The sequence below is a fragment of the Diabrotica undecimpunctata genome, chromosome 1 (genome assembly GCF_040954645.1).
Source record: "Diabrotica undecimpunctata isolate CICGRU chromosome 1, icDiaUnde3, whole genome shotgun sequence".
Taxonomy (NCBI): domain Eukaryota; kingdom Metazoa; phylum Arthropoda; class Insecta; order Coleoptera; family Chrysomelidae; genus Diabrotica; species Diabrotica undecimpunctata.
The window spans coordinates 165,850,989-165,995,167 of NC_092803.1; the positions used below are offsets into that span (position 1 = coordinate 165,850,989).

At 33.2% G+C, this 144,179-nt stretch overlaps 2 protein-coding genes across 5 annotated transcripts; one reads left to right on the top strand and one right to left on the bottom strand.

Annotated features, from left to right (window-relative positions):
- Positions 1 to 1,169: 1,169 nt before the first annotated feature.
- On the bottom strand, positions 1,170 to 46,421 carry LOC140432513 (uncharacterized). Of its 4 annotated transcripts, none has more exons than XM_072520453.1 (15): positions 46,224 to 46,421; positions 39,102 to 39,235; positions 37,369 to 37,507; positions 35,924 to 36,273; positions 35,171 to 35,252; positions 29,844 to 29,928; positions 26,405 to 26,717; positions 24,590 to 24,850; positions 18,058 to 18,161; positions 14,705 to 14,743; positions 12,728 to 12,850; positions 12,191 to 12,442; positions 9,450 to 9,479; positions 4,483 to 4,539; positions 1,170 to 1,320 (listed from the first exon to the last, which is right to left on the bottom strand). In XM_072520453.1, exons 1-15 carry the CDS (start codon positions 46,297 to 46,299, stop codon positions 1,299 to 1,301), a joined length of 2,067 nt encoding a protein of 688 aa, XP_072376554.1. In that variant the 5' UTR covers positions 46,300 to 46,421; the 3' UTR covers positions 1,170 to 1,298. The 4 variants fall into 4 exon arrangements, with proteins under 4 accessions (XP_072376554.1, XP_072376553.1, XP_072376556.1 ...); XM_072520452.1 differs by having other exon boundaries at positions 4,483 to 4,542; positions 46,224 to 46,420; XM_072520455.1 differs by lacking the exon at positions 14,705 to 14,743 and having other exon boundaries at positions 4,483 to 4,542.
- Positions 46,422 to 48,844: 2,423 nt separating this feature from the next.
- On the top strand, positions 48,845 to 76,965 carry rdgBbeta (cytoplasmic phosphatidylinositol transfer protein 1). The gene is made up of 7 exons (XM_072520456.1): positions 48,845 to 49,060; positions 49,121 to 49,269; positions 55,044 to 55,140; positions 57,654 to 57,725; positions 71,711 to 71,965; positions 75,292 to 75,451; positions 76,729 to 76,965. The coding sequence occupies exons 1-7, from the start codon at positions 49,010 to 49,012 to the stop codon at positions 76,863 to 76,865; spliced, it is 921 nt and encodes a 306-aa protein (XP_072376557.1). The 5' UTR covers positions 48,845 to 49,009; the 3' UTR covers positions 76,866 to 76,965.
- The last annotated feature ends 67,214 nt before the right edge of the window (positions 76,966 to 144,179 follow it).

Sequence of the window (144,179 nt, forward strand, 5' to 3'; positions counted from 1 at the left end):
AGAAATAACATGAATGCTACAGAAACGGCCATTAACAGAATAGAAAGAAGAGGTTCAAAATGGTTTGGACATCTATTGAGAATGCTTGACGAACGTTGGCCCCAAAAACTTCACAAATGGAAGCCCCCTGGAAGAAGAAAAAGAGGTAGACCTCGACGATCATGGAATGAAGGAATTAGAAGAGCGGTGGAATCGAGCGGTTTGGAGGAGGAGCATGCCTTGGACTGGGAGGATTGGCGGAGGAGAACGGAAATACGGCGATAGCCGTCTCCAAAATGTATTGTATTTACAAGTTGGATTTATTTCAAACGTCAATAACCTTATTTTAACCTTCAATTGTGGCTTATTCCCATTAAAATAGTAATTACTTTAAAATGCCACAAAAAATAGCTTCAGAACAATAGATAAGATCTAGATAAGAGAAGAGAGTGTTCCAAAAATGTCGTCAGCCTTACAGTGGCCACCCCACTTTAGGAGTACGGTACGTGCGACAGTCAACTGCGCACAAGTAAGGGAGGGTGGTTTTAGTTGGTAGCTAGGATAATAAATACCTGAATGCATAGCGGTTTGGCACCGCTATTTTTAGTACTTTAAATTAAACTAAAACCTAAATTTTAGGGACTCAAAATAGAGGTAGGATAAAAAAATTTCACACCCCCCCTCCTAAGACACATTCTGGGTGCGCCAATGCTTCTTGAAAACGATTTCCTAATACTCCATACTAGAGAAAAATAATAAAAATAAAATAGACGGCTTAGGTTTGATTTCGTTAGAGCGTACCACCATTCGCTGATATGCATATTTCAGCCTCTTGGCTTCTTCAGAGCGAACTCATGGCAAACTCTGAAGAAGCCAAGAGGCTGAAATATGCATATCAGCGAATGGTGGTACGCTCTAACGAAATCAAACCTAAACCGTCTATTTTATTTTTACAAATTAAGGGTTTAATTTGTGAACAAACGAGTTTCACGTTCGTTTTGCGAAGTTTAACTTATGTGATGCACTTAAAACATTTTTGCTTTGCCGTCTATGTTTTCCTGTTCGATTCCATCTAGGTTTCAACAAGAATACCATAATTATCTTAACATTTGTATTTGAATGAGGCATAGTAACAAATTACAGGTAAAAACAGAATCAAAGCACATAATTATTTGCTGAACGTGATATACTTTCAGTACACACAGTCTTTATTTAAATCTATAATGTTAAATATTTTTGTCACATAGAAATAAACAATAAATGTCACATAGAAAAAAATTACACAGCTAAAATAATTTTCTAAACATGCATATTTCGCCTTATCTACTTCTTCTTAGTTTCCTGAAAGAAAAAAAAATATATTATTGAGCATTAAAAACATCTAATATAAAACAAATAAAAAAGTATTGTGATTGGCGCAGGTAGAAATTAATTTATACTATTTTCTCCTAAACTTGCAGCAATAGCAAAAACTACTAAAATATTGCTGAGAGTTTAGCTTAAAAATGTGCCGGGGTGTACATAAAGTAGTTTTGACAATCAAATAATCAGACGCACTGTCAAATCGTATTCCCTTTAGCTTAAGAATCAAAAAGGGTTACAGGAAGCCAGGTAGAACGAATACAGTGAGAAACTCAGTTCATTTTGATCTGAAAAAAGAGGTTTTGGCACCATTTTTGCGGAAACTGTGCACTTTTAATATTTCATGCAAAATCTGATGCATTTTTTTTGTTTTTTTGAAACGAAGCTTCTATACTGGCGTTTCCGTCTGAATAATGCGCAAGCCAACAAAAAACTTTGTTCACTTTGAAAACAGACAGAAACAAAAGAACACCTACAAAACTGAAAACGCGAAATAATATAGTCCAAAAGCTATGTGGCACCACATGGGGGTCCTCAGAATTCAACCTCATAAACGCTTGGAGAAGACAATGGGAGCACGATTCGCCACAGAAAGCACACCGAATAGCCTGCATCGATCAGAAACCGCCAGGCTTTGAACTGACCCGCAATACATGGACAACGCTAAACAGAATAAGAACACCCCGCAAGAATTACCCCTAAGTGGGACTGTGGTGCGCAACGACAGACCGTCCGTCACATTGTTGTCACAAGAATGCCCCCAAAGGCGATTCCCTGGAGTTTTCGATGAGTTCCTGAATGCGACCGAAAATGTTTTACATTATATTAATAATATATTGGGTTTATATTGATTTTTAATTGTGTTCTTATTGTATGCCATGTAGACGAATAAGACTTGCAACATGGAATGTAAGAAGCTTGTACCAGCCAGGAAAATTAGACAATTTAATACAAGAAATGACCAGAATGGAAATAAATATACTGGGCATAAGTGACGTACAATGGCCAGACACCGGCAAACTTATAACCAAAAACGGCATGATGTATTATGCTGGAAACAACGAACCGGCTCATCGTTATGGAGTCGCAATCTTGTTAGACATAGAAACTAATAAATCAGTTATAAGCTTCACTCCTTACTCAGAGAGAGTAATAATGGTTCAGCTGAAGACAAACATACAACAAGTTAACTTAATTCAAGTATACGCACCAACAGCGCATAAGGATAAAGAGGAGATAGAACATTTTTACATGGAGTTAGACACAATTTTAAGATCTATTAAAAAAGAAGACATCACAGTAGTAATGGGGGACTTTAATGTTAAAGTCGGGAGAGGAAAAGTTGACGAATATGTTGGGGAATTTTTACTAGGTGACAGAAACGAAAAGAAGGGATAGACTTTTGGGATTTTTGTCATAATGAACATTTTGCAATAATGAACACAATGTTCCAACTACCCGACAGAAGATTATATACTTAGAGATCTCCTACAGACAACAAAGACCGCATAGTCAGAAATCAAATAGACTATATATTAGTCAAAAATAGATACAAAAATCAATTAAAACAGTAAAAGCATACCCCGGAGCAAATGTCAACTCAGACCATAACCCGATGATAGCTAGAATGCACGTGAAACTCAAAAAGATTGTAATACCTAAAAATAAACCAACGTTTGATTAAACAAAATTAAGAAAAAGAGAAATACATCAAAAAGTGATCCAACAAGTCAACTCAAATCTAACAGAAGCAGGAGAAGAAATCTTAACATCAGAAGATATCAATGAAAAGTGGAGCAATATTCAGAAGGCATTACTAAAGGCTGCAGAAGAAAATTTAAAGCCTGAAAAGACAAACAAAAAACAGAACTGGATGACTATAGAAAATCTAGCATTAATGGAAGAGAGGAGAAAACCCAAAGGGAGAAATGAGCCAAAATATCAATAACTACAAAGTAGAATTAAACTAGAGATAAAAAAGGCCAAGGAAAAGTGGTTAACAGATCAATGCATAGAAATAGAAGGGTATGATAGCAAATACGACAGCTTTATTATGCATAAAAACATAAAAGAACTAACAAATACCAAAAAGCAAGCACATTATGGGATACTCAAAGATGATAATGGTAAACTCATTGCAGACATCAAAGATAAACTAAGATTTTGGCAAGAATACATAATGAAACTATTCGACGATGATAGAATGATACAAGAACAACCACAGGAATAAACAGGACCGAAAATAATAATGTGCGAATTAGAACAGGTAATTAGAAATGCAATGACCGCAAAATCAGTAGGCAAAGATCATATACCCACTGACCTAATTAAATGCATTGACGAAGAAACACTGCATATACTTTTAGATCTGTTTAACAAAGTACATACAACAGGAGTAATACCCGAAGATTGGTTGCAGCCCGCGTTTGTAACACCACCAAAGTCAGTACATGCGACAGAATGCTCCCAGTACAGAAAAATTTCCTCCTTCTGTCTCCTTTTGTCAATGATCGCCCTGGCAAAAAATGATATTACATTTTCCTTAATAGGCACAAGCAACTTTCCAAGAAGAAAGCAGAATACATTCACGGTGGTAGAGGCGCCGTAACTGAAGAGAAAATGCGTAAATGGTTCGGCGAGGTTGGTATGAATTTAAGCGATATGAGTGCTACCAGTAAATTAGATAATCCGAAAAGGATTTATAATATGGTTGAATTGTACTGTAATTGGACCGCCAGAAAAAAACATCTGATGAATGAACCTCATCAGATAAGAAAAATATAACTACGTTAATGCAGAAGGAAAATTCGCTTCTCCTTTAAAGTGGCCATAGGTGGTGCCTCTACCCTAAAAGCATTGTTTTTCCATAACTTCTGTATCCCAACACCTGTCTCAGTGTACATATGATAATTTTTAAATTATTCTCACAATTTTCCCAAAATTGCACACTTATTACTTTAATTAAAAAAAAAATAAGGAAGCATATCCTGTATTAGTAAAGGCAAAGATAATAAATAATAATAAAATTATTGATAATAGTAAGTAGCTACTACTATTAATGATATCGCCAAAGACAATTTTTATTTCGAGTATGTGGTCTTATTCCTAATTATATCAGTTTTAACGTATTGTAATACTCACTTAATTAAACTGGGCTCTTTTAGTATGACTGGTCTCGAAGCTCTCTTCGGTCGAGGACTACTGAAAATATACAAATTATATATTATTAATAAAATTTTCAGCGACAATTAAATAGTTAATAACTAGTAACATGAAGAAATTTGGTTTGGTAACGATACTATTACATTTTTTTGAATTCATTTAACAATAGTAAATTCTCCTTAAGAAATATTTGTTTCTTAAAGGTTAATAAGAAAAAAAGGAAAATCTTCCAATGTTAAGGGTGAACTTTGCAAGAGAAATCACCCGCAAAGTTTAAAAGCTGAATTATCTATAAACAAAAAATAACTTTCCTGTACTTAAAGGAAACTCCGCTGGCCACTCGTAGTATTCAGAATATGTACAGTCTGGCATCAGCTTTACAATCCTACTACTATTACTATTACTAGCCGTATATATGGCGATTATAACGCAAAACACACCTACCAAGGATCCAAATTAATAACTCCGAAAGACAGACAACTATATATGGCACTGAAAAGCAACAATCGACATCTAGAGGTGAGCTTACATATTGGTTATATGGGAATTCAGTCAGAAAATGCAAACAGTCCAGAACCCGAAAAAGTCCTATGAATGTGACCTGATTACTGTCAAAATTTTTAAAGAACTCTTCAAAAAGGAGTACAATGCTTAACATAGATATTTAACTAACTATTTACTACTACTATTTTCTATTGTGGAGGTTTGGAGGTATTGTACAGGTTTCTAAGCCATGACATTCTTCGATCTGGCCCTCTTCTTCCTCTATCTTGCCTTGTATTAATTATTAAGTGGAGTATATTATACCTTTCTGACCACTTCCGTAACGTTTCCCATCTACTGTAAAAATAACTTTGTTACAAACTGTATCTACTCAACTGTAACGATCCGAAAATCCTGTAAGTTTTAATTCACGTATTTCAATTCCTGTCCTGTATAAAGTGTGAATTTGAGTGTTGCAATTATATATTCGAACGAATGATTTTATACACATCTCAAAATCTCCTAATAAGAACAATTTAAGTGTCTCTTAGAATATAATAAACAAAATTAATTGGTTTTCAATTAGGATGGGGTAAAAATGACCCGCTAAGTGGAACATTCTTAGCCCGTGGGGTATTTTTTACTGCTGAGATTGCGTTGATGTGTGAATTAGAAGCAGTGAAAACGTCTGTTATCGTTTTTATTTATTTTTTCAACATTTAATGTACCCAGTGTCGTGCAGTGTTAGTGCTTTTTGCAGGGGTACATCCCGTAATATTTTTATGTTTTGATCGTTTGTTGTTTTTTTTGTATATAACACTGAATTTGTATGTAGATTCTAAGAACCGAAAAACTACATATCATAATATTGGACAGGTAAATTTCCAATTTTCATTTTTCTTTAAATAACCTTCAATATTAAGATCTTTCTTAAATGCTTTTACCGCGTCATTGACAGAAATCTATTTTACAGTTTTTATAAAGATGTAAGAAGGTATTAATTGTATTGGACATTTCGGCAAATTATATGTCCATTTAAATGTATGTTTTGGTTATTAATAAATATGGCTTATACGTAACCATTTTGTATTCTTTAATTTCACTGTGAGTGTGATTATTTCTTGTTTATTTGGCTAGATAAGCATATTGGTTATTGTTTATTGTTATTTGTTAACATATTTTATGTATTTTGGTTTTGAATTTTCTTTGTCCCTCATAAAAAAAACCAAGGTGGCGCCTTTTTGGGAAATTTATTTTATAATTTTTTTTTCTGTCCATTTTGTAAAATTATCCCTGATTTTTCTTTGTTTCATTGATTCCATGTTTCTGGTTTAGCTCTAGCAGCTATCATCTGATTTTTTTTTAATCTTTTTATGTGCTATTAAGAATGTTTGTCAATTTTGTAGACCTCAGACACTCTCCTGCGTTTGTTGAGCTACATAACTTATTCGTAGGATTCTCCGATACGCCCATATTTCAAAGGCGTTCAGTTAATTGAGAAGTGTACCGCCAAGGTCCAACTTTCAACACCATAGAAAAATATAGAGAATACATAACATCTTACTAATCTAATTCTCATTCTCAAAGTGATACTGCTTCCACATAAGATTTTCTTTATCTTAAAAATGCAGATCTGGCCTTTTCTATATGTATTCTAATTTCTTTGCTCATGTCCCAGTTCTCATTTAGATTACAACGAAGGTAAGTGATAGTGTTGGTTCTCTTCAATTGTTCTCCATATGCTGTCACCAGTTTAGTAGCATTATCCTATAAAGGAGCTCTTTAACCCTTGCTTCTTAATAACAGCCAGATCAGTATCGTTGATTCTGTAAAATTTCTTAGTATTTTTATAGACAGCAACCTTAAATGGTCCCTTCATATCGATTTGTTAAGTAAGAAACTAGCCTCAGCCTGCTATGCAATAAGGTCTGTTTCGAAGGAAATCAATTTAGCATCTTCCAAAATAACATACCTTTCTTTGTTCGAGTCTCATCTTCGATATGGCCTTCCTTTTTGGCGTTCTAATGCAGCCGCCCAATCTGATGTTATTTTTAAATTACAAAAAAGCAATACGGTATCTTGTTTTACCTCATTGGAATAACACATTGCAGAAGCTACTTCAAAAATCACGGGATTTTAACTCTTCTCTCTTTATATATTCTAGAAACTGTTTGCTTAATTCGTAAACATTTACATGTTTTTTCAGCAAGACCTAATCATGACTACTCCACCAGAAATTCAAGGTTTGATGTGTATTTGTCGATTCCGTCCACTGAGTTGGTAAAGAAATCTATATTATATTCGGCAAAAAAATTATACAACCATCTCTCTTTGCAACTTAAATCTACAACTTCTTTCCTTAAGTTCCGTAAATTGAGAAAAGCCAATTTATCTGAAAGACCATATTATTCAGGGACAGAGTTTCTTAACGAATAACTAAGAAATTACAGTACATTTAGGTACAAGTAATAAAGTATTTTTATATATATCTGGATATCACATGCAGCAGCTTAAACTTATTCGTAAAATAGTTCGTAAGGTTTTATTATGCAAGTTTGCTTTTTAGTGAAATTTTGCAATGTATTCTATATTTTATTACGTTTTATTTTGTGATGTTGACAATTTATGTAATTTTAGTAAATTTTAATTGTTATTGTTCTTTTTTTGGCTTTTTGTAAGCTTTGTCCATAAAATTGTACAATTTTCAGTGACAATAAAGCATATTTCTATTCTATTCTATACTTCTGGTTATATTGGCGTTTTACTTACAACCAATATTTTGTCTTTGTGACTTCAGTCCATATTCATCACAGTGGTGATCCTATTAATTAGATGTTGAAGTTCTTCCTAACTACTTGCAATTAACACCGTGTCATCCGCGTACCTCAAATTATCAACATTGACGCCAATAATTTTGATACCACATTGAATATTATCCAATGCTTTATTGAGAATGAACTTATAAAGGTCGATTTATACATATCCGTCCCGTGTCCGTTCCGTGTCAGTACCGAGTCCGGGTATTTTTAATATTATATTTACATACACATACAACAGCGTTGGAACAGTGTGCGTACTGTGAAATAGAAAGGAAAACGTTATTACATATTTTTGTGTAAAAGATACTTGAAAATATGGCGGCTTGGATAGATCTCACCTTTTTGACACTATTACTTGATGAAGAGGAAGAGCAAGAGCAGAAAAGGCAGAAATAAAGAAGATGGAGTGTGCATCCTATATGGAAAAAATACAAACCGAAGGAGAATTAAAAATATACAGAGAATTATTGGATGATTAAACAAAATTTCAGGAATATTTCTTTAATACATATAAAAAACCATAACATATTAACCGCACAATATCTCCTGCTTGTCTGTTTACCAGCTTTTGCGTTCACAAAACAATAAAATCGTGTTTATACAAGTCCGTACGGTCCATGTCATTTCATCATTAATTTTAGGCCGGGCACGGACGGCCCGTCCGGAAAATGCCAATGTATAAATATACTCGTAAGTTGTTATTGTTTTTTTTTTGCTGGGCACGGCCATATCACGGAACGGACACGGCATAGATATGTATAAATCGATCTTAATAAATGTTCAATATTAGTGAGGAGAAAATGCAGCCTTGTTCTACACATCATCGTATTTTGACTTCTTCAAAATTATCCCCTACCAATCCTATCATTGTATTATTAATGTATAATGGTTCATTATTAATGTATAAATCATTTCAGTATGTTATACTCGATCAAAGTCAATAAGACCTATTGCAATCTGCACCTATGTACCATAATTTAAATACTAAATTCTGGTTCCAAGGTTATTGCGGAACCCAAACTGTGTGTTACTAAGTTGTTCTTCTATATTTTGGTATATTTTTGGGTGCTAAATTGAAACAAATATTTTAAAAACATGGCTCATTAAGCCGATCGTTCAGTAATCACTAAATCTTCTGGAATTTACTATTTTGGGCATCGTCATAAAAGTCGACAGCAGCCAATCCGTCGGAAAATAGCCACTCTAATAAAATTTGTTTAAAAGTTGGAGAGGAAAGGAGAGATATTTTACTTAAACTTTCGAAGAGCTTCATTATTTCACTCGGTATTTCATCTGGTCCTGTCGCTATTCTGGTCTTTGTTAATCTTATTGATTAATCTATTTCGTCCATAGTTATATCAGGTTCTGTCACTACTTCTTTAATATCTAGATCAGACCTTTCATCATTAAATAATTCTTCAATATACTGTAAAACGGGTTCTGTGCAGTGGCCAACGAGGAGTGTGTATGATGGTCTACTAATAATCGATAATGTAGCTCAGGACTTTCATCATCTTTCCATAATTGCTATTTTTAATAGTTTATTGACTTGAATTATTAACTATATATAGTAAGTAAAAAATAATTAACACATTTGTGATGCGGAAAATTTGCAAATAGAAAAATGTTCCCAACAATACTTACGATTTAGGTATCTTCATGGGAGACACAGATCTAAAAATAGATAATACATTATAATTACTAATGACATTAACTTATATATCCCGGTATTCATTTAGTCGAAATGTTTTTACTTTAACAGAACTAAAAAGGTTTATAGACATATTGACGAAATATCATTCGTCATTTTCGACCAGTTATATTTGAGCTTTGCGTTGAAACTTTTTTTGAACGATTTTCGCTAATCAGTTAAATTATATTATTTTATCTACTTGCACAAAGGAAGTACACAGGTGCTGCCACGCCTGAGTGGTGTACAGGGTAGGCATCTGCCTTGGTTCGATTTTAGGGGTGTAGTTTTACTTTTGTGAACTTGATGGGCTTTTAAATTAGCGATTCTCATTGGTATAGGTTTAGGGCGTCACCTATATTAGTGGTGCTTTTTTGTGCTTCTTTAAGCTCCTGGCAGAGAGGAAATTCAAGAAGCGGATTGGCTAGGAATTATCTTAGGTGAGAAGTGAAGAGATCAAAATAAGCGACCGAGAGAAAGGAGATCATCTTAGAATAAATTTGCATTTTAGAATAAATTTGTAGAGCTCGGTTGCCAAAGTTAAGAAGCAGTGAATTTTTACGAAAGTTAATTTAATAGATTTAAAAAAAGTTGTGAGTGAAAGTGTTTGTTCTACATGTACCAGATAAGATTAAAGTTAGCTGTAGATACACTGTAAGTTATTTGCCTTACTTATTTGACGTGGTTCGAGAATTTTATTATCCTGATTTTGGTCCAGAGGAGATAAACGATTGTGGTTTTATTTTGAACATACACTCGCGATCATAAAATCCGAGTCACCTTGAAAATCACCACATTTCATTTTTAACGAGCTTTATCGTAAATAATAATAACACAAATACAAACTAATGCATGTTTCTGAGAATTGTTGTCGGCTTAGCGGTTGCCTTTGCAACAAAGAATTTCAATAGTACCGATTTCGCGGAAAAGTGCACACTTCCCAAAATGAACGGTAACTGTAACTGCCGCTTGTTTTAAATGTCTCATTTGTGCTTCGAATTTCTGTTCAAACGCAACAAACAAACGTTTATTATTGCCACCAAGAGTGTTTATTAGTGCCATTATTAGTGTTTATTATTGTTTATTTTTTGCCAAAAATACCCTTGACTGTTGTTGAAACGGCACAAATTGTTGCGCTTGTGAAAGACGATCACACTCAACGGCAAGTCGCAAGAAGTGTTGGCGTAAAACTTTCTACGGTTCAACGCTTTCAGGAGAAGGGTTTGCTATCCAGACGACCTGGCTCTGGACGAAGAAGAATGACCACGGTACGAGATGACCTCTTTCTTGTGTTTCAGGCTTTACGAAACCGGACCTCAACTGCGATTATGCATCGAAATCGTCTACAGGAAGTACGAAATCGCAATGTTAGCGTTGCAACAGTCAGGAGAAGATTTCGTTCTTTTGGACAGCCACTACGCCTGACGCATCGAGTTGCACGACTAGCTTTTGCTCAACAATACGCGTATTGGGGAATTAACGATTGGAGCAAAGAGTTATTCTCAGATGAATCCCGTTTCTGCCTAACTGGATCCGATGGACGTGTAAGAGTTTGGAGGAGAACCGGTGAATGATTTTCACAAGCTTGCATTGCTCCAAGAATGCCATTTGGTGGAGGCTCGGTCATGGTTTGGGGAGGTGTATCTTCCGACTTCCGCACAGAATTACGCTTCATCGAAAATTAGTCCTTACCTGCACGAAGGGAGATTACGGAGATTCTGGAAGAACATGTTATGCATACCATGGCAAGGCTTGGAGAAAACGTCGTTTTTATGCAGAACAACGCGCGAACGCACGTTGCCACGATCAGTATGCAATACTTGGACGAGGTTGGAATTACGAGGTTACCCTGGCCAGCTAGGTCTCCGGACCTGAATCCCATCGAATATATCTGGGACAATTTGAAAAAACATATTCAAGCCCTAACATCTCTCCCTAACCACGCACAGGAGCTTAAGGATCTGTTAGTGAGAGAGTGGAATAACATACCACAACATGTAATCCGGAGAAAAATTAAGAGTATGCCCCGTCGTCTGCAAGAGGTCATTGGAGCAAGTGGAGGCAATACACGATATTAGTCATTGACATTTTACTGACATTTTATTACCACGTTCTGTATTTTCCATTTTTTTCGTATGCCTGTTTTATCAACAATTTGGTTTGTTTTCTGCTTTTTCAATCAAAACAGTAAAACAAACATTGATGACAAATAAAAAATACGTTAGCCTAAAAAAAAGGTTATTACTGCACCAGAGGCAAAAATATTCCAGAAACTTAAAATTTTCAAGGTGACCCGGATTTTATGATCGCGAGTGTATTATGGAAGAAAAATTACGTTTTCAAATTAGTGGCCAGAAATTGAATGTTTTTCATCGGGAAATTGGTTTTTATTTTATGTAGAAAAGAACTTTTTATATAAAAGTACTGTTATATATTAAATAAAAGTATTGTTATATATTAAAGTGTTGTATTAATCACAGACCGATCAATCAAGGTAATTCATATAAAGTAATATTGAAAATACTACCTTGTACGGTATTAAAAATTGAGATAGTATAGGGAATCGAATTATATCAAATGACGAATCCAGATTTTGCCACGCATTGAAGGAAATAAAGAGTTGGACGAGATAGACACATAATTAAGAAAAGAGAAAAGCACTAAGTTGAGTTTGTTTTTTCTAGATCATACTTACACTTTTCGATTTTCTTTTCCTTTCGTTTTCTTCTTAACAGTTTCTTTGGGATTTGGTTTTTCATCATTGGTAGCTTCAACTTTCGAAGGCGATCCTTTCGATTTAGCATTAGCTTTGTTAGTTTTTCTTCGTTTTATTTGTTTTACATCTGTAATAGGAACTGTGTCCAATGATTCGCTTATGGTTTTCACTGGACTAGTCGAAGTGCTCAAATTCATTCTTTTTAACAGAACTTGGGCCATCTTTTCACCACTTAAACAGAACAAGTGTGTATATGAACCTTTGTAAACAAGTTATGCAATATTTCAATACATATTAGTATTAGTAAAAGTACAAAAGTTTTTTTCGTGATCAAGACTTAGGACTAGCCGCCACTGCCACATAGTGTGTATAGTTCGAGCAGAATTGCTCGAACTGTTGCTGTTGCTTTTAGCTCTCAACATACAATATAACAGTATTTCTCATATTGTCATGGGATTTTTTAAAGAAAAGATATTAACCATGTTTTGACCAAGTATTTTTTATTTTAAAACTTACCTATTCTTTCTCTTGGTGATGATTGTGGAAACAGGACTAGAATTTGATACAGACGTTTCAGTGTTCTTTTTTTTCCTTTTACGTCTTACACTAGATGGAGGTGTCGGTATAATTGGCGTTGAACTGAAAAAATAATTAGAAAAATATTTAGGGACTAAGCAACAACAGGAAATATAGCAGTTTTATTCCTCTGTGTTAACTTTTCTTTATTAGATCATTACATTTATACACGTAAGAGAAAAGCAGTTGGCTTTAAGTTTTACGTATATTAGAGAGAATGTGTTCATTGACAAATTTTTTATTAGATTTCAAATATTTCAAAATTCATTTATCTGCAATTTCGGCAATATGCCGAAAAATGGTTAAATCTAGAAAGCCGAATTGATTTGATTCAATTCGATATTTGATTTGATGCGATATTCGATTCGATAGTTGATTCAATTCGATTCGATGCAATTCGATTTCATTTAATTAGAGTCACTACGATTAGATTCGATATTAAATTCGGTTCAATATTTGATACAATTCGATTCCATTTGATTCGATTTAATTCAATTCAATTCGATTCGATGCAATTAGATTAGATTCTATTCGATTCCATATTGGATTCCATTCGATTCTATTTGATATTCAATTTGATTTATTTGTATTTTATTTTACTTTATTTTATTTTGTTTTTTATTTTATTAATAAATTTTATTTTACGCATGGGACTGCGTTTCGATCCCATTTGATTCGATAGATATTCGATTCAATTGTATTTTATTTTATTATATTTTATTTCATTAATAAACACGCATGGGACTACATTTACTACTCTATGTAGAATGTAGTGTATGATCGCGTGATCTGCCGTTACAGTCGCTACAGTCGGTTTTATTTGTTTCTCATCTCTCTGTGATCCACTGCTCCGTCGCTAGCCCGCGATAAGAAAGCTATGCTTCCAAAAAGAAATCATTAGACTCTCACCTGTGCCAGTAACACTTATCCACTTATGTAATGATCCAGTTGCCTCCAACACTAAAGCTAGACATTACAACGCATTTTTTAATAGTTTCGAGAAATAAAATATTGAGGAAAAAAATGCCGAAATATAACTGCTGTACAATAAATCATTCAATTACCGTCGACGAAAGGAAGACAGAGATATTGCTAAGAAGTTCATTCAAAGTGTTGCTGAGCAGAACACTTTGAATGAACTTCTGGCAGGAGTTCGTTTAACAGATTTACATACAAAAAGCGAAACGAGACTAAATTTTAGTAAAATTTAGTATTTCAATGTGTAGTTCTAAATATGGGTGGCGTGTGGAACAATTTAGAATGGGAGAATTATTTGGCCCAGTCTTGTTCCTAAGAAGTGTTTTGTACATGCTATTAATTTATTAGTAGCTGTGATCTCCAATGAAGTTCGCGTAATGTTTTTACTTTTCAATCTCAATATTTCTTTGTTTCAACGATTTCTTGTTTCTCCCTAAGGTTTTTGCCTACGTTTTTATACTATTTATTACATTCAAGTGCGACTATAGAATATTTGCCACCTAAATACTGGTCTAGTAGACTCCAAACATATAAAGCTCATTTACTAAAAACACTAACCTATTACTAAACTGGTATTTTTTTAAACAGAATTATTGTTCGACATGAATTATTTTTACCATGAAGAGTAAAAGTGCACTTTTAAATGCACGCATTCGGCAAGTCTACGTGAAGGTTTTGATTTACTCCGGTATTCTGACAAAGGAATCGGTTCCGATATATTCCGGTAATTACTTGTGTGTCTCTGAAAAGAATAACGTTTCTAGTGGCTATAAATGTTTGGAATCTACTCCAAAAGAATCAATTTTAATATATATCAAAAGTATAGTTGGAATAAATTATGATTTATCTGTTAGTTGGATTTTATTAAAATTAGTATTGTTACAAATGTAAGAGCTGAGTACCTGAAGACCTCAATATATTTAAAAAGAATATACTCACGTAGTGATTGAATCTGATTTCAGGATAGTTTGTTCCAGACTGTAAAAGAATGATGAATTGTATGAAGTTTACACATTAAGATGAATTTTGATAGCAACCAATAAAATCTATTTTATTATATTTTTTATTACACATAATCGTCAAAATCTTTTATGTTAAAATTATTTAGATTTTTAGAACAACTATAGGAGGACACCTGTAAAAGGAAACTACCGCACTGAAGCAAACAAGAAACCAAAAACATTAGCAAACAGAGTATGAAAAATGATAAGAGAATCCTGAATGAAAATTATCAAAAATTAGACTATAATGGAACACTTCTTCAATGGCGCTGACCAAATTAAGCTTTGTTCTCCTGTAATTTTTGCCTCCAATATACGCGGTCCTGGTCCGCTCGTCTCCAAGTTCTAACGTTCAGCCAATTGTGCGCATCCGTTGCCACTTCTTTCTGGACAGTATCCCCATTGTTGTTTAATCTCTCCGTTCGGCTCGCGGAGATAAGAATACGGCCGAGGCGAGAAGGCCCTGCCTGTCGTAAGAGGCGACTAATGGGTAGGAATCGAGAGGTGGAGAGCCGTCGCTTGATGTGTCGGGTTTGTAGAAACGCACACGGACGCTTAGGCGTCACGACCACCAGTCTACACTCCTAGTATCCGAGACGAGACTCTCGGGGACCACTCTACTCTCATTCCCAGAGAACCAGGCGAGGTTGAACGAGCTGGGCCCGTACACACCTCTTTTGGCCTTGTGCCAATCGTGGTGTTGGTGTCCCGCCACGTACCGGCCAGGAAATTTAATCCTCGACGGCGACCTGTCTACGTGCGAGGTGGAAATCCCTCTGCTGCGTCACCTGTCCGCCTGTGGGAGGGGATAACGGATAGGTGAGGTAATCGCAACACAGGTACTACGGGGAAGGTGGAGCCCCACGACACGTGCCTTGTGTACGTGGCGTGGCACCTTCATTTTGGTGTCGGACTCGTAGGGGCAGTGGAGACGCTAACGCTCGTATGCCGAAAGGCCAGGTAGACCAGGTCCTGCCAGTTTTTATAATTGGAGGGCACAAAGCTATGCAATGTTGTTTAATCTATATCCTGATATGATCTTTAAACAAGCTCTACATAACTTGGAATAAGGTGTAAAAATTAATGGAAAGCTCATAAATACAATCAGAAACGTAGATGATATAATTAAATATATTGTGTGATGCCTTAAATAGACTGCAGTAACTCTTAGATGGTATAAATACGGTGGTACGAGAGATGGGACTTAATATTAACTGTTCTAAAACAAAATATGTGGCCGTTCCTCATATTATATAAAGATACATACAGTACATTCAACCAACTTACACCTTTAAACGATTAATGGAATTGGCAGAAAACCTTCCGTTGTAGTACGGTAAACTGTACTGGTGTTCTACATAATGTTTCACTTTGCTAAATTTTAGGTATAAAATAAATAGGTGTCATTAACCCGTTGTTCATAGTTTTGCATATTTTGTTACCTTTTTTATAAATAGTATTCTTAGTAGAATACTATTCTTAGAATAGTATTCTCTAGAAAAGTTTCTGAAATTAAGAGGACTAGCCTTTGGAAAGTGTTGAGAGATTTAGGATTTAAATTCAAAAAGAAAATAATAGTTTACTTTTATGCGAAAGGAGTAGTGTGGTTCACAAACGAATTAAATTTTTGAGAGAATATACTAGACTTAAATCTGAAAATGCAACATTCGTATACTTATATGAGACATGGATATTTGCAAAGGGTGGAATTAAAAGAATTTGGCAAGACGACATCAGGAGGGAAATAAGACGATAGAAAACGTAAATTTGATTTTTTCTTCAAAATCAAAATCTGCTGATTACCATGAAAACATGAATGCAGATATGTTTGTTAAATGGCTTGAGGAGAAACTGTTACCTAGTCTGAGTGAACCATCAGTTATAGTTTTAGATAATACACCTTACCATTCGGGGATTTTGGAGAAACAACCAAAACAATCGTGGAACCTACCGAGCATAAAAAATTAGTTAGTTAAAAAAAATATTATCAATTTTCCGGAATACGCCTTCAAATCAGAGTTACTGGAAATTTCGAAACGTAATGAAAAACCAACAGTTTATATAGTTGACCAAATTGTATCAAGTTATGGACATCAAGTACTACAGTTACCGCCGTATCACTGAGAGTTTAATCCTATCGAACACATCTGGGGTATATGTAAAACGTATAATAATAATCACGTTGGATGCAGTGGATAGAGTGACGATGTAGTTAAGGAAATGTGGCAAGAAGCTTATAAAACTGCAACTCGAGAAATATGGGCCAAAACTGTAAATAAATGTGAAAAATTAATAGAAAAGTGGTGGATCTGGAAAAATAAAATTAGTGAAATTAGTCCAGTGATTATAGATTTACATAATGATAGTGGTAGTGAATTTGATGACGATGATGATGATTTATAAATTTAAATAATCAGTAAGTACACTATTATAATGTTATTTACAAAATAATTGTACAGCAGGTTAACCATTATATTTATACATTCATTATTAGCCAAATAAACAATAATATTTAAAATTCCATTTGAATTTTTGCTCCTCATTTTATACAAAATAACTCTAACTGATAATACAGGCAAAAATATTCTAAACAAAGTAAGTAATTAAAAAGATTATGGAGAACTCCAATGCAGTTTATCGTGCCTTTTACTACAAGGAAAGGTTTTGCGAATTCCATTAATCGTTTAGAGGTGTAAGTTGGTTGAATATACTGTAGTTACAGTTGGGTGGACAACCAATACAAAGGGTGTCCAATTTGAAATATCTTGGTTGCTATATTATCGAATAACTAGATGTAGATAAGGAGATAAAATATAGAACTGAGATAGCTCATTTAATATTCAGCAGTTCGTTTATACTGCATAACAGCTTATGCAGTATAAACTGCATCAGGTTTATAGAATTATATATGTAGTTTATAAAGTAAATGGTAAGGGCTATAATTCAACAAATATTGGACAGACGCATCAGTATTTACATACACCAATTATTGCACATAAAACAACATAAAAAACAGTATACTAAACACTACAACCTTATCCAAACATTCTGTGAAATATCCATACTTTCGATTTTGAAAATGTATACATTTTACAAAGAGTCAAATTATAATTAAAGATATATATTGGAGATTATACACATTAAAAACAATTAATATGTATCAATTATAAAACCACATCTGGAAGTGCAGACATAATCGATATGTATTTTCGTTTTTAAGGAACCACCTTAATAATTTATTGCTTCATTTGCACCAGACTATTTGTGACAAAAAAATCTATGAGTACTTACTTTTGCTGTTCAGGTACTGGGGATATTGTTCGTTCTAGAGTAGTGTCATTTTCGTCCACATCTGCGGTACTTATTGATGGTCGATAAGTCGTGTCATTTTCTATCTAAAACACAAAAGTATTTTTTATGCTTTACTTTAAAAGATAAGGGAAAAATTTTAAACTATCATTAATATTCCAAATACCTTTATAAGTTAAAAAAATACAGATATAATTCTGAATGACCAACTTGAGATTAACAGTTTTCCCCTCCTCAACTTATTGAGTAAAATACTATAAAATGTAAAACTAGATCACTTATGGCACTCTGTCGAAACAGTTGTAGTGATAATTTTTCGACTGTTCTAACAACCATTCAAATTTCGTCATTTTGTGTCATGTGGAACAATTTCACCCAATCATGTCAACATTAGACTGATAATTGCATTCAGTGCAATTTTCAATCCCTATGACAACACGATCGAGTTTGACAACTTCATCCAAATAAATTTCAAAATGTCACGTTTCGGCAATGAGAATGTTCAAAGTATAACTGTACTTTTAATAAATAAATGTTTCGTTATGTTGAGTTATGATTTTTTTTTCGAAAAATTATCCGCCGAATATCCCTCGGACATTGATGAATGCCTCATAATTTCATGACAAATTTCTCAAGCTCGTTGCTTGGTAACAGCACTCAGCCTTCGGCTTCGTGCTGTTACCAAGGAACGAGCTTTCGATTGTCATGAAATTATCTCGTCTGTTATCAATGTCCTAAGGATATTACTACTGATAATAAATTTTGTGGAAGTGTTTTATTGGTAGTTAAAAATACCTATGTTTTGAATATTTAAGCGATCGCTGTATATATCATCCAAAGTAGATGGAGCTACGTAGCAAAATTACTTTGTTAAGATAAGCGCGCACTGGGTCGGGACGGTACACTAAGGACGGTACGTACGCTCAGATACGGCAGATTTTTAGTGGCCTGCGTGCACTGATTCGGTCAGTACAGGGCGGATGGTCGGTAGGAACCGCTCTCGTATTAGGAAAGTATTGCTAGAAGAGAGACTTCTAAAGAGAAAAGACATGCATTCATGCCTTCTGGTGCATTTTACGCCGCTCTCTATAAAGTCCTTGATTCTTTAAGTTGCTATTTAAAGTTTAGTTGCTTAAATTTTGCACTAAAATTTGGTTGGGCAGTTTAAAAATTGAAATTATCAATTTTACTACATCCTTCTCATTTCTAAGAAATGAATTCAAGAATATGGCAAAGATTAAACTTTAAGATATTCAAATATCTATTTGCAACTACAAATTTAATTCGCAAATACAAACGGCAAATTTAAAAGAATGCAAGCATATTTTATAAATATTTTAAGTACATTTGAAAATAAATTTTAACAAAATAATACAAGTAGTGTCTAACTAATTTCACAGCGTTTTGCTACATTACAGTTCCGATGCTATTTATATACAAAACAATACAAAAATAGTGTATTTGTAAAAAAAGCAATTGTATATTTTGAAATGTTTTAAACAATAAACAATGAATCAACGAGCCCTTATGACTAGGGTAGGTAGCTACCCGTCATTTCATAATTCTTATGGTGTTATCGATCAATTATTGAGGCAGACTGTGCTATATATCAATTGGATGATGTTATGCAAAAAGAGTTAAACCACAACATTAAAAACTGAGTTATCCTAATTACATAGTAGATTATATTGTTATTAAAAATATACAAAAGTCACACCAGTATTTAAAAGAGTAATAACAAGTGAAATTTTAACCTACAGTATTTTTTTAAACATCAATTCAAGCTAAAACCACTCAACTCACAGTCAGCTATTTACAGTTTATTTTGGAATAAACACTTAACATCCTGTATCAACCCACATTGGATTTGATATCAACAGCTAAACAGCAGATTGGAGAATTGTTGTTATCTTCTATTATTTGGTTAATAAGATTTTCGAGCATCAAAAAGTGGGGGATTAAATAAACTTCCCGATGAAAGAATAACGAAAGTCATCAATAATATTAAGCTTTTCCTAGGTATATGTCGCATGATCTTGACGCTAATCTGAACTTACATAGACAAAATGTACAATAGAAGACTGTGATAACCCAGTTAGCTTTTCCACTTACAAAAAATGTTTTTATTCTGAATTTAATCTGCGTTTCCTTTCAGAATGTTGGTTACCATCATAGATATCTTAATTATATTCCCTTCCACCCTAAATAGCATTCTTGTGTGAATACCATACCAATCTCGCAAGTTCTTTAACCATGAAGTCTTTCTTCGTCCTGGACTACGTTTGACTGCTATTTTCATTTGCATTCCTAGGGTTCCAACCACAAATTAAAGGCCTTATAGGCGAAGCTGCAGAGAATCTAAAATTAAAACATTCCAAACATATTGAAAAGACAGAACGGTTATGGGAAAAAATGAGAAAATATCTCAAATTTGCAAAAGAGAATCGTGAATTGGAAACTTTAACATTTGATCTGCTAAAGACCCATCCCCTTCCAAAGTTGCCGACTACGATAACATATTACAAACGGCAGTTGAATTTGCACAAACTTGGCATCCATGTTGGTATGGTAACACAGGAAAGGGATTTTTTAACGTTTGGCCTGAAAATTAATCTGGTAGAAAAACCTAACATGTGAGATCCTGTTTAAGGAAGTACATAAGGATCTTGTTTAAGGAAGTACATAAAAGATCATGTTAATCCACCTGTTAAAAACTTCTGTGGTCGAACTGTTGCGGTAATCAAAACCGCAGTAGTAATCTACTACTTTTATTGATGCACACATTGCATAACCATCCATTTCTCGATTTTATCACTTAACGATTCTTATTACCAGGACATACCTCTCTGCCCAATGATTCAGAAATTGGAAATGTTAAGCACTCTTTAAAGATCTAACCGCGCTTATTTATGGATGTAGACGACATTAGTGTTATACATGAATGTAGGAGAAAAAAACAAATTTGTTGTTAACAAAATAAAAAAGGGGAGAAATGGTTTAAATTGAAAAACTATTGGAATGTATCACAAACAGCAAAGGTGATTTAGAGAAAGAGAAAAGTGAATTAGCAGCACAAGACTTGAATTATTATTTGATATAGCTCTCGCCATTGCGTTTTTAGTTTATAACGAGGTAACTAAGAAATGATAGTTATTATGGAATTACTCATTAATGGAAAAAAAAATAACTCATCTGCAGACATTATAAATGAACCAAATATAATACATACATTAGAGGATGCTCCAAATAAGCGATGGATAACATGCCACTCATCAAATAAAGAAGAATTTAGAGGACGTATAGCCCCACAATAAAACAACAAGGTCCATGCAATAACAATTAGGGTGGTGTTCTCCATGCAATAAAAATTATTGTTTATAAATTATCATATCATTTATAAAAAATATATATTCAACAATTTAATTATGAATTTAATTTGGAATAAACTATTTTCTAAAAAGTATTTATGTTGCTAATATCACTTAAAATATGCCTGCAAAATATTGAATATAAAATTGGCCCAATAATCACTAGGGTCTAATACCACCTTAGGCGACGTTCATACTCGGGCGATAAAATATAAGCGATATATCGTAAACGATATGCGATACGCACAAACAGATACTTAAAATCTAAATCGAGATGATAAAAAGGTTCACTTCCGCGCGATTGCACAACATATCGCAAGTGATATATCGTTCGAAGTGCTACGTGTCGGTCGCCCTCGCGATTTATTTCACACGATATTTCAAGCTGTTAACATGTCGGGAAGAAAAGAAGACAGTTCTGTGATTATTTTCATTAATTTAATGAAAGCTGAGCAGTGCATCTGAAACTATTCCGTTACTGCTTACAGTAAGATAGATGTGACGACCACTGCATGGAGAGAAATTGTATCAGAAATGAAAGATACAGGTAAATACATTGTTTATTTATTTATTATTTATTAGGTGAAACAAACCACTATTCAAATTGTTAACTCAGTGTAAATATTTATATACAGATTTAAAGAATTCATCGTACCTACTAAATAACTGGGTCTTGTAAACCGACAAATTTCCACTGTGTAGGGATTGCACCAGCTGGTTTTAAAAAGTATTCACCTAGTTTATTTCGTAAGCGGTTTGCTGCTTTCAATTTGCTGTTTTCACTAAACGTACTGTTATCTGGCAATGCAGGTACCTACTATACAACATTTCTTAAAGGGCTGTGGAACATAAGGTTGCCCTTCTCGTCTGCGTATAAAATTATGAAGTATGCATGCTGCCTTAATAGTTTGCACATTACTTGTGTTAGTATAAATTAGTCGGTCAAATAGACGAAAATTTGACGTTAGTATTCCAAAACTACATTCCACACTTTTTTTACCTCTTGAGAGTCGAAAATTAAATATTCTTTTGGCATCATTTAATATTGTTTTTGGAAAACGCCGCATTATATTATGTTGGAGAGGAAATGCTTCATTTGCCATAAAGTAGAATGGAAAAGTATTGTCATTTGCCTCGCCTGGCAAGGAAGTTGCTTTTGGTATGTTCAATTTATTATGCAATAATTTGCCAATTGTTGATTTGCGAAACACAACACCATTACTATTCCGTCCATAGTATCCGACATCTATTGCAGTGAACATTCCATCTGCGTCAGATAAAGCCATCATAACAATTGAAAAGAACCCTTTGTAGGGGGACACTGAATGCGGAAATGTTTTCCGTCAAGAGAACCAATGCAGTTAGGTAAATTCCATAACTGATAATAACGTTTTGATAGTTGCTTCCAAGTTTCCTCCGTTGGTTGAGCCATATACTGTGGTTGTAAGTGGGACCATATAGCATCACAAGTCGAATGAACAAGGTAACTGATGGTTGATTTTCCTCTGTAAAATTGCAAGGAACGATCTTGAAAACTGTTAAACTGTAAAACTGAAGTTTTAAATAGTTATGTTAATAGTTAGGTGTTTTTGTTTTAATAAACATCATTTTAACATGCGATTTATTTTAAATTTTGTTTCAGAAAAAAACTGTCAAGAGCGATGGAAGAACATCAGAACAGCATATGTGCGCTCACTGAAACCGCCAAAGTCTGGGGCTAGTCAAAATTAAAAGAAAAGTTATTATTTGGCCGAACATTTAGCTTTTCTGCAACTATATTTAAAAGGAGGAGAAACCTCAGGAAATCTTACTCACGTTCAAGATACTGCAGTAGAGGAGTCCTATACCAATCAAAATGATGGAAGTGAGACAATTATTGAAGAAGAAAAACATGATTAAGCTTCTTCAGAGCAATTAATAGAAAAACCTGCTCATAAAAACTCAAATCAAACATATAACAAACGAAAGGGAATAGACCAAGTCGAAGATGCTTTTATAGAATGGTTAAAAACGAAAAAATCTGTTAATAAAAATGTTCAAGATGGTGAACAGCATTTCCTTCTTTCTCTTTTACCTGATCTGAAAAACCTTAGTTTACGTCGTAAGAGGACTTTCAAAATACAAACAATGTCTCTGTTACATAAGTTGTTAGAGGAAGATGAACGAGAAAATGTAGAATCCAGCATTTCAGTTGCTTCTAGCCCATCTGTATGGAGTTTGTCATTTCATCATGACACCGAACAAATTCAATCTCACATGCGTAATATTGCAACAACTTCGGAATTCAATTCGATTACCCAAATGCCAGAAGAAAGTGGAACTGACTGGTACAATTCATAAAAAACTATAAAAATAAAACTGTTTCAATAATAAAAAAAATTGAAAATAAAACGTCTAAATGTTATTTAAATTGCTGATTATATTCATATCTACTTACCTTAAAGTAATCAGGAGTTTTTCATCTAGAGCCTTCCTGAAATGTGTATCTTTTTTTTTCAAGGGTTGTCGACACTAAGCTTTTCAGAAAATGAAAATTTTCAGGTTTCATTCGATAAAATGCTTTGAACTTTGATTCGTGTTGAGACAGCTCTCTGGAAACAACAGCCGAGCTATGGTACGCGTTGATAAGATTGTAAGGATGTACCCTTTTTCTTCTCATTCTACGCCTAAACCAATAAGCCACTACAACATCTTCCTCACTTAAGCTCATAATTGTAGCTTCCACCATCATTGAACTGTCGCGGCGATTTATCGTCCGTTCTCTTTGAACCTTCCTAGCAATATACCGTGGCGATAAAATGTAGCTTATCGGATATCGCCCGAGTATGAACGCCGCCTTATGTTTACATAGGCAATTACACTCCTAATTTCATAAGATTAGCATTGCAGCAACGTATTTAGTGAAATCACATACCGTCTTTTGTGAAAACATCAAACTGGTGATACGCAAAATTTCAATAAAGAGAGCTACGAAGTTGATGCCACGCTATATCAACTTATTAATTATATATACTTACCTTGAAGCTGATGGATTTTCTAAACAGCTATAACCTTGAAAATATCTGCGCGTCATGCATGAGTTATAGCCATTTAGATAATCCACTACCTCTAATAGATATATTTTACTTTGGTGGCGGCCTACTAACCTCTGTTTTAGACCAATCAGATCGATCTTTGCTGAAAAAATCGGACGCAGACCTCGAGGGTGATAAAAACGAAAAATTATCCAATGTACTGGCAAATTTAGTGCGACCTACACTACCGCTCAGAATGGTGTTGTTTTCGTCTAACATTGAGTTGCTAACTTCGCCGGAGAGTGATGAAGGACTTTCTAAAAGGGACTGCTGAGACGTATTTTGCCTATTATTTATATATTCGGGTCCGAGAGGGCTGAGATAAATACGTATCTAAAAAAATGTAATAAATGAGTAACGTTGATAGCCGATCGTAAAGCTTAACTATAAATGATGTTCAATAACTAACTGTAGATACATCACTTCAGAAGTCGCAATCTCTTTATTGCTACACTCCAGAATTAAATTATGCGAAATTAGAAAAATACATATATAATACGTTTACTCTAGTTACTTTTACTCCAATACCAACATTGCACGAAATATATTAAGCTTTATAATGAAATATTAGCCTTCTTATAAATAAGGAATTACAGTATACTCCCTCTATAACGAACACGGTTATTACGAGGTTTCGCTTATAACGGGGTACAATAGATGTCCCGTGAAATTTCTATTAAACTATAATCCTCTATAGCGAGGTAACTTTGCTTATAACGAGAGAACGAAAAATGTGTTTTTTACATTTTGACCCTGCCGTGGTTATAAATAAATACCCTTTTTAACTGTCCCGCAATAAACTTAACTGCCGCCCGCAATAAACTTCTTTACAATAAATACAACTGTTTCACATCTTCAGAAAATATGATAGATAGAATGATACTGGACAATATAAAGCAGTCAAAATAGTTTATGTTATCCTTCAAAATGCGGTTTATACATTATGTAGTTGGAAAAAAATGTAAGTACAGATTTTTTATTTTAACGTAAGTATATCATTGACAATAAAAGTAAACAACTCTTTTTTGTTTTAACTTAAGTAAGATTTTTTTGTTCCATCGCATATTTATTTCTACATTTTCTCAGTTAATTAGGGTCCTACGACGAGGATCACTTTCGTCCTTTGGGGGTCTCCTACTATGGGGGCCACTCGCATCATAATTTGAAGGCCCCCTCTGATGGAGCCTCCTTTTTATCTCGATATGGATTCAACTGGTGTCGAAGCCCACCATCCGGTCTTTAATCTGGTTTAATAGATCATCTAAATTATTGTGAGCACATTCTTATATTTTATGCCAAGTCAAGTGAAGTTGATTTCACGTTAAAACGGTTTATTGAACAATATAAGAGACTAAATTTAGTTACGTTATAGAATTTAATTTTTGTGGGTCTGGACTGCTTAACAATGTTCTTCCATTCTGCCCTGTCGGATACTACCACTACCTGGAAGCTACTATAACCGGAGTAAACCGGGGGTGGTTCAGAAGCTATAGCTAATGACACTGGACTCGCGTGCAGTAGGCAGATAACCTGTTCGCCTTAAAAGCTCTATCAAGAATGCTATGAACAACGTAAAAACCGGATGGGATATCGGACAACGACCAAAGCTACGGAATAATGACTTAACCATGGAATTGCGATTGGGAACCTCGAACTAGTTTATTAATTGTATCTAGTAAGTAGTAATTGGAGAATTTTTCACATCTAATCTGGACTACCATTATTTGATTTATATTTTCCTCTACTTTTGTATTTCTTGTATTTTTTTCCTTATTTTTTGAGTATATCACCATGGTGCCACAAGATAGTATATACGAATCACTCATTCGCCTTCAAAATTTAATGTATAAATGAATAAATGTAATGTAGCAAAGTTTCGAAACTTACCTCTCTAATACGGTCCGTAATTGGCGACGGATTGCTTACCGTCGATGTATTGCTTACCATCGATGGATGATTGCTTACCATCGATGGATGATTGCTTACCATCGATGGATGATTGCTTACTATCGATGGATGATTGCTTATCATAGATGGATGATTGCTTACCATCGATGAATGATTGCTTACCATCGATGAATGATTGCTTACCATCGATGGATGATTGCTTACCATCGATGGATGATTGCTTACCATCGATGGATTGCTTACCATCGATGGATCCATTTCGTCGACTTCCTCAATGGTCATAAGCCGTTGGCTAAAATAAAACAAAAAATTAAGGTACAGAGTCATCTACAGCATGACTCTACAACGGATGTTAATCTGATGATTTATAACGCTTAAAGTTTATAGAGAATGTAATGAAAGAAGAAATGGCAAAACGCAGATATTCATCAAATGTTAACTAAAGTTATATTTCTGTTTTTAATTTTAATATTCTTCGTTATAGTAACGTTATGACAAAAAAGTGAGATTCGAATGAGTTTTAAATTACTTTTTTTTAGTAAGAAAATAAAAAAATAAGATTTTTTGAAGCAAGAGGAAACTATGTATGAAGTTTCAAGTCTGTAAGACTTTTATCCAATAATTATCGCACAAGTCGATATACTATAATCATCATAGACTTCCCCTGTTTGTACCTAAAGTTCTAGGTCTTCTGATGTTTGCAGCCAGATTTTGTTCATCTTTCTTAAAGCATTCAGCTAGCGTGTAGGTAACTTCCTCTACTTAGCTTATCTGTCATTGGTCTCCATTCCAGTAGTTTGCAAGCCATCTTCAATCCTTCATTGCTGCCATATGTCCAACCCAATTCCATTTCAGGTTACACATAATTTCTATGACATCTATAATACGAGTTTTAGTTTGTAAATCTTAGTTTCTGATCTTGTCTTACAGCCAGATACCTATTATTGATAGTTCCATTCTTCTTTATGTTACCCTTGGTCCCGAAATGTTTCTGTGCAGTGCACCATTAGTCATTACTGGTATACTATAACAAGTTTCAATTAAAGGTGACTCATCTACAAATTGATTTGAGAGCTAACGGCAAAAATGTTAAATGTCAGAAGTAAATTCTTACCGGTACTTACCGAGGTAATTTTTATTATGTATGCTTGGCCCATCTGGATAAGTGAAAAGTAAAACGGTTCATAAATTTTGACCCCCTAATAATATACCTTCGGCATACCGGTGCGATTCACGAGCGAATAGTTGAACAAGTTCTTTGAATACTTTGAAACATCGATAAACTTATCAACACTTCGCTAGTCTATATATTTCTCTGGTTCTTGGAATACGAAAAATAGTTTATTCGTTCCACATTCCATATCTGCATAGGCGTGGTGTGTTCTGTTTCTTGTGAATATATTTATTAAATAGACTTTAATATATTTATTAAATATAAAATAGTTTTTGAAGTAGGTAAACAACAGGCAAATAGCAGAATAATATGATTGATGTTTATTCTTTTGATAGCATTAAGATGGATGCCGTAGCGGGCCCAAGTAATGTACAAAGAAAGCGGAAGTTTACGTCGGTAGAAGAAAAGCAGATTGTCTTTAGACTGTATGAAAATTTTCTTTAGGCTGTAGCTCAGTGTTAATTTTTAACGGAAGTATGCGTGTTGACAATTGAACGCATTGTGCGTGAAAAAAAAAGGTCACAGGGATTGTGCAAGCTCGAAAAGTACATTGTCGTGGTAGAAAAAAAATTGAATTGGACGAGTATTAGAAAAATTTTGTACGAACTATTATTCTTTCTTTTTTGAGAATAAAGCGTCAACCCTCGAATCCATTAGGACAAAGGTAATGGAGAATGATCTCATTCCAAAAATGAGCAAAGACGTTAAGGATAAGAATAAAAGAAGATTTAAAATTTGTATATGCCAAAAGATCCCGTAAATCTTTCTTAATAGAAAGAGAAATACTGTAAACCAAATGTAACTAATTATTTTTTAACCGGTTTTTACCCATATATTTAGTGGCTACATTCATGTACTCCTAGACACTGATGATAGAATATGGATTCCGAAAACGTTTTGTCTAACATAGCCCGTTTGGGTTTTTAAATATATACCTTTTACAAAGGATTTTAAATATTTTTTAATATATGGTATACAGCCAACTACAGGAACGAAGATTCCTTGTGGATTTTAAAATTTTTGTTAGTGCTGTACCAAGATGTGACTACACTATCTCGTAGACTATGTTTATTTTATCTAAGTACGCCCTACTTAAGTTCCCACGTTATTAATTTTTTCTGGGTGTGAGTATGTCTATATGTATAACATATAGAAGTTTTAATAGAGCCAATTATAATTACACCAGTTGAAGATAATGACAGCGATAGTAGTGCTACATCTTCGGATTTAGACAGCTAATAATAATTTTTAATTTTTTGGTAAGTGTATAGTGTTTAAGGTTTGTGTTTAAATAATTAGAATAGTACAATGTTTTGTTACATTCGAAATTATATTTATTTTGTTTTTATACGATTTTACTTTGTTTTGTTTTATATTGTTAAGTTCTTTGTTCATTTTATTTAATGGGGCAATATGGCTCTTGGCAAACACCCATTTAAAAAAAGTAAGGCACCAAAAGACGAATCTCTGGGGTGGTGTGGAAATTGTCTCAAAATTTGTTTTAAAAAAAATTAATTGTTTAACTCTTTAAGAACGGGTCACTTCAATAGACGTTTTGTAACTTCCACGACAGCCGGGTATCATCAATAAGCTATCTGCAAATGTACTTGTTGTTTTTTTATAGCTTTTTGCTTGTAGCGTCTGTATTTTTAGGGGAATGTAAGAAATAAGCTACAAAATATTTATTCATATGTTTAATTTACTGACGTTTCGATCTCTATATCCAGAGACTTTATTTTTCTATAGCTTTTTGCTTGTGATGTTCAACATTTTTAGGAATAATGTTAATAATAATCTATTAACTCGCAATAACATTTTCTTGTTGTTTAAAACGTTCTAAACGTTTGGCATTTCTTTCTTCAGGTAGCTTAGCGTCCACCGTGAATGTGGTAGTTGTTGCTCTGGAAACCTCAGAGTCTTCCTAACATGATTGCCACAAATTGGTCGCATTGCTCCTTTAGTGATCATTCCCAAGTTAACATGCTCCTTTTCTAACTTGGCTACACCGGACTGAAGATGACCAATAGTCAGACGGTTGCCATCCTTCTTATACACATATTTTATTATATTTTTTTTCCTTTGTTGAGAGCTACTACAAAGTCGTCTACTTTGTCATTAACTGTACAATTAGTTTGTCCCTAACTGTATAATTAGTGTAAAAACTAATTAAGTCAAGATATTGACGGTTGGATTATGGACTTCTTGATATAATGCTAGGAGTGAAAAAAATAAATTAAATCATACCAATAATCCTCATCATTATTTTCAACTTCTTCTTCATTTAACCCATCATCTTCCTCTTCCATGGCAAGGTTTGAACTGAAATCCACTGAAAAACAAATATTCAACATGTAATAGAACGTTACTGAAAATATATATTTTGGTAGAAGTAATTGATTTTGACAAGAGTCATTCCGACACAGTACACAAGTTTACAATTGAAAAAAAGTTCTACGAACTAACCTAATAATTACGCAGCTCAGTTTCATTTTGAGATTGTCCTCCGGTCAATTTTATTTTTGACTGCAAATGTGTTAATAGTGCAAAGTCCAATTCTTTACTGCAAAATTTTTACAATGAAGTAAAACCTACTGTAATTGGTATAGTTTATAAAATTATTAAAATTAAGAAAATATCCAAACGGATTTCTAATTTTTTAAACGTTTTCGGTCCTATCAGACCATCATCATACCTAAAAGTAATCCTATTTTAATTTAATGAACAAGAGGGGTAAAATTTTGAGTTTTAGGGCCGATTGTTCGAACGCTAATCAAAACTTGATTGTAATCAAATATTTCATTACAATCAAATACGTCACAGCAGCTGTCAAAATTATTAAAAATTCCTTATTATTATTATTGATTTGTAAATAAAAACATGAAATTAACATCAAATGGAGTTTAGTTATGGTTTATTTTAAATTAAAATGCAAAATAATAAAATTGAATAAAATTAATCAGTCAACATAACCTCAAAATGTGACGTATTTGATTTTAATTAAATATTTGATTACAATCAAGTTTTGATTAGCGTTCGAACAATTGGCCCTAAATATATAAAAAAACATGTGGTATGATTACTTACTTGAAGTATTTGCAAAAAGCGACTTCCAAAACGATATAAAAATCTTTGATCTACATTTTAATTTTTATAATATTTAAAGTGGAAATCAAAGGTTTTTTATATCGTTTTGGAAGTGTTTCTTTGCAATGGCTTCAAGTAATTAATCATACCACATTTTTTTAATACTAAAAGTCAAATTTTTACTCCTCTTGTTCATTAAATTAAAGTGGGGTTGCGTACTTTTAGGTTGCACTGATGCTGGTCTAATAGTACCAAAAATGTTTTGAAAATTTTTAATACGTTTGTATATTTTTATAAATTATACCAATTACACCAGATATTTTCACTTTATTGTAATTTTTTTTATATTTAATTGTTAGTTTAATTTAGTGAAGACTTTTGTAGATCATAATTGTGAAAATATTTTGTGTAGGCAGCGAAATAATTTAGTTGATACTTGAAATATAATAAATGTATTAGTGCACGTTAGCAAGTTATTAGTAAGTTAGTTTGTTATTGAAACAGTCTCATTTGGTCAAAAAGTGTTTATATATAAACAAGAGGATGACTATAAAATTTGGGCTTTGAACTGAATTTCCTTTCTAATGATAGAAATCGTTGAATAGCCATTTCTTTAGAATCCCCTAATAGTGAAAGAGATTGTTTCACAAGAAATTTTATTACGAATTGTCCAGTTTTATTGCGATATGTATCTTGACTGAATAAATATTCACATTGAATATCATCTTTTGACACAGAATTAGTAATAGGAATTTTATCTATCGACCAGAATTTTTTTAGTTGGTCATCTTCAGGAATATTCTGTAAAAAATTACAAATAGAACTTTGATGACACATACTTGAGAATTTACTAGAGATAATCCAACCTAATTTTGTATTCTGTAAAATAGGACCAGCATTTCTTAATGTGATTTTGCCATCTATAAGCAAATCCCAAAATAGAGTTACACCTATAAACATGTCTACTTTATCTGGAATATGAAAGTCTGGATCAGAAAGATGTAAATTGTTTGGTATATTGAGGATATATCAATAGTTTCTGATGGTACAGAAGAAGTAATTGTAGGAACTATATAACATGTGATATTATGTTGAAAACTGTTAAATTTAGAATAACTAATGTTTTCTTTATTAAATTTGAAACAGTTTGATTAATACCAAGAATAGCTAAATTGGTTGTTATTAAGTAAGCCTAACATTTGGCAAAATGATTTAGTTACAAAACTAGATTGAGCTCCTGAATCCAAAAGAACTCTGCAGGTATGAAAATTACCTTTATTATCTTTTACATTGAATGTAGCAGTTGATAATAAAACAGACTGACCCTTCTTGTGATCATTTGAAGAAGCAAAATGTGTTTGGATTAATATTGGTGATTGAGAAATATCTGAATTGTTATAAGTTGAAGAACTTTGAGTAACATTGTTTCTATCTTCATTTGACTTTGATAATTTAATTGATTGATTATTTGAAGAAGAGTATTGTGTTTGCGTTTGCATCTTTTGCAATAGCCAATAGTGCAAGTATTTTTGGCATGACTAATTCGTAAACAATTTGAACCAACTCTAATGCTTTTATTGTATCCTATCTTTGATTTACTGATAATTTTAAAATCTCTTGACATGTATAAATAGTATGCTCACATTTACATAGATTGCATTTAATTGCATTTATCGATAAATTTACTTGAGAACGCAGGTAAAACTCCATAGGTGGTTTATTAAATTGATTTGATAACTTTGTATTAGCATGAGGTTCCTATATAGACTCTAATATATCTTGTCTTTCTTTTAAAAATTCAACAAATTCTGATAATGTAGGCATTTTGTCTAGCTTGTAGTAAATTACATGAATTAGAACCACGTCCCATAGTGCATATTTAATTAATTGCATACCTTCCAAGACAGACAAATGCTTTGATACTTAGTCTAAAAGATTTCTGAATTGCAAAAAGGTTCCTTTTTGCATATAATTAATATTGAATAATGATTTTATATGTGTATTAACAAGACATTTCTTTTTGTCAAAATTGTCACAAAGTATTTTCCCAGCCCTGAGATAATCTTGATTTTCATCACAAAATTACTATTTGAAACATTGTTGGAATTATTTTTGTCCATGGAGGTTTTTAAATATGCAACAACACTATAAAATTTATTTTCAAATTGTTCCGTTCGACAAATTGATCATCTAATTCTGATTCATTAATTAAATTAATATTATTGTTGTATCTTAATTGAATGTCGGCTATATCAGCTATAATTGTTACATCTCAAATCTTTGTTATGTGGTTTTGTAAAATTATTAACTTTTTCTTAATTGATCCATGAGTTCGTTTTAAAGTATCTACATCTCTAAAGTCTCTGCTTGATAATGGCATTTTTTGATTTTTTTTATGTAAATAAGTGTACCTTTAAGGTAATTAAGTTTATAGTACCTACTTAAATATTGTTCAAAACGAAAATAGTCCAAAGCTCAACCTTAGATAATGTAAATGGCTAGGAAAGAATGTATATTGATATTTCAAAGGTTTAATGATAGTATGAACATTTAATGGACTGACCTTAATTGTTCCTTGAATAGCGTGATTCTCGCTTTTATATACTAGTAAACTTTGTTTTCCACCCAATCCGGCTACAAAGGACCAATGTTTAAATTGTTTTTGACGTGACAACGTCTTAAATTAGGTTGTGGCTCGGAGTCATTTAAGAAAAAGTGTAACGCCCGCTCACGTCTGTTACAGTGAGTCGCCGAACGAGAGAGAGGCCCGCCGGACCGGCGAATGCCTTGCGTCTCTCTCCCATTCAAACATGATCGGTCCGCTGCGCACGGCACTAGAGAATTAGGCGCGTTGAATCGCTAAAGTTGAAAATCGTTGAAAGTATCGTCAGCTGTGTCTGTAGTGAAAATGTGGAGTGCTTAGATTCGTCATTTACAACAACTACAGCAATAAAGGTAAATAATTGTACACTAATATTTCATTATCGTAAACTATGATTGATTGATTAATTGTTAGATTGACACAAAAGTTGAGAAACTGAGTTTATAGGTTATGTCATACTATTGACAAATGTTGATAGTGTTAAGTAAATTATTAGTTTAAATCACTCTGCAATTAATCGTAATTCACTCGATTGAGAAGAAACAGCGCGTATTGCTAGTCAAACATTTAAAATAACAAATTATAACTTCTAACCTGTCAAAACAGGGCGACCAAACAAACGAACTAAACCGACCAATCACCACGCGCGGAGTTAGAATTTAACTGTGTTTAGCAAGAATTTCAAATTCCAATTTTAGTAAATGTTTTAATTTTCAACTTTACCATTTACATTTACAAATTTTAATTAATTTCAAATTTATTTAGCAAAAATTTGAACCTTCGATCTGAATAAGTGTTTTGATTTTCAAATTGATTCTTTAAAATTAAAAATATTAAAATATATATAATCAGAAGTGAACGTCACATAACATTATCTGTACTTATTATTATTTAATATGTAGGCAAATACATGTGACCATACTTGGTAGACACAATTGGAAATAGTAATTTTTTATAACTGAAAAAAATAAATATATAAAATACTGGTAGCAAACAATAACTTCAATGATCGATATCTCCGCAACTAATTGATATATCGAAAAAATTTTCAAATAAATTTTGTAGAAAATAATAAGATCAATAATATAATATATAAAAATATAATATATAAAATATAAATAATATATAAAATACCTAATAAATCGGTAATGCAATTCTTATTTTCATTCAATTCCTTGTTCCTATTGTGCAATTTAATAATATTCATATCAATAAATATTCTACCGAGAAAAAGACGTTGTCACGTAAAATCTTCGCCCGTAAAACCGACTTTACAGGCAACCGATTTTTTTTTAATTTTAGATTAGGGTAGACATCGATAGACACAAAAAGAGCGTGTGTATTGCCTTGTTAAAATTGCTGTACTACATTCTTTACAAAAAGAAAAAAAATGGAGGAGATATACATAAAGGATAAAATATTAAATGTAACACATGCCTGATGATAAGGACAGTTAAGAATCTTATGTCATTTTTTGCATCTGTATTGAAAAATGTTTTTTTTTTATTATTTGACTAATACTCTTTCAAATTTCAATTAACAAATTCTTTCAGCCAATGTCTTATTCATCAGCTTCGAACCAACATATCCATGCAATATCTTATATCTGTAGAAAATGTGCTGACAATACCTCCTAACTGTAATAAATTAATTTCAAAACTTTAGGTTGATTTTTTTCTAAACTTACATGTCTTTTTACAGGAATTTACTACAAAACAAGTAAATAAATATCATATCAAAACAGCAGGTGAACCTAAAAAAGGTTTTTCATCTCTACTGCAAAACTCATGTTACAGCAGATATGAGGTATTGTCACATCACCGACGATATACAAAACATTTTTGTGCATTAGGTATGTGAATTAAAAATTTATAAGACAACTTACATTCTTCATGATCTTCTTCCGCTCCATGTTCTCTCGGCAGGCTTAATGCATTTCTTCTAGGATACCGAGAAACAAAATCAATCTAAAAAAAAAATAAGATAATAGAATAAATTTTTTAAATTAGTTATTTTAAAGGGGAAGGTATCTTTAATACGCAGGCAGGCCGGACGATTACCTTTTGTAAGCGGAAATATTTTAATGGAACGAGAATCTTGTCACTGAAGTCAGTGAAGAATGATTAGAAGTTTAATAATCAGAAGAAGCATTCGTTGAAATAATCACAGAAATTTCTAATCAAATTAAAAAAAAAACTATAAATTTTATGAAAATATGAAAATAACTGTCAAACAAGCTTTAATGAAGCTTTTTTTACAATAAGACAAAAGTATCTTTATACTGTTCCGGAAGATGTCTCCATAGATTATAGTGTTGATCAAAGCCTCAATATGAAAAAAGAAATCTCGTCGACATTAAAAAAATTGGCTTGCTTAGACCAGTTGAAAATTCCTAAAATTGGTAAAGTGCTACATTTTGGAGATGGCAATTGATCTTTATTCGATATGGTGACCTAGAGAACGTCTACCGAATGGATAGATCTCTCCATATGTACTAAATCATATTATGGCAAACGTTAACTAATTTGAATTGGGTACAATTATGACAATAGAAATTTGACTTCACCAAACATAGGTGATAGGTTGGAAAATCTAGAAAGTAGTATAATTGTAAACCTGAATAACATTGTATACATACTCTGCCATTTTCTTCATTTTCATCAACTGTGGTACTTGGTCCAGAGTCAGATACATTTCTTCTTCTAGTTTGTCTGCTGAAAGAAATATAGTCTGGACTATTTAAAAGGGGGGACCTTGAACTGTTTTCAGCAGGATTTTCTTCAAAAGCTCGACTAGTACTTGGGCTTCCACTTTCTCTGTTCGTTGACATCCCTGTTGGAGCACTGTTTTGAGCTAAGTTTGGTCTGTTGCTGTTGGCACTAGTAGACCTGCTACTTTCTAAGTCATTGAAGCGTGAAAGCGTTATGGTTGGGTTTTGTATCACCGTTCCATTTACAGTATGTGGCTTAACACTTAATGTTTTTGGATCTGAGAAATTAAAAAAATAACAATGTATGTAAAGAAAAATAATTATATATGAAATTTATTCCAAAACATTCCACCCCGTCATCAACGAGAAAGGCAAGGATAGGAGCTTCTTGCCTGTTAATTCAAAAACACATAAAAGTGTCCTTAATTTGGAGACATATTCATTTGCATATATATGGAGATGTATTCATGTCTATCTCATAGTAGGAAATATGGATTAAAGGTTCCTTTCTCTAAGTTTGTCTTTGATGTACCAGTATGATAAAAACACAACACAACACTTAACACAGAAACCTAAAGAAGGATAAAAAAGAGAAATGAATACCCAACACTACGAAGGAACGAAAAATGAGCTACTTTGATCACATACTAAGAAATGAAAAATATAAGTTTTAGATGATGCGAGATGCGATTGGCTATACAAGGGAAAGTGGAAGGAAAAAGAGGAACGGGGAGACGATGCTTGTTCTGGTTGAAAAAATTTTAAGCGGTGGAGCAAAAAACAACAGACAAACAACATAATAGAACTCTTAATAACTGCTGCAGGGTAACATGAGCTGTGATGATCACCAATGTCCTTAAAAGATAAGGCTGTTTAGCATATCTCAGCCAACATCAGTATTATGTGTTTTCTCTTTATAAGTGTTTACAGTTGATAAGAAATATACAGACTAAGCTCAATAAGTTAATTAATTTATTGCAAAGATAAAAATTCCATATCGTGCTACTGTATGAGATTTAATACATTTTGAGTACAGGACCATGTAAGATGCACCAAAGAAGTGACTGTCTTAGTGTTTTGACATAAAATACACTCCCCTATATTTACGACCAGCTGTTCATCAATTGTAACAAGTCAATAAAAAAAATCAAACAAGAAAATGGTGGTACTGTTGTAATGACATTCACAGTTGTAAGGAAAAAATAGGAACTTTTCCCCCCAAAGTGACACTAATGCAAGAACTAAAAACCAATGCATGTATTGTAACTGGTTCAATAATTTTATTTAGTGATTTTTACTGTTTTTAAGAAATTCTAAATGTAGCAATGTGTGAACCTAAATTACGAGCAAAATATTAATTTTTTTAAATTTACCTTTTCCCAATCCACTAACAGCTGAGCCCAAGGCACATAAATGCATTATTTTTGCTATATGATTTACTGCTTCTGCAATTTTAGGAAAGCATGAATTTTTGGTAGTGCTCTCAATTGTACTGAAGATATTTTTTAAGTTCTAAAAAATAAATAAAAATGTGATAAATATGATGAATTAAAAATAAACAATACTTTCTTCATAACCTGAGTTATCAGCAAAAATACATGAGCATTGGGAGATAGCTATAATGTTCTGGAATATGGGATGGAGGTCAAAACAATACTTTATGTATTATATTCAATACTATGTATTTTTAATGCCAAATATTTATATATATAGTTAATACCCCTGAAGATATCACTTTGATAGATCCATTGTACTGATAATAGCACTGGATTTGTGTAATAAAGCATTTCATTCTTAAAGAATTAAGTAAAGGTCATGGTTACAAATATTTGAATTCGAGTTAACTCCAATTCAAAATATAAAGAGTTTTCTTTCTACAGATCTTTCTTATAATGAGTGAAAGGCTGCAGCATAATATCAAATAGATACTGGAAATCATGGAACGTCTGTAGAAATACTTTTTGGATGTCAGGCATTTGATAAGGTATACCATCAGATCATTTAAAAAAAACAAACAAAGAATTTTTGCATATTAAATTCAACAATTTATTATGCCTAATACTATCTATGTTCTGACTCCATCATCATCATCTGTGACTCACAATCCTTTGTGCATCCTGGCCTGCTCCAAGATTCTATTCTGTTCAATTTTTGGCTACGTGTTTCTATCTTCTGATTTTTATTATCCTTAAGTCAGTCTCAACTCAATCTAAATAACTAAGCCGCAGTCGGCATTTGCTTCTTCCTACAGCTGTTCCTATGATTAGCTTTTCAGCGATAGTGTTGTCTGGCATTCGTATTATATGCCCAGTCTATCTAAGTAGCTGAGTTTTAATTAATGATATGATGGCAGGTTCATTAAAGAGTTATATATTTTGCGCAACTGCTCTTGGTTGTTTATAGTTCTAAATATAAATATTCCCCAAAGCCTTTCATTCTTCTGCATTAGGGTCCATGTTTATGTCCCGTATGTGAGGACTGGCTTCATGTCAGTAAAGTCAACATATCCATTTTATAAGACTGAATTCAGAAAAAGACCAAGACCAATTGATTGCTGTAGCTGTTTCCTAGAAACAATGGTTATGCTAACTTCACTGTAAAGATAGCATTGCCACATCTATGTCTCGGTAAGAAAATAGGCTACATGGCCCATATTTTATTGCTAATTAATTGCTGTTGATTGATACATTGGCCAATCCCCAAAAACTACCCCATTATACCCTAAAGTGGTAGTTAGTAATGACCTTGTTAATGATACATGTTAAAAAGGGGGAACTCTTTGATAAAACCTTGCATTTTGTAGGACAAATATTTTTTCTGCTAATTTAGATAATTATCTTGTGAATAAACAAGAAAAAACCCGTTGGTAATAAATTTTTTAGAATCATCAAGTCAACATATTTCATCTCTGGTACCCCTGTTAGCTACCACAAATGCAAATTGTTATAAGCACAAAAGTTGGGTGTCTCGTCAAACTGAAGCTACTCACGAAAAATTAGCTTGTTAGTAATAAATGGTGAAACTTGGTCTGGGATCCCTGACAGACCAAAAAGAAAAAAAAAATAGGGAAAAGTTTTTGTGATACTTAAATATTAGATATACTTACAACATATTTTGAGTTTAATGCAAAATATTCTTCTTGTAAATGTGTGATTTGTTTTTGTAATAAAGCTTTGTCTTGTTGAATTTTAGCTACAGTTTGAGCTAAAATTTTATTTTTTCCTCTCAAAGCTTGATTGTCTAAAATAAAAATAAAAGTATATAAATCAATATTAATACTACTAATATGTATATAATATATATATATATATATAGTAGCAATCTGATTCTCGAAGTGTGAACACGTACCGTCATTCAAAGCGCTAGAGAACTTATCGTAAAACTACCTAATTAACTAATTAACTAGTAATTATCTTATCAGCATCAAAAAATTGTTAAAGTGAAAAGTAACAAAAACTAAGTGATTAGTCAAACAAACAAAAGAAATATGTTCCCTTCGGGGAACTTATTAGGATTTGATAATAATGGCCAACCAATTTATCAACAAATGAATACTATACAGGATGTCCCAACAATAAATAACCAGAACCAGTCAAACCAAACAGCAGTAAAACCGCAAGTACCATTTTTGTATTTTAATCAAACACCATCTAACCACACAACAAATCAAATGTCATGCCTAAACCAAATACCTATTCCAACCCAAATAGCTATGCCAAACCAAGTACAATTTCCTAGTCAATCAAGTGCACAAAATATTCATAACAGTCAAACCCCTATTCAGTCCCAATACACAACAGTATCCACAAACCCTCAATGCTCACTCCCATCATCACAAAACACCAATAACTACACGGATAGCGATAGCGACGTAGAACTTAATGAAACAGAAAACGAAAATAAACATCCTTGGCAAGAAGTTGGCAATAAGAGAAAAAGGATGAAAAGACAAACAACTTCAGAAATTCCAAACCAAATCCAAACACAAAACAGATTTGATTCCCTCTCAAAAGAAAATCTAGATGAACAAACAGACAATTTATCAAATACACCAAACACAAATATAACCAAAAAAGATCCCTCACCGCCACCAATCTATATTTATGGAGTTACTGACTATAGTGCTATGATAGCAAACCTTTCAACTGCAACTGCGGCCGAAACCTATTACACCAAAACCATTTCAAATAATACAGTAAAAATTAACCCTACAAACTCAGACACCTACAGGAGACTCATACAGCACCTTAGAAAAGAAAACATTGTACATCACACTTACCAACCGAAACAAGAGAGGGCCTATAGAGTTGTCATAAGAGGATTACATCATTCAACACCCACAGGAGATATCTCGCATGAATTAAATAATAAGGGTTTTAAAGTTCGCAACATAATTAATGTTAGACATAGAGTTACCAAAGAACCATTGCCCTTATTCTTTGTCGATATAGAGCCAAATGAAAACAACAAAAACATATTTAAAATGCAAGTCCTACGAAACTGCATAATAACAGTAGAACCACCTAGAATAAAAAATACAATAGTACAATGCACAAGGTGTCAAAAATACGGGCACTCAAAAAGTTACTGCCTGAGGCCATTCGCCTGTGTTAAATGCGGTGGATCACATGATACAAAAACCTGCAAAAAATCACGCGACACGCCAGCAACATGTGCCTTATGTAATGGCAATCATCCAGCAAACTATAAAGGATGTGCTATATATAAAGACCTAGTAAATTCGAAAAATAAAAATATAACAAGCAGCATTCCTAGAGTTGCAAGCCTAAATAGTAATAACACTAATGCTCACCACACACGCCAATCACATGTAACATATGCTCAAGTTGCAGCAACTAATACTTCTTCACAAGACAACAACAATAATTCAGACCTTTCAAATAAACTTACAGAATTCCTCAACGAATTTAAAAATATGTTTGCACAATTGATAAACCAAAACAGCATGATACTAAGCATGCTTACAACAGTGATAAATAGAACGTCGTAATGGCTAACTCACTTAGAATAGCAGAGTGGAACGCAAATGGTCTAACAAACCATGTGCAAGAAATTATACTATTTCTAAAATTAAACAAAATAGATATCCTACTTATATCTGAGAGTCACACAACTGAGAGGTCTTTTATAAAAATTCCACACTACTCTGTCTATTACGCAAACCATCCAGATGGAACAGCCCATGCTGGTTCAGTTGTAATAATCCGTACAGCTATAAAACACTATGAACTTGCTCCATATATCACCAACAAAATTCAGAGTAGTATCATAAAAGTACAAGCGCTCACCTTCCCATTAACAATAGCTTCTATCTACAGCCCACCACGCCATACCATCAATCTGGAGGAATACAGAGAGTTTTTTGAACAACTTGGTTCACATTTCCTAGTGGCAGGGGACTGGAATGCAAAACATACAACCTGGGGAGCAAGACTGATATCTCCAAAAGGCAGAAATCTATTAAAGATCATACAAGATAATAACCTGAAATACCTAACAACTGGTACCCCCACATACTGGCCCACTGATAACAACAAAATTCCTGATCTGCTAGACTTTGCTATAACTAAGGGAATACCTGAAATACACAGCGACATCACCCCCAGTTTTGATCTACATTCGGACCACAGTCCCATCTTGATTACTTTAAGTACCAATATAATTTGGAAAACTCTTGCACCAAGGCTATGTTCCAGTAACACGAATTGGAATCAATTCAAAGAAGAAATCAATGAAAAAATATCTCTTGACATTCGACTGAAACACAAAAACGATATTGAAGAAGCTGTAAAATATCTAACGGAACAAATACAACAAGCCGCTTGGAAAGCTACTCCTGAAAAGGAAAAAACCATTGATGAAAGGTATAGTATACCCCTCCATACTAGAACACTAGTAGAAGAAAGAAGAAGAGCCCGTCGCAAATGGCAAAGAACAAGAAACGCGATAGATAAAACAAATCTAAACAGGCTCACACACAGACTTCATTCCGCTATCCAAACAGCCAAAAACGAATCTTTTGAAAGATATGTCACAAACCTTTCTCTTGACGACAACTCTCTTTGGAAAGCCACAAAGAAATTCAAAAGGCCGGTAGTAATGAAATCACCAATTCGGAAAAATGATGGAACCTGGGCTCGATCAGATATAGAAAAATCCAACAGATTTGCAGAACATCTATCAACCGTCTTCTCCACCCCACAGGCCAACGATATTAACGACGGGAAAATTAGAGACTTCCTTAATGCACCCTGTCAGCTATCATTACCACTAAAATACTTCTCACCAAACGAAGTCCTTAACGAAATCAACCTGCTTAACCCTCATAAAGCTCCAGGATTTGACCTTATAACTGGCGAAATCTTAAAAAAAACTCCCAAGAAAAGGTGTCGTCTTAATAACCATTATTTTTAATAGCCTCCTGAGACTATGCTATTTTCCAGTACAATGGAAGTATGCACAAATTATAATGATACCTAAACCTGGTAAACCTCTAACTGAAGCCAGTTCGTACAGACCAATAAGTCTCCTTCCGACTTTATCAAAAGTCTTCGAAAGGTTAATCCTTAACAGAATAGAAACAATAATACCTATAGAAAACCTTATCCCAGATCATCAGTTTGGTTTTCGGTCAAATCACTCAACCATACAACAGTGCCATAGGTTAGTCAACAAAATAAAAGAGAGCCTAGAAGGGAAACAAATCTGTCTATCAGCATTCCTCGATATACAGCAAGCATTTGATAGAGTGTGGCATGAGGGTCTTCTCTTTAAAATAAAAGCTCAGCTAACTGACCAAATCTACCTCCTCCTTAAATCATACTTGTCCGACAGATACTTCCAAGTTAAATTCGAAGGTGCTCTATCCAACTACCACCAAATAAAATCCGGAGTACCTCAAGGCAGTGTACTTGGCCCATTCCTTTATCAAATCTTCACTGCTGATATTCCTATTACCGAAAATACACTAATGGCAACATTTGCGGATGACACTGGTATACTAGCATCAGACATCAACGAAATATTAGCATTTAACAAATTGCAAAATCATCTCAATGAACTAGAAGACTGGCTTAAATGCTGGAAAATAAACGTCAACACAAACAAGTCTTGTCAAGTAAATTTCACAAATCGAAGAATTAGATGTCCACAACTACAACTAAATAATTCACCTATACCTATAAAAACAGAAGTAAAGTACCTGGGTCTTCATCTAGATGAAAAACTTACTTGGAAATCACATATTGCAGCCAAACGACGACACCTCGACCTAAAAGTTAAAAATATGAGCTGGCTAATCAACAGAAGATCGCAACTTTCATTAGAAAACAAACTGACCATCTATAAAACAATACTCAAACCAGTGTGGACATACGGAATTGAGCTGTGGGGCTGTAGCAAACCATCCAACACCAAGATACTACAGACATTCCAGTCAAAAACTATTCGTATGTTAGCTAAAGCCCCATGGTATGTGTCAAACCAAACCCTTCATGCAGACCTCAACATCCCCTTCATCAATGATGTGATTGCCGACCACTCCAGAAGATACATGAATCGCAGCGCAGACCATCCAAACCATCTCATAGACGAATTATTCAGCCCCCCACTGGTTGACAGACGTCTAAAAAGACTTTGGCCAGAAGATCTAGCTGCTAGGTAAATTCCAGAGAGTCGTCAATGGACGACACCTGCCACAAGCCAAGAACATACAACATATTTACTTATTACTGTATTGAAGTAGATTGTAAATTAGCAATAAATAAATAAATAAAAAAAAAAAAAATATATATATATATATATATATATATATATATATATATATAAATATATATATATATATATATATATATAAATATATATATATATATATATAAATATATATATATATATATATATATATATATATATATATATATATATATATATATATATATACTTAATATAATGTAAATAAGTCTTTTTTGTTAAGTGTCTTGGTTTTAATATTTCCTATTAGTCTGTCCCATATTTCAGCTGTCTCTAGCTATCAACTATAACAAACTTTTATAATAACCACATCTAAAATAATATTCAGTAAAAACATATTAAGGAGCTGATATTAAGTCAGACCATAATCTACATGGCACAATTCGCCCAACACTTCATCCAAATTTTTGTTTAGATTTGTTTTTTGAAACAATTTTTGATTTACTTGTTTTATTATTACTACAGTCAATGAGACTACTAAACATGCCAAATAAGCTTAAATTGTATCAGTTTAATTTATCATAGTTTTAATTAATTTTAATTCTGAAAAATAATTAATTGTGTTGCATTTTGGTATTAATCATGCTGTTTTTAATGAATACAATGTATGATACTGTATGAACACATTATAATAATATTTAATAAGAATAAATATGTATTATAGTAATAAATAAAACAATATAATTTTTTAGTAAGCATTCAAAATCTTGTGAACCTGACCCACTTATTTGGTAACATCAATCTACAAACGAAACAATGATATCAGACATTGCTAAACACGTGTAATTCTCTTCTGTGCATTTTCATAGCAATACAGATTCGAACTAGTTTTTGCATTAGTAAAATAGTTGAAGTATTTATTTTTTTTCTTATAACAGTTGTTTTTAATACATTATATTGAATTCAGAATGAAAATATAATAGATAATGTTTTCAGGATTAATTTTTTTTAAGCATTGGTATTTCCCAGTTTCTTGAGGTTTTGAAATATGTCTAATTAGCTAACATGATGTGATCTATTATAAAAATCTTAAAATATTATCGTTATTACCATTTGGTTTAGCATATCGATGTTATCACAAAAAACCACATGCTATAAAGTCAGTAACTTCCTACGATGCAGCTGTGGGAAGTAGCTAACCCTAGTTTATTTCTGTGGACTGGGTATATTGAAAAACCAATTTGTAATGTTGTTAAACCAGGGTTTTCTATAAATTTATGGTTGGATATTAAGAAATCCATACCTTTCAGTGCAGTCATATATTCCTGCTACTACTACTCCATTTGTTTTTTCTTAAACCATGGTAGAACCATGCTAAAACTTACTTAAGTATACTCTTACTGCTTATTAACTTACAATATATTTAATTGTCTTATTAACATATTGTATTATCTGTTATCTTGTGCATATGCTCCTTGCTGTACTATAATTAATTTTAAACTTACATTTTTAGCTTGTTTTTTTAGTTCTTTGAGCAATTTTATGATATTCTTCAAAACTGTTGCTTTAGTATTATGTGGTCTGCATACCTTACAAGCCTTAGACTAAAGTCAACACTTCACACATGTTAATATCTGTTCACTTATACTTTTTTAATCTATCCTCTATAGTTACATTAAAATCTATTATCTATAGTCATATCAAGAAGTTTTAGAGATATTGTATCTTCCTGCATAACACTCTATTCATATTTATATGTTCTGTTTATTTTTTGTTTTTATGTAAGTAACTGTATCCATAAATATAGATAAATAAAAAAGTGTATTTTGTAAACTTTCAGTAATCCTTCTCAATTTTTTGCTTTCCTCAAAACTCGCAGCATAAACTTTAATCTGAAGTAGTAGATGCTACTATTAAAAGCTGTTTTACTGCTCAGATTATTTAACATCAAAAACCCTCATGTCACAACTAAACTTTGAATAAATAGGAGACTAAATTAAAGAATAATTAGGAACCAATAGATGGAATTCCTGAAAGATAGACACATCTTACTTATTGTCATCAATCCCATAATTCTCAAGGGGTTGATGCAGAACAAAAGATATATCACTTTATTTTAAAATTAGGGAACTTAATAAATAATAACTTTATAAAATATGAAAGGAAGAGACTCATGACTAAATTACCGATACTTCAATGGCTTTTATTATCAAAAACAGACTCATTCAAGCTATAGATAATGTAATAATAATATGTCTTAATCTTTATTTTAAGTTCATATTCAGGTATTCTAAATGAGTAATTTTTTATTTTCTTATTAAGTATTTGAAAAATAAAAACAAGCTTTACTGTCATTTTTTGTTTAATCTCTAAACATGCTAAATAATTTATAATATGGCATGGTTCAAATCGAAAATATGGAAATAGACTGGACGAAATTTGCTGGGTATTAACTTTAGAAATAATTACAGATTTGAGTAGTATCAATCATTGTGCAAAACAAAAATGAGAATCTTACCAATTTCCATTTTTATGTAATTTTCAGACTGATCAAATGACGATAATTCTATACTAGATCTTTTTCTTCGTCCCATTTTAAATTTCACTTTATTATAAAAAATTATTTAAACTTGCATCAAAACACAAACATATATTCGTAACCGATCGGAGCTTCTTCAAAATACTTCAACTTCAACTTCAAATTAGTTTTATAATAGGAACGCTGACCGCTGACAATATTTGACATTGACAGTTATATAATCTGTGGCAATTGCGGCAATTATATCTGTGACTTTGTGAGAAACATACTGTGAAATGCTGTGAACATACAATTACATGTGTAATTTAAATTGAATCAGAATGTTGACATAATTGCCAACAGAATCTACACAGAATATTTTGTGTTGCCTCTTACTGACTTTATTTCCTCCATACCTCCATTAATAATGTACATCATAAGGTAGAATCTATATCAAAATAGTATTCTATATCAAAATAGTATTGTTTGATACTTTTAAAATGTTTATTTCCTTATCCATACTACATAATAAACTAAACTAAACTAAATAACAATTTTTAATATTCTGTTTATTGTTTAATTTTAATCTTCTATTTAATTGTTTATTATTCTGTGTTCAAACATTAATATTCGCAAACTACAAACTATTAGATGTTATTCCGGATTGTCGTCTTTAGCGCGTAAAACATACTTATCTAAAATCCAACGGAAATTAATTGTTTTATACTGAAAACTAATTTTATTGTTATACGATAATGTGTACTTAAATATTAAATAAAGTAAATAAAAAAAGATGATGCAGTAGGCGGTAATAGTAGACTAGAGTATGTATTTTTAAAATTTAAATAATGTTTTTAAGATTAAATAAAATAAAAGATGAAAAAGGTGCTGGTGTGAATACATATTCATGAATATTATGGACTACGGTCCATATACTCACAATCTGTGTTAAGTTGTAGATCTTTATTAAACACATCCATGCGTCCAGGCTATTTTGCATAATTAATGTAATTTTAGCGGACGTTGTTTTTGTTTGTAGAAGAGTTGAGCTTTGACAAATGTTGACCATGCCTTTTGTTATATGTAAACATTGTATTACATTTATTGCTACTACTCAGAATAAATATATGATGACTAGAAACGAATTAATCAAGACTAATGAATCGATTTGAAGAACCGCTATTTTGTGACGCTACCCATGACGACTTCTCCTTGTGGCGCTAGTTTCGTAACGTTCGTCTCAGCATTTTACTATAAAAAAAATAATACAACCCCAGTATAGAAGCTTCTCTTCAATAATTATCTTTTTAAAATATCCATATGTGTAAGTGAACATTAAACACATTATATAGTGATATAGAACTCTATGAACATGACTTATAATAAATAGATATAACTATTCATTAAACCGTTCCAACTGTTATAATAATTTAGTAATTATTTTTGTAATGCATTAGTAAATAAATAAAATTACTTTATTTAATTTTAAAAATACAGTAAACGTAGTATAAAGCTTCTACTGTACTGCCTACTATTCCACTTTTTTGTAAACTATAAATTTTGTTATTAGACATTTTATATTTGTTTATTGTAAAATATTTAATGTAATTTATAAAAGATACTAAGAACTAGAATTTTTTAAAGCATTTACTGGAATAAATATTTGGTAGCTAGAATTTGTTCTGTATATAAAATTTACTGTAGAATGATATATATATATATATATATATATATATATATATATATATATATATATATATATATATATATATATATATATATAGTTATTCTATTATACAGTGAATATTTTGGAACAATGTGATACCATCAGCAAAAACTCCTATTTTGACGTGACAACGTCTTAAATTAGGTTGTGGCTCGGAGTCATTCATGAAAAAGTGTAACGCCCGCTCACGTCTGTTACAGTGAGTCAACGAACGAGAGAGAGGCCCGCCGGACCGGCGAATGCCTTGCGTCTCTCTCCCACTCAAACATGATCGGTCCGCTGCGCGCGCAGCACTAGAGAATTAGGCGCGTTGAATCGGTGCGTGCTTCCGTGCTTGTGTCTCTGTCTTTCTCGAGCATTCTTGGCGTTCAAGACACATTACAGCAGAAACACTTCCTTTCATTTCATATTTCTCCTATCATCGTCCTATCCTCAACAAAATCACTCAAATAGAAATTAGTTAAGTTTAAGTTTACATGTACAATGTTTTAGTAAACAAAATATATTTCTATAGTTAAAATTTGTGCCATTCTTATTTTCATTCAATTCCTTGTTCCTATTGTGCAATTTAATAATATTCATATCAATAAATATTCTACCGAGAAAAAGACGTTGTCACGTAAAATCTTCGCCCGTAAAACCGACTTTACAGGCAACTGATTTTTTTTTTAAATTTTACTTCGGCGATTGCTGATCTCATCACAAACCATACATACTGTATGTATGGTTTGTGGATCTCATACAAATTGTTCTAAATTGTTTCTTATTCTGTGGTTTAATTCTTATTTCTGTTATTGCAATTTTTTATTTCTTATTTAATGACGTCATTCAAGTAACTGTCAGCATCACAGAATACTAATCACAACTGGAGTATTCTGTGGTCAGCATGTCAGCTGAACGTTTTGCAATTTGACAGTCAGTCAACAAACAGTCCGATGGAAGGAATAAGCTTCGAATTTTCAATTTTTGGTCAGTGAATATTGATTATTTTTATAAATAATCCTCGTATTTGTTAAAACAACTTATAAGAGCCGTTTATATTAGTCATAAAATTGTTACAATGGTGCTAACTAAAGAATACAGAATATGCATGCCGATGACTGTGGAAGAGGTAATATTAAGCACAATTTTTATTATTAAATTAAGAATAATTATGTTTTATTTTTAAAAGTATCACATAGGACAACTTTATATGATAGCGAGGCATAGTTTGGAACAATCAGGAGATGGTGAAGGGGTCGAAGTAGTCGAAAACAGAGAATGTTTGGATGAAAAACATGGCAAAGGACAATTTACAGAAAAAAGGATTCATCTCTCAAGGTACTTACGTAAAAAAGTTTCTTTATTATCTAAGCTTATATGGATTATGAAAAGGAGACTATCATAATATCTCAAAATTATAATAAAAAAATTAGACAAAGGAAATTAATCACTGAGTATCACTAACAGGTTAAGCATTGCCATTATGAGGATACTGTCAAAGAATATAGACGCATATGCCTCTATATTCTTTGACACTATTTAGCATTTGGCCTGTATTGATCAATAAGAAATCCTTGTAAGGCTAATACTATCTAACTTTTTTTCATATTTTCTGCTTCTTCTCTTTCTCTAAAAATAGAATCTCCAATTAAGTCTCTAGGAATCTTTAGTGTTTGTTTGTTTGTTTGTTTTCTTCTGTAGATTTTTGTAGACATATTTAAAAGCAAACTTCTTTATTACTTGATATGTATGAGATGCAATGATATTTATATTTTACCTATTGTATACAGGCAGATGTCTGTTAGGTATCATACCTAATTAATAAAAATATAACTTTGGGTAATCATATTTTCTGCAAAATTTGAAAGTTTTGAATGAAAATGAATGAATATACACTCATTGATGATTATTCCTCTTTTTCATTGAAAGAAGTCCACAACTATAAATTTAGTTGAGCTATCAATACAGAGAAGCAGAAATTTTTGTGTTGTATGTTTCATAGAATGAATCTGTAAAAATATTCCCAAATCCAAACAAGAATGAATGGAATATAACAAATTTTAATATTATGTCAATAGCAGAGAATTAGGCATAATCTATTGGGTAAAAAGAAATGAAAAACAAGTTATTTTGTTGTGCTTACTTAGGAGGGATGTTTAATTTATTTGTGCAGGAACTTTGGATAGTAGTGATACCATTAATTGGCTTAGAAACAAAAGAAATATCAGCCATTACTCTTCTTTCTTCTATGATGTTTATGGTCACACTCTTCTTGACTTCAATCTACATTCCATGTAAACATTCTGTAGCAATATGCTCTGAAAAAGTCTTTCATCAAACAAGACTCTCAGATCTTGAGCTGTATCCATTTACTGTTGATTTGTACCAGTGGCAAAATAAACAGTTTATGCAGTTAAGCTTATAACTGGAACAATAGAAACTTGTGAAAAACACAAAGATATAAAAAAAACACCAAACTTTGAATTCCTTATTATTAACACATAAATCAAGCATATTCAATAAATTAGTAGATAGTATTTCATTTTATAATTGATCCCAAATCCTAACTGATTTCTTAAAATGCTGAAGTACAATATCATTTATATCGTAATTTTTATTTATTTATTTATTTATTTAAACGTACTGTTTATTTGTATGCTGCAAAAGCATTTTTAAGTAGATTAGCAAAATAATTATATTATCTTTAAAATATGCTGTTGACATTTATTTTTATACAGTAGACTCCCTCTATAACGAGAACTGAAATTACAGACTAATTACCTTGTTATAAGCCGATCTCGTTATATCAGACAATCATAATACTGTGCATACATATGAATCTGTAGTTTTCTAAACCATTAACTTCCTATAATGAAGCCATTCAGAGCAATATAAAATGCTAATAAATATTGTTTGAATGGCGTTTTTGAAAAAAAGTTATTTACTTTTATTGTCAATGAAATATATTAAAACATAAAAGAGTTGTTTACTTTTATTATCAATGATATACGTTAAAACAAAAAAGCTGTACTTATATTTTTTTCCAACTACATAATGTATAAATCGTATTTTCAAGGATAACATAAACTATTGCTTCTGCAATTTTAAGAACTCTGTTATTTTTAACTGCTTTAAATGGTCCAGTATCATTCTATCATATATTTTCCCAAGATGTGAAACAGTTGTATTTATTCATTGTAAAGAAGTTTATTGCGGGCTGCAGTTAAGTTTATTGAGGGGCTGTTTGAAAAGGTATTTATTTATAGCCACGACCGGACTAAAAACGTAAAAAGCACGTTTTTGGATCTTATTTTCTCTCGTTATAACCAAATTTGCCTCGCTATAGACGGTTATAGTTCAATAGAAATTTCACGGGACATCTAATGTATCTCGTTATAAGCGAAACCTCGTAATAACCGTGTTCGTTATAGGGGGAGTATACTGTATAAACTTAACTCAAGCCACCCACCCATTATGCTTTGTGACATCCTGAGACTTGGTTTCCTTCCAGTCAACACAGGACAAACTGGGAGGGGAAGACTATTGTGTTCCCCAATCCTGAGATGTTGACGATACATCATACAAGGAGAAAAACATTGCTTAAGTGATACCCTACAGAGCTGGCAAACTCTGGCAGATTATAGCAATTCGTGGGAATAAAATGGATACAATCCATAAAAAGTGTACAGGGACAACCATGGTCACCAGACTCTGTATCTGTCTCATCTAGGTATCCATGACCCCAATTAGTAGATGCTTCAATACAGTAAGATAGTTTCCTCACAACTGACATGTCATAGGAGGGTTCAGGTGTTGGTTAGAGTTTATAAATAAATGCTCTGTCGAAGTTCCAAGAACTTGAATAATAGTTTGAAAGATGTACAATAAACATAATTTCTGCAGTATGACTGTTGTAGAACTAAAGACTTTCAGAGAGAAAAATAATACTCCAGATAGTTTTCTATTTTTTAGTACCTACAATTTGCAGATTTGTCCTAGATTTAATAAACCTAAATGGCCTACAATGTAGAAACACTGTCTCTAACAAAAAACAGTGGCTTAAAACTAAGAATAGTACAAAGAAGGATAAAGCATCCAATGACAGGAGTATCAATAATAGACAAAATCAGAAACAAAGACCTTAGAAGCAGAACTAGAGTTACAACTGTTGTGGAGGGAGTTGCAGATTGAAGTGGAGATGGGCTTGTCACATGGCAAGCCAATTGTGATGGAAGGTGGATACATAAGTTAGGAACGAAAGGGGTGAGATGTTGTACAACTACTTAAACAACGAAAATTTATTTTGTCTCAACACTTTCTTTAAAAAATCTAAACAACGTAAATGGACATGGATCAGCCCAGACAAGAAAACTAAGAACGAAATAGACTATATACTCTCCAATAACAAAAACATATGCACCGACGTGACAGTACTACACAAATTCTATACCGGAAGTGACCATAGATTGGTTAGAGCCAATATTAAAATACAGACGAGAGTAGAACGAAACAAACTTATTAAACGAGAACGATACCCAACCACCGATGTCCTATTTCAAAAACAAACGGAATACCAAAAAGAGCTAAGCACAAGACTAAAATCAGTAGAGACACTGAGACAAATGGATATAAACGGACTAGCCAATAAAATAAAATAACTGTAACAACATCAGTTAAGAAAATATGCTCAAACACGAAAACAGCCAAAACATCTAAACTTCAACCTAATACAATTAAATTACTAAAAGAAAGACGAAACAGAACAGATCGAACTTCGGACAGCTTCAAAAGTTTAAACAAAAACGTGAAGAAAGAAATTAGGAACGATCATAGAAACTATACTAACAATCTAATAAAAAATATAATACAAGATAACTGCAATATGAAAGTACTCAAAGCAAAAAACTCAAACGGCACAAGAAAAATCATAGAAATAAAAAATGAGAAAAACGTCACCGTCCGAGACAGAAAGGAAATAAGCGAGGCCATTGAAAAATTCTACACTAAATTATACTCGGCAAATACACAACCACAACAACGACGTACTGAACGAACAATAATTAACACCGGCTCATAAGAAATACCGGACATAACCGACTATGAAATAAGAATGGCCCTAAATCAACTAAAAACGAATAAATGTCCGGGACAGGATAAAATTACAGTCGAAATGTTGGAAATCGGTGGAAGAAAAATAGAACAGGTATTAAATATTTTATTTAATAAAGTAATTGATGAAGGAAAGATTCCTCAAGAATGGTACAACTCCGAAGTCATTTTACTATTCAAGAAAGGAGACAAAGCAAACATCAAGAATTACCGACCAATATCCTTGCTCTCACATCTGTATAAATTACTAACTAAAATCATAACCAACCGCCTAACACATAAGCTCGATTTCTATCAACCTATCGAGCAGGCTGGATTCAGAAAACATTTTAGTACCATAGACCACTTGCACACCGTAAGAACACTGATAGAAAAATGCACCGAGTATAATGTTCCAATTCATATGGCGTTCGTCGATTTCCATAAAGCATTCGATTCCATCGAATTATGGGCAGTGCTTGAATCTCTAGAAAACGCACGTATAGATTCAAGATACACTAACATATATGAAAATGCCACCATGCAGATAAAGCTGGACGAAAGCACAAAAACTAATCCCATAAGACTACAACGGGGAGTAAGACAAGGAGACACCATATCTCCCAAACTATTTACCTTTGCTCTAGAAGACATTTTTAAGAAACTAGAATGGAACAATAAGGGTATCAACGTCGACGGATCATACTTAAACCACTTGCGATTCGCAGATGACATAGTTTTAATAGCCGACAATATCCAAGGACTAAATAATATGTTACAACAATTAAATGCAGTTTCAGGAGCGGTAGGCTTAAAAATGAACTACAGCAAAACAAAAATACTGAGCCGAGACCAGACAAATATAACAATACAAAATCATACCATAGAAAATGTTGAACATTATGTATATCTAGGTCATGTTATCAAACTAGGAAAACCAAATCAAGATGCTGAAATTAAAAGAAGAACACAACTGGCATGGGGCGCTTTCGGCAAATTAGCATATATCTTGAAAAACACCTCCATTCCTGTAAACTTAAAGAAAAAGGTGTATAACACATGCATACTACCAGTTTGTACTTACGGCTTGGAGACAGTAGCCCTTACCAAAAAATCTGCTAAAAAATTAGAAACAACGCAAAGAGCAATGGAACGAATCATGCTTGGAATATCACTAAGAGACAAGATTAGAAACACTGAGATAAGACGTAGAACGAAGATTAGGGATATTGTGGAAGAAATTGCAAAAATGAAATGGCGCTGGGCAGGTCATGTAGCCCGATATAATGACAACAGGTGGACACGGAGAATTCTAGAATGGAAACCAAGGACGACAACAAGAACCACGGGAAGACCTCAAAAAAGATGGGTAGATGACATAAGAACAGTGGCAGGCAAACAGTGGATTAGATTGGCGCAAGATAAAGAAAGATGGAAGCAATTGGGAGAGACCTACATTCAGGAGTGGATGGAAAATGGTTGACAAAGAAGACATAAGTTAGTCAAATGGAGACCAATGACAGATAAATGAAACAGAAGAAGTCCACCTATACAATGGCAAAAATTTGATCCATACTACACAAGACCAGCCACTTTGAATACAAACAGGGCAGGTATATGTCCTGCTGTGGACTTAATACGGGCTGATAATGATAATGATAAATTGCAATATCTCATTCTAAACATTCCTCAGATACAACCCTTGTACTCTTATCACCTAAATGATATTAAAAGTAACTATTAACATGATCAAATTTTTCGAATTGTGTTATTATTTGGTTATTTTTATGAGAATGAATTGATTTTCCAACAAAAATGTAAAATGATAAATTACCTCATCAATTGACAAAACGAATAATCATTTTTGTCTATAAATACTGTCTACTGAACTGATAATATAATTTTAAATCAGTGATGTATTTTCCTGATCAACCAGCTTGGGGCCTTTTCTCCATTTTTCCTATCTCATATTTATTAATTTTGGTTTCAGAGTTGACTATCGATATTTATATTTTCTATTTTAGCCGTCTTCCATATTGGGTTCAGTCTGTCATTCCAAAGATATTTTATGTAACAGAGAAGTCATGGAACTTTTATCCATTTACTATAACAGAATATACAGTAAGTAGATACTTTATTTATAGTTTTTGGTGTTTGCTCTTACAAACTGTATTAATTTAAAATTAAATTTTTTACGTTTGTGTGCCATTTGGCAATAAAAATAATTTTTTTAATTTTCTCCAAATAAAGTGAACCTTTATTTTTAACTGTTTTACAACTTTACAACAACAGTCGTACAACTTGTCATGAGAAACATATTTCTTAGGTCCTGAAATTTTATTTAAAGTGGATCTCTCACACCCAGAAATCATTTATTAATAAAAGGGGGACTTTTAAGTACACACACTTGACATATTCGAAGTGATAAAAATATTAATCTCTAGACAGAGTTAACTGAAAATACAGATTTGTCAAAAGTTTTAAACTACACTTGAGTGCAAAATAATCGACTCAAACACGATATTTGAGATTACACCTTCTGTTTCAACGTAAGAAGTATGAAAATAAAAAAAATGTGATGTGCAATTAATAACTTTATTATTGAACTTACAAAAACTGCTATTGCATTATCTGGAAGACGCATTATAAAAACAATATGCAATACAAACAGAATTTCCTAAATATTCATCATTGGAACTAAGGCAAGAAAGACGTTATGAACAGAGAAATCATCAATTGCAACATGAATTTCTTAATTATTTAGTATTTGATATTACCACCCCTACTCCTATTTACACTTTCCAATCGATTTCACATGGATCGGATGACTTTTTTAATAAATTCTTGAGGCATTGCTTCCCATCCATTATTAAGCGCAGCTCTTAATTCTGTTATGCTCCTTGGTGCATGATTTCTGTCCCGGACCTTTCGTTTAAGCTCATCCCAAACATGTTCTATTGGATTTATGTCCGGGCTTAACGCAGGCCAATTTATTGTAGGTATACCGATCTCAGATAGATAGGTGGTGGTGACTCGTGCGATATGGCATTGTGCATTATCGTGCATTAAAATAAAGGCATCGCCAATAAATGCCGCGTATGAAACCACATGTTCCTCCAAAATGTCTCGATGTTACGATCCGCCGTTAAACCTCCTCCACGTCCTCCACCAGGCACGAAAATCAACTCGGTTTTCCCATCCATAGAACTGCCTGTCCAAAAAATACAAGAACCGCCTTCATGACAATTTCTCGTATACAAAATTGAGCAAATCGCCCTTGAGTCTGCCATGTAGGCAGATCCTACTTTCATCGGAGAATAATACCTGACTCCATTGATGTCCAGATGTTCGCCAGCAAATTCTAATCGCCCTTGCTTCTGGGCTGCAGTTAGCTTGGGACCCGTAGCTGTCCTTTTTGGTATCAGGTTGGCTGCCTTTAGTCTCCTTCTGACTGTCCAAATGCTGGTCACCACACCTCGGACCTCTCTAAGCTCTTCTTTGAGTTTAGCACCACTTAAATATCGATTTCTCAGAGATTTCGATACAAGAAATCGATCATCTCTCCCCGTTGTTATTCATTTAGGGCCTTCTCCTTATTTTATAATCAACAGTATCTTGGTAAGGACGATACACTCGGGACTCAGCAGATTGGCTTAAATTTAGTCGATTTGCCACGGCCCTCTGGCTCAGGTCTTCCCTCAATAATGCTACTGCTTGAGTTGCGTTGACGGACGTGGTATCCATTTGTAATGCAGTTGCGAACTTAAGTGACTGATGTATTAGTGGCTTGCTATGGAAAATAATGTGTACGATGTTAACCGACGCGATAAGTCGGTGCGTGTCGATTTCAATGAGTCAAATTCTGACCCCCTCTCTACGTGTTGTATTATTTATTTGTAATGCGTCATCCAATTCACCAAAAAACAAAATTTTTTAAAACTCAATAATAAGGTTAATGATTGTACACTAAATATTTTTAAATTTACACTTTTTAGATTGAAACAGGTGTTTCAGGATCAAGTGTATAATGAATGCACAGCAGTGGACTGAAGGCGGCAAAAGTGCTCAGAACCGGCCAGGAGTGGCTCAATGGGTCGTAAAGATTATGGACACTGTATTTAGGAACTGCACAGAGATAATTTTAATTGACTGTATTGAAAAAGTCAAAACTATCAATAGTCAAGATTATTGTGCATTATTGGACAAATTGAAGTGGGAACTCAGTGAGAAACTATCCTATATACAGCAGCAAAGTGTTGTTTCTCCATGATAATGCACCGACTCATAAGAGCGTTATGACAGTGGAGAAAAATCATGAGTTTGGCTTTGAATTGCTTTCTTATCCGACTTATTCTCCTGATTTTGCCCCCTCCGATTATCATGTGTTCTCATATCTGAAGAGATTATTCATAATGGGCGTTTGGCGAAACAAATGCCTACTATTTTGTAGAGCTTTCAGAATAATATTATTCTGACAGTATAAAGAAGTTGGGAAATCGATGAAATTGTTGTATTGAGCTAAACGAAGATTATGTCGAATAAAATAAAATAAAATAATGTTCCAAGGTTACGTATTAGACTACCTAGTACGTAGTATCAGTATCAGTTAAGTACATTTGCTATTTTTTTTGTAGTGTTCCTTTATTCCCAGATTTAACATATCAATTGAAACCAAATATGAGAACAACAATGGATGTACAGAAAATGTAAGTAATCTTTTTTTTTATGTATATATTTTCCATCTAAATATTTTTCCATAATTAAAAAGTTACAAATTTCCAAGATGTTATATCATTTTGTGAAAGTTCTACAAGTTTAGATGGCAACTTATTACTAATGTAATACATCACTAATGCAAATCCTACCAAAGTCTTTCACCATCAATGAGAAAGAAAAAAAGTTATAAGTATCTTCTTTGAAGTTACAAAATGAAAATCGATTTTTTCTAATATCTCGTGAACTGTTTGCCATTTTGTAATGAAAATGGACACGTGGCTTTCTTATTGTAAGGGCATCTTAAAACATAATAAAAAAAAATTGTGTCACCACCGTTAGGGTAGTTTTTGAAACTTTTTTGCCTTTTATTACGTCTTCTTAGAGTCAGTTTTTATCGAGATACAGCTTCTTTTTATTATGGTTTGTACTTTGGATGTTAACAGAAAGCAAGTGTCCTGGTGAGTTAAAAATAACGGTTCATTTTTCAACTGCTGTCTTTAAATATGTAGTCGGCTGTTTAACTTGTTGCTACAGAGATTATTAAACAGTGGCATCAATAATTCTGTAATAGTACATACTAGAGCTTTTAGTCTTTGGACCCCCGTCTAAATTTTTTTTTATGAACACACTCTCCATACTTTTTTCAGTTGTTATTTGGGTGGAGTCGGACAAATTTAGAGCCTGGCGCAATATGGTAGTGGGGCGTTTGTCTGTGAAACTGTCAGGAACATGTTAATTTTATGTAAAAAAAAAAATTTACGACCACATTGGTGATTTTATTTTAATCAATAGTTTTTATTATAAAAACACCGAGAAACATGTTGTCAGACAAAAGTAATGGGCCATTTGGCGCGTCGGACTCTCTAAACATGTCAAATTTTATGAAAAAAAAATTTATTACCACACAGCTGTTTTTAACACAATTCATCATAAAAACTGTTTAAAAAATTATGGGAACCTTGTCGGACAATTTTTAACGGGGCATGTGCGCAGTCGGACGCGCAAAAGATGTCAATTTTATGAAACATTTTTATTTATTACCACAGATATTTGTTTTTTTTTTCTGTTTGTTTGCATGTGTAATGCATATTAAATCGGAATGACGGTATTAGATTTTTGTTTTGATACAGTGCAGCAACAACCGCTGATACGTATTTCGACCTTCTTAGGTCTCTTCAGAACGGTATAGTTACTGCTCTGAACCAAAACAAAAATCTCTCCCGTCCTAGACAATAGTTATTAAAATAACTATATACGGACGTAACTACGCCATCTAAAAACAAAAAGAGAAATCAAACGATTTCTACTTAGCGAAACCGAATTCAAATCTTAACCACTGTGTTTCCTAAAATTTGCGAAACAAACAGCTGGATAAATTACTCGGCAAGGGAATCTAAAATTGCATTCCACAAGCCGTTCATCCTAGTCAAAATTCGTAGTGAATTCAGTTTCTGGTACTTCAAACGAAGTAAATAACCAAACAGAATGACGGTATTAGATTTTTGTTTTGATACAGTGCAGCAACAACCGCTGATACGTATTTCGACCTTCTTAGGTCTCTTCAGAACGGTATAGTTACTGCTCTGAACCAAAACAAAAATCTCTCCCGTCCTAGACAATAGTTATTAAAATAACTATATACGGACGTAACTACGCCATCTAAAAACAAAAAGTTATTTATTGTTTTGTTATATGTTTTGTTATTTACTTCGTTTGAAGTACCAGAAACTGAATTCACTACGAATTTTGACTAGGATGAACGGCTTGTGGAATGCAATTTTAGATTCCCTCGCCGAGTAATTTATCCAGCTGTTTGTTTCGCAAATTTTAGGGAACACAGTGGTTAAGATTTGAATTCGGTTTCGCTAAGTAGAAATCGTTTGATTTCTCTTTTTGCATATTAAATCATTTGTCCGACAAAAACAATGGGGCATATTGATACAATTTAAAAAAAAGTAATTTTTTTTGGAAATGCATCTGTCTAAATTACACAGGGTTTGTGCATGCCTTAATTTTACAACCATTTTTCCGACACTTATACAAAGTTGTAAATAATTATATTTAAAATAAAAAAATCTAATTGTCCGACAAAAATGTTGGGGCAAACGAACAAAAAAATAAATTCTTATTGTATATCGCCGTTCTTAAACTGTAAAGCTGAGTTTATGCTTATGATTTTCTATATACATATTATATGTAATAAAATTTACTTGTCCCTGTAGTTTAAATATTTATTTTTTAAAAATTTTAGAATTAAAATCTCAAAAAATATAAATTAGTAAAGGCAGCAATTGTTCTAAGGTCACAGATACGTACACAACGTTTTCTATACATTTTAATATGCATTTGAATATATTAGACATATAGAAAGTGCCACAGGCCAGGTGAGCTGTGTAACCTTGTAGCTCCAAAATGAATCCCCTCTCTCCAATTTCCTTTCGGAGCATTTGCTGCGAGGTATCGTGTAATATATTGAGCACACCTTAGTTTTTTTCTATTGATTCTCACTTGCACGTTTTCATTCTAGTTTCCAAGATTATTTAATATTTTATAAAAAAGTTGTAAAGTATAGTGGCTTTAATGGTTTTAATAATTTAAAAATGCAGTGTTTTTGTGTGAACATTAAAGTGCAAATGACTCTACATATAGAGAAATTGTCGAAAAAATAAAAATAATGAAAACAATTACTTTTTCAATTAATTTCAACAATTAATTTCAGTTGAATCACTTTCAAAAGATTCCATTAAATTTATTATGTAATGTTTAATTTACAGGATCCATTTCTAATGATCCGAATGATTGGGAGGCAAATAGATCTTCCGATGAAAGTGAAGACGAAGAGATAGGGGATTTATCCGCCAGTGACTCCGAAAGCTCTGATGAGGATGATAATTATTAATTGAATTTTTGTTCTAATAATAATGTTTTTTTTCAATCTATTATTAGATTAAATAAATTTTTTTCACTATATATGAATGCATAAAATACTATGTATTAACTCACCTTTACAGTTTAAGAAGGGCGATATCCAATAAGAATTTATTTTTTTGTTCGTTTGCTCCAATATTTTCGTCCGACAATTAGATTTTTTATTTAAAAATGTAATTAATTGTAACCCCCTACTTTTGTCGGAAAAATGGTTGTAAAAATAAGGGATACACGAATCATACATGGATTAACGACATCGATTACGAATAAAAATTCCGTTTTTTTTGTCCGACTATCGATTTGCCCCAATATTTTTGTCAGACAATTTGATTTTTTGGTTTAAAATATAATTACTTACAACCTCCTTTTTTTTGTTGGAAAAATGGTTGTAAGTAAAAATGTTGCATAAAATTGACATATTTGGCGCGGCCGACTGCGCACATGCCCCGTGAAAATTGTCCGACAAGGTTGCCATTATTTTTTAAACAGTTTTTAGGATGAATTGTGTTAAAAACAGCTGTGTGGTAATATTTTTTTTTTTCATAAATTTGACATGTTTAGAGAGTCTGACGCGCCAAATGGCCCATTACTTTTGTCCGACAGCATGTTTTCGGTGTTTTATAATAAAAACTATTGATTAAAATAAAATGACCAATGTGGCCGTAAATTTTTTTTACATAAAATTAACATGTTCCTGACAGTTTCACAGCCAAACGCCCCACTACCATATTGCGCCAGTCTCTAAATTTGTCCAACTCCACCCAAATAACAACTGAAAAAAGTTTGGAGAGTGTGTTCATAAAAAAAAATTTAGACGGGGGCCCAAGGACTATTTCGTTTACCGTACGTTTAAGATTATTATGAAAGCTGAAATGTTCTAATACAAAATGGCAGATATGAATTTAATTCTCTCTAAAAACTGGCATAATAAAATACTATATACTATATATACCAAATTTCAATAAGCGATGCAGGGCATGTAAACAATGATATAAGTATTTGTATTTTAATTGTTAAAGATGTTCAAAATTTATTTACTCGTTCCAATAGTAATAGTATAATATTAAAATAAAAAAAAATTCTTTTATAAAAGGTATATTAATATAAAAACCTTTTCGGGCTACATCACAGAACCTTTTTTAAATAACTATTCCATCATCAGTGCTATATGAATTTACGTCTTTGAAGCCAACAATTATGTTACCAAAACTGGAGGATCCCACTGGGGTTGCTAGTCTTTAGACGAAGTGTCTGTGAGGACTTGTTGATAGCAACTGTGGATATTAAAATCACTTTCTGAATTTTTCTCTTTTCTCGATTATAGTTTTTATTGCATAGTATATAAATTAATGTAATCACTGAATACATAGTTAGTGAAAAAATAATCATATTAATTAAATTAATGAATAATTTAAACAACTATGCAAATAACGATTGTCCATGAATATTCAAAAACTAAATGATGTACCTTTGGTATTGACGTGTATTTTGAATCGATTTAGTAATATTTTTGTTGTTTTGATGGTTAAAGGACAATTTATATTTATGCTGTTAATATTGAACTAGTAATAATTATTTGTTGTGCGTTTTAAAACTACTTAAGTATTTAGTTTTGTCTGTATAAAGACTTTAAACTGTATACGTGATTACTGTTGTTGAAAAATGTTGACCAGTGATTCTGCCGATGAATTAGTTGAAAATACATGGAGTCCTCCACGAAAACGAACTACAAGGAATCCTCTTAACGCTGATGTGAAAGAAATAATTTTAAGTATATTTAAATATGAAACAATAGAAAATCCCAGTCAGTGGTTGAAGATATTGTAAAAAAAGTGGAGAGTAAAGTTGAAGGTTGTGATCCAAGTGTATTTACGGTGATTAAGGAATATAAAACTAATCATCAGTTCGCTGGACCAAAAGTATGTCTGACTCGGAAAAAAGTTTGATAAAATAGATGATTTTGACAAGTTGAAAATACATGGAGTCCTCCACGAAAATGAACTACAAGGAATCCTCTTAGCGCTGATGTGAAAGAAATAATTTTAAGTATATTTAAATATGAAACAATAGAAAATCCCAGTCAGTGGTTGAAGATATTGTAAAAAAAGTGGAGAGTAAAGTTGAAGGTTGTGATCCAAGTGTATTTACGGTGATTAAGGAATATAAAACTAATCATCAGTTCGCTGGACCAAAAGTATGTCTGACTCGGAAAAAAGTTTGATAAAATAGATGATTTTGACAAAAATGCAATTAGAAGGCAGGTTCATAATTTTTTTATGAGAAACGAAATACCCACCGTGGATAAGATTTTTTAGGAAGTGAACGATGACCCTGATTTGCCAAATTTTACGAAAACCTTTTTTATAGGAAGTTTTTTTTGTTTTTGTGGCATAGACTTTCGTCATTCAGCCAGTCTCGAAAGGTTATAATATATTCCTTAAGAAAGTATATACACATAAGTACAGATTATTTCTCTCAGACAAATGCACAGCGATATCCCTAAAACGAAATAGACGAATAATTAATAGAAGAACACGTCGAAGGAAAATACAAGGACACTCGCTTCCCGTTTAGGGGTCTGTCAAAACATTTATTTTAACAGACAAACAATACTGGACCACGGAAAAGGTATTGTTACATATAGGATAAACAAAGAGTACAAGTCTAACCCTATACATTCTCATGAAAGTTTTCATGAACTAGTAACAGATTTATAAAGCTATGCATGTGTCTGACAAAAATTCTATAATTAAATTATATATTGTTACAGAACCTATCTCTAACAAGGACTGTATATTATATGGAGCGTATGTATTGCATTTAGTTAATTTTGTATACAGGGAGTTTAAATGCTAAATAAATTTATTACATTCAAAGAAGATGTGATCGAGGTCACCTAGCTTACCGCAATGTTTGCAACTATCATCATCGATGACTTTTATTTTAAATAAATGGCATGGGTAACATGCATGTCCAAAGTGTATTCGATTTATAGTAGTAATATATTTACGAGGAGCTTTGAAATTCTGAAACCAGGTTGTTTGAGGTATAATTGGTTGTAAAGAGGTATACCTTTTATGGTTTGTAGAACAGTAATGTTTCCATTGCTCTTTCCATCTAAGTTGCTGATTTTTTTTGAAAATCGTAGTAACATCTGATGTATTAAGCATATATTTCAACGTAGAGCCAGTTGTTACACTCATTTTAGATAAATGATCTACATATTCATTATGTTTGAGACCAATATGTGCTTTCACCCAAATAAATTTTATGTTGACTCCAGTCGATGATAAATGATACAATCGATCTTTTATTTTAAATATGTAGGGGTTGCTAAATGTTGAGGGCAATTCAATGTTTTTTATGCTCTGCAAAATTGAAAGACAATCTGACAGAATTAAAATATGTCTATTGCAGGTGTTTCTAACATATTTTAGAGCTTCAAGTATAGCTATTGATTCCGCTGAAAAGATTGAAAATTCATTTGGTAGTTTATACTTGAATTCTACGTTTGTAGCAGGTAAAAAGTATGCGCATCCAGTCCCTTCTGTTGTTTTTGATGCGTCCGTGTATATTACTGTGGCTTCCCTATAACCCTGCAGTAGAGATCTTAGAAGATTGCTACTCATAATGGTGTTCTCAGTATAAGTGGGTATTATAACCTCAGTTCTGTGGAATAAAGAGAAGTAGTCTAAGCTTCTGTCAATCGAGTGCAATTTCTTGAAAAAAATAGGATTATTCTGTAATGCCATGCATAAAGGCGGGGAAGGTTTTTTCTCCCAATATTTGTTTGTAAGATCTGACTCGTTAAGTTGACGGACGCTTGAAAATAACTGCGAGTTAGTTAATAGAATTTTAAGGAGACTCTTTTCATTTAAAAAGTTTCTTCTATTTTCCAGGGATAGCTCAGCGGCTTCAACATATAAGGGTTGTATAGGGGTTGATCTCATAGCACTCAAACATACCCTCATAATAGAATTTTGAAACGTGTCGATTTTTCTTAAAAGGTTCTTGGAGGCGGAACCATAAAGAGTAGCACCGTAATCTAGAATAGATCGTATATAAGCGCGATAAAACAACAAGGATGTTTCTACATCGCAACCCCACCACGTTTTAGTTGTCATTCTGAGGAAATTACTGCCTTTGTTTCATCTATCAAGCATGTACTCTATGTGTTGTCTCCAAGTTAACTTCTTATCCAAAATAAGGCCTAGATATTTGACATGATTTTGAAGTTTAAAACATTGATCGTTCAGAATGATATTTTCATTTGTAGAAATGTTATGTCTTGTGAAGATAGATACTACTGATTTTTCTATAGATAAATTGAGACCATTCTCTAAAAACCATGAAAAAAGGGATTCACATACTTTGCTAAGGCTTTGCATACAGGTTTCATATTTTTTGTTTTCTGTATAGATGCAGAAATCGTCGGCATACTGTACGATTTTGAATGAACTGTTATTTATTTGGATGTTATATATATCAGAGCTGTATATATTGAATAAGATTGAAGATAAAACTGAGCTTTGTGGTATACCTTGATAATTATATCGCGGTCCAATTAGCTTGTTGATTGGCATATGAAATAAATTAACCGTTTTGTTTCTTAAAGTTGACAAGCAAACTTATAGGAAGTTAAAAAACTTAATTTTTTCCACATAAAAACACTCTTTTATTAGAAAGAGACGACATTGGGGTGTGGCGACGAGAATATCTTCAACAGATAAGGACTCATAGAGAAGAGAAGCGCAAAATTTATTATCTGGATGAGATATGGTTGAACGTTGCGCATGCAAATCAAAATATGGGTAGACACTACAGTCAAATCATCTTAAAAGCTTTTTTGGACGGATTAACAACGGGATTAAAAAATCCTTTACATATTTCAAATCTCAAAACTTACAAATACTTTAAAGTTTTAGGAAAAGTTAAAAGACTTATTTGTCACGGCAGCGGAATAAATTTGTTCCAAATGCCCTCTGGGCATTTAGGTCCAATAAGTTTGGTGATTACAGAGATGACAGGCCACTGTGAGTTAAATCCCATAGAACTTATTTGGGCAAATACTAAAAATGATATTGCAGAAAAAAACGCTACCTTTAAATTTTCAGATGCCAATAATCTATTTTAGAATTCAATTTCATTAATTACACCAGAAACATGGAAGTACTGCATTTTACATGTACAAGAAGTAGAAAAGGAAATGTGGCGGCTGGACAATCTAATTGAAACACATGATAAAACAATTATTGTTATCAACGTTGATGATAGTGACATGTTATCCAGTTCATCAGAATAATGTTTAAAAGTAGTCGAGGTCTCGATCACTGCCATATATCTCCTCCGAACTCAAATGAATTATGAGTCACTTTATATCTTTATTCCACAAAAACTAACCGTTTTTTTGCAATATTTAAACTTTTTGGAATTGTACAACTATAACAAAAACTATAAATAAAACTTATATTTTTTGAAAGCACCCTGTATATAAAATTTGTTTTTCCTATTGTTGTATATCAGCTATAAACAATCAGGTTCTTTGTCTCGCATTTTTTCAAAATTAAATTATACATTTCGTATTTTACAAGATAATACTTCTCACCAAACGAAAAGATAATTTTAAATGCGGTCCTGCTAGCGGCCTACATCTGCTAATGTTTACGTCTCCTGCATAGTTTATTGAATTTTAGTATAGAATCGTAGCGGAACTATTGTGAAGGTCTATACAAAAACGACGATGTTTAATTTGAAAATTTATTACCAACTATCTATTCCAAAGAACCCATACTGCTGCTTTCGGAAGTAAAAGATGCTATTAGGTCGCCGAAGGAAAATAAATATCCCGGTGTTGATTTTAAATTAGGTGAACAGTAGATACTCTATACCATTCTTGGTTCCAAATGTGGTGAGGGAAACCGGTTTCAATCAAGGTCGGTCAAGGTCATGCAAAGGCCAAGGTCACGCGAAGGTCAAGGCCACGCAAAGGCCAAGTTCAAGGTCATGTTAAGGCCAAGTTCAAGGTCACGCAAAAATCAAGTTCAAGGTAACGTGAATGACATTCAATGTCATGTCATGGTCTAGTTCCAAGTCACGGTGACAGTCAAGGTTAGGATAGGTTATTAGTATAATAAAAACTCTTTTTAAAAAAATAATACCTTCTTAACTATTTATTACACTGTTATTCATATCTTTTAAATTTTCAAGCGCAGACTTTCACAAATGACAACTTGATTGCGCCGGTGCTGTACCTTCAAGCTCTGTTCTCCACTCGGGACGATTAAAATGTACAAAACATGGCACACTAGTCTGAACTTCAAAATCTTGAACTACTTTTGTGGGTAATTTATACCAAGATCGAAGTAATTCCAACGGTTCCACATATTTTCTAAAGTATGGTAGGGTAAAGTTTTCTAATTCTGCTTCAGTAAACTTGTACAAAGGTTTTCGCGGTGTTGAACCATTAATTTAGCTTTGTGACAACACTCCATTTCTATTAAACTGTTAATGTTCTTAAACATCAAATGTACCTACTTTTATTTATGTAAATCAAGGTCACCTCACGCAGCAACTAAGGCATGCGCAGTGTTTAAAATGTAGACCAGTAAATTGAGGATTGTAAAACTGATCTTTAGTAACATTTAGTTCGTCGTAATATAAGTTAAAAAGTAAATAATTTTCAGTAATTTAGTAAAATTTTGTTCGTCGTGAGATCAGAAAGGTAATAAATATTTTTCAATCAATATTGTTGCTAACATTATTAATTTTTAGAATTTAGTCAAGGATGCGTGTTTAGGTGGTAGAAAAACTCTCAACGTAGCTGAAGCTGTCCGAAATTTGCAATGTGTTTTTAATGAAAAGGCATACGATTTTGAATACGAAGCCGAACGAGCTACCATAAGAATGAGAAGATATACGGTAGAAGAGTGTAATGAAAAATCAGCAACATATCATACGGGAGCGAGAATCTGCAAAGATTATTTATCTGATCTAATATGCATGTGTTGCTTTAAAAAAAAAAATAAATAAAAAATCTAGGGCTGACCGATTTCTTACATCAACTCAAAGATGTTCTACCTAAACATTGTTTTGAAGATGAGGGGGTAGATACTGTAAATACATGTAAATACAATAAATAAATAATATATTTTATTTTGTAGTTTTCATTTCAACACAACATATCGTTTAAACAAGAATTGGAGGAATTTATGAAAAAAATTAAAGAACTAAAAGAAAAAATAAAACAATTCGAAGACAAGCAAATAATGTTTAAATCATTTAGTAAACTACACTTAAGTAAATTTCGCAGAAAAATTAAACCGTATACTATGTAATTTTTGTTTTAATAAATGATTTTAATACTAATTGGTTGTTTGTTTTATAATATTTATAATTAAGAAATAAAACAAAAATACTGTAATATATATATTTTTATTTTTGCATTAAAAAAGTATCATACAACCAAAATACATTAGATAAAGCACAAATACATTTTTCACTATTATGATAAAAACAAGCAGGTTTCTCTTTGAAAACTAGTTTGTGGCTAGGTGTATATATTGGAGATGTGCCTTTTATACCTACTATCAGTCTTTGAAGAAAATTTAGTGAAAATGCCTAAGAACATAAAAATACAACAAAACGTTCAAGTAAAAAAACTAGAATAGAAAAAACTATACCTAATTTAAAGCCCATCGCTGAAGAACCGAAAAAATCTGTAAGTACTAAAAATGGCGCAAACCGCATGTTAATAGCTTTTGTCGAACTCGAGATATGAATAAAAACGCATAAACATAAGTAAGTAATTGACTGACCCTGTATTATAAATTAAATTAAAAAATAAGTCAGTAGGTACTTTCAAATTTTTTATAGCAGAAGAATCTTAATGTTGATATCTATTTTGACCATTGTTATTTCATATGATTAAAAATAGTTTTTTCGAAACTAAGTAGGCTACGACAATGAATTTGACGGCGAGTTCATATTGTTTATTTATTGACAGCAGTCAAAACATTGTTAAGAAGTGTTATATTATAATTCGAATTGAAGATTGCACTTTTTTCAATAGATATTAATATTGGTAATATTAGTAATTAATTATCAGTACTAATAATTCGTGATGAGTATATCAAATGCAGAATTGTATGATATGATTGGAGTTTATTTCGAATGTCACCAAAATGCCGCTATTGCCTCACGTATATATTCTGTAAGATATTCTGACAGGAGACATTATGGCAAAGAAGTATTTGAAAGAAAGGCAAGAAGATTAAGAGAAACTGGTAGTTTTCATCGTCCTTGTTTTAAACGACGTAGTAGAGGTATGACCGAAGATAATTCAATCAATGTTCTTGCTTTAATTCAACAGAATCCACATATAAGTAGTCGGCAAATCTCTATAGAATTAAACATACCCAAAACTACTGTTCTAAGGATTTTAAAACATCACAGGTTGGTTTTTCATATTATAAAGTGAACGTTTAGGTCAGAAACTTGGAATTCCCTTTAAACTTCAGATTCAACTGTTATTTTAATATTCCGATAAAAACGGCAACACGGTGCTTTTATTCTTTTATCCGTTTCTTAAAAATACTTATGCACGATTTATCTTGTGAAACAATTGTGGATTTTTCAAGATTTTTTGAGTTTTAGTAAATATAGTGGTTTCGTTTTCACCAATATTGGTGAAAAGGATGAAAATGATGAGGATGCAGACTAAAAAACCACTGTTTTTTAGTCTGCATCCTTATCATGTAGTTCTCCACCAAGCTTTACATGAGAGATTTTGATGCAAGGCTGGATTACTGCAATTGGATGTTAGGTCTGCTAGAAGAACAACCGCATATCATGTTAAAGATTTTATGGACAGACGAGGCTACGTTTAATAGTGCGGGTGGTGTTAATCTGTATAATATGCATTATTGGGCTGAAGAAAATCCGCACTGGATACATGAGGTGCAGGTTCAAGGTAGATGGAGTCTAAATGTTTGGTGTGGTATAGTTGCTGGAAAGATCGTAGGTCCATATTTCTTTGATAGAACTTTAAATGGCGAAACATATTTGGATTTTCTGAAAAATCAGTTGCCTGTTTTATTGGAAGATGTTTCCTTACAAACAAGAAGAGATATGATATTACAACATGAAGGGTGTCCTGCGCACTTTTCCAGACGAGTTCGAGATTATTTGTATGCAAGTTATCCAAATAAATGGATTGGAAGAGGAAGTATATTTTCATGGCCAGCTAGATCTCCAGACTTAACATGTCTGGACTTTTATCTCTGGGGAAATTGAAGGACTTAGTGTACCAAACTCGACCAACCACGCGAGACGACATGAAACAGCGCATTATAAACGCAATAAATAGTATATCAACAGCTGAGATTGAAGCAGCTGTTATGTCTACGAGCGAAAGATTACATCTTTGTGTGGACAACGATGGAAAACAATTTGAACATTTAATTGGACATTCAGTTTTAATGATCGAGATATTTTTATGATCTTTCACATATTTAATTTTAAGTTATAATAAAGGACGAGTCAATACTATACTTACTTATGTTTATGCGTCTGTATTCATATCTGTATCTGTATTTGAAGAAAAACAAATTTTAATTTTTTCTATTCGAAACACACTCTTTCTAATGACACTAATTTCGTTAAAATCGGTTGATTCAAACCAAAGTTATAGGTATTTATCCACAAATACTTTCCCACTCTCCCCCACCCTTTATTTGAAAAAATAAAAAAAGTACTTGAACAACTTTGTGCGGAATGTAGGCCTCTTTCTAGTTTACTTATTTAACACTTGGTATAATTGGGAATATTTCACAAAAAACTGGTTTTCAATTTTTCTTCACAGGTTACGCCCCCTAGCGGTTATCCCAGAAACTTGAAAGGTATTTCCATTATAACATGAATAGTTTTTGATATATAGCGTAGAGATCGGCTTATTAGACCACCCGGTACATACGTTAAACTACTCTTTTTTTTTCAAAATGGCGGCTCTGAAAATGTCTGCTCCATCGAGTTAGAATCTATGGAGAGGGCATCACGTGAATAAAAACGACCTCACTTCGGCCATATTGTTTTGACACTTTTGACAGATCGTATATGTTTATTTACGTTTGTTGTTTTTCGAATATTTTTAGTTTTATAATACTTTTATAGAAACTGTAATAATATATTGTGCTAGTGCATAATAATGGTTTCTTATTTTCAACGTAGTTGCAGTGGCAGAAGCAATGTTAATAAAAAATCTTCAGGAATAACGTTCTACAGGTTAGTATACAAATATGTAAACAAACTAATGGCCCGTATTTCAGAGAATAAATTAATAGTATTTGACTGTATTAATTTTTCTTTATGTATAATATATCGTGTTTTTAGTGTTTACCGCGGGATAAATAAATCATAGTTTATTAAAAATGTATTGCACTTTGTAGATTATGATTAAATCTTCTGAATAACTAGTCATATTTTTATGGTAGTTTTAATATTATTGAGTCCGGCCATGATCCCACCGCCACATTGGTATCACCGTTAGCCACGCCTACCTACACCGTTTTTAATACACACGTTAATATCCTCATAGCTTCTCCATAGATTCTAACTCGATGGTCTGCTCAAACTCGTCCAAAGTGTCATCATTGCTTGGAAACGATTCAGTCAAAAGCAAAAAAACTAAAATGGTTTCATATTTCGTATCGAATTGGCTATGGTCGGTACTACAATGAAATGTTTTTACCGAAGAAAGAAAAACAAAATGACAACTTTTGAATTGTTCGACCCTTTTTTGCACTTTTTATTGTTTATAACTGTATTAAATAACAATGAATATATTTGGTTGTAGTATCGACCATAGAGAGACATCTAGTAAGTAAAATGCCGTTTGGTTCATATTTATAAGTGTAATAGTTTGGAAATACGAGTAACAGTTAAAAAATCGAGGTTTCGAGAAAAGCCGATTAAAGTAAAAAGCTGTTATGGTCTTTTAATTATTTACTAACCAATTGACCCTTTTCTAATATTTATAAACTTAATATTTCAGTGTCTTGGCCTATCTCCCGAAAAATTAGCTGAAAGAACAGTCGACCATATCGATATTGCATATGACGAATTATCAGCAAAACACTATAAAGAAGAAGAAGATCCTCGGTTTTTTCAATCCAGAAAAACACACAGAGGGCCCTTGGTCGATGGTTGGAGAAGTAATTGCCAGCCAATAATGTGTTCATATAAATTGGTACATGCCTCATTTGAAGTATTCGGCCTACAGACTAAAGTAGAAGATTTTATACATTCGGTATGTATTTAACCTAGCGTGTTCCTATTGTAACAATAGTACTTAAAATACCGATTCGTTTTTTATTGTAAAAATACCAAAGGACATGAACCTTTTAAGTTATTAGTAACAGGTTCACGATTTACGATATAATTTGAATTATAATGTTCATCAAATCGCCACTTTAACAGATTACAAAACTAAATTCTATGTAAAAGATTAATAGAACTTTAATATACTATAAATTAGTATTAGTAATTAATAGTAAAGATAACAGTGGAGTCTTGACATCCCATTTCTCTTCGAGTAGCTTGTAATAAAGTATCAGGCATGTTAAGGACAATATTTTTGGCTCATTTTTTCTTCAATCTGATAGCACAATAGAGAGAAAATATAGTAAAACTTTTGATTTGTAAGTAATACATTATACAGTATTTTAAAAGTAATATTTTTGATTTCTTCGGGTTCTTCAGGTAACTGTCGTACAATAACACTAATAACACACTGCAGTACAATCATGCTACATATACTAATAATGAGGATACACCATTTCTATTACCAGAAATTCCCTGGACGCGTTACTAGAGAACAAATATTAGACGCACGAAAGATCAACGAAAAAACACGGGAATGAAACATCCCAACATATATGCGTTTCATTAATTATTATAACAAGGCCTTGATTTAATGAGTTCCCAGAAATTGGTAAATTGAGAACTAACTGAAAGCTTTCACTCCACACAAGGTGTCACCATAGGCGTAAGGAAAATCTTTAATTTACGATATGCAGATGACACAAACCTTCTTGCCCACTCGGCAATGGAATTATGTCAACTGCTGGAGAGAATCGAACATATCACTAATGAGGCAGGATTCAAAATAAACAGAAAAGACAATTGTAATAGATAGAGCTAACAACAACCAAAACCAACTAACACAAATAAATAACAAGCAAATCAAGGTTGTAAGCCACTTGTGTACCTGGTTTTCATGATAATTAACACCAGAAAATGCACTGAAGAAATATGACCAAGAACATCAACAACAAAAAATGCAATCGCTAAGCTGACTAAAATCTGGAAAAGCCATGAAATCAGTGCAGGGACTAAAATCAGACTGGTCAGATGATTGGTCTTTCCAATTTTTAATGATTTTCAAATGTTTTTAAAATATTTTCCTTTCACTTTTCTTGTTAGAATTATGATAGATTATGATAGATTTTCCTGCCGAATAGAGTTACAGCACTCTCAAATCTTGGATGTAAGAGCAATAACATCAACAGGCATAGGAAGTGATCATAAATTGATATTGTGCAAAATCCGAATGAAAACACATAATAATAAATCACCAGAATACACCACAAAGATAAAAGTCGAAAGCTTACAGGATGACTCTACAAGATACCTATTCCAAAAAAGAATAACCGAAAAAAGCAGAAACACATATATCACAGAAAGTGGTCGAGTCTAAGAAAGCTGGGCAAAAATTAAGTCTAATATCCTAGTCTCGGCCAAGAAAGTTCTTGGTAAAAGAAATATAAATAAAAATAAATCGTTCCCAAGGCGAAGAACTCCATCGTTTTGTACAGAAGTGAAGGAAAAATGCAAAGAAAAGAAAAAAGCTTACCTGAAATACATGTCAACCAAAACACAAGAGGCATACTATAAGTACAAGACAATTAGAAACGAAACTCAAAAAAGAATGGAATAACCACATAAGTAGAATGGAGGAGACTCGTGTCGTCAAAATAGCAAGAGATAATTCACCAATCGGCAGAAGAAGTATCGGACGACTGCGCAAAAGATGGAGTGACAACCTTCCATAGAGGTATTAATCCGCCAATGAACAAGCAGAATTGATTATAAAGAGCAAGAAGAAGAATAAGAAGAAGACTTTTCCTGTTACTTTTCGAAATTTTCTTTTAATTACCACACCTCTTTACCGTACCATACTATTAATAATTTTATTGTACATTTTGTATTTTTTTTTCTTTTGAAATGATTTTCAAATGTGTTTAAAATATTTTCCAAAATGTATTGTTTAATAATGATATTGGTTTTTACACCATTGTCATTACAATAACTCCATTACAATTATTTTGCATAAAAAGGGTGACAACATGAACTTAAATAATTACTGGACAGTTTGTCTACTCAATCGTCTATACAAACTATACACTAGAATCCGATTGGAAGTAAAATTTGAACTATATCTGTCGAAGAGAACAGGCTAGCTTTGCTTCAACCACTTTACAATTGACCACCTGCAGTACACCTTCCAAGGCACTGGAAGATTGTCGAATTGATCATAGGTACAATATTATAGAATATATATATATATATATATATATATATATATATATATATATAGCAATAATAAAACAACTATAAATCTGCACGGATCTACCAATAAGATAGATATCAGGAGAGGTGTTCGACAGGGAGATACTATGTCACAAAAGTTGTTCTTTACTTTGATTTGAAGTCACTGTAATGATGGCGAGATGCTTAGTCATCTAAGATTCGCACATGATATTGTTCTTATTTCAGATGACCTAAACATTGTCAGTGGTATATTAAACGAATTCAGCGATGCACTACGTAAGGTAGGTCTGAATATTAATTACCAGAAGACAAAATTGATGACGAATTTAGTTCCGAGTACATATGCACGATCACTACGTTCATACGTAGTTCATCAAATTCACATTTTTACATACATTTAAAATTAGGAGAATACATTGATAAGTCATAAGATTGCCAGTCAAAAAGTGGCCGCAAATATTTTTAATTCAATTCATAGCAATTCGTTTTTGACAAATATTTTATTTCGTTCATTTATATTTTAAATAAAATACGCTGCTCATGTCCTATATGCGTATTTTTATATCAAATTAAAGCTAATTATTTACCTAATATGATGATATAAGGTTGCCTGAGAAAAAAGGGTCGAAAATTAGGGTTGGCAGCTGTTAAAAATACGAGGTATCAAAGATAAAATAAAATAGAGTAGGACACAACGACACTGGTTTGTTAAGTGATCATATTTATATTATCATATATCTGTCATAAGCAGAAACATGCTGGTTCTATTTTTTATTTTTTCCTTTCTTTCTTTAAACAATGAAAACAACACAAAGGGCAGTACACTGGACTCCACAAAAACACATTAAAAATTTTTTGGTTAGGGTACGGGTGTCACAACTAGTACCACGTGTGTACAAAAATATATCAGTCTGTTCATTTTTTTTAATGGTCTATATAAAATATAAAAACCTATTAATGCCTATGTCATAAATTACAATGATTTCAATCAGTACTTATTCGCTAATAGAACATAATTTTCAGTGTATAAGAGAAGTTCTTCTCTTGGGCCATAGACAGGCCTTTGCATGGATTGACGAATGGATAGAAATGAATATGGAGGATGTTAGAAAATATGAGTCACAACTACAATCGCAGACTAATTCTTTATTAAAACAGTCAGCAGGATCACCATCTACATCAGGTATGCCAATAGCATGATTCAATCTAACTCGTTTCCATCTAACATAATTTTTATTTTTTTCTTTTAAGCTCTTTTATACATTACATTAAATTACTTTTAGCTCAACAGCAACAATAATCGAAATGAAGCGACTAAAATAAATACAAGCTTGAATGTTTATATGCAACAAAATAAAAGATAAAACTCAATCATTTTTCTTTTTCATTTAATCCGGGTTCTTCTTTTTATTGCTATTTTCCTTTCTTTGTGTTAGTGCCTGTTCCTCTTCTATGATTTTTATTTTTTAACTTACAGTTAGAGATTACCTGTGCCCGATATAATGATTTTTTTCTCGTGGTGTTAAGTAATTTTCACCTTTTTTATATAACTACTCTATACATTCATCCATTTACGCGGTTATACTCTTTTCTGTGCGTATAGTGTGGTACTATTAACTATTTTAATCATTATTCCGTCAAGTGTGATTTTGTCTAATATTTTTTAAGTTATTTCCAGCATTCATTGTTTTACATCCTTTTTTTCATCGAGAGTTATTTGCCACTCAGAATCTGTAAGAAATCGCATAATAGGACTTTTCATCAAAAAATAGTGTCAACCATTTTTTTCGAACAGACATTTTGTAAACAAACAGATTAGGTTAGTAGTATAAGTAATATAGATAATTATAATATGTATGAAAAATACCAAAACAAGTCTAGTTATTGAAAAAATAAAGTTCCACAATTAGCAATTCAATTTTTTTAATCGATTATTATTATGATACCTTTACTAAAAGCTACAACGAAGCGGTGTTCTTATGGAATATGTAATTCTTTATTAAATAAAAAAAATATTTATTTAATACATATTTCTTTATAAATTTATAAACCAGTACGTACGCACTGTCTGTACCAAATCTGTCTGTACGAAAAACATGGCGGCTGATGAAAAGTCCTATTCTATTAGTTTGGTTTATTTATCAAACAATATTTAACAATAGGTGGCATCAGGTGCCTTTCTATCTTATACTGATTTCATATTACCTGTGATTTATTAATTCGTTATAGTTTTTATAAACACGTGTTTTTCTTATATATCTATCATTGCTACATCTTTTCAATATGCGCTGGTAGCGATACGAAATCCCAAACTCATCGAATCTCCATTCAAAAGGGATAACAGAAGTTACTGCAAAAACTACAGAGGCCCTGGTTTACTAAACACCATATATACAATCTATACAAAGATCCTAAACAATAGACTGTACTTTCCGCCTTTGTATAAATTAGGCATTAAAGTTTCAGGTCCAGAAACGTCGTTAGTGGGCGTTGATGGAGGAGGCGATGGAATCCAGGATAAAACTCTATTAGGAACAACACCACCAGAAACACCAAAGACCCCGACAAAAAAGGGATATTTCTCGAATTGGTTTTAAATTGTACTTGTTAAAGATGTAGTTACTCATTGTGCAAAGTTATTTTATTCTGTTGTACATTTTTTATTTAGCTAATTTATTAATAAAGTTTTCAATAATTTTTATAATTTTATTTCTTACGACTGTAGTGATCTCGCAAAAGTTCATGGTCTCCTAGTTTTTTAGAATGCTTTTTTATTTGAAAGGTTATTTAGAGTTGAAGGTAAAAACGTGAATATAGGGTATAAAAAACTAACTGTGGACGACATAAAATGGGAATGGGTCGGAAATGAAACTTTCAAACGAAAAAATCTAGAAATATGGACCCAAAAAACGGCATACAGTAGTGGAAAAAGAAAAAGACGACCCATTATGTCGACGGACCCTAGCGATGAACAGGAAAATGAGTTTGAACATAAATAGAAAACCAAAAAATAAGAATACTTAGGTACCTAAATATTGCGACATGAAATGTACGAGGAATATACGAGGAGGGAGCAATAATTAACCTAGTAGAAGAACTTAAAAAATATAAAATACACATCATACCAATACAAGAAAGACATTTGACTGGAAACAACATTGAAAATATTGGTCCATACACGTTTTATACAAGTGGAGGCGATAGTAGGAATTTTGGAGTGGGTTTTCTGGTACAGGAAGACGTGGAACAGGTAAAACGATTTGTAGCAAAATTTGACAGAATAAGCCACAATTGAAGGTTAAAGTAAGTTTATTGACGTTTCAATTTCCACTTCGGAAATCGTTCTCGTGAATCGATTTGGAATCGAAAACGATTTCCGAAGTGGAAATTGAAACGTCCATAAACTTACTTTAAACTTTAATTGTGGCTTATTCCCATTAAAATAGTAATTACTTTAAAAGCCACATGAAAATAGCTGCAGAACAATATTAAAAAATCTGAAAGAATGTGTGCAATTAGAATTAAAGGAAAGGAGAACATGATATAGCTGATAAATATACACGCTCCAACGGAAGAAAAAGGAAAATAAGTGCAAGATGAATTTTATGAAGAATTAGAGCCATTGTCTGAAGAAATGCCCAGACAAGATATTAAAATTATTATAGGCTACGCTAATGCAAAGGTCGGAAGGATATATATCCAAAGGTCGGAAATATATATATATATAAAAACATAACAGGAAACGAAAGTAAACATGAATACAAATGATAATGACCAACTATTGATTATATTCGCAATTGAAAACAGGATGAAAATAATGAGTACGCATTTCAGGAGAAAAAAAAAATATATAAAGGAACGTGGAAAATTCCGGTATCAAATTAATGAAACTAATCAAATAGACCACATCTTAATACAAGAGAAATTTGCCAATTTAATAACAAATGTGAAAACGTGCACAGGGGTTGACTTAGACTGATCATTTTTTGGTTAGAATTGAAATGGGAGATGCAATAATTAAAAAGCATGGGTAAACGGAAAAAGAAAGTGCAACGTAAATTTAATTTTCAAAAACTGCAAACATTTAAGGTAGGTAGTGCAGGATTATCAAAAGGATATACAAAAAACCTACGTCAAACAAGATAGTGCTACTGTGAGTAACATACAACAAAAGTTCTTGAAAATGACAAACACTATAAAGGAAGCAACGTCGAAGAACGTACCAAAAACAAAAAGATTTAGAAACAACCACTGGTTCGATGACGAGTGTAGAACAGAGTTAAAAAATAAGATCAGATTGATATTAAAAAGTTTGCGATCGTAAAAACAAGACGACCTAGAAAGGTATGCCGAACGACGAAAAAAAGTAAAGAAAATCCTAAGGGCGTGGAAAAGAAAGTATATAGATAAGCGTATTGAAGAAAATTACAAGAAAATGAAATAAAAAATAAAAAAACTTGATAGTGGACGAAGACCAAATATGTGAAAGATGGAAAGAATATTTCGAAGAGATGCTAAATGACGGAGTGACCACTGAAGAATATTATAATGTTCCTGAACCTCAAATAGTAATACATAGCAGAAATACCAAAGCCCACAAGAGAAGAAGTTGAAGAAATAATAAAAGATACGAAAAATCAAAAAAGCCCCGGGAAGATCGGCATTGTGGCAGGGAACTTAAAATATGGAGGAGACGCTTTAATAAACCAACTTAGTGAGCTAATACTAGAAGTGTGGAATGCCGAAGAAATGCCTCAAGAATTGAACAAGTTCATTATAATTCCTATACACAAAAAGGGAGATAGAACTGAATGCGCAAACTATAGAGGAATATACTTGTTAGAGGTAATATATAAACTGCTCGCCTACTTTTACAAAGCCACCTACGATACAATAGACAAACAAATTAATAGAAACGTTAAAAGAATTCAGAATGCCAGAAAAAATAATATGATTAATGAAAATGACAATTAGACAAACCATTTGTGCTGTGCAATGCAACGGTACAGTCTCAGAAGAAATTGAAGTGAAAAAAGGTGTTGGCCAAGGAGACCCGTTGTCTACATTGCTATTCAATATAGTTCTAGAAAAAATTGCAAGGGTTAGTGGGATAAATAGCTCCGGCACTATTTCATACAAAGAGTACCAATGCTTAGCATACGCTGATGATGTAGTTCTCATTGCAAGAAATGGCAAATATAGCAAAATGACTGATTCGGGAAAGCTCTAAAATGGGACTGAAAGTTAATATTAATAAATCCAAGTACATGAATATCTCGAGCAAAAAAAGGAATAAACACCAGAGGCTCCTTTAAATTGAAGGTGGAGAATGAATCAGTTGTATAATATGTAGTAAGGTACTCTTATTTAACAGACATGTAAGGAAGAAACTGAAATCAACCTAAGACTGACCAAGAGCAACAGATGTGCTGGAGCCATGAGCAAACTAAAAAGGCCAAATATATATCTCGAATTACAAAAAAAAAGAGTATACAAAACTATAATTAGACCCACAGTGCTATACGCTGCCGAGACATGGACTATGAAAAAAAACCGTACAGAACAGATTGGAAACACGGGAAAGAAAGATACGTCGCAGAATGTTTAGTAAAAAAGTAGTAAAGGGGGAATGGAGAAGACGAACTAATGCAGAAGTGTAACAATTGTATGCTCTATAATAACAAAAGTGGTGAAAAAACGTAGATTAGAATGGCTAGAACATCTAGAAAGAATGCAAGGTAATAGACCAGTCAAGAATATTGTTTGGAGAGTACCTACATGAGGGCAAAAAAAGAGAGGAACACCAAGAGAGAAATGGCGAGATGTAGTGATGGAAGATGACAGAGAGATGGAAATCAGAGATTGGAAGCTGATAGCTAAGAACAGAAAGCTTTCTTAATTATCCATCCAGCAATGGGCCTAAAAGACCTGTTAACGCTATACATACATACATATCTTCTTCTTTAGGTGCCGTCTTCTTAGCGAAGGTTGGCGATGACCTCTGCAAAGTCTTTCCTATTTTGGGCTTTCCTTATTAAACTATAAAAGTCTAATCCTGTCCAATCTTTGATGTTGCGCAGCCAGGTCATTTGTCGTCTACCCGGGCAGCGTCTGCCTTCTATTTTCCCTTCTATAATAAGCTGAAGGAAGTTATACCTGTCGTGTCTAAATATGTGTCCAAGATAAGACGTTTTACGTTTCTTGACAATTTCTGTGAGTTCACGTTCTCTATTCATACGCCTTAAAACTTCTTCATTTCTAACGCGGTCGGTCCATGGAATTTTCAGCATACGACGAAATACCCACATCTCAAAGCTCTCTAAACGTCGTAACGAGCTGACTGTTAAGGTCCAAGCTTCCACGCCGTGTAATAGTACACTATATACATAACACTTTATCATGCGGTATCTTAGGGACAAATGAAGATTACGAGTAGTGAGTAACTGTCGCATCTTTAAGAAGGTGTTTCTTGCCTGTTCGATTCTACATTTAACCTCTTGTTCTTGGTCTATAGTTTCATGTATCCAACAGCCTAGATACTTAAACTTTTTCACTTGTTCAACTAGATTGTTGTTGACTAGTATGTTTATAACTGGTGTGTGTTTTTTTGAAATTACCATTGTTTTGGTTTTTTTTACATTCACCTTAAGGCCGTATAGTTCTGCTTCTCGCACTACTTTGGTTAACAGAATTTGTAGTTCTTCTTCACTGCCAGCAATCAGTACTGTATCATCGGCATGCCTGATATTGTTCACGATTTTTCCATTGACTTTTATTCCTTCTTGTGCTTCATCTAGAGCATGTGCAAAGATGTCCTCTGAGTAGAAGTTGAATAATAATGGTGATAGTATACAACCTTGTCTAACCCCTCTTTGGATGTTTATGGTTTCAGTATCACCCATTTCAGTTCTGAAAGAGGCGTTTTGATTCCAGTAGAGTTCACGTATTGTATTAATGTCGTTTGGATTCAGGTTCTTTTTTTGCACGCATTCTATTAGCTGATCGTGTTTGACTGTCAAAAGCCTTTTCATATCTATAAAGCACAAGTAGACATCTTTTTGTTGATCCCGACACTTTTGCATGAGAACAATGAAACTGAACAAAGCTTCTCGAGTTCCCATACCGTTTCGAAAGCCAAATTGTTCCGGACCCATATCTTCTTCGCATTTTTTGTAAATTCTGTTATGGATAATTTTTAGAAATAGCTTCAGAATATGGGGCATGAGACTTATTAATGGAATGTCGTTACATTTTTTTGCGTAGTTTGATTTAGGTATAAGCACAAACGTAGACGTTAACCAATCTTGTGGAATTGTACCAGTATTGTATATACTATTGAAGAGTCTTGATAATAGTTCTAAATTGTCTTCTTCCAAAAATTGTATGATTTCACTATGAACGTAGTCAGGTCCAGAGGCTTTTCCGGTTTTCATATTTTTTAAGGCGTATTTTATTTCTGATGCTAAAATGGGCAAGTCGTTATTTTCGATGTTTGTGTATCAATATTTATTGTTCTATCGTCTGAGAATAGGTTTTGTATGTATGTTCGCCATTCAACGCTTATTTCTTCTATTGTGGTCAGGACTCTATCATCCGTGCTTGTTATTGTGCCACACTGACTAGCGTTTCTGATCCCACACATTTCTTTAATTTTCTTATGGAGAAGTCTATCATCATATTTATTCTGTAGGCCTTCTACCTCTTCGCAAGTTTCTACAAGCCACTGTGCTTTTGCTTCCACTATCTTTTTTATTATAAGTCTTTGTATTTCTTTATATTTATTCCAGTCTTTGTTCTTGTGATGTAGTCTCACATTCATCATATCTAATATTTCATTAGTTATCCATGGTTTCTTGCCCCTTTGATTCGTTTATTTAAGGTGGTCTTCAGCTTTTAGAAATACAGTCTTAAGTTCTTTCCATATTTGGTTTAAGTCGTCGGATTCTTCTGGTACATCATTTTCCTTTTGCCTGTTTTTAAGTTCTCGACATCGTGGTTAACTTCTTGTGATATCTTCTGTCTCCTTTCTATATCCTTGAGTAAGCTCATGTCTGATTTCTGTTCTCTCTTCTTTCTTTTTATGCTTTTCAACGTGTTTTTGAATTTGGCGACGACCAAGGTGTGGTCGGAAGGGACATCTGCACCGGGGTAAGTTTTTGCGCTTTGTATGCTATTTCGGTATCTCTGGTTGATCATGATATAATCTATTTGGTTTCTGACGCAATTTTTATCATTTTCTTGTGGCGATTTCCATGTGTATAGTCTGCGCGCAGGTAATTTGAACCATGTATTCATAATAGTAATATTGTGTTCTTGGCAAAATTGAAACAGCCTATCGCCTTTTTCATTTCGCTGACCTAATCCATGTTCTCCAATTATATTCTCAGATCTACCTTTTCCCACTTTTGCATTGAGGTCTCCCATTATTATCGATATTTCATGCTTTTTTGTAAGCTGCATTAGTCCTTGTAGGTCTCCGTAGAACTCTTCAATTTCAGTGTCGGGTTTATCAGTTGTTGGAGCATATACCTGTATAATATTGATATCGATTGGACTTCCATGTAATTGTAGAAGTAGCATACGATCCGAGTATTAGACCACGTTTTTAATGCATTTTTCTATACCTTCGCTTACGATGATACCAACTCCATTCCAATGCTGTCTTTGATTGTTACCTGAGTAGTATATTGTCTTGTTGTCAATTTTCATCGTTCCTGAATTAGGCCTATACATACATATACCTATATCATAAAACAGACTGGAGTCCGAATACAGGAAATAAAATATAACTGAAATAAATGAACATTGAAAATGATGAATAATGATTATGACAGAATATTTATACTTCAATAGAAAGTTAGTTAAAGATAGAGCGATAACTATTTTTCGAAATTTTAAAAATAGTAAAATGTAAGAGAAAGTTAATAAATGAATAAAATCGAAAGAAATTGAAATAAAATAATTATTTAAAGAAAACTAACAAACATGTGACGTTTATAACCTTACAAATGTTATGGGTATTATAATACACTTTACGTCTTAGACGGTTTTTTCCGATTATATAATATTTGATATTTTTCTTTTCAATTGACGCAACCTAACATTTTCTACCGGAAGCTTTTTAGAAGAAGATATTCATTATTTGAAGTTACATTCCAACACAGACTGCAGAAGTAGTGCTCCTCTTTCGTTCCTTGTACCTATCAGATATCAACCCATGGCTAATTCTTGTTTGTCTTCTCTTACTTTTATTTTTACTTTGAAATCACCAACTATCATTGCATAGTGAATTTTTGAATTATAATTAGGTTGCAATATCTTCATAAAATATTTTAACGCATACAAAAAAAACCATATGTGAATATGATTTACTCCTCTACAATCTACATGTAGAAATAACAAATTTTTATAAATTTTGGATATTCCTCCCTTTCTCTGTGTCTTTTTAAATTTTTTACATTTTCATTCAGATAATAACATAAGGTAGCTGTAGGTAATATGTCCATCTAACAAATTTCCTATTATTTTTATGTTTAAACGATAGAAATCTTGATACTAGCATAGTAATACAAATTTAGTGTCGAAATTGTTAAACAGATAGTTCCACATTCACTATACGTCAGCATAGTACCTACATCATTGTTGTGAAAAGTCGCCATTGTAGAAGCTGGTTATTAATTCCATAAATTAAAAAAAAAATCGTAACTCGTTCTACCTAATAGGTAAGTTTTTATTATAATAATTGTACTTACATGTTTTGTAGACCTTAATAATCGTATACATGTTCTTGTTTTAGTGTATAGTTTTTGATTTATTACATTTTTTCGTAGACAAATATCAAAATACAGTGTTGAGTAATATGGCCAGGTGAAAAGTAGGGTTATATGGCCATGGCCATATTTGTCTTCCTGCGGCTAATTACTCTACAATAAATATTTTTCTTGCTGTATCGATATGATTTCTTTTGTTACAGAAATCAAAAATGCCTCAGTGCCAATGCAGGGGCCTACGAGGCAACTGGACCAAAGACAATTTGTCAGCAGCTTTAAGAGAGGTGGAAAATGAAACCGTAGTTAACACATCTAGTCGTACATATCACATCCCAAGGCGGGCACTTCGACGATATTTAGAAGAGGAAAAGCAAGTTAAGTCTTGTCTAGGACGAAAAACTATACTTACAAATGCCCAGGAAGCAGAATTAGTTCAACATATTATCCGTCTTTCGCAAATTGGATATCCACTTACTGAAAGGGTACTTTGTAAGTGTGTATATCGGTATACAGAACTCAATAAAATCCCAAATCATTTTCAAGAAGGAAAAGGAATAGCTGGTCCTTATTGGCTACGTGGTTTTATGAAGCTAAATCCTCAAATCAGGCCTAGGAAAGCACAAAACTTAAATCCGGCTAGGCCACGCTCCGGCTAGACTTAATCAATTTATTGTAAAAGATCATTTTACTAAGCTGGAAGGTATTTTAAGAGAAATGGACATAATCGATAAACCCGAACGGATATATAATGTAGACGAGAAAGATTGCAGGTTAACACTTAACCATCAGCAGAAAGTTTTGGCACAAAAAAAACGAACATGGACAAAGTATTACCATCGTTTCTTTTGGTAATGGTCTTGGTACAGTAATCCCTCCAATGGTGCTTTTTAAGGGTAAACGTAGTAAGCCAGAATGGGTTGACTCATTACCTCCAGGTGCTGCTGTTCAAATGACTGCAAAAGGCAGCATAAATATTCAAACTTTTTCAGTTTGGCTTCAATACTTTGCAATCTTTAAGACTGCTCATCCGTTGTTTATCAAATTTGATGGTGCAAGATGTCACTTGGATCACACTATTGTAGAAACTGCCAAAAGATACGAAATCACTTTATACTGTTTACCTAGTAATACTACTCACGAGCTCCAACCAATGGACAAAGCTGTATTTAGAGCTTTTGAATATTACTAAGATGATGAAGTTATGAAATATTATTCTATCCATAGGGATCGTGTTATTACTAAACAAAGATTTGGGGCAATTTTTTCGACTGTTTGGGACAAAACAATAACACCATCTAATATAAAATCGGGTTTTCTTCAACAGGAATTTATCCATTCAACCCAGAAGCTATCCCAGAGATAGCGTTTGCTCCTAGTACTATTACGTACCAACATCCCGTCTGGACACTAATAACAGCAACTCTTGTCGTCCCTCCACTTCGGGTATTCAAAAAAAAATTGTCCGCAAAAAACCCTTTTTAGACACTGATAGTAGCTACTCTGACTCATCCTTTAGTTTGCATGACTCTAGCAGCGATGAAGTTATTGATTCAAAAGACGATCAGAGTGATTCCTCAAACATCGATAATACTTCATTCACAAGTATGCTCGAAACTCCTGAAAATGCAGCAATCAAGAACAATATCAAAAAGCCAAGAAAACTAGCTATCAATAGTCGAGCTCAAGTCAAGGTGTTACTAAAGATTTATTCGGTAGCTGCATTAGAATAAGCGATTCAGGAAATATCGATGCCAATACGTATATTACAGATGGTAATTGAAGTCCTTGTCTGCTAAGAAAAGGGAACAAAAAAAACAAGAATCTTGGTTCTGCAAATTATGCAAGGAAGACAGAATGGTAGATATGAGACTTTGTAGCGCATGTAGCACTTATGTCCACGAAAAGTGCATGGATTTCACAGCCAAAGACAAAATTGATACATTCTTATGCCCTGATTGTGAAAAATAAGATAATATTAAGTTTTTGTATTGTATTTGCGTAACATTTAATAAAACTGTTAAAAATTCTGAAACTATTTTATTGTTTTATATGTTAAGTTTCATAGTTAGAGATAAAAATTTACTTATTGTAGAGTGATCATATTGCCGACACCATGTTGGTAATATGGCCAATAGCAGTATTAATTAATTTTTTCTATAGCCCTTTTTCCATCCCAATTGTCGAATAAAGGCCTCTCCCATTTCTCGCCATTCATCCCTGTTGTGTGCTAGGCGTTTCCACATTGGTTCTGCGACTCTTTTGATATCGTCGCTCCAGAGCATTTGAGGTCTTCCTCTTGGTCTCTTCGCATCGTACGGTCGCCAGTTTCCGACTTCTTTGTTTCATCTACCATCTTCGAGACGTTCGTTGTGTCCAGCCCATTTCCATTTTAATTTAGCTGCTTGTTTTGCGGTGTCCTTTATTTTTGTTTTGTTCCGGATTGCTTCGTTCGTTTGCCGATCTATTAGTGAGATACCAAGCATCTGTCGTTGAGTTTTTCGAATCTTGTCCATGTTCTTTTTTGTGAATTTCCAGGTTTGAGCTCCGTAAGTGAGAATGGGAAGGATACAAGAATCGAACACTTTGGTTCGAAGGTTTTGGGGTATCTTTTTGTCTTTCAGTATGTATGAGAGTTTTCCAAATGCGGCCCATTCCATTCTTACTCGTCTGCTTATTTCGGTAGTTTGATTTTCTTTGTTTACCTTGATATTCTGACCCAGATATATATATATATATATATATATATATATATATATATATATATATATATATATTATTCTTCTACATGTTCCACTTTTGTTCCTTGGATGGTTATCGTCGGTTGATCATCTTTATTCGACATTAGCTTGGTTTTACTCAGATTCATTTTCAGTCCTTTTTTTATGCATTCCGTATGAAGCTCAATCATCGTCTTCAGTTCTTTCCAGCTGTCGACTATTAGTACTACGTCATCTGCATATCTTAGATGGTTTAAATACTTTCCGTTTATCGATAGTCCCTTCATTTCCCAATTTAGTGATTTAAAGATGTCTTCAAGTGCGGCAGTAAATAGTTTTGAAGATATGGTGGTATTTTTAATTACGTCATAAATATCGTATTTTTATCAATTTTTGAAATATTATAAAAACAATATATATTTAGATAACTCATATAACTGTAATGACAGTTACTTTTTAAAAGACATATATTTGGCCACAAATACATAAAATATAATATTTACTTTAATTGGATAAGACCTTTAACGCTAATGTGTTAAACGAAAAAGTCGCTATAAAGTTATATACTCTTTTATGTATTAAACAATATAAATTAAAATATATTTCCGTCCTTATTTTTCTTCACAAAAGTATAAATTTATGAACGCCTCAAGTATTTTTCTTTTCCATTTCAGCAGTTTAAGACTCTATTTGTTACCGTGCAAACCTAGACATCCTGATTTATAGAACATGCGTCCGAGACACTATCCTTGATCTTTCTCAAACTGCAGCTCATTAATTTGCCGTCAAAAAGTTGCTGGTGTCGCGGTGTAATGGTCGCCGTCCCTGATCTCCCGTTGATAGTTCCAGTTTCTGTGCCAGTCGGCCCCGCCTCCTCCACGCTTTTCATTCACCATCGGCTCAAACTCAGAATTTTCCATCCATCTGCTCTCTCACGACTCTTAGGACTGTCCTCTAGACAACTACGGTCAGAAAAGTACACGCGGGGTTGCATAATGATGCTTACTCTGACAGGTGTTTTTGAAATGCAACAAAAATTATCTTTAGGGAATAGTTAAATAATACAGATATTTAGATAAAATATTGCTCGGAAGTTATTATTTCAGTTTAACAATAATCTTTGAGAATTAATGGAGGGGTTATCACAAAGAAATTTAAAATATAGCTAAAAATGACAACACTGCAACATTTGAAATAATAAAACATTAAATTGTCATCTAATTAAGATTAAACCTAACACTAACAACAAAGAATAACCAAACAGTATTATTATGCGCAAAAATTGTATTGATCAAGCTCTATATTATTAAATATTAAAATAAATTTACAAGAATTCTGATTGTATAAAACCAATGAGAAATATTTCAAATATGCAAAGATATTATGACACAATAAATACAGGGTGTATTAGAAAAGTTTATAAATAATTCTCATAGACCGGATGGTAAAAAAAGTCAAAATAAAAGATATATCTTGCATATATTTCACGAAGTATTGAGTATTCGTTTTGTTACTATATGTTGGCTAACAATATTCTTCTTATGGGGCTCTATTAAATTAATGAATGTTGGCGAAATGTTTCTCTATTCTCTGCTGTTCTTATTAGTTCCTCATATTATTTTTTTTTTATTTCAAATTACATGTCTCGGCTGCTGTGGCCATTGACACGAGGAACTGTATTACAGAAAACAATAAATTAAGGTACATTGATATCTAAAAATAGAAAATAAAAAACTAGCAGATGAATACAAAATTAAAATATAGATAGGTGATACAATTACAACAGGTGATATAATTTACAGTTTTTAAGGAACTCTATCACATTAGACATATTGTTTTTGGAATTTAAGATATCACATAAACTTCCGTGGATACCATGTTTGATCCGTGCTGCTGCGTACTGGTTACATTCCACAAGTATATGGTGTACACTTAGACGGGAGTTGCAATATTGGCAGTTTGGAGGTTCTTCCGGAACCATCAGATATCCGTGGGTTAGCCGGGTGTGCCCAATTCTAAGCCTTCTGATGATGGTCTTCGATTTTCTTTCCGTAGAAAAATTCTAGGTCCTAAAATGTTTGGTTGGATGGACTTTAGTTGGGTAGTGCACCTGTTCCATTGATTTTGCCATATTGAGGTAGATAACTTTTTAATTTCAATTATTATATCTTGAAACAATTGGCATTTTTCATCTGTAAGGTCAGAGCGACGTGCTTCATTTGCTGCGTGGTCAGCATTCTCATTTCCTTTAATACCAACATGTGAAGGATTCCATATCATCGAAACCGAAGTGTTGGATTTAGCAAGTGCTGTACATCTTTCGTGGATCTCATTAACTAACGGATTTGATGTGTAGATTTTTCTAATGGAATTTATGGTTGATAATGAATCTGTACAGATTGCTAAGTTTTTGGTACCCTGCATTGGAACCTCTAGAGCTTTAAGTATAGCGTAGAGTTCTGCTGTGAATATACTGGTAATCTTGGGTAGTCTATACATTGCTAGTCTGTTATTTGTGGAAGTAACAGCACATCCGACACTTTCTTCGTCTTTAGATGCATCTGTGAATATTATGTTATCAAACTTACCTCTATTAATTATGTCATTAAAAGTTTGTTTCATGAGTATCGTGGAGGTTTCCATTTTCTTATATCTGCACAAATTTACGTTAAAGTCAGGTAATATTTTTAGCCAAGGTGGAGTATTGGGCTGATTAATGGGGGTGGTAACATTTAGGTCAAAATTTTCTAAGAGTGGGAATAGAAACTGTAGTGATGAATTGGCAGTAGCTCTACTGTGTGCTCCTGTTAATTGAAAATTTTTAATAAGTTGGAATGATATATTATTTGGGTTTGCAGAGACCTTAGCAAAATAGGAGTTTAGTAGACATTGTCTTCTAATATTTAGAGGGGGTTCACACGATTTGACATATATGCTTTCTGTAGTGCTAGATCTGAAGGCTCCAAGGCATATTCTTAATGAAGTGTTTTGAATTGTATCTAGTGATTTTAAATAAGTTTTAGGGGCAGACATATATAATATCGATCCATAGTCTAACTTAGATCTTATTAGGGCTATGTATAAACTTAATAGGACTTCTTCTTCGGCTCCCCATTGTCGATTGGCTAGTGATTTTAAGAGATTTATATTTTTTGAGGCACTGGCTTTAGTTTTTTCTATATGTCTCTTCCATGTTAATTTTTTGTCGAAAATTACCCCTAAAAATTTGTGATTTTCAACTACTTGTAGTGGATGCTCTTTTAATTTTATGAGTGAAAGAGTTTGTTTATATTTTTTGCTAAAGTTAATCCCTTTAGACTTTGTAGGCGAGAGGCTAAAACCAATGTTGTTAGACCAGTGAGAAATGTTATCAATAGTATTTTGCAAAAGAGTGCTAGTGGAGCTTGTTACTTTACCCGAGCAGTAAATAACTAGATCATCCGCATAGATATTATGTTTGACAGGGGGTTGTACTAAGGAACTAAGGTTGTTAAGAAGCAGTAAAAATAAGGTTGTGCTGAGGACTGATCCTTGAGGTACTCCTGTCTCCAGGATATATGAGGGAGACATTTTACCATTTGCAGAAACTTTGAAACTTCTGTTAGTTAAAAAATTCGCAACAAATAGATATATGTTTCTAGATAAATTAGACTCTAAGTTTTTCTAGAATTGCCGGCCTTGATGCTGTGTCAAAAGCACTTTCTATATCGAGTGAGACAGTTATAAGGTCGTTTCTATTAGAGAATGCTTCTATGATATCGGATTGAAGAGTGATAAGATTATCCATCGTGCAACGATTTGGACGAAATCCTGATTGAGCGGTATTGATAATATTATGTTTTTCAAGATACCAAAGTAAGCGTTTGTTGACAATTTTTTCCAGGAGTTTGCAAAGTGTGCACGTTAATGAGATGGGTCTAAATGACATAGTTGTATTGGCAGAAGTATCATTTTTCTTGAGTGGAATTGTTATAGCTTGTCGCCCAAGTGTTGGAAATTGGTTACCTAGCCATATGTTGTTGTAGAATTCTAGTAACTTTATTAGGGTATCTTCATGTAGATTTTTTAGGAATATCGATGGAATGTCATCCGGCCCTGCAGCACTGTTCTTTAGGGAGTTAACAGCTTCGACTAATTCGTCGATTGTTAGTGGGAGATTGACAGGATGATCATTGGAATTTGGATTCTTACGTACAACACCTTTATTTTTTATGTTTGTTGGTCCAGTACAGTTGTTATCAAGTTTAAATTTATTTAAATAGTATTTGGCAAGTGTGTTTACAATCTGCTGGTCATCAGTTATGACATTGTTATTTTTTATAATGGCTAGAATTTTGTATGTTGTATATCTACCTTTCATCTGTTTTATTTTAGTCCATATTTTTATAGACCAATTTTAATGAAACTGGTTTAATAGATATTATATTACGAGCCAAAGAATATAGTTTGATATTGATTACTATTATTTTAACAGTAATCCTAAAAATTATAAATTAATTCATTTCAAATTCAGATGTTATAGACTGCTAGAATCTTAATACAACCCTGTACGATTATATAAACATCAGGTTTCACGTGTTCTCTGCATGTATTTGTTGACACCTACTTTTCTGTTAAGTGAATTTAGTATAGTTAATTTCGGCATTTTAAAATTAAAATAGTTCACAAATAAGACAAGCTCGACTGTTACTGTATAGATAGATAAATGTTTTTTTAGTTATTCATTAGACTCGAACAGGAAAAAAAATTATTTATAATGCACTTTATATCTTTTTAATTAAATAACGATCTGTCGAGCGATATAAATACCGGCAACGTCGATGTCGATTTTATGACCGCGGTTCTCCAATAGCATGTCGCTCCAACTTCCGATTCTCTTCAGCCTCCAGTGTTTGTCGTGCTCTCGCCCTGTTTATACGTTTCTCCTCCAAACCAGGCTCATCTGTTCATATACACAACCATCTCTAATCTACTAAGTAGTCATCATGAAGACGTCTTCGTTTTCGCTCAGGGTTATGAGGAGGGTAAGGGTTGGATGTCCATGTCGTACAAGCTGCTTCTTGTTGCCAATGCAAACAACTGTCTCGATGTGCTTTTGATGTTCTTCGATGTTTTAATCTTTAATTTAAAATAAAAGTTATTAAAAAAAAAATAAAAATAAAAATCCCCATTTTGTATATTTTATTTATGACAGATAACAAATGCTACCTGTTGGATTTAATCATTAGGTTGTAATGGTTTTGACTGTTAACCTAATGTAGAACAACAGTTAGCATAGTGAATGTTTCTATAAAAAATAATTTGTCGATAAAATCAATCTTTATTTACGTTGATTCTGTTTAAAACAATTGCTTATATATTTTATTATATTATATCTTTATTATTCTATAAGTATATATATATATATATATATATATATATATATATATATATATATATATATATATATATATATATATATATATATATATATATATATACTTATAGTTTAATGACAGTGAAACATTAATTGTGTACGTTGCTGTTTATTAATGGAAATGCAATTAAATTTATATTTAATAAGTTGTTTCTTCAGTCCAAAGAAATATGAATACAGGGTGGTAATTTTTTCAGCAAACAAATCAGAAAATTTAAAGAACGTGTGCCCTTTTCTTTATTTAAACTTTTATAACATATGTATTATAAATTCATTTGAGCAAGGTTTTGCATATCACTTCTATAAATTTTATTCCATTTTGTGAGCATGTAATACATGGTATTCTGTAAATTATGTGATTATTCTACAATTATTATTGTTGATGTCATTATTAGTTTTTAATAAAAACCCACATACGTGAATGTCAATATAAATGTATATTATACAGTGAGGCACAAAATTATGGAATAAATTCATTTTTTCGAGAATTGCAGACAAATCCTGAATAAGTCTGATTTTTATTTTTGAATTATAATTATTTAGCGTATATTATTATACTAACGATGTTATCCATTTCAAGGTTATTTAATTCTCTATTCAGTGATATAAATATTAACATAATTATTTGAATTAACTTAATTTACACAACAAGAAGTGTGTCTATAATTTATTTAATGCCAAATAGAAAAAAAATGTTAATTTGACAAATGCAAATGATTTTTCGCTTAAATTAAATAGTATCCATCGACCTCTTGTATATATATGTATATATACATATAATATATTATTGTATTTGAAAATCCAAGCAAGGGACAGACCGACAATCCAATCAGAATGACGCAGAAAGCTTGAGAAGGTCGAAGCCCTTTAAGGGCTGTGGCACCGTGATGATGATAATGAAGAAGAATCTTTTTCTTCTTTCTTCTTGTATCTAAGCTTTAAAGCCTGTTTCTTCTTCAATATTAGCCTCCTAAATTGTTTAAATTATCGCACCATCTTTTTCTTGGTGGCCGATACTTATTCGTCTATTTGGTGACTTATCTCGTGCCATTCTACTAATGTGTTTGTTCCACTCCTGTTTTCATTTTGTCACCCATCCATTTATGTCTTCTATATTACATGCTCTTCTTATGTTTTCGCTTCTCGCTCTATCCAACAGACCTTTCCCTGATATTCGTCGGAGTATTTTCATCTCTGTTGTTTCTAGTAGTCGTCTCGTTTTAGATGTCAGGTCTTGTCTCTGCCGTGTATGTTAATATAGGTCTAATTACTGCTTTATAGATTCTTGTTTTTGTGTCTTGTCTTAGGTGTTTGTTTGTCCAGATTGTCTCATTAAGAGATCCCGTCGCTTTACTTGCTTTTAAGCTTTGTTGTCGTACTTCTTCTTCAACATCTGCGAGGATGAAGATAAAGAAGAGTGATTCCCAAAAATACCTGTAAGATTATAGGGAAGAAGTCGTCAGTAATAATTAAAACAATGATTTAGATAATGAACCTGTAGAGAATATGGGTAATTATATACTTATATCTTGTTTGCTGCCTTTTCTTTTTATGATCCAACTATCTGATTCTATGGAATTTAATCTGTTTATTACTTATGATAGTGCTGCATAATTTCAATATTCGGCTGTTAGTTCTTGTTGATAATCTTTTTTTTTTATGTAAACATGACTCTGTCCGTTTTTCAATGTCCTCCAGTAAGTTGTCGTTCCATCGTTTTCGTGGTCTTCCTACTGATCGTCTTCCTATTGGGGAACCGTCTCTTGCCGTCTTTACTACTCTATTTGTTGTCATTCATCTTATATGATAGGTCTATTCTATTCTTTGTGTCCTTGATGTTCTTCATCTTGCATCTACGTCGTACATCTGCACTTCTAGCTCTGTCTCATAGTGTTTTACCATCAATTTTTCTAAGTGTGTTCATCTCTGCTGTCTCTAATATTCTTTTTGTCCTCTCTGTGTCAGGTTGTGTTTCTACCGCGTATGTCATTATAGGCCTGGTGACTGTTTTGTAAATTCTGCCTGTGATTTCTTTCCCGATTTTTTTATTCCTTCATATTGTTTCATTCAGGTAATCTGCGGCTCTCTCAACAGCTCTGTCAGCTGCTCTATTCACTTGATCTTCCACTTATGTTTCAAGAATTTCGTAGCTAGATGTGATATTTAAATATTATTATAATTAATAGATATTTAAAGTCTATCACTGGTTCTATTATCTAACCTTTCAGCTCCAATTTACATTTTAGTAAATTTGCTGTTATAACCATGCATTTTCTGGCGTTTATATTGAATTAGTGCAGCATACGTTGTAAATCATCTTCACTTTGAGAGAGTAGTATTGCGTCTACTGCATAGCAGATTATTTTAAGTTGTTTTTCTCCCATTTTTTACATTTTTTTAGTTCTTACTTTTTAATATTTCATCCATAATTAGGTTGAACAATAGAGGACTCAGAGAATCTTCCTGTCTTATTCTATTGCCAGCTATAATAAGGTTAGTTAGTTTTTTATCAACTTTTACTTTTATTGTGTTGTTCTGGTAGATATTTTCGACCATTTTAATTATTCCTAAAGGCATCTCTCTTGCGTACAATAAGTGAAAAAGGTCCTTTAATTTGACCCGGTCAAACGCCTTCTTAAGGTGCACGAAACATATATATCCCGGTTTGTTGTATTCTAATGATTTCTCTTGCACTTGCCTCATTATAAATATAGCATCGGTGCATGATCTTCCCTACCTAAAACCTTGTTGTTCTTCTGCTAGTGTTATAATTTCATTCAGTTTATTTGTTATCACTTTATTTGTTATTTTACTGTTGTATTTATTAAATTTTCTGGCTCCGATTTGTCTCCTATTTTAAAAAGAGGTATTAGGATGCTTGATTTCCATTCGTGAGGAATTCTGTTTTGTTCTGTTATTTTTTAGATTAGCTTGAATAGTTGATTGGTCAGATCTGAACCTTCGTACTTTAGGAGTTCGTTCGGTATTCTGTATCTCCTGGTAATTTTCTATTTTTTAATTTCCTTAATGCTTCCTTTACCTCATCCTCCTCAATATTTATTTCTTCGTTTGACGTCACCTCTAGTGCTTATGGTTCATTATCGTTACCCTTAGTAAATAGGGATCAAAAGTAATCTGCCCATGTTTCCTTCTGAATGTGTTTCGTTTTTATTAGTTCGTTAGTCTCTTTTCTTTGTTGACAATCTGAATACAATTATTGATTTCTCTGTATACATTACATATTTCTCGTTCCATATTTATTTTTATTTAATGAGTTTTTATTGTGAATCCCTATTTGAAGTCAAGAGCAGTCGTACACTGTTGCCGGTATTGTGGCCGTTCTATAAAATTTCTTTTTGATTTTTTTATAGATGTCCATTTAAGTATTTTATCAAGGTCTATTAAATTGTTACATCCACTGTTTATTTTCATTAAGTTCGTTTTGCTTTATCTACATTTTTGTTGTCCAAATTATTACGAAAGTTCGGTAAGTTTTAGCCCACATAGAAAAAGTCCCTTGATGAAAAAGAAGAAGTAATTAGAGAAGAATCAAGATGAAATCGAAAAATCATGAAATATTTAGTAAAGTTTGAAAAGGCAGAAAAAAAAATAAACAGCTGTTTTTGATAGTTTAGAACAGTAGTATTTTGAGTTTTGAAGTTTATAGTTGTCATTGAGTATTGTAATATTGTTGGTGTTCCGAATAAAGTTGATTTCAACGAAGTGTAATATTGGTGGTAGCGGTGGGATCGACTTTTGCAATTGTTTTGCAAATGTCCCATTCTTCCGCAATTTTATTTCTTTTAATTTTGGGCGAGATCTGAAAATACTTTTTTCAGCTTCGTACTACTGGTCTGATATTAGTGCTCCATTTAGCGTTTGGTGATGCTGTAATCGAATGCTTGTTGCATTTCAACATCCTGTAGTACATCTTCGAATGTTTGCATACCGATTGTTCCAGAAAATCTTAAGGTGCCTGAGGTGCCATATGTCAAATGCAATAATTTTTTAATATCGGCTTCATATTCTCGCAGGCTTTTGAAATGCTTTAATATGGAATTTTCAGCTGACTTTGGAAAATACGCTTTAGATGCTGCTGGCCATATCTATGCTGCTTCCAAATGAAAATGATAAGTTTCCCATGCTGTTTGACCATCGAATGTGGGTGGTTTTAAAATTTTGTTAGTTCTGTTTTAACTAGGGCAGATGATAAAGCTATTTGTTATGATTTGATATAAGTCACTGAAACAATATTGGAAAAAGGAGCTTGTGTACCTATTAATTTTTCTTTGTAACTCAACTATTTGGCTTTTCAAATTAGATTTTAAATCGTTTTGCTGTTGTTATATTTTATTTTCTAACTAGTTTTGGTGTCGTTTTAAATCATTTTGATATTTTGTTAATTTATTTTCTAATTGGTTTTCAAATTGTTTTGTTGATCTAATATTTTATGTTCTAAATCATTCTGTCGTTCTTCTAATTTATCTATTCTAATAGTGATTTGACTTACCTCTAACTAAAAATTTTCTTGAATTTAAGAAAAGAAGATTTCTTCCTCTTCTTGTCTACGTTTCTCTTTCACTTCTTCCTCTTCCTGTCTACGCTTCTCCTTTAGCTCTTCCTCTTCGCGTCCACGCTTCTCCTTCATTTATTCCTTTTCTTGTTTACGCTTCTCCTTCAGTTCTTGCTCTTCTTGTCTACGCTTCTCTTTTAGTTCTTTCTCTTCTTGTCTACGCTTCTCTTTCACCTCTTTAAGCTTTTCATTCTCCTCTTTCTCTTTTTGCCTACATTTCTCTTTATCTTTTTTCATTTTTAAAACCATGTGGGGGTCCGGACGTATCCATTTCTTTATTAAATTCGGTAGATCTCGTATTAACCATTCACAATTGTTTGTTATTTCTTTAATTCCACCGCTGTCGTCAATGTTATACTTCTTTGAAATGAGCTTTATTCAAAACAACAACAATATTATAATACTTAAGAAGTCAGGGGGAAAAAAAATCATAGTCCACTTTTGGTCGAAATTGAGATGACGAAGTTTTCTAGTAATGAATATATTACTTTCAGATGGTACGGAGTAAAAGCGACAAACATTTACAGTCCTTTTATTACAAATGTTAAATGAAACGGTGTACTGGGGAAGAACCATCATAGTTCGCATGCTGCGAGGGAATAACCGTCAGGATCCGAAGGCGCCCCCTCTCTGTCTCAACAGGTCAGGTCGGGTGCAGCATTTCTGTGATTCTGTTTCTTAGTTTAGCGACTTTGTTGGTGTGTTCTAGTTTGCCAGTTTATTCTAATTGAACAATAGTAAAGTAGTGACCATAGACTAGTTCGTGCCGATATACATATTAACGTAAAGAGAGAAAGACGAAAACTATTAACAACAAACCCTTTACCAACGGCAGACATCCTAGCCAGTAATAAAGAGAAATATCAAGAGGAATTAGCACGGAAACTAGTAGCAAATACCTTTGAGGACAAGAATATAGATGAACTAGCTGAGAAAATAACTAAAGACATACAAACAGTCACTAAGAAACTTTGTTGCAGAATAAGAAAACAAAAAGAAGCTAAACTAAAACCCGAGACTCTAGAACAGATAGAGAAAAGAAGAAGAACGAACAGAGATAACCCGGACTATAAAGCGCTCAACAGAAGCGTTAAGAAAAATATTCGAAAAGACCTCAGAGCTTATAGAACAAACCAGATTCTTGAAACCATAGAGAACAATAAGAACATGAAAGTACTAAAAACATGTAAATCCGCTGGCAGGAATAAAATCATAAAGATAAAGGACGACCGTGGAACATTGTGCTCGCATAAGGAAGAGATCGTTAGAGAAATCCGAAAATTTTACGAGAAGCTGTATACTTCTACTATTCCCAACCCCGGTATACCAACAAAACATATCTTAAATGTGGGCTCAGAGGATCTCCCTGAAATAATAACATCAGAAATTAGAGCCGCCCTAAAACAAATGAAAAATGGGAAAACACAAGGAGAAGATAAAATTACTTCAGAGATGCTAAAAATGGGAGGCACTGCATTAGAAGAGGCAATGAGAACATTACTGAATAAATGCCTATTGGAAGGACAAATACCAAAAGCATGGAAAAATGCGGAAGTCATTCTACTCCATAAAAAAGGAGACGCCGCAAATATAGAAAACTACCGACCAATAAGCTTCTTGTCACACCTTTACAAACTACTAACCCGAATAATAACAAATAGATTGACAGCTAAGCTAGATGCATACCAACCGGTGGAGCAAGCAGGCTTTCGTAAGGGTTTTAGCACTATCGATCACTTGCAAACAATCCGGACAGTTATTGAAAAAACAATAGAGTACAACATACCACTACATCTGGCATTTGTCGATTATCACAAAGCATTCGACAGTATCGAGAAATGGGCTTTCTTAACAGCATTGGACGACGCCAGAGTAGATTCAAGATATGCTGTCCTCCTTAAGAATATATACGATGATGCTACTTTTCACGTAAAAATAGATGATGATCTGGAAACTATGAAAATAGACCTTGGCAAAGGCGTGAGACAGGGTGACACCATCTCACCCAAGTTATTTACTTTGGCATTAGAAAATGTCTTCAAAAAACTAAATTGGGTCGAAAAGGGATTAAAAATAGATGGAGTATATCTTAACCATTTGCGTTTCGCAGACGACATAGTACTAATAAGCACAGATATCCATGAACTAAAATCAATGCTACAAGATTTAAATCACAAATCGAATCAAATAGGATTAAAAATGAATCTCGACAAAACAAAGATATTAAGCAACAGCCTAGAAAACATCACGATAGATAACATCAATGTAGAAAAGGTATAACAATATATATATCTAGGACATGCAATTAAAAACGAAAAGGAAAATCAAACCCTAGAAATTAAAAGAAGGACACAATTATCATGGGCTGCTTTTGGGAAGTTGAGCTTCATTTTAAAAGACAGAAAAATCCCAATACACTTAAAACAAAAAACCTATGACACTTGTATACTACCAGTTGCAACTTATGGATTGGAAACTATGGCAATAACAAGAAAAATGGCAGAACAATTAAGAGTAACTCAACGGGCCATGGAGAGGGCCATGTTAAATATAAGCCTCAGAGACAAAATTCCTAACACCGAAATACGTCGAAGAACTAAAGTAACCGACATCATGGAAAAAATAGCGACATTGAGATGGCAATGGGTAGCACATGTAGCAAGACAAGACACCAACAGATGGTCTCATAAAGTGACATTCTGGAGACCTCGAGAAACAAAAAGAAGCGTGGGAAGACCCAAAAAGAGATGAATAGACGATATAACAGCTGTAGCTGGAAAGCAGTGGATGAGAATTGCAAAAGATAGGGAAGCGTGGAAACAATTGGAGGAGGCCTATGTCCAACAATGGATGAATGAAGGCTGAAGAAGAAGAAGAAGAAAGTAGTGAGTACATACTGATTAAAATGGAAAGTAGTGGTAGCGATTGTAGTGATGTAGATGTGGGGACTGCTAAAAAAGAAGAAAAACAGGCCGTGTTCGTGACGTTATCAAACTTCTGAGAGCCACTACTCATGAGGTAGGGCCAGATTGCAAGTGCTACTTTTTTCGTTGTTTTGGGAACATCAATGAAGCCGAAAGGAGACGCATTTTAGCTCAATTCAATGAACTTGCTAACTACGACGATCAGAATAGGTATTTAGGTGGTCTGATAACCGTTCTTCCAGTTATACGTCAACGAATTCGAGTGGGTACAGGGACACCTAATCTTGTTTCTTATTTATTTCGTGTTAGGAGTGGCCCTGATGGAGACTTTCGAGATGTGCAAGTATGCTTTAAAGCATTCTTATCCATTTATGGAATTTCTGCTTTCCGAGTGCAAAGAAAAGAGTGCTAGAGGAAAACACGGAAATTGGCCCCAAAAAATTTCTGAAAATACTATCGTCAAAGTGAAAGAATTTATTGGTTATTTGAAATTAAGAAATTGATTATTTGAAATTAAGTTATTGGTGAATATACATACTATATAGTTAGAAAAAATTCCCGATAATAAAATTAAGTTTCGCGAAATTTTTGAAACAAAGTTTAATAGTGCATTCGGTTTTTCTAGGAAAGAAAGATATATAACTACTGTGACAATATAAAAGCGGAAATATCTGGCCTTTCGCAGAAATTAGATGTCAGCAGTGATGAATATTAAACCAAAATCTTGGAGAAATTACAAGAAAAAAAAAAACAACGAGAAACAACTTCATCTTGCGAGAAGTGAAAAATTTTATTCTATGAAAGGAAAATATCGAAAATTGTCGTCAAAAGCAATCGATACTGAAGCCATAACCGTAGTTTAAAAAAAAAATACCAACCCTTAACCTTAAACGATGTCTATTATAAACGGCAACTTAATTTTATAAGCTTTAATGTACATGTATTGGCTAATTCTACCTCTGTTTTCTATACTTATGACGAATCGGTAGCAGAAAAGGGGACTGACGATGTGTGTTTGATGATTCATCACTTTGTGTATAACGTACTTTTATCTCAGATTCAAAATTTAATAATATTTTGCGACTCTTGTGGAGGGCAAAATAAAAATTACACAGTTTTTCAGTTGCTTCATTATCTAGTTCAGACAGAAGGACGGTTTGAGTTTGTGAAAGTAATTTTTCCCATCAAAGAACATTCCTATCTAGAGTGAGACCGAAACATGAGTTTAATTAATGACAAAGCTTATACAGATACTCCGGATGATTGGAGAGAAGTCCTCCGCAACAGCAGAGTGAAACCAAAACGGTTCCAAGTGGTAGACTGTGAGAAAGATATCAAATTTCTGAATTGGACTAAGCATTTCTCCAACAAGTATCCCAAGAAATGCCCAATACCTACGGAACCTATTCTAGTGTTGGAAATCAGGAAAAATAGCCCTCAATTTATCTTTTACAGGAATACCTATTCTGGGTTATTTGCAAGCTGGCTGTTTGAATGCAAAGTTAAAAGAAATTTGAGGAAAGCTCATAATATTACAAGTCCGGAAATTATTAGCCAAAATCATCCCGAAGCTTTGTACAACGGCCCACTTCCGGTTAAAGCTGCTAAGTTACAAGATCTTCTCCACTTGACCAAATATTTGGAAAACGTAAACTCTAGAAAGTTCTACACTGATTTACAAGGTACTGAACAGGAGGGAAGTTCGGCCATGCCGACACACTCAATTTTTTGTATGATGTTTCGCAAATATGATATTTTTTTGTCTTCTCTTGATTTTTTCTTTGTAAACATGTTAACGTACCACTGAAAAAATTTACCGATTAACACGGTTGAGTTAAAACAATTTGTTTTAATTTGCAACATTAAATTTCGATTTCCATGAAAACTGTTTTTGTGGACTCATATTGTTTTTCCTCCTGACTCCTCACTTGTTTACAATAACTCAATGACAACTATAAACTTCAAAACTCAAAATATTACTGTTCTAAACTTTCAAAAACATCTGTTTATATATATTTTTTGACGTGCCAAACTTCACTAGAAATTTCATGAATTTTCGATGTCATCTTGAATGTTCTCGAACTACTTTTTCTTTTTCTTTAAGGGACTTTTTCTATGTGGGCTAAATCTTACGGAACTTTTGTAACATTAACAACAGATATGGATAATATGGATATGAATGACTAGAAAAAAATACAATTTTGCACTGTGTTTTCTTTCTTCTTTTTTAACCTTATTTATCCAAGCTTGGACATAGGTGCAGTCCAATTTTCTCCACTGATCTATTTCATATATTTTGCATATCCATTGATTTCCTGCTGAAGTCCGGATATCTCTATGTATTGTCCATTTTTAGATCTGCCCTTATTTATTTGCTTTCTGATTTCTTCGTTTCTGAAGTGTTTCACTAGCAGTGAAAATCCTTGAATTGCTTGCTCTTTGACACTCCTATGACGATGTAAGTCTTCTCTTATAGATATTTTTTGGATGGAATTTAACCATAGTTGTAATAAAAATCACATTATTTTTGACGTTTCAATTTCCAAACTGAAAATCGTGTTTAAAAAATTGAAAAAAAAATTGTGAAAATTATTACAATAGCATCTCATATATTATGTTACATAATAGTTTAAGAGAATTTATTGGACCATAACAGAAAATTAAAAAAAAATGTTGTCTGACCTCATGTCTATTACAGCCCATTGTATGCTATAATTTTCACTTTTGAGTCCACGTTACTACTGAAATTTACGTTTTACTTTTTATAAGAACACTAAAAAAATTATTACCAAATTTTGTTGAATCCATCCTATAAAAATGAGATTTTTATTCCAGAAATTTGATTATTCTTGCTAAAATATTCTACTCATGTTACCGCTGTCATCTTAACCTTGCCAGTGAATAATTTTTCTAGGAAAAGCTGCCGATGCTTAAGATTTTACGTCTCTGGAAGTAATTTAAGAAGGACGTATTTTTTTGGAGTGAACTCGACATAATCGGGTACTCAGAAATGCATATTTTAATACTAATAAATTGCAACTTTTCCCAGGCCTTCCATAAAGTAAGATAACAAAAAATATGTCTTATTATTAAAATACTATGTTCGTTTGAAAGTTGGTGATCATAATAATTATTTGTAGGTTCTGAACTGCTGGTCTAAATGGCAATTCAGCGTGCAATTGAGCAAGTTTGTGAGATTTGAGAATATTTGTTTATATGTAAATATGTCTACGCAAGATATTTTCAATATTATTCTGTAAAACCACATCCCTAAAAACTTTATATCACCGTCGCTTTGGTGAGAGCTGTTGTGTGTTTGACAATGTCGATAACATGTAATAGATTTATATTTAAGCAGTAATGTAAGTGTTCTGTATATACTTTGTGAACTATTCTTCGTGAACTATTGATTAATATTATCCGCCATTAGCACGATATGGACCACCCATGGATGTAGTAATAATAAACTATATGTAGAACTGGAGGACAATAAGCGAACTCTATTTTAAAAAGTGTAGTGCGGGTTTTGCCCACTAGGTAGACCCAAATAAGGGGACAAAAAAATTAACATCAGTTGCTATTAACAAGTCCTACTAGACACTTCGGCTCAGGACTAGCAATCTCCAGGGGAGTCTTACATTGCCATGTTATCTATTCCTGTTGTAACTTAAACATAGTATATTATTAAGTTAAAAAATGTTGTGTACTGTTCAGAATATTAATTCCGAAAACGTTCTGTGATGTAGCCCGATAGGGCTTTTAATATTCTACCCTTTGTAAAGGAAATATTAAATAAATTTTTTGTTATCTTTTTATTACTCATATTCCTACTTATCTCAGAAGCCCCCGATAATGAGCAATGGTTTTTGTAGAGTTGTTTTTCATGCAGTTAAAAGTCTTTGAACATCATCTCCTGCATTTAAATTTTTTGGATGTTTTTCAATTTCGAATGCTTTCCTGATTACACGTTTTGTCCCATTTTCATTGTTAGCTAGCATCGTTGTTTGATTCAAGTTTAGTCGATGTCTTGTGGTTATGATATGTTGTGCTAGATATGCATAGCCAGGTATCTCTAATCTTCGATTGGTCTACAATTTGTCGCAGTCCTTTCAAGGGATTTTGTAAGGCTTATGAAAATGATTGGCAAGCCTTTGTTAAGGGTTTATTGACAGAATTGCTAGTAAAATAACACTTTGTTTTTTTATCGAAGAAAACAAGAGACCCTCATGAAGACATGAACTCTATCCACATCTAAAGACTTCCGTATTGAATATTCTCTATTTACCATTGAAACTAGATGCAATTGCCTAGGTGCTGAAATAAAAAAATATGCGTCCGCTTTTAAAATTATAACTTGCGTGTATCTGACTAAAATGTACAGTGCACAGATTCTAAATGTGCCGGTGGGAGATGGCTTCTATGCACTGTATTATAGTCGATGTATGAAAGAAAGTTTTCAAAATAATGAAATAACAAATAATAATATAAAATTTCATTATTTCGAAAACTTTTTCTCTCATACACCAACTATAATACAAGGCATAGAAGCCATCTTCCACCAGCATATTTAGAATCTGTGCACTGTAACTCCAAATGCCCCTTGACTACGATCTTACTCAGCGGACAAAATCCGTGAAATGGTGGATACCTTTTTTCATTTTTTTAAATAAATTTCTCAAACAAATTCAAATTCCGGTGTGGACAATACTTTTAAGATGCCTTCCTGAATCACCACATAGCGAGTAAAGAATTAAGGATTAATAATTTGTGCTGACAAAATTTTAATTTGCTAAAAGGCATCGTGAATATATCTGTTGTTACAGCTGATCCACTGTAAAGGACCGCATTAGACTTACTACAATGTAAGTAAAACCGTTAACATATTATGAATCCATATTAGTTTGATTTTCTTATTAGTAAACGACGTATTTGATTTGAAACTCGTACAATTAGTAGATTCTGATACATGTATGCGTCACCCTTTTCAATTTATTGTTGTACTATGGTCATCGAAAACTTATGTGTCTAAAATGTATGTATCGTAAATTTATTTCCTCATGGTCACCAATATAGTTACGATATTTTGAGATAATCTTCGTATATATATATATATATATATATATATATATATATATATATATATATATATATATATATACAAAAAAACAAAACACTCTGATTTATTACTTATAAATAATAAAATTGAAGCGAAATATGTTATTTAAATAAACATAATAATACAATTGCATGTATATAGTAAACAGAAATGTTTTGAGTGGCGTATATTGATAAGTGATTATTTTATTTATGTCATTCAGTATTTTTTAAAGATTGATCTATCATACCTTTGAATATGGATTATGTAAAAGCAATTTCTTTAAAAAATATTACACCCTATGAATTATTAAATTTTAATGAGTCTCTGTGCTTAAGTGTTTACTTGAGGATAAAAACTGTCTACCTCATATCAGAACCCTAAAGCCCTCAATAAATAATTCATAATATGCTCGGGACAAACGACTAGTAGTCGAAGGGTCCCATCAGAATATATATATTTTGGAAAAGGGATGAGATCGTAAACTGAAATTAGGTCTGAGCCACCTTATCGTATAAAAAAAGCAGTTTGGTTGCAAAAAATTGCCATTCCGCTATTTTTTAAAAAGGAGATCTCTTTTATATATCCTTGTTATTTTAACAGAGATATTATATAACTCCTGGAATTCAAGTAAGGCGGTTTGTTGATTTAAAAAACTGAAAATTTGTTTTTTTTATCTTCCGCATATTTATACAGTTGGCTGTTTGTTTCATTCTTTACTTTATGTCAGTATTCCTATACAATCGATACGAAATTGTGTTTAGATGATTATTCATTTATGATTTATCTGTATAAAGATAAGAACTATAAAGGGATAAAGTTAATGTCGTACACAATGAAAATTTGGGAGAAAACTGTAGAGCGAAGGTTAAGGGTAGATATATCGATAGTAGAAAAACAATTTGGGTTTATGCCAGGAAGAGGATCAATGGTCCAAGTTTTGGTTTGAGACAGTTAATAAAGAAATAAGATCAGAAGGAAAGAGAGCCAAATTTTGTACTTATAAATCTTAAGAAGACGTACACAACTGGTCTCAGACGAGAACTATAGAGATGAATGAGATAGAACTGGGTTCCTGAGAAGTATATAAGGCTCGTGAAAGATACTTATAGGGGAGCGTACACCAAAGTAAGGACTTGTGTAGGATTGACCAAAAGTTTTTCAGTAACGGTTAGTTTGCATCAAGGTTCTGCACTGAGTCCCTACCTGTTTAGTCTTGTTATGGATGTACTGACAGAAAAAGTAATGGAGGGAACTCGTTGGTCAATGATCTTTGCGAATAATATCGTGTTAGTGGAGGAGAGCAAAGAAATGCTGTAGAAGATCTGTTGAAGAGGAGCACTTAAGATTAGCAGGAAAACGGAGTTTATGTTATTAAGGGGAACAGGAATGGTTTGAGGAAATGGAATTTCTTGGGGAAAAACTAGAACGAGTAGGAGAATTTAAATAACATGGCTCCTACATAACGGAAAACAGGACACTAAATTAAGAAATTGCCCACAAGATCCAAGCTGTTTGGTTTAACTGGAAGTGAATAATCTGGGTACACTGTGATCGAAAAATCGGGGAAGTGCTAAAAGGAAAAATATACAAGAGTCTGGTGAGGCCTGCGCTGATGTACAGCGGTAAAGTGTAGCCTGTAAAAAGGGGTTTAGGACAACAAGATAGAGGTAGCTGAAATGAAAATGTTAAGGGGAATGTTGGGTAAGACTAGAAGAAAGGACAAAATCAGGAAAGACGTGATTGGGGAAAGAGCCAGGGTGACTATAATCTTAAAAAAGGTTCAAGAACAAAGACAGCAATGGTTTGGTCACGTCGAAGATAGAACTAATTAAGATTAAAGGATAGAGCTGTTAGAAGTTTAGGAAAAAAGAGGTAAAGAAAAACCGAGGAGAAGATGGAAGGTCTGTACAGCAGAGGATTTCAAAGAGAAAAGTTTAAAAGAAGAAGACATTATGAACAGAAATAAGTTGTGAAGAAAAAAACAGCGACACCTGAAAATGGAAAAGCTGGAGAAGAAGAAGAAAAAGAAGATTCTTAATGATTTCTATAAAAAATATAGTCGTGGAAAACGTGGGTAACTCTTAAAAATACAAAAAGAATCCTAGTTTTCTATAAAAATATTTTATTGTCATAAATATTTTCGAAATGTAGACGCAGATTGTGCTTTGTGGTTAGATGCGTCTATATAGAATTTCTATCTGTCACATTCTAGCATGGTAGAAGATTTTGTCCTAAGCTCTTACACTAGTAACATCTTGTATTTCCGATGCATTCTTAGCATTAAAAACAAAACGTCCGTGTTGCCCTTTTATGTCTCCACTTTCCTACAAGTATAGTAGTACTCTACAATATATCCATAATTTTAATAAACAAAACCACAGTTGTAGAAGTAAATTTTCTTTACAAACGTAGAGTTCACATTGAATGAGTACTAGCGACTTTTAGTTGATGAACATGTTGGTAATCATAGTATAGCCACTTTAAGTTTTGAAACAGTTGATCATTTTCTTTTTTTTTGTCTAGACATGACTCAGTCTGTTTTTAAATGTGCCTCCAGTAAATTGTCATTCCATCGTTTTCGTGGTCTTCCCACTGATCGTTTTCCTATTGGGGAACCTTTTATCGCCGTCTTTACTACTCTATTTGTTGTCATTCGGCTTATATGAATGTTCAATTCTACTGTTCTATAACCATGCCATTCTTTTATTTTCCTCAACCAAGATATTTATTTTATTTTCATACTGCTTTTGAACTCTATTTTATCTTATATTATGATTTTGTCATATTTTTCTCCACGGGATATGGCAGTCTTCTTTCTTTGATTATCCTGTTAACATCTTTTTTTATTTGTAACATTTCAACGTTCGTAATGTGACTCACTCATTAGTTCTTCAGAATCCTTCTATAAGTCCACATGTCAACACTTGCAACGCTTGGAATCCTTTCAGTCATCTGCATGGAGACCTCTATTTTCCATTTTCCGTTGCATCGTTTACTTTTGTCTCTAAGATCTTGTTGGTCTGTTCTACTATTACTATATTTGGTTTGGCTATCGTTGATAATTCATCGTTCCGATAGGGTCATATCATTTCAGTCTTTTGTATTTTATAATTTCCAGGATATCGATTTCTATGCCCAACGCCCTCTGATTTTAATATTCCTTATTCTATATTTTCTAGTGAGTCATATTTAAGTCACAATTCATTTCCATTATCTTCTTTATTTATTGTTCAAAGCTCTGAATCATATGTAGCAATACTTCCTATAATACTTTTTGTATATCCTATTTTTTTATTCTTGTGTTGAGCGATCTGGTTATTCCAAAGTATACTATTTAGTTAAGGTATTGCTGAATTATTTTGCCCAATTGCTATTCCTTTTGTATTTTGCCAACTATTCCTTCTGAATTCCGAAAATTGTTTATAATGCTCACACTGACATATGTATAGCTATTGGTGTTTTTGTGGTACTTAGTTCTAAGTGCATTCCTTTACCTCCCAACCCTACATACTCTGTTTTTCTTCTTTTTCTTCTTTTTGTCTAGATATGACTTTGTCTGTTTTTTAAAGTGTTTTTATTAAGTTGTCATTCCGTCGTTTCAATGGTGTGGTCTTCCCACTGATCATCTTGCTATTGGGGAACCGTTTATTGCCGCCTTTACTACTCTATTTGTTGTTATTCGGCTTATATGAACATTCAATTTTACTCTTTTATTTCTTACCCAGTCTTTGATGTTCTACATCTTGCATCTTCTTCGTATATTTGTATTTCTAGCTCTATCTCATAGCGTCTTACCATCGATTTTTCTAAGTGTTTTCATTACTGTTGTTTCTAGCATTCTTTTTGTTCTCTCTGTGTCAGGTCGTGTTTCTACTGCGCATGTCATTATTGTTTGATGACAGTTTTGTAAATTCTGCCTTTCATTGCTCTCCTGAAGGATGTCTGTGTGTTCGTTCAGGAGTTTGTAGATGGCATCTGCCAACAATTTGAAAAAGAGATGTGGGAGTTTGTTTTTGGGACGTCTGACTAATGAATTGGTCAAAGGCGAGTTTTTAGAAAGTTTTTGACTTAAATATTGTGGCCACGAATGATTTTTAGATAGTAACTGCTGTTTAGACAGAAAAATATGTTATATATGTTTGGAAAATTCGACAGTTAATATACTTAAGAGGAGGAGAACTTTTCGAATATTTAGTTTTCTTAGTGTGTAATATTTTTTTAGTTTGCGTACGTTCGAATTTGCTCCACAGAGCATTGAACTAACCGACTCTTGTTCTTACTGTATTTAAAATTTCGGATAATTTTTCAATGGTGCCTTTAATATTTCAAGTATTCTGCTATTTTCACATAAACAGATTGATATATTTACCTAGTATTAAATTATTTCTTTGTAAACTGTCTGCTACTGTCACGGCTTTGATCGTCTTAAACTGTTCTGTTTCTGGTAATGGTTCTATTTATGACGTTGTACGTTCCTTAACTTTTGCTTCTGTGTTTTCTTGGATCTTCCATAAGTTTTATAATTTCTTTTGTCATCCACAGAATAATTGCCATATTTTTTAACAAATTTTTCTGCTGTCAGTTTACTATAAGGGTAGATCAAGTTATATTTATAATGAATAAACGAAGCATAAAAACCTTATTAGTTTTTATAAAACGGCCCAAATAATTTCTAAATGTATTTTTATTCTTATATTTTTAGCAAATGCGACATTTATGTAGAATACAGCTATATGAAATCCATATTTTTATATTTTTTTCTGGCCTGGGTCCGTCTGATCCAAAAAAGTTCTCCGCTGTCACTGAAACTGAACCTAATTATGTTTGTTACCCATTGTAGTCTCTTCCTTCAGTCTACAATTTTTGTACCCTGTTAAAGTTTGTACAGATCTTTTGCTTAGTGTATCCTAAGTATTCTTGGGTCTTCCCCTGATTGCCCCAATAGTTTTTGTCTCTTGCTATGTAGAGCCTCGCAATCGCATAAGAAATATTACACAGTTCCTGATTCTTTATTAAAAAGTCTGCAGTTAAGGTCTCCATTGTAAATGCCTATTTTATTCAGGATTTCTCTTACTAGTGCATGCCCGGTTCACATTCCTATTAGTGTTTTCAGTTTATTCCTGCCCATATGGAGCAGTTTCTCTGTTGTTCTTGTACATGGTCTACCAATGAAGATTTTCCCATGTGTTTGTTTTGAAATTGTCTCACAATATCGCTCATTACTATCCAGTCCTCTACAGCCCTATGTACAGCAGCCTTTGGTACTACGAGAGTCATAGATGGTTCAGTTGATCCGTTTGATCCACTTTTAATAAGTTGATCTACTTTTTCGTTGCTTTCGATACCTTGGTGTTCTGGTACCCAGACAAGCTTTACCTTGTTCCGGAGTCCCAGTTCATTCAGTTCTCTGACGCAGTCCTACACCAGCCTATATGTCACTTTCTGACACGCCAGTGCCTTTAGTGCCACTTGACTGTCAGACAATATATGGATTTGCTTTTTTTAAGTGCTCTCTTTTTATTTTCCTTTGCACATTGCAGTATTGCATAAATCTCTGCTTGAAAAGCGGTGCAATTCCTCTCCAAGTCAAAGCTTTCGCTAATTCTGGGATTTTTGGAGAATATTCCTGCCCCCACATCCTCTCTAGGCTTGGATCCTCCTATATACCAGATCTTGTTCTGGTGGTACTCTTTGTTGTTTGTTTCTCCATACATTCCTGTCTGGAATAGAGATCTTGTATGAATTCTTAAAATCGTATCTCTTCTCCATAACTGCTGTTGGAGTAGTACACGTGGCACCAGTTATCCCTATACACGCAAGTCTTTGCACCTTGCTGAGTTTAGCAACTGTCGAAGTGTTTAAGTCCACCATATCGTTGCTGCATAGATAATTAAGGGGTTAATCATCATGGTACATACCCAAGGCTCCATGTCCGATTTTAATTTCCATTTTTTCTCATACATGCGTCTGACCCTCATAAAAGTTGTCCTTGCACTGCTCTTTGCACCATTTTTTTTCTAATTGATGGTTCCAGGTAAGTAAAGAGTCTAGTATAGAGATACTTTATCTCTCTCTGTATTCTGGCTTTCAATTTTTCTTCACTTAGTGCAGGGAATTTTCTTTACAAATTGTTTCATCAGCCCTAGTTTAATATGTAACGAAGGTAATATTATTTTCTCTCGGTCGACCAATGATTCGTTAACTACGTTAGCTTCTCCTTGAACTAAATCATCTCTAGAATGCCATTTTCTTCTACTCCAGTGTTAATCCTTAGCCCTGCTATCCCAAAGACACAGGAAACAAGAATATTTTCTATAGCCACCCTGTTGTCCCAGGAGAAAGTTCACCGTCTTAAAATCAACACAGATCGCCCACTGATGTTGGTCATACTTGATGTTTTTTAGCACCACCGATATATTTTTATATTCTTCTTTCATTTTTGTAGAATGCCCAATAGGTATATTTCCATATTTGTTACCATTATGTAGAAGGACACACTTTAAACTTTGTTTGGAACTGTCGATAAAAAGACGCCAGTGATCTGGTGTATACTCCAATACACCCATTTTTTCTAACAGTCCTTTAATATTGTTACAAAAAACCATATCATCTTGCTGAGAAAAAAAAAGGCAAAGGATCTTTTTCTCTATTACGGTATTATGTAATTTTGGTGTCTGGGTGAAGAAGATTCTTTTCCTTTAGCCTGGAGGCAAGCAACTCGGAATCCTTTAGAAGGTTCAAATCTTTGATAAGATCGCTTAGCTCTTTCTGGGTAAAGCCTTCAGGGCGTGTTAAATCTCCTTAAAAATCACTGTCGTCTTCCTCAAATCTATTAGTCTGTAGTTTGTCAGATAACGATTCGACATTATCTTCTGGTAACGTAGGTAGACTGCTAAATTTTGGAATGTGTATTTGCTCAAGCTGATATGGAATTGGTCTTATTGCTGAATCTAGGTTAGGATATGTCCACGTATGTCGATTGTTAAGATTATTGCCCTTTATAGTTACAAGACAGAAATAGCAATCGTCAAAATGATTTTTGGTTCCCTCCATACCATTGGAACACCAAACTTTAAACATTTTCCTTGTCCTTTCGCCCGCTGTCGTAAGTTTTTAAGACAAGTTTTGCATACTACATGTGGAGCTCAGGATTTATCTTGATCTCCTAAATGAACACCAAAGTAGGCTTGTCGGACAATATTTAAGAAGCAATTAGCGCTAATGTCAAGTTATGGACATTTTCAATAAGTACACTTTAATTAGAAGTCATTAGTATGCATTTGTCTTAGAATTTCCTAAGTTTGGTTATAAAAATATTGCAATTATAGTGGTGGAATATACAGAAATGTAAGAATATTTGATGAATATGTTATATCTCGAAAACTAGAGCTGATACAAAGAGAAGGTTTGTATTTTTGGGATAAGCACAGATGAATTAATCAAAATAGTTGATTTTTTTTTCGGTAGCAAGACAATTTTTTTTTTGTTGGGCTGTGTTATCGCTTAGACTAACTAATCTTTTACTTAATATCGTGCGAGATTCTACAATTCACCAAAACCACTTGCTGTATATTTTCTATAATTGTTGGTATTAATACACTTTTTGGTCGTCCTTGTAAGTATATCGTCTTTAAGACTTGTAGGATCATGTTCAAATTTAGTAAGCCATCTTCTAAATTAGTACTTTTTACTAGCAATTGATGGTGAAGAGTCTTTATAAACTTTCAATAACCGTTCATAAATTTGTTTTCCTACTACACTTTCCAAAAATTAACAAATTTAACACTGCAAAATGTTAATCTTTTTCTATTGAAGAACAAATTGAACATCTACATGAACCTTCACATGTGTTTATCAAACAGTAGTAACATCTTTAGAAAAATAAAAACATCTTATCCACTTAGGCCATATCTTATTTAACGACAAAACTGAGTGAACAACTATACATTACCATGTGTCATCGAAGTTTTAATTAAAATTTTTGAAGAGTATACCCCTCTCTGAACTTGCTGCTCTAACTAATAAAGCTTTTTGTAAAGAATAATGTATACTACCATGCCAAACATTACCAAAGACTAACGGCATATTCCGGTTGTCGATAATAAACCAAATGGCATGCTATCCCCCTGGTGCCACAAACTTCATCCTTACATGACAATATGATCTGATAAGAGAAAATCCAAACAAAGCCAATACTTTCGCAAACTAACAAATTCTTTTGGGTTATTCGTCGAACGTTTTGTAAGAAGGAAAAATTTTTATTTTCTTTATACATTAAATTGAATGGTCCTTTGATTATATTTCTAAAAGTTCCTAAAATAGCATTAAACTTTTAGAGAAATTTTGTTTGGAAGGGTTTTTGAAAGTAGAATGTGGTAGCCTTTGACCTTTGTTTTAAAAAGAAAGTTGATATAATGGTTGAAAATTTATTATTATATATTATAAAAACTTTTGCACTTCAATAAAATATGTTTCACATTTTATAGTTAAAGTTAAAGTAAGTCAATGTGTAAATGTAAATGTACAAAAAATACACTCAGTGTAAACAGGAGTTTATTATTATTCATTTAGTAATTTAAAATATTTATTACATTCTGTGCGTGTTTGGACACAATTGAGTGTATTTGTTTATGTGATGACTATTAATTAAAGTTGCCATAATTGTTGGAAAATGGTAGAAGTTATATTCTGAAAACTGTTCGTGAGTGAAAAAGAAGAATTACTCGAGTGAATACTTCTAATCGCTCGGTATGGTGTTTTTGCATGGGCCCGAAATTATATTTAGCGGGACCCGAGATGCGTGGTATATTATTTATCCAGATTTAGCCATACAGCACACATTCCCTCTAAGGAAAAAAATCACTCATACCAGTTACCTACGGTATGCAAAGGATTGAGTTCTGGTAGGACTCTTTTCGTGTTATCGATCCCTAGGTGACTTGTAATGTTGAAGTATCTTCCAAAAATTTTCGTACACATCTGGACGTCGCGCGAAGTACAGCTTTCTGCATGGCCTTATAGAGATGTTCATTTAGACCTGGCTGTTTTATGTTTTATGTTCTCTAGGAGGATTTTGGGAATAACACCAGTAGTAGATAAAATAATAGATACTGTCTGGGTAATTTTCAGTCTCCATTTTCTCATGATTTGTATTTCTAGATCTCTGTACTTGGCGATCGTTTCGTTGTATTTAACACGCAAATTATTGTTGTTAGATATCGCTACATCAATAAGTGTTGTTTGCCTAGTAAGTTTATTAACTAGTATAAAATCCGGATTATTATGTGCCACTGTTTGGTCTGTGAGCACAGTACGGTCCCAGTATAGCTTCCAGTTGTCATTTTCAAGCATTCTGCCAGGGACGTATTGATAATAAGGGAGATGGCCCTTTTGGAAAAGTTCCAGGTTGTCGGCTAGTTCATAATAAATAATATTTCCTAGTAAGAAATGGAGTTCTTTATAATCAGTACCGACAAAATAACGCCTGGCAGCCCCCGGTAAGATGGATGATTTCTTGAGCTTGTCATCCATATCAGCATTTGTCATTTTGGACTTGAGGAACAATATATTTCAGATAATTTTTAGTTGGAATAACCTGATTCAGAATGGCAAGTAGGAAACCCTCTGTTTCAGGAAATATCCTTCCTGATGTCAACCAATAGTTCGACGCTGCATTGTCTAGATTGCTCATTGAAATGTCCCCCATGCAGAGGTTTACTTATCCATGCGCGAAACCCTCCCGTTTCACACAGAAGTTCGGTGGTTATCCAAAGGAAATATGCTTTCAAGATTATTCAATTTAAAGTCAGAAGTTGAAATTTTGTTAATGACTTCAAAATAAGAAGATCTTCAGAGAAGATTTACAGACGATAAAAATATCTTTTACTTGGCTTATTTGTCTGACTTTTATCGCTTTTGCAATGCCGCCTTCACTGTTCCAAGCCAAACTTTTCCTCTTTTCCTAAACTGAACTATCTCCTTGATAATATTCAAACCCTTCCACTACATCTAGTTTCGGATTTGAAAGACGTCATATCACGGCATTTGGAAGAACTGAAAATCAAATTCGCAAGTACTTTCCAGGTGTTAGCTCGGAAAACTGGGAATTTAAGTTGACAAGAGATCCTTTTCATATCGAAGTTGACATTCTTCCAGTTAACCTTCAAGAGCAGGCAATTGACCTAAAATGTGATTCACAAGCAAAAGCAGATTTTGCAAACATAGACTTGGAAGAATTGGTTAATCTACTTTCCTGTTTACCCAGAAGTGGCTTTTCTGAGAGAGAATCTGGTTTTTCTTCATTAGCGTATATAAAATCAAAATACCGTTCAAGGCTGGACGTTGAAAGTGACTTGAGGTGTGCTCTGACACAGTTTCAATCGAATATAGAAAAACTTGTCAAGAACAGACAATGCCAACCCTCTCATTGAAAGTGCAAAAACACTCATATAAGACGTTCAACTTTATATGCATATTTGATTTTTTGATTATTCGTTTTCTCAAATAAATAAACAATTTTAAGTTTAATGAGACATCAAATAAACTTTCGTATTTAAATATATCTGGATTTTTATTTTACATCCTAGCTTTTGCTAACGTAGAGTTAGCATCGTCAGTTTCACAATTTCACTGTTTTGACTTGAACCAACCAATTATTGACTGGAGAGGAGGCGTGAGCTATCTTCAGGTTCAGTTCAGTTCAAAGGCTAAAAGGTTGAGAACCGCTGGATTAAGTAATGATTTTGAAATTAAGGTTAGGAATTTAGGATTTGATATAGCGAAAAATATAATACTGTTTTTCGCATGTGAAAAATTTAACATATGGTGTCTACGAGATACCTTGTTCCAGTTGCCCACGTACATACGTAGGACAGACAAACCGACGAATCCATAACCGTATTTACGAACATTCTATAACAGTCAAACATTCCGATACCACTTCAGCCCTAGCTCAACATCATATTCAGACAGGCCACAAAATAGATTTCGAAAAAGCAAAAAACCATCGCTCCCATCCGCTCATTAAAAGCGAGAATCATTCGTGAAGCTATCGAAATCGAAAACGGCCTAACAGCTTGAACACGCGCGATGACGCGAAACGATTGCCGGCAACATGGCGACCCCTGCTTCAGCGACCTCCGGCCCACACCGCTCAGGCCACGTCAGTTCAGACCACGTCAGCGCATACCGTTCCCGCGCATACAGCGAGTATAAAAGCAGCCACACAGGGTAAGACCGGTTGTCACTCGACACTGAGGAGTAGGCAGATTGAGACCTCAGTGCCGAGAGACAGTTCTTGCAATATAGAACACGATACTGGTACGTCTCGAGTGAGGGGAGTAGGCAGATTGAGACCCCGAACTCGAACCGAACCGTATCACTCTTGATAATAGCTCCAAAATGGGTGCCGAAACGTCAAGTTTTAAATTCTCAACGCGGTTCTTCCCGAGAACTCAGTAATTTTCATATATATATATATATATATATATATATATATATATATATATATATATATATATCTACCTACCTACCATATATAATGGTGTAAGGTTACCTGTTTATGATAGTAGCGAAATTATTTGTTCAGTATAAGGTATTCGGTAATAGTTTGCAAGAGCATCGGTGCCTCGAAGGAATTCGACAATTTTTGTCAGAGACCAGATTAGGAGTCTTTTCATCTTTAACAAGTTGAAGTACAAATTGATTCCATGTAAAATTAGTTATTGAAATCTATGTCAAAGCGATGATATATAGTGAACTTCAAGTGTTGTGACGTATGTATGGTTGAAGATATGTGAGGTATGAACATATTATTATGTATGGTTCCTGAGAATTCTAATGAACAATGGTCCCAGCGTTTTTTTATAATTTACAACACAGAAAAATACGAGGAATTGATATGGTTTTTTAGAGTCGGTTAAAGAGTAACTGCATTTTAAAATCTTTATTTAATTGAATGAAAGTTTAAATTTATATTCTAATTTAAACTTTAAAATCATTATTTTATTTTAGTGTAACAGTTTTGCCTATGACTAAATACAAAGCTTTGGGGCTTGATTGAATTTAAGTGTCACAAACACGCGCAACCACCTATTTACGGTTTACATTTAGCATCTAATTCAACAGGAGTTACTTTCTCGAATACATTACGATATTGTATGGAAAATACCGCTTTATTAAAATTATCCAATGGAACGACCGAGGCAGATGTCTCCATAACAATTTACATTCCATTTTGTTGTCGGCTTCGGTAGGGAAATCCGACATGAAACGTGACCTAATACAACCTTCATTTGTACCAAGAAAATAGGTCAACGAAATATTTCCATTCTTGGGTCGCGGCAAATTTCCTCCTTTGAGTAACTAGGTGTGCAGATCAGTAGCGCGGCTGCTAATTTATACGTGATCATTTCGTAGGAAATTGATGGCAGATACAAGGACGTGCTAATAATTAATTTACGTTGTCAGTACTATTTTACAGATAAGAGGAAGAAAAACAGAGAAAAATGGTTTTAATCTTAGAATACTAACTTTATTTGTTGCCACCTCTACATTAACCCGTTACAGAAACGATCTTTGAAAAATACGTAAATGATTAAGTGATATATTTTTAAATTGGTCTAAATAGATCGTATTATAAATTGTCCTTAAAGAGATCTAAAAGTAGAGCTCTATATAGGTAGAAACTAATTGTCAGCCAGACAGAGATGTAGCAATGATCCCTGTGTTCTAGATAAGATTAATTTGTTAAGTTGTGGACTGACAGACAGTGAATTGTCATCATCAACTTGTATGCGTCCACTGCTGGACATAGGTCTCCTTCAGCTCTTTCTATATCTCTCTATCTTATGCGGCTTGCATCCAGTTGTTGCTAACACGCTTCAGGTCGTCAGTACATCTAGTTGCTGGGCGTCATTTGCTCCGTATTGCTTCTTGGCTTGGTTTCCACTCTAAAATACGTTTTGTCCATCGCTTGTCTGATAATTTGGCGACGTGTCCTGCCCAATTCTACGACGTATTTCTTCGTTTGGGATTCGGTCTCTCAGAGAGACACCCAACATCTGGCGCTCCATAGCTCTCTGAGTCACGCGAATCTTATTCACTACCATTTTTGCGAGTATCCATAAGTGAGTACAGATAACAGACAATGGTCAAAGATTTTCCTTTTGAGGCAGATGGGTAGATCCGATTTAAATACATAGTTTAATTTACCAAACGCTGCCCAGGCTAATCCTATGCGACATCTCTGGTTATCTCTGCCCAACCGAATTTGATGTTCTAAGTACTTATACAATGTAGTCTGCTCAATATCCCTTTCATCAACAGCAAAATTTCGATTTAACACCAGATTAGTCATTATTTACGTCTTGTTCATATTAAACTTTGGTCCGACCTCAAAGAAAGCGTGATATAATTTTTCAAACATTATTATTGGATCATCCATACGATCGGCTATAAGGTCGATGCCATCTGCAAATCTCAAATGACTAAGCTTCTCTCCATTTATGTTGATACCATGCTCGTTCAGTTGTGACTTCTTAAAAGTATGTTCTTAAAGCGTTGTGAATAGTTTTGGAGAGACTTTTTCTCCTTGCCGTACTCCTCGCTGTATTTATAATTTATTTGTTTCTTGTTCAGATAGTCTTACGCTAGCTGTGGCATTTTGGTAGATATATTTGATTATGTTAGTGTAGCGATGGTCTATTCGGCATTCTGTCAATGCTTTTAACATTTTCTGATAGCTTATGGCATCGAATGCTTTCTCGTAGTCAACAAATATCAGTGTAAACGGTTTGTTGTACTGCAGACTTCTCTATCAGGTTCTTTATCACTAGTAAGTGGTCGTTAGTACTGTATCCTAATCTAAATCCAGCTTGTTCTCTAGGCTGATAGAAGTCTAATTTAGCGTCCAGTTTTTTCTTTATAATTTTTATGAAACGTTTATATATGTGTGAAAGCAAACTGATAGGACCGTGGTTTTTTAGATCTATTATGTCTCCTTGCTTGTGTAATAAAATAATGACTGCATTGTCCCATTGAGAAGGAGTTTTTCCTTGGTAGATGCAATTGATGAAAAGCTTGGCCAAAGCCTGAATAATTTTATTTCCACCTAGTTTGATCCCTTTGATCACCACTCCATCATCGCCAGGGAATTTGTTATTTTTCATTTCTAAAAGTGCCGTTTTGATTTCGTATGGAGTTATTTCTGGTATTAATTCTGATCCCTGGTTTGTTATTTTGGGCATGGGCTGATCTTGCCTTACATCGGTGTTTTCATACATTTCACCATAAAAGGATTCGACAACCTCAAGGATTTTGTTTCAATCGTATTTCGCCTCAAAACTTTTAAACTTTTGTTTTCTTGAATTGTTTTAGTTGTTTCTCTTATATTGTTTTTTCTCTCTCTTATTTCTTTTCAGATTGACACGTGGATATGTTTTCCACCATTTCTTCATTTAGTGTTGTTTAGTTTTGTAGTTAGAGCAGTATTTTCCGTCAACTTTTTTCTTTTACCTATGAGCTCTTTGGTATTTTGATTTAGTTTTACTTTATGGGTCAGAACGGTCGAGTGAATCAGCTGCTAGAAAATCAAAATATACCGGCCCATGTTGTTGCTAAGAAATGTTAATTTTTAAAATTGTTATTTCTTAGGGTAGGGAGAACTGGTCATTGCTAAGTTAGGAATTGTAAACGCTGGGCCATTTGAGGCCACGAATAAATTGGTAAGTTTTCTGATTAGTTTGCTAATGCCTTTTGATTGACATTCCGATCGATGTGATTAAAACTTGAACAGCTTGAATAAAATATGACAACAATTAGAATGATAATGGCCGCCACGAGCTAAACATTCTATGAAGCACTAGCGTTTTGTGTGGATCACGACTTTTAAAAGGAACGTGTTTTTAAGGCGATTCTCATCGTTATTTTCTCTTGGCCGTTCACAGGCTGATAGTAAGTACTCTTTCTAAGGCGACAGATGGCACAAGAATCGCAAAATGACCAAAAATTGACATTCATCGTTTTTCCTCTTAATCCTTTATTTATAAACTCCCTTAATATTTTAACGTCTACTTTCAAATGATATAATATTTTTTTTCCGTAACTAATGTTAAAGTGTTGCTATAACAACTGTTTTGAGTAGATAAAGTATCACTTTAACCGCAAGGGTAGATAAAGTGACACTTTAACAGCAAGAGTAGATAAAATGTTTTAACTTTTTTTAGTCAATAAAATTTACAAATTCAAACACATTAAGGATTAAAAACAACTGAAATTTTACAATTAACATTATTAGAAATATCTATTTTTGGAGCACCACAACTTGTACTCGTTTGCTTAAACACTTGATTCGAGGTACTGGATTGATTTTCTGGTCCGCCAAGTATACACTTGGATAGAGCAATTTTATTACTTATTGACTCTTCAATGTAAGATTCTGTAACAGATGACGATTTCCATCCACCTAAACGTTTAACTTTTACTAGATCAGCTCCAGAATTTGCGAACATAGTAGCTGAAGAACGACGGAAACAATGCCCGGTGTACATTTCTGAATTTGCAAGTTTCAAAAAATCTGCAATCTTTTTGGGGATATTATATATAGTGTTAATCCCCACGGGTTGAGTAGTGCATTTTTGCTGTCGGTAATTTACAAAAAACTTACTGTGAGTTACGTTTTTGGGGCGCAAGGCAATATACTTTCTCACAATTTCCAAGAAACTCAGTCCACTTTTCTTGTCAGTAATACAAAACGACCTTTCCTGCTTGGTTTTAGTATCAGATAATGAATCGATTATCACCGATTTTCTGTCGTCCACGTTAAACACTTCTAACTTGTACAATTCATCGGACCTAGTCGCTCCATGCACACCAAAAATAGCAATAACCTTCATCAACAAATAGACGTCATCAGGAGCTTCTGTCAGAAATTTAATAATGTCATCTGACTCCAGGATTTTGGACTTTTTAGCTTTGTATCCTCCACTCAGGTTTTTTAGTAAGGTGGTTAACTTGCTGAATTAAGAAATGTCACAATTTTCATTCACCAACAACGTACGCTTCAGCATCGAATAATACGACCATAATGACGATGGCATCGCTTCCTTCAACTTTTTAGAAAAATACGCCAGAAGTATTTTTTCACTCACGCCATTGATATTCTTAATGCTTTTCCACTTTTTAAAAGACTGGAATTCTTTCTCAAACATTATCCTAGATTTTTGTGGCAACAATAAACTTTCTGCTTCCAAGCTGCATTTTCTACATCTGATGGCAGGTTTTCCTTTTCTTGTGTCAATTCTTTTTCGTCTATTTCGTATTTATTCACTTTGTACGCAAAACGCAACAATATTCTCCGCAAAAACCAAAACGTAACATTTGTTTGACATTTGTTGACAGAGTAAATCATATCCCTAGCAACGGAGCAACACAATTGCGATTTTTGTGCTAAAAATTACAATTTTCTCTGAAATTCTATTTTTACCTGAACTTGAAGTCTTGCTATAGAAAAAAATGTTGTATTGCACACGACGATAAAATCGCATTATCTTCTCGAGCATAATTAGCGTCTCGACGCTAAAAAACGCTCTCGAAGATAAAGTACAATTTTATCGACTTGTACAATAAATAACTATTGTCTATTTTAAATTATTTAAACTAAAAGTTTCTTTTAAACAAAGTATCTAACACATTGGAAATACGTGAGTATCTCTTACATTATATTAAAAGGTATTCCGAAAAAAGTGTAAGGTCATCATTTTTATTTAACCTCTTCTTATAAATAATTGAAGAACGGCACTGTAAATGATTGCAGTTCTTTAACTCCCTATAATTTACAACCATTCTGGGTCAGTTCTTATTGATGGTCAGGTTTTACTGCCCCTATCTTTTCGCTGGGGAGTATTAAAGAGGTTGTTAAGAAGGATAGGGATTTAAATAAGGAATTATTGAGGGATGATGGCCCTTGAAATAATAAAAATCTCAAGAATTTGGAATATGCTGAATAAAAAAACGAAAATGAAATAAGAGATGATCAACTAATTTGAAAATGGTTTGTTAGTTTAGTATTTTTGTTCGAAATAAGCGAATAATAAGTACATGAAATGAACTTTAACTTAAAAATTACCATTAGAAAAATAATAGCATGTGATTTGTCTTTAAAAAAATCACTAACAGCAGAATTATACTGTCATCATTGCATGTGGTTGTTTTTTTAAAGATAATTCACATGCTATGATTTTTCTGGCGGATATTCTTAAGTTAAAGTTCATTTCATGTAATAAATATTTCAAAATCTAGCCTTCATCGACCTAGAAAAGGCGTATGATACAGTTCGAAGACTTAAATTGTGGCAAGCTTTACAACAACTCGGCATTAGTCCATACCTTTTAGGAAGTATACAGGGATAACAATACTTACCTAAAAATCGGAAATAGGCTATCAGAGCCAATAAAAGCAACTTAAGGACTAAGACAAGGATGCAGTATGTTACCCTTACTGTTTAATTTATATATTGAGGCAGCTCTCCAAAATTGGAAAAACCACTGCCAGGGAATGGGATTCCCCATAGGAAATGACGTACTGTTCTCCCTGAACTTTGCAGATGACCAAGTCGTCCTAGCTCAAGCTTCTTATGATCTACAATGTATGATAAAGCGTCTATACAGAAAATATGTAAAATGTGGGCTACAAGTCAGCATAAAGAAAACAGAATATTTAGTTATCAATTCAGATGCAAGGTTTGAAGTGTAGACGAGGACGTGGAAATCAAACAAGTGGAATAATTTAAATATTTAGGTGCACTCATTGATAATATCGGCTTGGGAGAAACCGAAATTAAACACCGAATTAATCAGGGACGTTAAATTGTAGGATGTCTGAACTCCTTATGGTGGGATTACAACATTTCCAAAAGGGACAACAAAAGAATAGGGCAAACCATGGTTGAATCAGGATGGCTCTGAAGTATGGACAATTAATGCAGACCTGAAGAGAAGATTGTTGACAGTTGATTGATTATTTGAGAAGAAGTGCGAGAAGATCATGGCTGGAAAGGAAGACCAACGAATCTATAATATGTAACAGATTAGTTCTGCGTCTTCTTGATGCTTCAGTTCTCCTGAAACATCAAGAAGACGCAGAACTAATCTGACTTGACAATGACAAGTGTGACCTTGCCGAAACGTCACCAAAACAATGGTTTTTCAAAAAACCAAAACTACTTAACGCGGAGTCAAACTCGGAAAACAACTGAAACCATATACATATATATATATATATATATATATATACATATATATATATATATATATACTTATATATATATATATATATATATATATATATATATAATATATATATATATATATATATATATATATATATATATATATATATATATATATATATATATATATATATATATATATATATATATATATATATATATATATATATATATATATATATATATATATATATAGAAAACATCGAGAAAAGGAGTACGACCGTCAATCCAAAATAAACTAAGGTACACTCGAAGAGTGGTGGGTTTTTCGGTCAAAGTGGAGAAATAAAAGACAAAGAAGGTGGCTACTTCATCTATTTATTGAAGACGTTTCGCTTTCTGCTCAGAAAGCATCATCAGTTCATCTAAAAAGAACAATATGAAACCAAACATCCATAGAGAAGTTACACCAAAAGTGTGTTACCTTACAAAGACATGTAGCAGTCAGTGATGTTAAAAATATGAAAAAGCTTACAAAGCTGGACATTCAGAGTTAACGTTGTATATAACAATTAATTTTTGTTACTTAATTAATTAATTGTTACGTAATTAATTAATTGAAACTTTACCTAGTTTCAATTAATTGTTATATACAACGTTAACTCTGAATGTCCAGCTTTGTAAGCTTTTTCATATTTTTAACATCACTGACTGCTACATGTCTTTGTAAGGTAACACACTTTTGGTGTAACTTCTCTATGGATGTTTGGTTTCATATTGTTCTTTTTAGATGAACTGATGATGCTTTCTGAGCAGAAAGCGAAACGTCTTCAATAAATAGATGAAGTAGCCACCTTCTTTGTCTTTTATTTCTCCACTTTGACCGAAAAACCCACCACTCTTCGAGTGTACCTTAGTTTATATATATATATATATATATATATATATATATATATATATATATACATAATATTTCAGAATATTAATTAAGAAAATCGATATTAATTTTGTAGTTTGTTTGTTTGGAGAGCTGGGTCGTGAATAAGTTGAATGGCAAGGGGTTTGGATTGGCGCAACTACAAAAAAATGAAACAAAGGGGGTTCTTACATAAGTCTCCTGGACAAAAGGGCAAATAAAAAGAACAGGGAGGACCTCTAGGAATTTAAAATAGACCCCGAATTATAACGATTACAACAACTAGTTGTAAATATTGAAATAATTATTAGAAATACAAAAATGTTTAGGAGACCTTTCTAAAATAAAAATACAAAATGGTTCAGAGAAATAAATTAAACATTTATTGTGTCTCACCACAAAAAGTTACAAATATAGATAATACATAAAGATTATATTAATAGTCACAAAAGTAAATATAAAAATAACAAAGAAAACTTACATGTGTCCTATTCATTTACAAGTGGGAATTGCTACATAACTTGGGAATGTTACTGGGCTATAAACTGTGGCAAATAAAAAATTATTACAAGTAAAGAACTATCTTTTTAAATAAAACTATTTATAAAGATTAACCTTTTTTAAAAACAAAACAAGCTTATGTCACAAAAATATGAATCTAGCTGTCATATGTCAACATTGAATTTAACAGAGAACAATTAAAATGACAGCATGGCCCCACCCTAAGATTTACAATATTAATTATTAAAACCTTTATTTTTATTATTTAAATTATGAAAGCAATTATTATTTTAATGTTTATTTATTTTTTTGAAAGTTTAAAACAAAAAAGTTACCTTGGTTTCACAAAAAAACAATGCACTAGCACTTCTGGGGTTAAACTAGAATCCTGAGAATTCTCAAGGTTTGTTAATGTTAATGCTAAAATTAAAATCGCATGTAAAGCAAAAATCATTTTAAAAAAAACTTTGACTGTGAATGAAAAAGCTTTATTTTTCTCTTATAAGCTCTCATATCAAATAGCCAGATGTAAAAAGTCTCACGCTACTGGTAAAGAGCTTATTATGCCAACTACAATTTAAATTGTAGAAACTAGGTTTGGAGATAATTTGGCCAAAAAATTGAAATACCTCTATTAAATGATAACATTGCCCGTCGAATTGGTGATATAGCTCACCATAGGATCAGCTACTCAGGAAATTGCGTAACAAGCTGTTTTCGATTTAGCTTGATGAGGTAACAGATAGCAATAAAGATGCTATTGTTATTGACTACGTTCGATTTTGTGATGGCACATCAGTGGTAGAAAAACCACTTTTCTGCAAACCAATAGAATTGAAAGCAACATCGCTCGCATTATTTGCTATCTTAAATGATTATATAAACGAAGCAAAAATAGAGTGGATGAATTGCGTTGGAATATGCACTGATGGTGCTCGTGCAATGTACGGAAAATTTCATTAGACGACCGACTAATCCATTTAAAATTACACCCGAAGGGCTCTCCACTGTCGAAGAAGAAACCTTCATAGACTTCATGCAAATGCCGAAATCAACCGACAGTTTAACAATAAATCCCTCTTTGATTTTTAGTCAGGGGTAAATCATGAGTTTTCTGCGCTGAAAACCAGAGCGTTCGGTATACTAATACCGTTTTTAACATCTTACCTTTGCGAAACATGATTTTCCGCGATGGCTGCTTTGAAGACGAAATATACATCGCAGCTAAAGATAGAAAAATAACTGAGAGCGTTTATTTCTAATATTACACCCTGTTTTGATAAACTTTGCTCTGAAAAACAGGCCCAAGAAAGTCACTAATATACATTAAACTTGTTGATAATTTAGTATTCAATGATCTTTATAATTATACCTCTTTATTAGTATTCATGTGTATTTTATTTTTTATTTTGTCAGAATGTTGTTTTGCTTTGATTTTCGTAAATTAGTCAATGTTGTTGGTGTTTTTTTTTTTTTTTAATTTTCACGCCCCCCATTGAGGGCGTGAATCACAGGTTGTGATTTTGTGTTTCACAGGTTGAGAATCACTGATGTAATACACTATCTACCGTTTACCAATTTGTAAATGTGTAAGAACATGTTTATATTATTAGCATAATGAAAATAAACATAAAATTAAATAATTCTTAAACAGTTTTAATTTAGTATTTACTTTAACCTTTAATTTAGTCAAAAATAATAAATATAACATACAATTTTTAATTTTTCGAATTATTTGCTATTATTTTGATACAACGTGGTAAATCTAGCTATCTAACAATATCTTCTAACGATAGAACAATAATTCACCCGTTGCAATTACATTTGTTCGCCAATATCCTTGGCTTTAACATCCTAATTTTATCATTTACGCATCACCAACCTCTGACACCAGTTCGGTAATCTTCGAAACCATAATACCCGGCTATATATTTCCTGATTTCTCACTCACGTTGTGTATAATCCATTTTGAATTTGACACGTTCCAGAGGAGCTATTTAGTCTTGTGTCGGTACAATTTATTCTACGTCACGTTTTGATACTATGGACGATTTGTTTGACAAAGTGAGTGTTTGAGGGATTGCCGTTTGGAGAATTTTGAAACAGCTGTCGATTTACAGCCAGACGGGCGTTGGAGATATTGCGGTGGAGAGGTTGGAGATTATTGACTTACGATATTAAAATAGCCAGATCTTCTTTAGCGTATAGCACTTAAAATTTGTGATGTAAATTTTCATTTACGGATTTATATACAAAAATTAAAACATTCAAATATGATTCGGAGATTTTTACAAATATATTGAAGTTAAGTTACTCCTTAGATTTATGAAACGAAAGATATCTTACCTGTTAAACTGTTTGTTCGGGCTGTTAAGCCGTTGTCTTCTGAGATTAGTTCTCGACGTTTCGCCAACACTAGGGGTTGGCATCTTCTGGAGATGTTACTGCTTCGCTTGTAACCTGAAACTGACTTAGTCAGAAACTAAACAGAACAGATACAAGCAACTCCAGACATTCATATACAACCCCCGTGGGGTGGTCCATTCATTTCTCCATCTACACTAGCCCATTACTTAGTAATAGGCTGCTCCAAATGGAGACACATACCGTACACTAGATACAAGTAGAGACAAAACAAAACAAAACAACACGTATGTAAATTGATTTCTGTAATGTAGTCAAGTTCTTTGGTAATTCATTTAAGATTTCGGCGTCAGTAGTGGAAGCTGAATATTGGCTCACCCCACTGACGCCGACAGATACGACACATTAAAATAAACAGCTCACCTTTGTTGCAGTCTCCTCTCTTTCTCTTCCTTGTGCTTTATGGTGTCTGTCACAAAACCAATGATCAAGTCAAAAATTCTTTAATTTCTCAAATACTTAAGAAAGGCAATCAGCTGAAACAGCTGTAGTGTTAAGATTTTATAATAAATGTTGTGGAAGTTTTGAAAACAAATTTTTCAGTGTTCTATTGTTACATCTTTAGTTTTCAATTGCTTTATTCATTAGTTATTGTGGCTCGCCTAGAGGTGACCCCAGGCCAAGCTGCAGCAAGGTTCGCCCTACATTGTATACAGGGCATACGAATACCATATGATGCGCGTCATCCACCACTCCACAGTCGGGACACAGATCGTCCTTGGTCTTCTTTATTCTATATGTATAAGACCGTAAAGATCCATGCCCCGTCCTAAATTGGGTGAAGTAGTAGTTGACACGTCTGTGTTTACACTCATATCACCTTACTACATCTGAGCAAAGGCCCTCGTCCAGGCAGCGTTATCTGTTTCACTTGACCATTGGTCCTGCAAGATCTCCAAACTCCTTTTTCTTTCTTGTGTTCCTGAACCTAAAGCTCCATTGCTCCTTTGGTGCATCTGAACCCTTTCATTAGCCAGGATATGCTCCGGTACAGCACCGGCCACTACTTGTAAGACAATGGTTGATATGGTCCTGTACGCGCTGCATACCCTGATCAATGGTTTTCTCTCATTTCTCTCTATCCATCTTGCAGTTTTTTCTATTGCTTCATTTACTTTGTTTATAATACCCCAATTCATATCTTCTATAAGTAGGGATAGGTAGTCTGCGTATGCAATAGCCCTTACTCCTTGTGTTTTGTTTACTTCTAGTACTCCGTTGTATAAAATATTCCATAGTGTGGGTCCCAGGACTGATCCTGGGGTATTCCAGCAGTAATTTTCATCTTATTTTTCTTCGATATGCATACGCTTCTTTGCGATAGGTAGTCCTTTATTATATTGGACATATATTCCGGGGTCCCAAGTTCGACAATCTTGTCTACTATGAGACCCCAGTTCGCTGAATTGGAGGCGTTTGACCCATTGACTACAACCCATGAAGTACAACCCATTTCTTTTTGCTTGTTTTCACCGCGTTTCTTATCCAGATTGCAGCGTCGACTGCTGATCCACCTTTTCTGAATCCATATTGTTGGTTGGATAGAGCTCTCTTATCTGCCAACACGCCTTCCAGCCTCTTCTTGACAAGATTCTCATAAAACTTGCCAAGGAAGTCCAGAAGGCATATTGTCCTATAAGAGGATGCTGAAATGGGGGTTTCCCAGGCTTTAGGAGCAAAATTAGATTTGCTTCCTTTAGTTCCCTGGGAAACTGTTGCTTCCGCAGTAGATCGTTATACATTTTTCTGATCAAACCTGGTTTCTCTGTTATTGCTATCTTTAGTGCCTCCGGTGGCAGTCCATCGGGGCCGGAAGCTTTCCAGGTCTTGATTTCTTGACCAGCGGTCTTTATTTCTTATTCTATTTTAATTTATAATATCTATTTATTGTTATAATACATAAAAATAATTACCTACAAAAAACGATGAACAATGACCTATTTTTTTTATTTTATTGCTATTTAGCTCTTATTTAAAGGATATGAGATACTCGATAAAGTATTGTAAGTCATCAATTTTATACAAGCACATGATTCAACCGGTTTTTTAATCTTCTGATATTTTTTCCAGCCTTCCAATAGATATTTTTCAATATTTCTCAACACTGGAAATGGATCGCCGAATAAAAGACTAACAATTTTTCTGAGTGGTCTCATATTATTGTTTCCATTTCTGTTTAACAGCCGTTATATTTTTTGTGTAACAGCTGCGGTAGGAAGTTGTGCGCGTTTTTGATAAAGCACAAAATATTTCTATTAATATGAAACGTTTAATCTAAAGCTCTCAGTGACGGAAAGTAACATGACAGCATAATACTTGGGTAGACGAAGTTATAATATTTATAAAGTGAAATGGAGGTGTAGCTTAAACAAATTTATAATCATTAAATCTGCTGTGCGAAACTTCTTATAAGCGAAGATTTTAGTTAAGGCGATCCATCAACTTCACTACAAACTCCATTTTATCAGGACCGTCACGAGCAAAATATAAATTACGAGAAGTTTTAAGTTAGTTATGGCATACATAATGTTGGAGCGAGATTAAAGCCAAAGTTTTAAGTTATGTTTAAATAGAAAATCTTTTTATAACTTTCAAGATAAATAATTATGTACCCAGCCTACAAATGGTGATAGAAATTATTACAGACTCTCGAAACATTTGACACATGGGAAGGTTATATAACCACACTGTGTCATAATGACGAAAAAAATTATCAAGTTAATACAGCAATGAAGCGGTTCAATTATTTTGTTTGATTTTTATAACCCAATGCAAAATTTTGGCCGCTGTCCTTTCCCTTGGTATAATTCTAAGAACGCATATACATATAAATGAATCTCAATATAAACCCATAGGGATAAACATAGTAGATATATATATATTAAGCTTCTAAGGCGGCAAATTTATAGTATGGTATGTACTGGTATACTCTCTTTCTGTGGCATTCAATTAATTCTCAAGTAAAATAAGAAGTATTCACTTCAAAAAATGCATTCGTTTCACAGGCCGACGTGATTTTTGGTGTTATCTAATACAGGTACGTTGATTCTAAATGTGAATTTGATAAGCTCACCACGTCAATAATTTTCACAAAATTAAGACAACCTAGTGAGTTATTTTGTACTAGAGTAAAGAAGTCATCATCATCATCTGTAGTGCTGCATCCCTAGTTGAGCCTCGACCGTCATTTTTATTTGTACTTGACACATATCCAGCCCATCTAAGCCTATCTATTTTTATGAAACATATTACATCTCTACCATTAACTATTTCTTTATACTTTTCGTACAATTCGAAATTATATCGCCTTCTTCAAATACCATTTTCAAAAATTTCGCCCATTATTCTGCGTATTATCTTCCTTTCGAAGACGAGCAGACGATTTGCTCCTTCTTTGGAGATGGTCCATGATGTCCATGTTTTTGACCCATACGTTAGCACTGGTAGGATGAGTATTCTGTATATTGCTAATTTGATTGTTTGGTTTAAATTATTCTTTTAAGCTGCTTATTTAGTCCAAAATAAAATACTTCTTCAGATGTGTCAATATCGCTTGTTATGAGAGAACCCACATAGGTAAACTTATTCATTACCTCAAAATTATAATTCTAGCTCTATCTCTGTTATTTGGCATCGACGCCAAAATTTTGAATTTGTAGTAGTTGGAAACCATCTCTTTAAGTCCTCGTGTGGTGTGTGCGATCAAATCCAAATCGTCAGCGTAAGCCATAATCTGCGTTGACTTATTAAAGATTGTTCCCCTGTTGTGTAACTCAACATCTCTTATATCTAATGCTATATTAAAGAGAAGACACCCCAGCGCATCTTCTTCCGTAAACCCGCATATGTTTCAAAGGATTTTGACATAATGTATAGTTTATTTATGGTTTCATGTAATTTACATCTTAGGATGCTATCGTACGCTGACTTAAAGTCCAAAATGAGATGAATCGCATTAATGTTAAATTCATTGGTTTTTTCCAAGATTTTACGTAGCACAAAAATCTGGCCAATTGTTGACGTACCTGGCCTAAAACCGTTTTAATATTCACCAAGGAGTTCTTCCAACTACATACAGGGTGTACAGGGTGTTGTAGAATATTTTGTTTAAATTATGTTCAGAGGAGTTATAATATATCCCTATAATTTTTACATTTCAACAAATCTTCCTTTTTGTGCAGAGGACATTGCCCCAGACTTTGACTATTATGCAGTAAATTTCTTGCATAATGCTGTTACCTCCATGTTTGATATGCTCTGCAGATATAAAGTCCACTCCTGGGGACTTTATTCATAAGGCGTGTGATTGCGTCTATCACTTCACAATATTGAAGGAGGTTCTACGTGGGTGTTACTTTTTGATCTTTTATTTTCATGGTAATACTGCCAATGACGTCAAGTTGACGGCAGTTGCTTACGAAATAGTTAGTTAGCGTTAGTTGTTGGTACCATAGAGTTGTGTTTTGTTTTCTAAGTGTTTAGTGCTCCATAAAAAAATGTAAAAGCATATCCTGTGTGTGTTGATTTAATGATAGCAAAGCATTAACGAACCATAACAAAATTTATCAAGAAATCTTATCACGCTCACTTCGGTGTAAAGTTTGGTGATCAGGACAAACCTTGGGCTCCACACAAAGTGTGCTTTTTGTTTATTCAGCTACTGAGGAAAGGGAAAAACGGTACACGTAGCTCCTTACCCGTCGGCATTCCTGTGACATGAAGGAACCAAAAAACCATGGAGATGACTGTTATTTTTTCTCTTGCGATGTTAAGGGTTTTAATTTGAAATATAAATATACACATAAGTACCTTAATTTACCGTCTTCTAAACGACTTGTACCTCATGGACCAGCAATCTCCATTCTTCTACCTTTTTTTCACACTATTTAACAGAAATCATCAGATAAAAGTTCAAACGGAAAAACCGATTAAGACGAATTTAATCCTGATATAAACCAACCTCAACAGTTTATCAAAACTGAACTAAATGACTTACTGAGAATCTTTGGCCTATCGAAGGATGCTGCACAAATCTTAGAATCACAACTGAAATAATAAATTCTGTTGGTTCCAGGACCACACTTTTGTGGTATAGGCATTTTTTATAGTTCGTGGAATATTTCTCTTAAGATAATCGCTCTTGTAATAACATTATAATAGATGTATTGTAATAATATTCTTTGAAGAAATTATAAAAGAGCTTTTGAGGGAGAAACAGCAGGAATAAAGGTCAATGGAACACCAATTAACAACATTAGATATGCGGACGATACTGTCATAATATCAGACAACTTTCAAGACCTCCAAAAGCTAATGAACAAGATAGTTGAGGATGGAGAACAATCTTCTTCTTTAAGTTCCATCTTCTATCGAAGGTTGGAAATCATCATGGCTATGCGGACTCTGTTGACTGCCGCTCTAAAAAGTTCTGCACTACTGCATTTAAACCATTCCCTTAAGTTCTTGGAGAAGAATATGGATTATCAATAAACATCAAGAAAACTAAATTTATGAGGATATCAAAAATACAAAATAATGATGAAAGCCTCACAATTAATGGTAAAACTTTAGAACAAGTTATAAACTACAATTATCTTGGCACAATTAATAATTACAGAAACGATTACTCCAAAGAAATCAAAGTTCGAATAGAAAAAGAACGAACAAACTTCAATAAAATGAGAAAGGTACTTTGTGAAAGAGAACTGAAATTATACTTGAAAGTTAAGTTGGCAAGGTGTTATATTTTCTCGACTCTGCTTTACGGAATAGAAGCATGGACACTTAATGCGTCGACTACTAAAAAGTTGAAAGCATTTGAAGTATGGGTGTATAGAAGAATCCTGAAGATATCATGGATCGAGCAGGTAACAAACAACCATTAAGACACGAAAGCTGCTATACCTGGGGCATGTTATGCGTAATGAAAGATACAACATACTTCAATTAATTATACAAGAGAAAATCCAGGGCAAGAGAAGTGTAGGAAGGAGAAGAATCTAATGGTTGTGTAACTTAAGGGAATGGTACGGATGCACATCAATCGAACTATTCAGAGCGGCAGCATCTAAGATGAGAATAGCCATGATGATTGCCAACCTCCGTCGCGAAGATGGCACGTAAAGAACAGAATAATATTCTGGAAGTAGTCATAAAACTAAAAGCTGACAATTATAATTCTATATTATGGAGGTTATATAATTATATTTTTGAGAAGTCTGAAGGGTGTCTTATTGCTTACTTCGCCCATTTCAAAGAAACGTATGGAAATCTTGAGCTGGGCTAAATAAAATAAAGTATAGCGAATATTGTTGGTAACTCTCTGAAGAGTTTAAAATAATATAAATGCTTTTGAGTCAGCAGTCTGGATTAACAAAGTATCCATGTTTTTTGTACAAGTGGGAAATTCGAACAAAAAATTTACATTATGTTAAGAAAGAATGATCACTGGTCAATGGCTAACTTGGCTAACTAAGCTTTAAATAAACAAGGTAACTACTTTAAGTACCTATGCGACAAATTACCTGCACTTTATAAAACTAAAATTAAAGAAGGAATTTTTGTAGGCCCTCAAATTCGAAACTTAAAATAGGACAGATTGTTTTAAAATATAATGATCCAGGATGAATTTGTAGCATGAAGTTCTTTTGTAGAAGTCGTCTAAAAACAAATTATAGCCAACGCGGTCGAAACTTATAAAAAATTGCAATGCAACAAACTTTATTTTTTGAATTCCCTTAGTTGACTTTTCCCGACCATCTTGGAGCTATCAGCAAAAAACAGTGAGACAGGTTTCATCATGACATAAAGGAGAAATAGAGAGACGTAACAAAGACAGATGAAATATTAGAATGATGACTGATTACTGTTTGACCTTGAAGAGTTTTAACGAAATTTAAAGTTGTTGCCCGAAGGAGGGCTTAAATGTCAACACCAGCAAAACGACTTTGATACCTTTCACAAGGAGACGTAAGTACAGGCTCTAATTATGAATAGCATCACATTAGATTATTCCAAAGAAGTAAAATATCTAAAGGTAACCCTAGATCAAAAACTCCTAAAATAGTCGTATTGGGAAAGACTGACAGCTTAAAACCGAAAATAACCCTCTGGTCATATAAAACAATTATTATACCCGTGGTCACATATGCATATTCGTATAGAGGCCAAAAACAAAACAAACAACAGCTAACATCAAGCTGCAAAAAGTGCAGCGGCTAGCTTGTCTTGGAATCAAAGGATCAATGTTAACATGCAGCTCTAGAAGCGATACTAAACCTTTCTCTCTTTCAGTTCTGCATACGGAGGGAGACACTAACTACCTCATTAAAACTGTGACAGATACAAATATCTAATGAAACTGGAAATATTTAAAAACCTGGAGATCTAGTAGGCCACCTAAAAATCTTGGAAAATCTTGGAAAGAAATTCCATAAGATATTAAGGATTTTAACCGAAACTGGAAGAAGGTTTACTTGTATGGTATACGGATGGATCTAAGATAGATGAAAGGGCAATAATGGGTGTTACGGAGTCCAATTTCAGGCTATCCAAATATCTTGGAAAAGAACTATATTGCAGGCAGAAATACATGCTATAGGTATTAGTGCCCAAGAATGTCTTAAGAAAAACACTCTTAGGGCAAAAGTCTTAATTTGATCAGACAACAAAGCCGCCTTAAAGGCTCTACAGTCATTTACTTATAAGTCAAAGTTGGCTTGGGACTGTAAATAACACCTCAAGAAGCTAGCGGACTGGAGCAAAGTTACTTTCATGTGGGTGCCAGGTTACAAGGAAATGGCAGGAAATGAAGAAGCTGACAACCTTGCAAAAGAAGGGACTAATACTCCATTTCAGGATCCCGAACCCTTCTGTGAAGTATCGAAAAGCCACATCAATGAGGACCTCCGGACCTGGAAACTCAATCAACTAAAATGTCATTGGTTGTTAAATACCTTAATCGAGTAGTGTCACGAAAAGGCTTTTTATTTGCTAATTGCAAATGCAGTCGGTAATTTTAACACAATGTGGTTAATTGTTTAATTTAAATCGCGAGACCTTACGCCCTCGTTTATTGATCGATCTACATTTTATGTTTAAATCAAAAAATAAACTCTACGCCACTATTTGCTCCACATAAATACTTTTCTTTTTATGGTAAAACTTTTCTTGTACCTAACAACAAAACCCTTTTTGAAACTTCAGTTCTTTTTATGTTGAACTGTATGAAAGAGTATACACATTGGTGTTTAAAATAGACGCTGCTGAGAGACGTTAATCTTTTATACTTTGTGTTCCGATTTTGTGATAGACACTCCTTCCTACGTTGACACAGTGTTATCTAAACAACGAAGAGAGGATGAGTATTTACTGTGAGGTTGTTAAAAGCTCGGATTTGATAACAGCGAAGCGCGGCTGATAATAAAACAAAAACTGGAATTTATGATGCTACAAATCACTAAACTTCACGGGATTTACTGCGTTTTTGCGATCAGTTTTATCATGTCAGTCTTATTTAGTGGAATGCACTAATCTTTTTTAGATATTGAACATTTGGTTTCTGGGTCACACAATACAAAATATATACATTGTGAAATTATAACTACTTTTTGTTGAAATATGCCATAGTGCATGCAAAATCCCATAACTTCAAAAATGGTAAATAAACTTTGTTTTCAATATGTAATTTAAGAGATACAATTTTTGCTTTATAAAGATATAATATTTCAGACTAAAGGCAGGTTTACACGTATCCAGTAACTGGCACCAGTCGCACTGGTACGGCAGTGCTGGCATAGTAGTGTCATCATTTAAGGCAGGTTCATACGTATCCAGTAACTGGCACCAGTCGCACTGGCACGGCAGTGCTGGCATAGTAGTGTCATCATTTAAGGCAGGTTCATACGTATCCAGTAACTGGCACCAGTCGCACTGGCACAACAACACTGGCGTAGTAGTGGCATCATGTAAACACTTTTTTGCGCCAGTCCAGCGCTGTTTGTCAACGCTGTCTCGAATAGAGAGCTGGTCTATTTTTCATGCCAGTGGCTCTCGTCCGCATCCCCTCTAACACTGTGCCAGCGGTTTTAGATACGTGTAAACACATCGTTCCAGTCGCTGGAGTACCTGTAAAGAATACAACAACAAACGACTGATTCCGCCAAGTAGAAACTGGAGTGCCAGTGAGACTGGCGCGCCTTTACACATATAACGTAACAGCTTTACATAAAGTAAAAAACGAAAAATTTATGGAATGAATAGAAGAGAAAGATCTGTATTCAAATGATATCATAATAATATAAAACCTGTATTGGAATCAAGATGATTTTGTTGGAACAGAAATTATAATATCGAAATCATGAATAATCAAAGAGGCGTAAGACAGGGTTGCATTTTATCCCCTCTGTTGTTTAACTTGTATTCAGAAAAAATCTTTACAAATGCCTTTGTGCGAAAACCTTGTTCTAATCTCACACACATAAGATGGGTTGAAATATTTGTTCTTCGATTGGTAAAACTACTACCAAATTAATAAACAGCAGATGTAAAATAACAAAGTAACAAATTAGATCAGGCCAGATCTCTGAAAAATGACTACATTTGGATGTGAGAGGTGGCATTCTGATTTTTGCAGAAAAACTTGTGTAATAAATTCAGTAATAATAATTGACTGATCCTCTCAAATAGGTCGGGAATACTAATAAAAAATTAAAATATTTAAAAATTACTAAAAACATTTTTTTTTACTTTCCTTACTAATAACATTAAAACGATTTATTTTGGAGCAAAGTCGTATGGAAATAAAATAGCGATAATTGAATTTTCTAAAGATGCAATTAGTTAAAATTAATTTAATTTATTACCCTGGCTGTAAAATAGCAAAAAATACAAAAAAATGAGGAGGAAACAAGCCTTTTCTTATCCAATGTTTTTTAACAACTTAAATTACACTCAGAACCTTCATAATTCTCCTAGAAAATCTATATAATATAATAAAACAGTTCACCAAATCTCATTAAAATCAATGTGATAGATTTTGCATAATAATTTTGCAATCTATTTTTTTTAATAGAATTACTTTAAAAGCTTGCACAACAAAAACTAGACTATATAAAAGTTTGCCAAATTTTTTAACTTATAAAAAAGCAATTCACCTATATTTAATCACAAATTAGTCCATTAACTTTTAATCTCACATTAATCTTAATTTCCTGAATTTTTATAGTTTCACCGTGTATAACTGTGAAACATATTGATTAGTAGTTCAATTACAGTTTGTTCAATTTTCTGCAAACTATAGATTGAATAATAGGTATTGAGGAAATGATTGTAATCATTTCCTCGGTCTAAATTATATTTGCCAACTTTCGGAAGTCAAAGGTTTTTGTTCTATGCAGAGGGCAATACACTTATTTGATGAATCGTAGCATTTTAGTGAGATTATATAGCTTCGGGACTAGTTTGGGACGCAGTCTATTATCAATTTTTACCTCAACAACAACTATAGTGTAATAATTTAATAGCTGTCAATAAAACTATATTTTACTCCACGACTTCAACATTATATTTTATCATCGTCGATCAAGAAGAATCGGACACAGAGCATAAGAAACAATTCAAAATTATAATTACATTCGAACTGTTCATAGATCCTTCGAGCCGGATGCTTTAAAAAATTATAAACAATTTTTTGGTTTATAAACAAACAGAATATCGTAGTAAATGTTAGTTTAAATTAAATTCAGAAAACAAAGCTAGAAAAGAGTCGGCAATACGCTTCTCCAAAAATAATAAAAAAAAATAATGACGAGCAGTGGTTCTTGAGATACAACCGGTCAAAGTTGACCAATATTTGAGATGAAGTTATAAACAATAGATGTTTTAGTTTTGTTATAAATAAATTAATTAATTTATAATAAAATAAAACTACATATATTTTAATATATTGTAGACTTTTCTTAAATTATTTATTTTTTATTTAGCGTATGGCATTTCGACACATTTACAATATTACAAAAAACATTACAATAAACGTTAAAATTGACTCGATATAAAAATACTTAAATCATGCCCAATTTATAGGCAAACGTCGAGGTTCTTTATATAGTTAATCGACTAGATCGTCGCAAACAGGAACTCTTGTGAATTGCCCTCGTAGGTTCGCTGGTTGCACTCCTCCGTTATGTGCGTGATAGATTGGACCTCACTGCAGGTGCATGACGGTGATGGTAGCTTGCCCCATTTGTGCAACATATTTGCACATCGACCATGTTGAGTTCTGATGTGGTTCCAGGTCTTACGTGGTAGGTCAAATCTAGGATGTGTCTCTGTGATGTAAGGTATGGCTGTATTTGGTTGAGCTGCCGACCATTCATGGATCCATTTGGTGCTCCACTTACCACTTACCAAACGTGCACCTTTTATTTATAGACGTATATATTAATATAGACTGCTTGATAGAAACGAGCAGTGGCGACAACATCTTTTGCGGTTGTTCGAAATGTGCTCTCTCTCTAGCACATTCAAACTCTCCACTCGTTTTTTCCCGCCCAAAAAGCGACGCTGCTATACTTACTTATGTAAGATAGAGACACAACTAACAACGAAAACAAAGATGGTGTCGTCACTTAGCTCTACAGACTGCTCGGTCTATGTTAATATATACGTCTATGCCTTTAACGCTAGTTATAGTACAATCACCGCTAGAATCCAGTATATTCGATGAAAGGAATTTAATAAGAAGTTATCCGCCTATCAGCACCGAATATTCCGGAACCTTGCAACATCAATTGCGACGTACTAGAACAGCAAATTCAGCAAGTGTAATTATTATAATTAAAGCATTGTAAAACCACCTTTTTTTAGATTGACTATCATATTGTGAATTGTTACCAAAATCTTTGTAATCAAGTGTAAATCAGTGGCGGCTGGTGTGGTAAAATTTTGGGTAGGCCAAGCCAGCAAATTACATATAGTTATGTGTAATCAGTGACGGATCCAGAGGCAAAGGTCACGGGGTCATGACCCCCCCCCCTAACTAATTTTTCTCTAACTGATTTCTCTGTTCATTTTAACTTCTGCATTGTATCTAATTTTTGCGATTTTCGATTTTTCATTTAGCAAATTGCGAACAGAAAACGCCCTCTTCTGTACATCCTTAAAGGACAGGAAATTACTTAAATGTTCCTTGCAACTGGAATGTTTTTTTAAGGAGGCAGACATTTTTTTTAAAACAAAGTATCCTTCACAAGTCCATACACATTTCTTATTAGAAAATAACAAACACGGTCAACAATATAGTCCGTTTTTCGTAATACTTCCAGACAACCATTTGTAGACATCATACCAAGAACAATTAAAAGTACGCACCTTTTTTTTAGTCAATACGCAATGTTAGAGTAGGCCTTTCATTCATAATAATTTTTTTTCTATCAATTTCAGTTCTTCTAGATAATGGCGATTCCAATAGTGAAACAACAATGTCCAAACACTCACTATCAACAATACTATTACTGCAACCTGGTAAAGCGTCATAAAAACTCATTTTTATGTATCAGTTATAAAACAATCTCACATATATAAGTTGCATACAATCAGGCGATATAGAAATCATGCAAATGTGATTTTTTTTCTTCGAATTTTACGAATTTTTTAAAATTTATTTGGGCAACCGTGCACTTGTTTGCAATTGTGTTGTTTGTTTAAAAATATGTTACAATTATAGATTATGTTACATATTTTTTTATCATAATCTAAAAGAAAATTTATATTACAATTCGATAATTACATTACAAGTGACAACAATGGTCGACGTAGGTCCGATCGTCTAGTGCCTAAACAGCAAGCATAAACACAACAATATAAATCGTTGTCCAGCACGCTGCTTAACTTCAAACGCTTTTTGTACGGGGATCTTATGTGAGCTGGGTCGGCCAGTTCCGATCGGGCCTATTAATGATATTTAAAATGCCTGAATACGATTCGATGCTTTCTATGGTAATATAATAACATAGTTGTTTTAACGGTCGCTAATATATTGAGTGATTTAGTACATTTAAAAGTTATTTACATGCATTAACATAATTTTTGAATATATGTTTTTCAATTTTAAAGCTCTTAAAATTATTGGGTAGGCCCGGCCTATCCTGCCTACCCCCAAAAGCCGCCACTGGTGTTAATAAACGTTTATTTTGAGTGTTTGTGCTTTTTAAAAAAGAGTTTTTCAAAAGAACATTCATAATTCGCTCTAAATACAAATATTTTCATTTGAAAGCTGTATAATTATTTAAATAATCTTTGTTTAACCAATTAAATTTTTTTAAATAATTTTTTTATGACACGTTAACAAAAATAAACTTCACAACAATATAATTTTATGTTATTAGATTTAATTTACAGAACTGAACTAAAAATTATTATTTATTTCATATAGAATGTATCTTTTTTTTTTTTCAATTTCCGGAAAATTCACAAAGCAATATTATCAATCTCGTAGAAAAAAAAATACTGATACTGCTATTACCTTTGATAAAATTAATTTAAACTATAATGCAAATTTAAGGACTAGTTTTCAACATTTTCGAGAAGTAGATCCTTCCAGTCTTCAGCGCAAAAAATCACGCCTAGACGAGTAATGATATTGGTGGAGTGTTTTTTATATGTAAAAATGTTGGCAAACTTTTTATGGTCCAGTTTCTGCTGCGCAAGATTTCAAAACAAACCGAATCCACACGGAATAATGTCAACTCGCAAATAATAAATCTAAAGAGGGAATACTGGTCTAAATTCACAAAAAAATTATTAAACATGATTTACACGGTTCACAATGAAAAGTATAGAAGATGGTGAAGGGAAGGAAAAAAGCTATTAACAAGTATAACAACATAAACAGTAACCAAGTAGAACGATGAAAAAAGTTTATAGAATAGCTTTACAAGGACGAAGATAAAGAAATTAATATGATTAAGAAGCAGAAGACGAGCTGGTAACAATAACAGAAGAAGAGGTGATTACGAAACTATTCCAAAAGATCCTTGAAATAAAATGCATTCCAAAGGAATGGAAATCAAGTATAACGATCCCTATATACAAAGAGGGGAATAAAAATGACCCATCTGACTATCGAACTACGTTGCTTGACACCAGTTTGATATTATTGACTAAGATACTTGCTGAGAAAATAATTGAAAAGTATCAAATATGCAAAGAGCAACAAGGGTTTTGGTTTAACATATCAAATGTTGATGCTATATTCATAGTAAGACAAATAGGAGAGAAAGTAGTAGCATTTATTACACCTGCATTCATGTGTTTTATCGACCTCACTAAAGCCTTCCATTATATTAAACTACAAGATGTGACTGAACTTTCACACAGAGAGACTTAAAAAAAAAACAAAATTTGTTTAATTTACTAATGTTTGTATTTTGAGAACGATTTCCGAAGTGGAAATTGAAACGTCAAATAAACTTACTTCAACCTTTAATTGTGGCTTATTCCCATTTAAGTAGTAAATATTATAGTTGAGCCGCTGAAAAGATGGAATGATCATGTGAATGGCACGCACTCTTAAATATTCCTCTTCCTATGTTATCACTTTTCCCACGTTTACACCGCTCAACAAAACCGAACTAACAATGTTGCTATAATATATTTATACCGTTTTTTAGAGGTTATTGATTTACATTAATTTTAAACATTTTCACAAAATTCACCAGCCGGCGAAAGTGAAACACAAATCATGATACATAAAACATTTAAGTTATAGGTAGTATCATAACACAAATAATGACGGTGTAAACAGTTTCCCATAAGGTCTAGTTTCGAGCGCCTGTCTATGCTTGCATTGAGTGATCATGCGACCTTGGATTCCATGTTTTCAGCGGCCAGGGTATAGAGTGAATGGAACTACTTTTAATAGATCGACGCAAATTCTCGCATTCGCTAAAGATATAGTTAAGGCGGGCAGAAGTAGAGAAACATGGTGCAGTGTTTTACAAGGTTTACGGACGCGACAATTAAATGAGGACTTGTGTTAAACGAGGAAAAAGCCAAATATATATTGGTTTCTAAAAACTCCCGAAATATCCAACAGAGAATTCAAATTAGCAACCATACCTTTAAGCAAGTCAAAGAATTCACAGTGTGAATTTCACACATCTTGGATCGCTAGTAAACGCAACAAACATGACAAGCGACGAAATAAAAAGACGCATAGCAATCGCAAACAGAAATGTTCACGGTCTCCAGAAACATTTAAAAAATAAAAATATAAAACGTGCAGTAAGGCTCAATATATACAACACCTTAATAAGACCGGTTTTGATATATGGGGCTGAAACGCGGACCTTATCTCAAAATGATGAAAGACTTCTTGGTATTTTTGAGAGAAAAATTCTTAGAAATATTGTTGGGGCTGTAAATGAGAATGGGCTAAGGCGTCGAAGATACAACTTTGAACTATATCAGTTATACACCGATCCAGATATTGTGAATTTCGTAAAGTGCAGAAACTTAGATGAGCTGGTCACATTGATGAGCTAGGATGTTAAATCACGAATACACGAAGAGATTAATATTTTAAAAACCAGAGGGCACAAGAAGTAGAGGACGACCACGAAGGAGATGGATTGATGATGTGGAAGAAGACTTACAGATTCTAAGGATCAGAAGTGGAGGGAAATTGCCAGAAATCGACAAGAGTGACGACTTCTTTGTGAACAGGTCAAGATACACAACAGATTGTCGAGCCACTTATGATGATGATAGAAACCAAAGCAGAAACAACAATTATAAAGAATATTATATAGTCTTAATAACAACAGAGATAAATACACTGAGGGCGATAGTAGGTAAAACTTTAAGAGATGGACTTCCTAATACACAAATCAGAGACATGTGTAAAGTACATGATATCGTCAGATGGGGAAGTCAAAGAAGACGAGAATGAAATCAACACATTAACAGAATAGGAAGAGAAAGAATTGCACGGACAGTTATGAGATGGAAAACCAGAAGGTAAAAGACCACAAGACAGACCCCAAAAATATGGAAACCCCAACATTGAAAATACTGCTAAATTAGACCGGAAACAATAGGCCTTAAGGCCTAACATACCAAGAAGGAAAAAAAGAAGATTGAAAATAATTTCAATTAAAAAAAAAAATGAATTGCAAAATTATTACCATTGTACCAGTGCCTTAAACTTTTCATGATGTTCTTCTTTTACCAGGACCACATTTACCTTGAATCTTTCCCTGACTGATCATATGTAAAAATTCATATTTTTCAGGGTGTTTCATAATGTGATTGAAGTATTCCAGCTTGCATCTCTTTATTATATTAAAAAGTTGTGTTGTTTGGTTCAGCCGTCTAAGGAGCTAAGGAGATCAAGAACTTTATCAACCCAGCTTATTCTTAGTAGTCGTCTATATACCCATATCTCAAAGGCTTTTAAGTGTTTACGCATAGCCTCAATTAGAGTCCACGGTACCACTCCATGCAGTAGCACTGGAAAGATATAGCAATATGTCGTTCAAACGCCAAGGTCAATACTAAGATCGTGGTTGCAAAGTACGTTACTCATTTTTACAAAAGTAGCTCGGGCTCGTTCTATTCGACTTTTTAATTTCTACGGTTGGTTGTTCGCCAGCAAAGAAAGTCATTACCATCTTGTTTGTATTCCATAAGATGTTACAAAAGAAATCCAAGGTTTTTGCAGATGAGGAACTCATTGCACACAAACTTTTTGCTATAACCCAGTTTGTAAGGGACACTACGGACAGATTATATACTCACAGCAGCATTTTGTGAAATTATTCTGATTGGAATTCAATGATTTTCTCTAATTAAGCCTTTTAAACATGCCACATTACTGTTTGTCGATGTAGTACTCAATGCACCTGGTCGCGGCTTATCATTCGTCTCATCTATTTCTCTCTTAAATTTGACACTATTGCATTCGCTTATGAATTTGCAATGGTTACATATTAAAATTGAAACAGCCGGCTGTATAAGCCTTAGGTAAGTGTGTGGACTCTTTCCACCGAACGTATTGGTTATTTATTCACAGAGTGTGTGGATAAATTTCTGTAAGAAAATATCCAAGTGTTGCTACGCCACTAGTAGCAAACAATTTCTAACTTCATAAAATCCACCGAGGTAACTTTCTTCGTGGAAATTCCAAAGAAATCGCAGGTATAAAGCATTTAAAAGCTGTTTTTAACCATTGAAAACTGCTACCTAGAAAATCAACGGTTAGCAATCATTCAAAAGGGGATTTTAGCTACCTAATAGAAATTTTGAAGAAATTTACCCTGACTCCTGATAGGTGAGGCAGTAATAATT

Coding starts and splice junctions, on each gene's coding strand:
- rdgBbeta (XM_072520456.1), top strand. CDS start 49,010: ATGGTGCTAACTAAAGAATACAGAATATGCATGCCGATGACTGTGGAA. Junction 49,270..55,043: donor AAAAGGATTCATCTCTCAAG/GTACTTACGTAA, acceptor TTTCTATTTTAG/CCGTCTTCCATATTGGGTTC. Junction 71,966..75,291: donor TAGAAGATTTTATACATTCG/GTATGTATTTAA, acceptor CATAATTTTCAG/TGTATAAGAGAAGTTCTTCT.
- LOC140432513 (XM_072520452.1), bottom strand. CDS start 46,299: ATGGGACGAAGAAAAAGATCTAGTATAGAATTATCGTCATTTGATCAG. Junction 24,851..26,404: donor TTACGGACCGTATTAGAGAG/GTAAGTTTCGAA, acceptor ACATTTTTTTAG/ATACGTATTTATCTCAGCCC. Junction 1,321..4,482: donor AAAGAGCCCAGTTTAATTAA/GTGAGTATTACA, acceptor TTTTTCTTTCAG/GAAACTAAGAAGAAGTAGAT.